At 38.4% G+C, this 144,179-nt stretch overlaps 1 protein-coding gene across 2 annotated transcripts; it reads right to left on the reverse strand.

The window, feature by feature from the left end:
- Positions 1-16,376: 16,376 nt before the first annotated feature.
- On the reverse strand, positions 16,377-66,739 carry pxdc1b (PX domain containing 1b). 2 transcript variants are annotated; one of them, XM_051929036.1, is made up of 5 exons: positions 65,670-66,739; positions 35,060-35,151; positions 34,855-34,972; positions 25,329-25,457; positions 16,377-18,056 (listed from the first exon to the last, which is right to left on the reverse strand). In XM_051929036.1, the coding sequence occupies exons 1-4, from the start codon at positions 65,923-65,925 to the stop codon at positions 25,342-25,344; spliced, it is 582 nt and encodes a 193-aa protein (XP_051784996.1). In that variant the 5' UTR covers positions 65,926-66,739; the 3' UTR covers positions 16,377-18,056; positions 25,329-25,341. The 2 variants fall into 2 exon arrangements, with proteins under 2 accessions (XP_051784996.1, XP_028659765.1); XM_028803932.2 differs by having other exon boundaries at positions 16,377-18,085; positions 25,346-25,457; positions 65,670-66,735.
- Between the last annotated feature and the right edge of the window lie 77,440 nt (positions 66,740-144,179).

The raw sequence follows: 144,179 nt of genomic DNA on the forward strand, positions 1-144,179 counted from the left end.
ATATATATATATATATATATATATATATATATATATATATATATATATACTATATATACTATACTATATATATATATATATATATCAGGCTTCACCCCTCTTCCTTCTGACTCTGACTCTTCAAATGGAGTTCGGCGGCTACTTTTATGTTACAGCTGGGAGTGCTCCAGGTGGATCATCAGGATTATCTTGAACTACTCCCAGTTGTGATGGAAACCCAAGGTAGTGTTCTACAGCTCCCCCTGGCAGCCCCAATGGGATCCAACAGGGTTGTGCCAAACTCGTAGCATACCCTACAGGACTCCATGGTGCCACATAGTGCCATAGTGTCTTGGGGATGCTCTTTCCCCTGGTCTTTCCATCCATCTGGAGTACCAGCCTGGAAATGGCTGTGGCCATCGGTCACAATATATATGTACAGTATATACACACACAAAAAATACTATATATGGTAAGATTTTTTTATAGTACTGTATTAAATATCTAGTTTTAGATATTTTTAGGTAATATAATATAATATAATATAATATAATATAATATAATATAATATAATATAATAATGTTTTGTAGATTTTGGAGAAGGACAAGGTGAAGTAAATTTATGGCTTGAGCACCATTAATTTGGCAGTACATTTAATTTAAACTAAACAGTAGGCATTGTATTGTATTGTACTTAATGTAAAGATTGTGAATAAACACAAATACACACGTGTTGTGTACATTGTGTCCCATGAAGTATTTTCTGGTACATACATGAAAATTCTATTGGTTTCTGTGTACTTACTATTTAGTACCAATTTTTTTGTTTTCTGTTTGGTATGTACTCTGTCTTTTGTAAACATAGTTTGCCATCTAGTGGACAATTAATGGAGCTATATTACTAACAAATGCCTGATTATTTGATTGTACTTGCTATGACTAATTATTTCTCTAATACTTGTGTATTTTAGACAACACACTGATTAAACATAAAATTTCCCAAATACATTTTTAAGGGGTAAGAGTTAGGAAAATACTTATTAGACAGCCTTGGTTTTATCTCTAACTAGAAACTACCTGTAGTGATTCTAGTGTTCTTCACTATTCTATATATAGATAGCTTCTTGACATACTTCACATAACATTAACTATGCTGCTTTTTTCACAAATTTTGGTGCTTTTAACATGTTTTAGCAGAGAAGTTTTCTTTATTTTACTTCTTCAGCACACCTCAAGAAAGTTTTACACATTAAACATTTCCTTCTTCTCCTTTTAGAGTCTGTGAAGTGAAATCTTTTAGAGCGGCCTGGACTTTGATTCCATATAGGCCTATCACTTGCAGTTAAAACTCCATTATCAAAGATTATCTATTATCTCCTCTCCTGTGATACAGATGTACTAGACATATTTTCTAAACCTCTCAACAAGATTATTGCAAATCTCTCTTCAGAGTTTATGCACGGGCATCAAATGACTCTAAATGTCTCATATCAGACATCAGGATCATCATGACAGCAGGTCTGATTACATTGATTTCTAGCCTGCTTCAGTGTAATCCGCTAATTATTTAAAGATGTCTTGAAATTGAACATGCCAGCATATTTGCATTTGCAGCATAATCCATAATCCAAGAAATCTAAGATAAATTAATATTATTTTAAACTCCAGCTTCTTCATCTTTCCCAAAGAGTGATGTTTGTTCAGTTATGTCATGGTCACTTTCTGGAAGTCTTTTATTATATTTTAACACCCCTCTTTTCTGTTTCATTATTGAACAGATGTTTGGTATCAATTAATTAAATCAATCAATTTTTACTTCATGCGATGCCATATATAATAATAGAATGATGAGAAAATAAAAATAGAAAACAGCTTGCAAATAAGAACAGGTATTGGGAATATTGTACATTAAGCATGTATGAGGTTTGACATAACAAGAGAATAAAAAGATAAAATCAAAGTAAGATGTTTAATATTCTTTTGTCTTTATCTTTACCTCATTGACATCTACTATGTAAATCTACTGATATTTCAATGTAATTCATTGTCTGACCCTATGCTCTGTAGTAAAGAAGTCTTTGTTAATTGTGAAGGGTATCTGGATAAAAGTAAAAGATACATATATACATGTTGTCCATGAATACATTTTTCTGAAATGACTGTTTACATTATAGGACCACTAAAGCCGTAGCTTGTCTATAGAAGGCACAACACAGCAACTCTGGATGAGATGCCAGTCCCAGTTTTCACTGCTGTTTTGCTTATGTAAAATAACTGTAGTCTCTTTTTAGTGTAGTGCATAGCCATGCTACCTCACAGAGTCAGCATCCTTGGTTTGAATCCTATGTCTGGCCATTGTCTGTTTGGAGTTTGCATATTCTCCTCATTTTTCTGTGGGATTCTAAGTTAATTTGTGATTCTAAATTGATCCTGTGTGTGTTTGTGTGTGTGAGAGTGGAACGTCTGATTGGGGACTTGATCATTAGGGGGATTGAAGCACAGATTTGCTCCAGAGACACAATTCACGATGTATGGCCTTCTGGGTGCATAGGTGGGAGACCTCCCTGGAAGGGTAGATAGGCTCTTGGCCAGAATGGGGGTGGATCCAGTTGTCATTGTCTGTGTTGGAGCAAATGACATACATAAGGGTAGTCTGTCAGTTCTGTGATCTAAATTTAAAGAGTTAGGTGCCCGGCAGAGGAACAAAACTGACAAGGTAGTCTTCTCTGAAGTTCTGCTTGTGCCAAGTGCCAGTCCGAGTAAGACTGAGGAGATTAGAAGGCTTAATGCGTGGCTCAAATCTTGGTGCAGGGTAGAAGGGCATAGGTTTATGGGGCATTGGGACTCCTTTGGGAACATATGGGACCTGTTCTGCTGTGACAAGTTACATCTGAAATAGAAGGGCACCAATTTACTGGGGAGGCATATGAGTAGGTTAGTCAAGGATTGTTTAAACTAGGGAAAGGGGGTGCATAGAGTTTAGAACAGGCTAGGTTTAGAACTTTACATGGATGAACAACCAATAATGTAAAAATACAAATACTGTACATCCATCCATCCATTTTCCAACCCACTGAATCCTAACTTAAGGGTCACAGGGGTCTGCTGGAGCCAATCCCAGCCAACACAGAGGTGCAAGGCAGGAAACAAACCCCGGGCAGGGCGCCAGTGCGCACACACACACACACTAGGGACAATTTAGAATCGCCAATGCACCTAACCTGCATGTCTTTGGACTGTGGGAGGAAACCGGAGTACCCGGAGGAAACCCACGCAAACATGGGGAGAACATGCAAACTCCACGCAGGGAGGACCTGGGAAGCGAACCCGGGTCTCCTAACTGCGAGGCAGCAGCGCCACCCACTGCGCCACCATGCCGCCCACCCACACAGACAATCTCCATGCAGGGAGGACCCGGGAAGCGAACCCGGGTCTCCTAACTGCAAGGCAGCAGCTCTACCCACTGCGTCAATGTGCCGCCAATACTGTACATAGTAATGTAAATTATAACCCAACGTTTAAATGCAAAAGGAGCAACACATTAAAAATAGCTTGCCTTATTCCTAAGAGTATCAAAAATAAGGTAAGTGAGTTGGAGTTGTATGTAGCAGAGCATAATTATGGTATTATGGCAATAATGGAAACCTGGCTAAATAAAAAAGATAGAGGGATATACATTTTTAGGAAGGCTAGACAGAACAGAAAAGGAGGCGGGGTTGCTTTTTATGTCAAAAAGAATTTAAACACAAGTCCTCTACAGTTGGATGATGAGCCTCATCTTAGTTAGGACATGTGGCTTCGCCTGAAAAGCATTAGGGAAAGAGGTTTTATTTTTGGAGAGTGTTATAGACCACCAAATTCAGACAGCAATTTCAACAGATTTTTTTAGTAATATCAAAAAGGCAAGTTTACAGGGGGTTTTAGTAATTTTAGTCATTTTAGTCAGTATTATAGTCATGGGGGACTTTAAATATCTCGGATAACCTTGCAAATGGTGAAGCATGAGAGCAGGAGTTTTTATAAGTAATCAGTGACTATTTTTTAAAACAGTATGTTAAACACCAATGCAGGGTGACTCCTGCCTGGATTTAGTATTTTGTAAAAATCAGGATAAAATTGAGGATGTAGAAGTGATTGAACCACTAGGGTCAAGTGACCATTATATCAGAATTCTCAGTGTTTTGTACGAATGTGGATGCAAAGACTATAATTCTTAAGTTTAAATTTTGGTAGGGCAAATTTTGAGCAGATGTGGCAAAGTCAAAGGAGGATAGACTGGGATAAGTTGTTAAGTATGAAGACCGTCGAGGAGCAGTGGACCAGGTTTAAAAATGTTTACTTGTAATGCAGGACAGATGCTTACCTAAATTTGGAATTAATAGAAAATTTCAAAAAGCTCTGCAGTGGGTTAATAAGGAGTAAAAAAAAAAGATGCAAAGGAAAAAAAAAAACAGTTGTTTAAGACCTATAAGACTAATAACTACAAAATGAAATGTAGGGTATATGAGAATATGAGGAGAACCATTAAGAAGGATACTAGGGAGGCTAAAAGACAATTGTAGAGGAATATAGCAGATAAGGCAAAAGACGACCCTATGAGATTCTTTCACTATTTTAGTAGTAAAAGAACAGTCAAGGAGAAGGTGAAGTGCATTAGGAATAGTAAAGGGGAATTAGAAGATACAGAGAGTGAAATAGTAGACCCTCTAAACTTGCATTTTACTGTGATCTTCAAAAGTGAGGAAGTGGATAACTTCCCAGTGGTAAATGGGACTACTAAGGAGGTACTGAGGGATTTAGAAAATGTAGAGGGAAAAGTGCTGCTCAGATTAAATAGGCTGAAATTAAAAAAATCACCAGGACCAGATAATATTTACCCTTGAGTTCTTAAGGAGGCCAGTGAGTACATATGCAAACATTTGAAACATATTTTTAGGAAGTCACTGTGCACTGGGGAGATTCAGAAAGACTGGCAAATATTATCTTGTTATATAAAAAAGGTGACTGGGTAGATCCAAGCAACTATAGACCAGTAAGCTTAACGTGCATCACAGGAAAATTAATGGAAGGAATTTTTAAGGATAAGACTGAGCAGCACATAGCAAGTACAGGAGTTTTTCTGAACAGTCAGTGTGGGTTCAGAAGACAGAGATCATGTTATACTGACATGTTGGAATTCTATGAGGAAGCAACAAAAGAATATGATCAAAGTGGAGCATATGATATTATTAATCTTTGAAATTCAGAAAACATTTGACAAGGTGCCACATGAGAAGTTGGCCATCAAACTAAAAGAAGTGGGAGTTCAGGGTGATGTTTGTAGATGGGTGTAGAATTGGCCTCAGACATAGGAAGCAGATGGTGATGGTGTGAGGAACCTTATTTGAATTGGCTGATGTTAAGAGTGGTGTTCCACAGGGGTCAGTACTAGGGCTGCTATTTTGAATATATATAAATGACTTGGATAGGAATATAAGTAACAAGCTGGGTAAGTCTGCAGATGATACCAAGATAGGTGGATTGGCAGATAATTTAGAATCCGTTATATCATTACAGAAGGACTCAGATAGCATACAGGCTTAGGCAGACTTGTGGCAGATGAAATTTAATGTCAGTAAATGTAAGGTATTACACATAGGAAGTAAAAATGTTAGGTTTGAATACACAATGGGAGGTCTGAAAATCGACAGTACACTTTATGAGAAGGATTTAGGAGTCGTAGTGGACTCTAAGCTACCTACTTCCTGATAGTGCTCAGAAACCATTAAGAAGACAAACAGAATATTAAGTTATATAGCACAATGTGTGGAGTACAAGTCCAAGGAGGTTATGTTCAAGCTTTATAATGTACTGGTAAGGCATTGTCTGGAGTACTGTATGCAGTTTTGGTCTCCAGGCTACATAAAGGACATAGCAGCATTAGAAAAGGTCCAAAGAAAAGTGACTAGGCTCATTTCAGGGCTACAGGGGGTGAATTATGAAGAAAGATTAAAAGAGCTGAACCTTTTCAGTGTAAGCAAAAGAGGTGATATGATTGAAGTTTTTAAAATTATGAAGTACCGTGGATCGAGATTGTTATTTTAAAATTAGTTCATCAAGAACACGAGGACACAGTTGGATACCTGATAAGGGTAAAGTTTGTAAAAACTTTAGGAAGTTTTTCTTTACACTAGAACCACAGACACTTGGAATAAGCTCCCAAGTAGCGTGGTAGACAGTAAGACTTTAGGGACTTTCAAAACTAGACTTGATGTTTTTTAGAAGAATTAAATGGATAGGACTGGTGAGCTTTTATTGGGCTGAATGGCCTGTTCTCATCTAGATTGTTCTAATGGTCTAACACAGGGGTGGGCAAATTCATTCCTGGAGGGCCGCAGTGGCTGCGGGTTATTATTCCAACCCAGTTGCTTAATTAGAAAACAATCCTTGCCAATAATTACATTTCATGGCTTTTTAGTGCTTTAACTCTGCTATGTCAAGTCATTCTCATATCCTAGATTTTTTTTTTCCATTCTAAGGATATCATCCAAATACTTTGAAGTGTAAAACGGATGGGTAATTCTCAATCCTTCACTTTTTTCTCTTCTCTTTCCTTCCAAGTATTTAATTAAACCAAATAGTGCACGATAAATACACACAGGTGTAAAGGGTAACAAGCAAAATGGATAACTGCTGGTTTCTTTTGTCATTTGCATCTTATTGCTAATAAGGAGCAATTAAAAACCGAGAATGCAGCTGTTTAAGACTTAAATAAGCAATAAGGGTTCATAATCTTAACGAGGGAGATAACTAAAATGAAGCAGAAGTGTTTCTAGAGCAGTAAGTGCTTCTTATTAAGCAATTGGGTTGGAACAAAAACCTGCAGCCACTGCGGCCCTCCAGGAATGAATTTGCCCACCACTGGTCTAACATATAGATTGACTTGTGTCCTGTTCAGGACTCTTTTCTGCCTTCAGTTAAACCAATACCATACCACAAAGAATTTCCTCAGTAGAGACAGTGATTGGGATTGAACTCAAGTCTGTGCATTTCTGAGGCAACTTTCTTACCAATGTGATACTATATTGCCCAGTCTTGTAATTGAATTGTTGGTGGGCTCAGCAATCTTGGATATTTGGGGATAGCTTTGATGCATCTCTGTTTCTATGATTAGTCTGGATTCTACTTTAATATTAGATAAATTGCTCTTGAATTTTTTGAGATTTTTACATTGTTCTCACATTAATTTTAGTGCTGCTTGTTTAATTATATTAATTTTATAAATATGGAATTTATCTTGAAAATTATGAATGGCTTTAATATTCCTTAGTATAAAATAATGGCCTTGGATATTCTGTAAGTTGTTTTATTGTGATTAATTACAGTATTTTAGATTTTAAGAAAGGAATCTTAATTTCCAAAAAAGGAAACTTCTTTCAGAGAATGTCATTTTTACTGTTAGAGGGCTCCCTCTAATGGCTGTGGAAAACTAAACAACAAATGTCCATATTTCTTTTAACCCATTCTTGACAGAGGCAGGCATCTAAGGGTTCAACAATAGTGTAATGGATTTTTTAAATCAATGCACAGCAAAGAAGTTCCATGTTTCACGATGTACAGCATGTAAAATCCGCTTTGAACACAGTAACACTTAAGCAACCAAGCGCAGGGAATGGAGAATGTGAGTAAGTCATGAACTTAACTGAAGGTGGCAGTAAAGGCTCTCCTTTAAAGTTTATATCATATACACATTTAAGCAAAAGGGATGCTGAAGATCTAGACTACACCAGTAGATTCACATGAGATGTAGCAATTGAAGTCAAGCCACAGAACCAGGTTTAATATGTAAAGCCTTTACCTGCACCTGCACAAGCATCAGAAATACATTTTGGCTCTCCACTAGCATCTTTAAATTGAATAGTAATTGTAATCCAAAGTGAAGTAAGCTTCTAAGAGTAATAATCCATATATGCAATTACAGTCATGGTTTCCATCAGTTGATCTTGTCCTCTTGTGACATTTTTGAGAAATTTATTCTCAAATGCATATTTAGTTGCTAACTGTCTTAAGTTGGCAAAATGGTGTGAAATAATGCATGCCATTCAGCAACAACTTTTCTCTAAACAAAGTGAGTTCATAAAGCCATAATGGCATCCTCCACTGACATATCTTGATTCAAAAGTGTGTAAAATAATTTCTTACTTGCTCTTTCCAGACAGTGAAGGAGAAGTGCCTTTTTGCTTGTTTCTAGCCATTCATGCCCTGATGCGCCAACAAGTAGCATGTAATTATTGAACATCCTCAGCCACATGTTGAACAGTATGGTGAGTTCACCCAGACATGGTAAAAATGGTGAAGGAAAAGAAGCAGTTGATAAAGTCATTGTAGTACAGCAAAACAGGTAAGTGACTCATTGCTAATTTGCTATCTAGATAAGCGGTGGAATGATAAGACTGTGTCCAAAAGGTTAAAGATTTTAATCCAGCGACAACAGGAAGCAGTTGTTAATACAAACATTTTCTTAGCTTCACATTTCTCTCTCCACGGCTCTGTCTTGTGCATCTCATGCAGCCTTACTTTACCATCACCTAGTACAAAATACAATGTTAGACACACGTGATTAGGAGGGAGCTGAGTGGACCAAGTAAGGGTATTTACCCACCAGGCCAGGGGGTGGCGGGGTGCACTAAATCTATTACCTCTGTTATCTCTGAAGGCCAAATACTAGGAAACCTGTCTGTTTCAACATCAACGACATCACTTCCAGTTCCACTTCATTTTAGTGTAACGCTGATATTCTGTATATGCATTTAATTATCATTTTTATCATGACTCCACAATCTGTACTAACCCCTATTTTCTCTGCTGTTCTTTTTCCGGTTTTCTGTTGTGGCAATCTGTGCCACCACTAACTGATCAAGGCACAATGCTGTGCTTACAATGATGGATCGACGGCCAGATGTCCACATGACCATCATTATCTAATACTTCCACGTGAATCCTGAAAACCATGAGGACTGATTTAGATCATTTATGTTAAGTAGAATGCCCAGATGGGGCTAGACGGTCTTTTGGCCTCAGAACCCCTGAAGATTTTGTTTTTTTTTTCTCCAGCGCTGGAGTTTGGTTTTTTTTGGGGTTTTTTTTCCTGGCCATCGGACCATACTTTATTCTTTGTTACTTAGTATTGCCTAAATTTTATTTTTATATTTTTCTTTTTTCTTTCTTGATCTTGCAAACCACTTTGAGTTACATAATTTGTATGAAAATGTGCTATATAAAGAAATGTTGTTGTTGTTATTGTAGATGGCTTCTTAGTGATAGCAGGTATCCCATTCATGACACTTATATTGACACTCATAACTAACTTTCGGATGCCAACCAAAGAGCAATGCAACGCATCACACCAGCAATCTTGCTGCATGGTGGAACACAATGTAGCTATATGGAAAATTAACTTCTTAATCTTCATAAGTCATTATTCTGCATCAGATTTTCACCATATTGTTACTGCGCTATGATTGTTGTTTGGACAATGCTGTTTATACTAGTGTTTGAGCAGACATTCCACCGCTCACTGAAGATGAAGAATAAAGAAGGCTTGAACAAACTTTTTGATCTAAGAGCAGGTCATATATACCAGATTGATGTGGAAGGTAAACAGGCCATCATCAATACTGTATGTACATATTTTTTGCTTTGTTCATCCATTTCTAATTGAAAGACCTTTTTTGCATTCGATTGTACTTTAGTTATTCACTATATACTGTATTTCAGACATAAATGCACCATGTAAGATACAAAGAACTGTGGAAATTGTTATATAATGATTCATTTACACATCCATCCATCCATTTTCTAACCCGCTGAATCCGAACACAGGGTCACGGGGGTCTGCTGGAGCCAATCCCAGCCAACACAGGGCACAAGGCAGGAAACAATCCTGGGCAGGGTGCCAACCCACCGCAGGACACACACAAACACACACACACATCAAGCACACACTAGGGCCAATTTAGAATCGCCAATCCACCTAACCTGCATGTCTTTGGACTGTGGGAGGAAACCAGAGCGCCCGGAGGAAACCCACGCAGACACGGGGAGAACAAGCAAACTCCACGCAGGGAGGACCCGGGAAGCGAACCCGGGTCTCCTAACTGTGAGGCAGCAGCGCTACCACTGCGCCACCGTGCCGCCCTCATTTACACATTCTCATTGAAAAACTGTTGGGGAAAAATAATAATATACAAGTTTCATATAAATAATAAAAATTTACAAATGTTCTACAGCTGGTTCAGTAGCATCCATGTCTCAGAAAAGATAGTAAAGTTAGGTTGTGATGTGCAGGTACTTCTTGTTGCTGAAAGGGGTGCCACATGACCTAGTTACTCTGTGGTCATATACTGTAACTGAAGAACAAGTTCTTGTTTGGAAAAGTAAAGTTTTCCTTCTTTTCTTTCATAATTGCACATTTTAATGTATTTGCTTAGTAGGCACTTTTATCCAAAGTGACTTAGAAAGGAGGACAACATAACTTAGTAACATCAGTTTAGGGACCATTTTAAACAAGTGTAGCAGGACAGGTTACAAAAGTTGATCATCACACATAAAGAGCTATAAAACTAGCATAAGAAAAAATTTCAATTTAACTTTTTGACAGATATCCAAATAGCAAAAAAAAAAGAACATTCATTAACAATTTGACAGATAGTCACAGAACATTTCAAACTCTTCTTAAATACATTGAGGGAGTCAGCAGTTCAAATGGAGGTGGGAAGATTGTTCCATTAACTAGGAGCTCCAAATGAGTCTGGATGGAGTTTTGATAACACACAGAGATGGCATCATCAGACTCTGTTTATTAGCAGACCTGAGTGAGCAAGAAGGAGCATAGCACCTCACCAGTGTCTCCTTATACACAGGTGCTGTCCCATCGACTACTCTGTAGGCTCTTTTTGCCTTAAAAGTAATAGATATTTTACTTTCTGCTTAAACATACACTGTTGTTTAAATGCTTAATAAATTATATCCCATGTTTAATTCATGTTACTTTTCACAATTTCATTTCACCCCGCCAGGGGACCAAAAACTTAACACATAATGTAAATATCATTATCCATTGTTGTGCTATTTACTAACTGACTTCAGAGGAGAAGGTTAACAAACAAGAACTCAATACTCACTCATAAAATTTCCACTTATGAAGAGTTTTTGGAAACACATAATAAAGTAATATATACATTTTATTCATACAGTATCTTCTGCTTTGCCTGCAGTTCTGAGAAGTGTCCAGAGGTGTCAACTAACCCAGTCCGAGGTACCCAAATCAAGCCCCAGGACTTCTAGTCAGGCAGCTTAAAAGCAGGTGGCTCCCAGAAGACTCTCACAGAGGAAAGAGCTCCTGAGTGAACCTCTCCTACTCCTGAAGGAGTAATTGAACCCTTGATCAATTGCCTAATGGCTTTTATTTTGTTGTGCAGCCACACACTCCCTGTTTTTTTTTTTAATCTGGGTCACTCAGTTGGTGCCCTAACACTATTTGGCATCTCCTTGTGGTCTGTATCGCTGATCACAGGTGTTTATTTTTCTTTGGAAAGACAGTGATCAATGCCTGGTGTACTATGTGGGGTAGAATATTGGTGGCTTTGGCTTCTTCAAACATAGTTTGAATCAACTGAGAAAGTTCCTTTTGAAAAATTCTGCTGCATAACCATCTAGACTTGTAGATTTCACACTTAGCAAAGAATTTATAGCATCCTGAATTTAAATGTTGCTTATCAATTTCCTCTGCAAGGAGTGCTCTAAATTTGACAATTCAAATTTATGAAGAAAGACAAAAACATGAGCTTAATTTTCATTTCACTCTAATGTATATAGAGATGTGTAATTTACTTGAAAATATTAGTGACAACTTTATACTCAATAAATTTCCAGTTTTGAACTTACTTTGTATGCATTTGTTGAGCTACAATCTTGTTCATTATTTCTCCGTGCTCATGGTAACAGTGCTGAAACTTAAAATTTAGTTGCTTCATTTCTCCTGTTTTCAAAAGATATTTAGTGACAGCCTTTTTTGATTAAGTTTATTGTTAGGTGTGAATGGATATTATGTGGCAACTTTGGAAATCACATTAATTAATTCTGGAGTCTGTCTATTTTTAAGCTTATTTTAATGAGACACAAATTATGTAATTTGGCCCCTTGCATATGCTTTCAATGTCTCCCAAAGTGTTCCCACAGATATCTCTGGATTTGTGCTGATCTCTGCAAAAACATATTTTGAAAGGTAATAAATTTAACAAAGATACAGTATTATCCTCTAGAGTTAAAGGGTTCAGTCATCAATAATATGCTGTAACAGTGGAGCCTAGTGATTTAAACTTTAAAATAAGGGGAGTTTAATCTGAGATAAGAATTGCATCATATGTAAAATATTTAGGGAGGGGCAAAAGTTTGTTGCCAATCAAGAAATAGTCAATTCATGAATAACTATTGTTATGTCAGAAAATTGACTAAAGTCAGTTTTGCGAGAACTAGGAGAAACATGATTAGGCAGAAAAGGGTCAGAACTGGAAGACCAAAAGAACAGCAACATAACCAAAACATGAGAGAAACTGAGGTCAAAAAGGAAGCAAGAAGTTTGTACCAAAAATCAATAAATGAAAAAGTATTTTAGCCAAAGGTATGAAGGAAGTTTTGAAGGCATATACAGGATGAGGAAGTGCACCAGCAGTCAATCTGTCATGCAAATCACCAATGGGTCACAATCTCTGAGGCCACTCCACTGGCAACATGGGATGCGGACTTAGCTACGTGTTAGGAAAATAGCAGCGATTATTAAAAATTCAAAATGCTTGACAAAATTATCCAAAAAATTATAAAACTCTTAAATGTTAAGAGAATCAAAAACAAACACCAGAATTTATTTTCTGGTTCAGAAATCTTTCAAATTTAGGTAAAGATTATGCATAACTATGCACAAAAAGTCATAAAATTTTTTTTCAAAATCCAAATCAAAGCAACTATGATGTACCTTTCAAAAGAAGAAATATTACCTTGAATAAGGGTAGAGAAATCTCCATGAGTCGGAGAGGTTTTGAACCTTTGTGAAATGTAAGATTCTTGCAGAGGTTTTGATGTAGGTCTTTAATTCAAATGCTTTAGCCTGTTTGAATGTGCTCCTCAGATGTTCACAAGAGAGTGTTCTGAAAGTGGTTTATTTAACAATATTTTAGTCAAAACACGTGTTTGGGATGTTATAAGTATACAAATGGATATCTGACATAGGGATTGTGTAACATGTATAAGCTGTAATTTTTTCACAGATTTTTTGATATGTTTGATTTTTAATATTGATCTCTGTATAAGCCTATGGTAATTTTTCTCCATAAAAAAATAAATTGCAAATTTTCTTGCCCATTACTACAAACAACACAGGGTTAGTAACAGATAAACTCATGTTTGGATGGAATATCCCTTTAAGCATTTAAAAAAACCTGCTTCTAACTTAAAAGGTTGTTAACATCAAAAATTCCTTACTGCTCTTTTGCCTAAATAAAGTTAATAGAACCAAAATCTTTTGAAATCTGAGTTCTCACTTCCTAAATTTTCAACAAAAATATCTTTGTGAATAGTCCTTTTTTAGATATTATATTGTGACATGTACAGAGTCCTGTGAAATTCTTACTTGCATGTCTGACCAGCAGGAAACACATTTTGCAAATTCTGCACTACAAACTCTCTACTGAGATTTGTTTCCTTAAGAATTGTAACAGATATCAAAGTTAAACCTGAACTCTTCACAGTCAATTTCTAAGAGTATTTTTCCATTATTTCCACTGCAAAATGCTTTTCATGTGCCAAAACCTTTGTAAATTCATTTGGTTTTCCTACTTGTACAATGCAGTTTTTTCTGTTCAGGATGACATGTGTTTTCATAACTCCACCTGCAATTTGTTAATACTACATTCTAGTTCTGTCTTATTTGTGTTATATTTATTGTTTTAATTTTTTAAATTATTTTTTTGAGATTTACAGTTTGATACCAAATTGTTTATCTCACTTTGCTTTGTAAAAGCTAATTATTTGTTTGGGACATACAGCACTTATGAATCTACTTTGACTGAGCATTTTCTTTAAGCACTTTCAGCATTTGAAATGCTGCAGAAATTGTAGTCTTGTCAGGTCCAGCTGGCATGTAAAAATACCATCACATTTTCATAGCTGCTAAATCCAATTCACTTTTGCAGAAACTCTGGGCATTAAGCAAGAAAAAATCCCAGACAGGACATAATCCCACTGCAGGGCCCAGAGTGATAGTCTTTGACAGCATGCAATCATGAAATTCAAACCAAGGGCTGTGGCACTCTGAGGTGTAAAACACAGAAGCAAAAAAAAATGAAAGAAACAGCATGTGATGCAAAAATAGTTACAGGTTCTTACTTGAAACTAAAAAAGAAGGCTAACATGGCAGCCATAAGATAATGTTGGAAGACCTAGCTTTATCCAGTGGCTCTATGCAGTCTTTGCAAGTAGCTTCTATTGTAACTAACAGCCAGTACTGTACTGAAACCAAAATAAAGAAAAAAAACAAACAAAAAAGTTCAAAAACAATAAATATTTAAAACATATTAATTATAACATGCAAAATCACAATAAATATACATGATTAAAAAAAAAACATTAAACTAAAAGAGTGTGGCTTTCTCAAAAAGATCAGATGATCTTGTAGACTTGCCATTCTTCTGGGCCTGCTTTATAGTGGGCCAAAATTGCAATCATGACCTCATCACCTGATTTCACAGGCTGATATTGAGAACAAGCCCATCGTGTCATGTGACTACACCTCTCGTTATTAAAGTGTGGAGGCCATCAAGTATGCCCAGAACACAAAACTTTTAGGCAAAATAATATACAATGAAAATAAGTTAAATATACACCAAATAGTGACAAAAAACAGAGCAATGTGCAGCCCCCATGTCAAGTCTCAGTCACTGGCAGTCTATGCAGTAGAACAACAATCTTTTCACATCAGTAAATGCTTCATTTAGTTTGTGGTTGAGCACAAGTGGAAGTGGAAACACAGGAAGGAAAATTTGTTCATAAATAATTTTGTTCTATGTGGGACAAAACCATTAAATTTGGTTCACACTTCAGTATTGGTATCAGTTTTATTAATTATGATACTAGCAATAAAAAAGTTAATTGAATGGCTTTTTAAATACTCTGCATCAGTCCATGTCATTGTTCATATCCATGTCAATTTGCATATAATATGTATTATAATAGCTCTTTGTAATAGATACATAAAGTGTTACCCAACCTTGTTTTTTCAGGCCTGTAGGATACCACTAATATGTATTTATCTTATGTTAATCTGTAGTATATAAATGAACTGGGTGATTATTACTTTATCTTAAATGCTTAGCATTAAATTAATTTAGCATGATTCAAATGCTCTCAATCTAAGACAAAGGGAATAATCTAAAACACACAGATTGCTATGCATGAACAGTAAAGATAGGTTGGTGTTTGGTTTTATATACTAACAAGAGTAAAGATATGCCCTCAGACATTTCCATGGAGCCCTATTTCTTACACTTCCATCCATTTCTTGTCCCACGATTTCCATTACAAGGTCATGTGGGGATAGAGGCCATTTTGAAAAGCGTTATGTGCAAGTATGGATAGGATGTCAGTCTAAGACAAGGAACTCTTGTTCACATCATTCTAATTCAGTGTCTCCTAATTTACATTCCTGCAGAATGTGCGAGTAAATCAGAGTACCCAGACAAAGCAAATGCAGAAATGGAGAGACAGTATAAACCACAGGTGCAATGACTTTGTTATGAGTCAAAATACATACCCTGGAACTATACGGTTGCTCTGCTAATAAGCACACTACTATGCAAATCTATTCCAAGCACATTCTCATTCAAATATAATTTACATTATCTGTTAGCAAGTTCTTCTACATGTTTCACTAATACCAAGGACACTGTAAATGATGACACTACCAACCACTGTGTTAAAGAACTATTTGGTTTAGATTGTAATGTGACAACATAGCATAGAAGTGTAGTGTTTCGTGCAGTTGCTCCACAGCTACTGTGATCTTGGATGAAGATGACACATTCTGTCCATCTTCACATTGCATCCATTTTGTTGTGTTTTTGCCTTGTATTCCATGCTGCTGGGACACATTGCACCATCCTTTAATGGAACAGGTTAAGAGCATTCAGATCAACAGTTTATCCGACCTTTTAAAATTTGAATGTTCCTTCCATCTCCTGATCCACTGGCCATTTTAGATGTTAACAGACTCCTTACTTTAACACTGCCATTCTTCCTTGGTTGTTATCAATTGACAAAATCACATTTAGTAGTGACCTTTTATCTCTTACAAATACATAAACAGATTTTAGTATTAAAATATTTTATTTTTATTACATTAAAATTGACTTAAAATATCAGGTAAAAGAGCTGTCCAGAGCCTCAACACTTGTTGCTTTACTCGTTGTTGATTCAAGAAAACTTCATAAATAAAGAATTCATGAATATTTAATAGTACACTGCTTTTTCATGCAGTGTTATGAAACTGTGCAATTTTCCTGGAATTATTAAACAAACATTCACATCATATTAGCAGAAAAACATTTTTTCAGCTTGTGGAAATTTTGCCTCTTTGTTACAAAATCTATTTTTGGCATAGTACAAGAAAACACTTTATGGCATGCAGTTAAAAAAGTATATTACAAAAGTTTTCCTCTTAATTTAATATGGTCCAAGCAGCTTATTTTGACAAATAAATTTAATTTCAAGTTAATTTACAAAGACATAATCAGATAAGAAAAAAAGAAATACTTTTAGTAAATATCCATTGGATTTAGCCTTTAAATAAGGAATAGTCTTTTATCTAAAATAATGGATGCTTTAACAACATTTCTCAGCCTGTTTGGCTTGACGCCACTAATTTCGCTTTTAAAATTTCTTTAGCTGAGTAAGGGCATAGATAGCTCTAACCTTCATATAATCTCTCAGATTTCACATTAATGCATTCTTTTTACTGTCACTTGCATATTATTCTTTGTGCATGACATACATATTTTAAAACTGCTTCTCTGAACAAAGATGATTGGAAAAATACAAAGCTAAAATATAATTTCTGACCTTATTTTCTTCACGCAGACCATACAGGGTGAGAGTTTTTTGCTTGGCATCTACACATGTGTATCAGTGCAGTCCGCGAGCACTCAGCCAAAGATGTTTGGCAAAGTTATATGTTGTTAACATCATTTTCACAAGAAAATATTAGAAAGGCACAAATATACACCAGGCATTTTATCCAGGTCATCTAGTATTATGACCCAGTCTGCACTAGAAACTGAATCATCATGGAGTGACTTGGAAGTTGAAGGCTGTTGCCTGAACTTTTGTTGATTTTTTTCAAAGTTTTCATAGTACTGTTTAAATAAACTCACTTTTCTTTCTTTTTCTTCTGTTTTTTGAATTTGTAGTGAAAAATCTTGTTTGTAAACCAGGGTTCCACTCAGTACTAGTGTATATCTGATCCATTAGTTTCTGCAGTTAATAGTTCCAATATAAATTTTCCTGGCTTATTTAAGATTCTGTATAAAAACTGTATGATAATGACAAGTACTACAGATTCATCTGTTTTCCAACACAGTTTCCCCCTTATGAGGGTCAGAGTTGAATCCACACACGTAAACACACTGGGCACTAACTATTTTGCAAAAACACAAAAAGGAATAAAAATTACAAGCAGTTCTTTCCAGACCAAATCTTAAGTCATACACATTGTATGTGGCTGAGAGGCATTTCCGTCTCTGGCTAGAGACAATGAGGCACATCTGAGTATGAAGCTGAAAGGCTTACGTTCTTTCTAAGCCAGCCATGTGTGTAACATTAAGCACAGATCTGGCTCTCATATAAAAAAAAAAGAACTTTTCATAAAGAATCCATGTCTGTGAAGTTTTACTCCAGGATGTCAGTCTCAAATGGTACAAGATGATAGTAGGACAGATTAGTAACATAAGCCTCTGGATCATCTTCATTGTTCTCTGTATCTGGAATAAATTCTGGAATGAAGTCGGTGCCATTCTCAAATCTGAAAGGACAGAGAGAGATAGAGAAATTAATTTCAAAAATGACAGTTGTGTAATTTCTGAAATTACCAAATGTACCTAGACATCTTAAGATTTAGTAATAAAATATAAATTAAAACATTATTATTCTATTGAAATAGCAAATATATAGCAAATATTTCAAAACATTGGTAACACTTTAGGTGCTGCAAAAATGCATTTATTAATCATTTACTCTCATGTAACAAGACCTTAACATAGGCTTGTTTTGGTCTTCATAACATTTATAAAATATCAGTATATTGGTTATTCATCATTGAGCAGTGTGGCATTTTGACATAAAGATAAAATTATTCGTTAATATGAATGATTCACAGGTTGTATACTAAATATCTAATATCAAGAGAAATGTGTCTCAGTTAAGCCCCCACAGACTACTCCAAAATTAAATTTTGTTAGTAGGTCACATTTCAGGGATGAATAAACACTTTACCGATGCTTTATAATTGTGATGTAGACCCAAAGAAGTGTATGAGATCTTGTCACATAGGAAAATTTGAATAATAGATGCATTTTTGCAGTTACCTAAATGAAATCCTCTCAGTATCAAATCAATCTTTCAATTAATAAATGTAGGGTGGATCTAGCATCCCGGGGTTGAGTCCTGTGCCTGGGTTGGGTTGTCTGGTTGGAGTTTGTATGTTCTGGTATTTCTGAGTGGGTTGTGATTTCAAACTGTCCCTCATGTGACTGCCAATATGAGTTTTGAATGGGAAAGACTTTTTTTCCTTAATTGTGCCCAGTGCTGCTAGGATAGGCTTCACTTCCTAATGAACTGGATTAAGCAGATTTAAGAATGAGATTAAATAAATCAATTAATTTAATGAATGCAGTGTTTACTCTTATCAGTGTACTCTTTTATATTTACATTGATAACCACAGTAATACAGCAATTTGATTACATGCCCAACAGATTACACAGAACTCCAAAAAAAAACCAAACAATTGATCTTGGATACTCCTCAAAATAATTTGATGAAGTTCTTGAATACTTATTAGCTTCATTGGATAAACATTTCAGTCTAGCTAGCAATTAAAAATTTCATATTATCCCAAACAGGGTGCTATTAACTACCAGTGAACTAAATGTAAAAACAGCACTGAATGTTAATTTTGAATTACAGACATATGAAATGTGTGGTTAAACTTACTGCTCAAATATTTTTAGTTATTATTGTTATTATCTTGCTTCATTGATCAATTTATGAATATGGGAACTCCTCTTCTTCATACTATATAGCATTAGAGAAATATGTACTTGTTGTTGGGTTTTGCATCCTTGTAGAGACTGACTTTTTGATGAAATCTTTACACTGTTGATTAGGTAGTAGTAACTTATATAGTTAACATTTAAAATTAAACAATGTCAAAAAATGAGGAAAAAAATTATTGAAAACTTTCCACTGTATCCAATGAAAGACAAGTTTATTTCATTTTACTAACTTAAATAATTTTTGAGTCTTTTATATAGTTCAACAATTAGATGGTTACTCCTCTAATTTAGGATATCAAGATAGCCCAGATCTGGTCCTCAGCAGTTCGTGTAAGAGAGGCAGAGGTGGGATGTGAGTAAACTGTAGATTGGTGAACAACCTCATCCATGACAATCTACAGATGTATATAAGCATGAAGACATATTCTTGGACGTTAATGAGAAAAAAAAATCTCCAAAAGATTATTATTCCAACACAGATAGATCTAGTAGGCTCCCCATAGGAAGGCACAAACTGAAACTGGGGTCTAAGTGCCATGAAGTGACAAAGTGGAGCGCCATTCACCATTTTAGATTTTCATGATAAATACCCCTACTAACATGAATAGGACATTTGTATGTTTATAGCAATGCAGTACAGTACTTGCTCTGGGATTGAAAAAATGGCTGGACAATGTTCTCATTTAGTCATACAGACAGAATTTTTTTGAGCCACAAGGAGAAATTAAGCTGATGAAGAAGCTATAAAAACTGCTATCTGTCTGTCCGTCCATCCGTCCGTCTGTCTTGTCAAAATAGGAATGAATGGAGCATTGCTAGTAGGGCAGACACTCAAACTTAATAAATTACCAGTCCATTACAGCCGCACTTACTTTCAGGGTAATTGGGACAATCTACAACCACTTGTTACCTTAAAATACAAATCATGGAGATGTGGAAATAAACAGGAGCACCCCACAAAAAACCCAAATATACAGGAGAGCATGCAAACTCCACATGGACAGTTATAAGACTGAGCTAAAAACTCAGTGTGAAAACAGAGCAAAAGAACCCACCAGCACCTTATGAATTTCAAAAGCAATTAAGGAAAATGAGACACCTTACTGGTAATCTCAACCAATACCTTTGTCCTTCATGATCCTGCTTTGTGGTGAACAGTTAGACAAGGAGAAAATAGGAGTTGCAGTCTTCCAGAAATAAGCTGCAGCATATCCAGCATTACATCCAAGAGGCTAAATGATATGCTCTCGATTCACTGTTTTTCTGCACTGCATTGCAGAGAGAACTGTAGGAAAAATGTTGAAGATGGAGTGCAGCTTCTGGTCAATTTTAATTAACAGATTACTGTGATGGACGTCTGTAACTTTAGGAAAGGTTTTAAACTCCAAAACAGGTGAAAAAACTTCAGTAGTTTGGATACTTACACTTAAGTGACGAAAAGGTTATTATTTTTCTGACTCACACTTTTCTCCTAAAAGGAGCATTTTAGATGGAGAAAAACAAATGCTACAACATTGCATTATGACATCACCTTGATCAAAATATCAATTCATTCCTGCATTCACGGGGAGGTGTGGAACTACAGCATGGTCATCTGTGTTATTACTCACAAAGGGTGTATGCAAAAACTCACCATGGCTGTGCTGCCGGAAAAGCCATACCCCGTGATGCTCGGTAGAGATTGGTCTAAAAGCAACCGTGGTAATCCACAACACCCTCCTCCTTCTAGACTAGACCTGCTTATGGACAGCCAGTCCGTCTGTTGTTGCCTCCATGCCATGTTCCCTTCCAGCGTCTAAAAATGATGCAGTCACATAGACTGACACACTTGATGATGCAATCCAATCACCCTTTCCTGATGACGTGGACGAGGCGCCGCATCTCAGCACCATGTCCCTTGAGGTCACACTGGACCCTCTCATGACCTTACAAGCTCAAACAGACCCCTGCTTCTTTTAAAAGGGAACAGTGGAATGATGACTCCCTAAACAATGCTAAAAATGCAGTTGTCTCAGTTAACGGCCAACGCACAATATAGCTCATGCCACAGGGGCTGCATTTTGTGATTAATAATGACCATTTATATCGGGTGGCTGAACATAAGAGCAAGGTGTGGTTGCAGTTGCTAGTGCCAAGAACCTTCTGGCGGCAGGTTTGCAATCAGGCACAAACCCACCTCCTAGGCACCCACCTGGGAGCCAAAAAAAACTCCAGAGCATATCAAACAATGCTTTTTTTGGCCAGAAATAAACAAGGAGGTCTGCCTCTTTTGCGTTTTTTGCCCGGAGTTTCAATTGCGGCAGATTCCCAAAAGGGACCATGCTCCTCTTGTTCCTCTGCCTCTTATAGATGTCCCCTTTGAGAGGATTGGGGATGACCTTGTTGGACCCCTCGAACCTTCAGTGAGAGGGCACAAATACATTTTGGTCCTTGTTGACTATGCTACCCAGTTCCCCGAAGCTAATCCTTTGCACTTGGTTAAATCAAAAACTATTGCGCGAGAATTAGTGGGGGTCTTTGAGCATGTCGGCATCCCCAAAGCAGTCCTTATGGATCAAGGGATGCCATTTGTTTCGGAAACGTTCAAGGAGGTGGCCAAATTAATCCACATAAACGTCTGAGAAACGAGGATGGACCCCTCTGATTGAGCACGACATTGTTACCGAACCTGGGGTTGTTGTCAGGGAATGGCTGTATCAACTTCCCAAGGCAAAACAATCTGAGGTAGAGTTGGAGATCCGGCATATGATGGCACAAGGGGGCTTCGCCCCCTGCTCGCTTCGCTCGCCTACCCCCGGCGTTTTGAACCCGTGTCCGCTGGGCAGCCAGGTGTGAGGATGATGTACGTTTAATACGGAGCGCTGGCCCGTGTCACTCTGGGGCTCTCCACTGGTAATACGGAGTCCCGTCCGTACCATTTATGACGTTTTACTTTGCTTTCCACTCTGTCTTTCATCTGAGACCTCGCTTTATTCTGTTTTTGTTATAATGACACCTGGTCCGTGGTGCTTTTATTTGTTTCAGTTTGTATATCGTGTAGTCGAGCTCTTTCTTTTTGGAGGAGTCTCTGCCTGGTTTGTGTCATTTCAGACGCACGTTGTAGGCACTTGCGTTCATTACTTATATCCAGGCAGTCGCGTGTTTGTATCTCGGGCACTCGAGCTGTGTCGTGTTGAACCCGTGCCTGCATTGCCTATGCAGTTTGAGACGCGCGTTGTAGGAGTCCACGTTCATTAGATCTAAGCATTAGTGCCACTTACAATATGGCGGCGACGCCTGCGCCTTCCGTCTTATGTCGGTTCTTACCATGCTGTGCAGGCGCCTTTGCCTTTTGTACTTCACTGCGCGTTCTGACGGCCGATGTAGGCGCCTGAACCTTCAGGGTCCGCCTCCGCTGTGTGTTGTGGACGTTTAGCTGTCGTTGTTTCTGCTTTTATATTCTGTATCCTGGTCTGCATGTGTTTAGTGCCCAGGTTTGTTTGTAGCTGTCGCATTCCAGTTTTCATCATCTGTAACCCGCTCTTCATGTGTTCGTCCCCGTTGTTTAATCCCTTTATGAAGTTTTACTTCGTTTCCTACTCTGTGTTTTATTTCTGAGGGCTTTGTTTTGTAACCTGCTCTCTATGTGTTTGTCCCTGTTCTTTAACCTCTTTATGACATTTTCCTTTGTTTCCTACTGTGACGGTTCGTAGTCTCTCCTGTTTTGCTCTGGTGCGGGGGAGTGGGGGCTTCGTGTGGTGTCTGCGCACGCGCGTAGTCTCTCCCGTTTCACTGGGGGGGGGGGGGCTTTGTTTCTTTAATCCCTTTATGGGGCTTTGTTCTGTAACCTGCTCTTCATGTGTTTGTCCCTGTTCTTTATCCTCTTTATGACGTTTTATTTTGTTTCCTACTCTGACGGTTCGTAGTTTCTCCCGTTTTGCTCTGGTGCGGGGGTGGGGGGGTGGCTTTGTGTGGCGCACGTGTGTATTCTCTCCCGTTTCACTATGGGGGGGGCTTTGTGTGGTGCCTGCGCACTACGTCTTTTGCGTCCACGGCCCATGTCCCTGCGTCCATCCGGTTTACCATTCTCGTTTAGTAATATGGATATGATAGGTGTTATCGAAGAAAGTCATAGCCCCTGGTCCAGTCCTATCATCCTGTTTCCCTAAGCCTGACAGAAGTTGGCAATTTTGCAACGACTTCTGTCGGCTTAACCAAGTCTCTCACTTTGATGCCTACCCGATGCCCTGAATTGACGACCTCATAGAGCAGGACAGTAAGGCACAATACCTGACCACTTTGGACATGACTAAAGGGTATTGGCAAATTCCTTTAACGGAGTCTGCTAAACTAAAGACAGTGTTTAGTACCCCTAGTGGACACTGGTAGTATCGTGTCCTCCCATTTGGCTTGCATGGGGCCCCCACAACCTTTCGCCGTCTGGTGGACAGAGTGCTCTGGCCCCAGAATGCCTTTAGTGCTGCCTACTTAAGATGATGTTGTCATCTATTCCACAATATGGGAAGAACACCTACTGCACGTCCAAACAGTGCTCCTAACACTAGGAAAAGCCAGACTCCGAATTAACCCCAAGAAATGCTTCTTTGGCTTGATGGATGCCAAATATTTAGGCTACTTGGTCGGCAGGAGCACTGTGTTCTAAAGTCAACACCATATTGAATTGGCCCTGTCTGAAAAACAAGAGGCAGGTTCAAGCCTTCCTGCTGTTAGTGAGTTACTACCCCTGGCTCGTACCTCGTTTCTCTGAGAGACCTTTGCCCTTGATAGACTTAACAAAAAAGCGAGCCCCAAACTCTGTAGTATGGACTGATAAAGCTAACGCTGCATTTAGTGACCTAAAGCAGGCCCTAACATCAGCACCGGTTCTGAGAACTGATTTCTCTTTACCCTTCATCCTCCAGGTGGACGCTTCTGACACCAGACTAGGTGCCATGTTGAGCCAGATCGTAGATGGAGATGAACACCCCATGATGTTCCTAAGCTGGAAACTGCAGGATCAGGAGACAGGGTACACAGTTGAGAGGGAGGCCCTAGTGATTAAGTGGGCAGTGCCTCAGTTGAGGTACTATCTCCTGGGGCGGGAATTCACTCTAGTCACAGATCATGCTGCTCTCCAGTGGATGGCCCTCCACAAGGAGTCAAATCCCCATTTCAGAAGGTGGTTTTTGGACCTTCAACCATACTGATTCACTGTCACTTATTGAAGAGGTCCCCTCCAGGCGAATGCCGATGTCCTCTCTCGTGTAAATGACCTCGTAGTGCAGAACGCACAACCTGATGGGTCTGGGCTGAGGGGGGTCCATGTCATACACGTGCGCATGGTCTGCAGCAACAGGGTCTAGTTAATTCTGAACCACTTAAATGCGGGGCTAATTATGTGCACTAATGCCTTCTCTCCTTCTTTACAGGAACAAATAAAACCTAACCCACTTCCTTCTGGCTACAGAGCATATCCCAATGACATCATTTCCTCCTTGTTAGATGGCCCACCTCTTCCTTCCCCACCAGCACTATAAAAGAACCAGTCTTATCTTGGACTAAGTCCTATGAGGCTACTTTGCACAAATGATTGCATTTTCTTTGCAGCAAAAGTTATAATACACGGAGTGGATCCCCCTCAAACCTTCATATCTTGTCCTTGTCTTTCTACAGCATGTATTGGCATTTATGTGTCGTCTACATAGTACAGTGAAATTTTTACTTGCATGTCTCCTCAGAACAGTTGACAAAAAATACAACAAAAAAGTGAGTATTGTAAATAAATAACATAACATATATGTTATATATAATCTGCAGTTTATTATGTTATGATAATTGTTCTTATGGTGGACTGTTCTTCAACCTTACAACTTTTGGGCACAATTATAATCAGGGTGATGATGTTGTGAAACTATTGGTAATATTTTTTCTTGTTTTTTGTGTTTTGGATAATACTTATTAAAACAAATATAGCTGTACTTCACCAAATCCAGCAAAAAACAAACAAAAAGCACAGAAAAGAGAAACTTACATTTGCTCATCTGAGTCCATTGAATGGTGATGTTCTTTGCCATTTGGTAGACTATGGTCAAAAACTATTGTTTCTGTATTGGCTAAACAAAATCCATTTGACCTCATAATTTCTGTGTAAATGAAAAACAAACAGTATATGATTAGCTATAATGATTATTTAATATTATCAAATGTTCTTTACTTCTTCATCAATTTAGATGTAAAATAGGCAAGCATATTCACTTTTATTTCACTCTCTCTAAAATTTTAGTTTATTAGAATTGTAACAAAATGCCATTCTTTGTTTTGGATTAGAAACAAAACATGACAACTTATAAATATAAAGCTTGGCTTCAGTTTTAGCAAACTAGATGCATGAAATTACCAGGCATGAATAAGTATGAGAGTTTGTGTGTTGGCATTCCTTTCCTGTCCATATCTTGTTGTAGGTGATGTTAGGACAAGTACCAGCCTACTATAATTCCGTTAATGGAAAAGTGTGTTAACGCAAAAAAAGATGTTTGGATTTGCAAAAGGAGTATAGGACGTCTGTGTTGTGACCAAAGTTAGCCAGAACAATACTTTTAAAAATAAGACTGCAGTTGCACTTTTTAGAACTTTAAGATGATTTTGATGGGAGCAGGCCATTCAGCCCAGCAAGCTCACCAATGCTATTCATCTCATTTATCCAAAATAATATCAAGCAGAGTTTTAAAGGTCCCCAAAGACATCATGTATAAATGGTGCACACACAAAAATGTTGCACACGTTTCCACTCTTCCTTTGAGATGCAGAAAAACTAAACTTGGCGTAAAGCCACGCACATTTTCACTGCAGAGTCACCCTTTGTGTATGCATGTTTCTGCTCGGTTATGCAAACTAGCGGCACCCAGCATTAAAGTAGTGCTATTATTTCTGTGTAGTCTGCTTTTCTTTTTTAGATTCACATCTATGATGTGGGTTTTATCAAATACACCAAAATTAATTGTGTATAGTTTACAAATTGATTATAATCATTCTGTAACAATATAATGGTGCATGGAATGGCCAAACTATTCCAACTACATTGGTTGCTTTAGCGTTATTAGAAAACATTGCAAATGGAAGAATTAGAAGAGAGGGCTTATTTATAGATGATGATGACTGGCTTCTAAGTAGATTTCGATTTCCAAGAGCTATCATCTTGAAGATGTGTGCTGAACTGGAGCCGGCTTTACAAAGGCAGACTTTGAGGATTTGTGCTCTACCTGCTCCTTTGAAGGTTCTATTCACTCTCGGGGTTTTTAGCCACAGGAGCTTTTCAACGTGAACTTGCTGACCGATCAGGTATTTCTCAGTCATCACTGAGTCACGCCAGGCCAGCTGTATAGGATGGTATTATCTGCTTGTCATCCAGATAGATAAGATTTCCTTACGCTGTGGTTGAACTGGAAAACATGAAAGTGCAATTCGCAGTAACATTATGGTTTTCTAAATTTAATCGGAACAGTCAACTCCATGCACATTTCTATTGCAACCGTCAGGGATGAATCACCAAAAGAATGAGCTGGCATTACTATAAAAACTGAAGCACTGCACAGTTGCTGGTGCTTTTTTCCAACCAGTGTGGCAAAAGGCAAGCAGTCTTTGTAAGGAAAGGAAATCACCTCAAACTAAAGAGCAGAGAATCTATCTGTTGTGGCAACGCTACAATATAAAGGAACCTTAATTTGCTTATGTAAATAGAAAGCATTTCCATTTTATTAATGTGCTGCTCCATAGTCCACAAAAAGTGTGTCACATTGTGCAAGCATGTAGCGTGCTGCATATATTATGTGGAAGACAATTGTGACTTGCCCGTACCTGAAGAGATGAACCTTACCCTGACCCACCAAACGATCAGCCAAATTGGACAACTTTACAATTTCTTTTGAATGTAATTAGCAGAATGTAAAAACAGGTAATCGTTTAATTTGTGGTCCGTATCACAGAGTACAGCCCTTATATTCCTTATTTCATATGCCACATCTCTTACAGCATTTTGAGTGTCCCCACCACTCTTTTGTTGCTTATACCACTGCTAAAGCCAACAAATTCTCTGGGACAGAGAATGTTGAGATAGGCCCTATGACACAGAATTGGAGAAAGCAGATTTATATATATTTTATGTAGTGATGAGCAATATCACGGAAATGTTCAGGAACTTCATGAAATATACTTAAGTAAATGGGGAGGGAGGAACTGAACTAGTTTTGAGTGGATTATAATGGTGCAATGGTCTTTTAAGTCATCCCGAGGGCTAGGGATGCTTCTGTCAACTATTCTGGGCCGATTATTGTGGCCAAAAATTCTGCCTGAAAACCACTGTACCACTGTGCCACAGACAAAAAACGATGACCACAAATAAAATACAACAAATTTAGCTGAAACATCTTTTCTTGTTTCCAGTCTGTCTTTTCAGATACTTTACACTTTCTTCCTCAGTCAATAAGATAAAAACACCTTGTCAATAGTAATACATTTTTCATTATTATTATTGTACTCACTACAGGGAATGAATGCCACCTTGTACTGTATAGAGTGTAATATGGTCGGTGGCAGAATTCTCATTATGGTTAGCTAATGTGATCTTCAAATAAAAATATTGTAAGTTTTTTTTTTCTTTGTAATGCATGCCGGGTGCAAATATATTGAATACTGATAGGGTCTTGACATCAGACATGCATGAAGCAGATCAGGCAGTGATCTTGCAGTACACATGCATGAAAGTTCTGCACATGGTTGCTATTACTTTGTGATGTCACTCTGGTCTTGCAAAGCATCATGGGGTGCTGGGAGAAAAATGTTTGTCTAATCTAGCAACACAATGAATTTCCAGGAAAATATTCAGCAAAAAAGGTCACTGGTGAGCACAACATATTTGAAATGATGAACACTTTGGCAAATGTCACTTATCAACACTAATTATATTATATTGTTACTGTATGTTAACAGGGTGGCATGCTATTATCCAGTTGTACTTAATCTGGAAGTACACTGCTTAATCTATGTTCATGTTCTTTCTGATTTATTAATTAAAGAAACTCAATGTCTTTGGTCATAATAATTTGAAATTTTGTCAGATGATGTCAGATGATCTGTCGTTTTAAATCCATATGTTTATATTTTCATTGAATAAAACCATCTACTCTTCTGGTAGTCTGATGTGAAGGCTATGTCACATAATGCAATTGCATAAATTCAGATAAATTACTTTCACAATAATTATATCTGGGAAATTAATTATGCTGTTATATCTGGGAAATTAATTATGCTGTAAGGTGTGTGTTAATGTGTTAAATTAGCTTGTGCCAGATTATAAACACATTTTCAAAAGTATGTAACTCCGAAATGTCAAAGATGTATTTTGGAATAAACTCTCAGCAATTATAATCTAATAAATAATATGATAATAGATGTGGAACAAAAAATAATACAATGTAATAAATAACATACATTATTTTATTTTGCATTACTTTTCAGAACTCATATAGTATATACAGTAAAGGAATCAAAACAGAAGGAATAAAACCAAGGGTGACACAGTTGCGCAGTATTTAAAATCTTCACTCTCATCTTTTTTATGTCATGCTTCCTTCTTTTTATTAATTAAACTAAGAAAACATTTCAGTTCTGAAGATCAAAACAAAGCAAAGAGTATATTACCTCCAAAATAAGCAAAGATTCATGATGTCAGAAAGGTAATCTGACTCCCTTTTTTGTCTTTAATATCTTACAGCCTTGTATGAACAAATGAAGGTGACATTTTTTTTAATGTTTTATGAAGTGAAAGGCCTGTAAGTTATGATCTATAACCAAAGAAAGAAAAAAAAGAGACAGCCTCCCTGCCTCACCTTTACAAAGCTGGACCCCAGGATCCCAGCATTACACATTTTTAACATTAGCTACATCTGAAAGCTGCAGCTCAGACTAATCTATTGGACACCAGGAACTTTCAGTGATTCTCATGCGCATAATTTACTCAAGCTTACTCTTAGTGACAGACACTTTCTGGCAAACTTTCCCTTCTAACAGTAAACAAATAATAGGATGCATGGCTTCCAGCTTCACTTGCTAAATCTTTAAATGCTTATACTTCTGAAGTTTCCTGATTCAGGGGCAATTGCAATGAGATGGGGATTAAAAGGCTACTTTGTGTGAGGAGTGTGTAAATATTTTTTTCTTTTTAGTTTGTTTACAATTTTATAATTTTGATGGTTTTCATGATTAAGTTCCATTTTCTGATTCTATTTACATGGGTACCACTGTTTTGTCGGCCTGGTCACTATGATGTTACGTCATTGCTTCACATACAATGCACATGTCACATGACCAGTGACATAATGATGTTCATGTTTTAAAAAAAGTCCACAAAAGACAAATAAAGTAGTACAGTTAGAAATGATAAAATAAATACTTATTGAAAGACTTTGTTTGGAGTGAGCAATTTGGCTTTGATTTATGGTTACAACTTTGTATTTGTTTTGTGATTTTGACAGATGATAAATGATCTCTGTAGTGTTTTTAACCCTAGCAACAACTGATAATTCTCCTGAAAAAATAAAAGCCTTAATCTCTACCACTGGTAATTTAGCTAATATGAACTATTATTTAAGTTCTTGACACTTTATAGAAGAAATCAATTATATTTACAAATGGTGCTGCAGTACAGCACCATCTAACGCATTATTTTTCAAAGCAACTAGGTAAGGTCACAATGTGTTTTGTGAATTTCCCCTTGGGATTAATAAAGTATCTATCTATCTATCTATCTATCTATCTATCTATCTATCTATCTATCTATCTATCTATCTATCTATCTATCTATCTATCTATCTATCTATCTATCTATCTATCTATCTATCTATCTATCTATCTATCTATCTATCTATCTATCTATCTATCTATCTATCTATCTATCTATCTATCTATCTATCTATCTATCTATCTATCTATCTATCTATCTATCTTTTATTCTTGCAGATTCCATAGTATAAAAAAATACAAAAACGAAGCATATGAGGTGATACTGCAGAACTGAATATTCAATTAAAAATGTGTAGCTCACATAGAATTTACATGTGCAGAGGGTTTAAAATAAAAAAAAAACAAATTCAGCAAAAAAAAAGCTGATTTGTGGCTTGTATCTGATGTTTCTGGGATAGACTGGGACACAAGTGCCCTTAACTAAGCGGTTTCAACAACAGATGGAGGAATGGATGAACAAAATAACATTTGATAAAATTATGAAAAAAAGCAGTGAAAAAATTTGTTTTATTTTAATTTATAAATTAAAGCTGATATTGGTAATAATATAAGTAACCCAGCCACAGGGGATGCACAAACCAGTGTGTTTCTTCGTGCCGGTCCCAAGTCCGGATAAATGGGGAGGGTTACATCAGGAAGGGCCTCTGGTGTAAAATTTTGCCAAATCAATATGCGGACAACAATACAAATTTCCATACCGGATCGGTCGAGCCCTTGGTTAACAATGATCACCACCAGTACTGTTAGTCAACAGGGTGCTGGCAGAAATTGGGCTACTGCTGACCGAAGAAGAAGAAGAAGGAGGAGAAGAAGAGGGGGGAGACGTGTCTGGAGGCAGAAGGAGAGGAGGAAGATAGAGTGGAACTGAGGGTAGGAACTTTGAATGTTGACAGTATGACTGGCAAGGGGAGAGAGTTAGTCGATATGATGGATAAAAGGAAGGTTGATATATTGTGCGTGCAAGAGACTAAATGGAAGGGGAGTTAGGCCAGGTGGATCGGAGGTGGATTCAAATTGCTCTATCATGTTGTGGATAGGAGGAGAAATGGAGTAGGGGTTATTCTGAAGGAACAGTATGTCAAGAGTGTTCTGGAGGTGAAAAGAGTGTCAGACAGAGTAATGATTATGAAGTTGGATATTGGAGGTGTGAAGATGAATGTTGTTAATGCATATGCCCCGCAAGTTGGGTGTGCAATGGATGAGAAAGAAGATTTTTGGAGTGAGTTGGATGAAGTGATGAACAGGTGTACCCAAGGGACAGAACGTGGTGATTGGAGCAGATTTCAATGGATATGTTGGTGAATTTGACAGAGGAGACGAGGAAGTGATGGGTAAGTATGGTGTCAAGGAGAGGAATGAAGAAGGTCAGAGTATGATAGTGGATTTTGCCAAAAGGATGGACATGGCTGAGGTGAATACTTATTTAAGAAGAGGGAGGAACATAGGGTGACGTACAAGAGTGGAGGAAGATGCACACAGGTAGATTACATCCTATGCAGAAGAGAAGGAGATTGAAGACTGCAAAGTACTAGCAGGTGAAAGTGTGTTAAGCAGCATAGGATGGTGGTCTGCAGGATGACGTTGGAGATCAAGAAGAGGAAGAGAGTGAGGGCAGAGCCAAGGATCAAATGGTGGAAGTTGAAAAAGGAAGACTGCAAGGTTGAAGAATTACCAGACAGTTGGGAAACTACAGCAGATATAGTAAGGGTGACAGCAAGAAGGGTGCTTGGTGAGACATCTGGACAGAGGAAGGAGGAAAAGGAAACCTGGTGGTGGAATTGGGAAGTACAAGAGAGTATACAGAGGAAGAAGATGGCAAAGAAGAAGTGGGATAGTCAGAGAGATGCAGAAAGGTTTCTAAGGTTTCTAAAATAGACAAGAGTACAAGGAGATAAGGCGCAAGGTGAAGAGAGAGGTGGCGAATGCTAAAGAAAAAGCATATGATGAGTTGTATGTGAGGTTGGACACTAAAGAGGGAGAAAAGAACCTGTACCGATTGGCTAGACAGAGGGACCGAGCTGGGAAAGATGTGCAGCCGGTTAGGGTAATAAAGGATAAAGATGGAAACATACTCACAAGCATGGAGAGTGTGTTGAGCAGATGAAAAGAATACTTTGAGAGGCTTATGAATGAAGAGAACAAGAGAGAGAAGAGGTTGGATGATGTGGAGATAGTGAATCAGGAAGTGCAACGGATTAGCAAGGAGGAAGAAAGGACAGCTATGAAGAGGATGAAAAATGGAAAGGCCGTTGGTGCAGATGACATACCTATGGAAGCATGGAGGTGTTTAGGAGAGATAGCAGTGGAGTTTTTAACCGGATTGTTTAATGTAATCTTAGAAAGTGAGAGGATGTCTGAGGATTGGAGAAGAAGTGTAATGATGCAGATTTTTAAGAATAAGGGGGATGTGCAGGACTGTAGTAATAATGGGGGCTAAAATTGATGTGCCACAGCATGAAGTTATGGCGCATCCACCTAGTGGAAGCTAGGTCAAGAAGTGAGGTGATGATTAGTGAGCAGCAGTATGGTGTCATGCCAAGAAAGAGCAATATTTGCTCTGAGGATGTTGATGGAGAAGTATCAGAAGTAACCAGATTGTTTAATGGAATCTTGGAAAGTGAGAGGATGCCTGAGGAGTGAAGAAGAGGTGTACTAGTGCCGATATTTAAGAATAAGGGGGATGTGCAGGACTGTAGTAACTACAGGGGAATAAAATTGATAAGCCACAGCATGAAGTTATGGAAAAGAGTAGTGGAAGCAAGGTTAAGAAGTGAGGTGATGATTAGTGAGCAGCAATATGGTATCATGTCAAGAAAGAGCACCACAGATGCGATGTTTGCTCTGAGGGTGTTGATGGAGAAGTACAGAGAAGGCCAGAAGGAGTTGCATTGCATCTTTGTGGACCTGGAGAAAGCATATGACAGGGTGCCTCAAGAGGAGTTGTGGTATTGTATGAGGAAGTCAGGAGTGACACAGAAGTATGTAAGAGTTGTACAGGATATGTACAAGGGAAGTGTGAACGTGGTGAGGTCTGCGGTAGGAGTGACGGATGCATTCTGTGGGATTACATCGGGGATCGACTCTGAGCCCTTTCTTATTTGCAATGGTGATGGACAGGTTGACAGACAAGATTAGACAGGAGTCCCCGTGGACTATGATGTTTGCTGATGACATTGTGATCAGTAGCGAGAGTAGGGAGCAGGTTGAGGAGACCCTGGAGAGGTGGAGATATGCTCTTGAGAGGATAGGAATGAAGGTCAGTAGGAACAAGACAAAATACATGTGTGTAAATGAGAGGGAGGTCAGTGGAATGGTGAGGATGCAAGGAGTAGAGTTGGCGAATGTGGATGAGTTTAAATACTTGGGATCAACAGTACAGAGTAATGGGAATTGTGGAAGAGAGGTGAAGAAGAGAGTGCAGACAGGGTAGAATGGGTGGAGAAGAGTGTCAGGAGTGATTTGTGACAGACAAGTATCAGCAAGAGTGAAAGGGAAGGTTTACAGGACAGTAGTGAGACCAGCTATGTTATATGGTTTGGAGACGGTGGCACTGACCAGAAAGCAGGAGACAGAGCTGGAGGTGGCAGAGTTAAAGATTCTAAGATTTGCATTGGGTGTGACGAGGATGGACAGGATTAGAAATGAGTACATTAGAGGGTCAACTCAAGTTGGACGGTTGGGAGACAAAGTCAGAGAGGTAAGATTGCATTGGTTTGGACATGTGCAGAGGAGAGATGCTGAGTATATTGGGAGAAGACTGCTAAGGATAGACCTGCCAGGGAAGAGGTAAAGAGGAAGGCCTAAGAAAAGGTTTATGGATGTGGTGAGAGAGGACATGCAGGTGATGTGTGTAACAGAACAAGATGCAGAGGACATAAAGATAAGGAAGAAGATGATCCACTGTGGCAACCCCTAATGGGAGCAGCCGAAAGAAGAAAATGGTAATAATATAAGTAGAGAGATAACAGCAAAGATTTTGGTACAACAAAAATCTGATGCTTGATTGGTAATTATGGGTATCATCCACACTGAAGTCCAATTTCCAATTCAAGAGTGATAGATTAATCAGAGTTTGAGTGATGCCAAGTGCCAATGCAGGGCACCATAAAAATAAAAAATTTGGGTAGACAATGCCTAAAAGTATTAAAAGGCAATATGGTGAAGCTACTTCATAGACAACAATGAGTCTTTAGCTCTAATTGCATCACTGAGGCTGGCTGTGCATCTATTACACTGACATGGAATGCTAAAGCTAAAGGCTTTGCTTTCTAAGGTAGCTTTAGTTGTTATTAAGGCAAAATATATTGTATAATATCCAACAACATAGTGTTAAAATTCATATTTAAGAGGTGAAATTAAACAAGTGGTTTAATCAAAGTCGTAACTTAATAAAGTTGATGGCAGTAAAATCCTGTGCTCAATGTGACATGCTGAGTTTGTCTATCTCTAGATGAAGGGGGATTGAGAGAGACACTAAGCCCCCTCAGTCCTCCTCCTCCAGACCACAGTCTTTCCAGTTTTCATTCTGCTCTATAGTTCTTACAGTAACTTGAGATGTTACATCCATCCTGTTGTGTTACCATTTCTGGTCTCTGGAACAGCTCTTTTCTAATATGACCCTCACTTATTTACTCTTTCTCTTGGTGTCAGATATTTCTTTGGTAACAGCAGGGGAATGTTGTACATTTTCGCTGTTTCTAACTCGAAATGTTAAACAATTAAAGTGGAAAGTGGAGTCCTTACCAGATATTTTCACTGGGCTCTGGAAGCAGGGCTGTATTTTGTGGATGTTGTCATTTTTTAATACTTGATCTAACGGAGATCTTTCAAAGAAAGTAAGAACCACTTCAGACCTGGAGTACTGGGAGTGAATAAAGAGACTTGTTATCCAGTGTTCTGTTGCTTGGCCATAGTTCTTTTAATCCAGTTTTCTTCCCCTTTCTCTTACCTTCCAGGGCATATTTATTGCATTTTTCAGAAGCCTCTCCACCTCGTTTAACCGGGCTTCAATGTCATGAGCTTCCTTAATTTTCATAAGACCTGCAAGAATAAAAACACTTTGTAGTCTTTCAATAATATCTTACAGTAAAGCAGGAGATGGATTGTAACACTGATCACAGTCTATGTGAAGTTTGTGGATATTCTCCTTTTGTTGCAGCGTGTATTCCCAAGATATAGTAATTTCTGCACAAAAGTGTGCAGTTTAAATTCATAGTTTTATATTTCATATAAAATTATCAACAATGATCCTGTTTATTAACTGGATTTTATCTTGATGTTTAAAGTTGATAAGGGCATAAAAATAAGCCATTAAGCAAGCCATTTGGAGATAAACTAGGTATGAAGTAGACACTTGTGCAAGTGAGATTTTGGGAAATTATGGAGATGTTGATATTTCCTCAATTTTGGTTTGAAAGTGGCATGCCTAATAGGGGAATTTAGGTTTAGCCCACACATTTGAAAGTCAGTCAGTCAGCCAGTCAGTCAGTCAGTTTCCAACCCGCTACATCCTAACACAGGGCCAGCCAATCCCAGCCAACATAGGACGCAAGACATTTGAAAGTGCCACATTTATTTCTAAATGTTATTTCCATGCCATCTTTTTCAGATGGTCACTGAAACACTAAAAACTCAAAAAACTTTCCTATTGGACATGCATGGTTTGCCAGCCAAGAGCGATATTTGTTTATGTAAAATGCAATGAATGTAAAGAGTGCCTGTAGAAAACACTAAACTGGACTTCTTTAGACCAATGATGCTTTTAAATGTTGCAAACAAATATAAGGCAGCCAAAGATCTGGAAATTATAGACTGGGAATCCTGACAAAATAGATATGGAAAAATATTTAGGTGTTTCAAGGTGCAGTGTAGATCAGCACAGAAGTTAGGAAAATACTATCCTCAAAGCAAAGACAAGCCCACAAAGGGCATTATCACAACAAAAATTAATTCTGTGCCTTCTATCAGCATTTTTGAAAACCTATTGCTTTCTCCATCCACACTGCTACACCAGACCCACCATTTTCAAATTTATGCAATTCACAGAGCATTTTCAAAAAAAAAATCTTGCTCTTCAAAAACTTACTTTAAGCATAGATGGAAGGCCAAAATCAATAAAAAGTGGTTTATTTTTAAATGTATCCTTGTTAATGATGACTAAGCCTTTGGCACCCAGCTATGAACTGCACAAGACAAGGGGTCAGATTTATAATAATGCGTACACACAGATGGAAACTCAAAATGTGCATATGTAACTTTCCATGCAAAAGTCAGAATGTATTTAAAGCAACATTTGTACGCAACATTTCAGAGAAAGTGGAAAATGATAATACATTTGATCAAGTAGGAAATGCAGACAAACCAGCTAAACGACAACTCACATCCTCTTTAATAAAATCCCTGTGTGCGTCCATGTGTCTGTGTGTGTGTGTCTTCTGGTGAAGTGCGCATGCGCGGGGCACAGTGCTATGCTTCAAAGGCCGCCTGACGCGTCACACAAGACAGAGAGGGCGGGACCTATAAAATATCGCGCGGCCAATCCATTCAGATTTCAGTAAATGAGGTAAGACCTAAAACATAACGCACGAAAAATCAAATCGGGTACTGAGATGCGGAGGCCAACTTCCCCAAAGAGGTGGGATTAGTGTTTGTTGTTCACTCTGAGGATGTCAGATTTGCGATTAACAAAGTTGGCCCGGTAAAGTGTAAAGTGTTTTCCTAAATATACGAATTTTCATGATATTACAATAGGATGACTTTTAAAAGGAGATTTATTTTCGCGCACATAAAATCCGTTGCTGGGGAGACGCCATACATACAATAATCAGCTGCACGCCAGCACAGATTAAAATACTTGCTGGAGAGATGTATTACTGTGAGAGAAAATTAAAGGCACACAATACAGTGACGCATATTACAGCCACATACAAGCCAGTATTACTGTAACAGAAAATAGACGGTCCTTTGCCATTTAATATAGACTGTTCCTACTAATGTTTATGCACTACTATTCTAGCGCCCGTTATTGTAACGGGATTAATGTCTAGTGTATAATAATTCATATCACCCAGCTGTTATTATAATGTGCATTGACATGACAAACATATTAAACCTCAAAAATGATTAAAATTATGTATTTGGCTCCTTTTTTAAGAGGGCTAATGTTGTTTATTTGCACTGAAGAATTTTGTTTTTTGTTTTTTTCTCCATCAGTTTATATACACAACCTGTTGTCACTTTGGAAGATTAGAAGCCAAAGTACAAAAAGCTTTAAATATCATGCCCAACATGCTATATATAGCCTAACGGTTTGATAAAACATAGCTTGTTTGGCGCTGCTTGAAGATAATGCAACTGGTCATATACAAAGAGAACAAACGTTTAGGGACTAGCAGGATTTTTTGCCCATGATGGCAGAGGGCTTATGAAGACCTCAGATGCAGGTGGTGATATTTGGATGTGTCGGGGTGAGGCTGCTCTGTCTGCCAATAAAGATCTACAGCATTGTAATTACTCTGTATGAGGTTCATTAGCATAGTCCATTTATGACTGTTTCAAGGTAGCAATGTGGTAGGGTTCAAGGTGTGTTCATACATGTACATTTACAAGATAATTATAATTTGTAAAGTGTAAATTGCACAGAAATGTCTGTACGCCAGGTGTTCTAATATACAGATGGAAACAGAACATTATTTTCAGATGTGAACCCCACTAAAGTGAACACCCCTTTTGGTGTTCATTGAACTTAATATTAGGAGGAATGCTAAAAAAGGAGACAGATGGCCTTAAAAGCTAAAGTGAGAAAGAGAAATAGAGAGATAAGGAGGACTGTATAGAAAAAAGGAAACTATTTGTAGTAAAGTATTGTCATGGGTACAGAATACAGTGAAATTCTTACTTGCATGTTAAACCAACATTCAAAACTTGTTTAAAAATGAATTAGTTATATAGGTAAGTCTATACTAGGAGGTTAACATTTAAAAAACTGGTAACACTTTAGTTTAGGTACTGCAAAAATGTATCTGTTGCTCATTTAATAATATGAAACAATACCTTAACAAAGGTTTCTTTTGGTCTTCATAACACTTATAAAGGATGAGTAGATAGGTTATTCATCATTGTGCAGTATGGCATTTTGATTTGATGGCAAAATTACTTGTTAATACTGTATGAAGGATTCACAGGTCTCATACTAAATATGTAATATCAAGAGAAATGTTTCTAAGCCACCTCAGACCACTCTAAAGTGAAGTTTTGCTAGTAGGTCACATTACAGAAATGAATAAACACTTTACTGATGCTTTATAAGTGTTGTGAAGACACAAAGAAGTGTTTAAGATCTTGTTACATAGGACTAAATGAGTAATAGATGCATTTTTGCAGTACCTAAAGTGTTCCCAAAAAACAAATTTATTTGTTATTCTCTGTTTGTCTCCCTAATTTGAAAATACCAAGTTTGAATAAATAACTTTTAATTCTGAATGTGTACCATCCCTATAGCTGCAAATTCCTGACTTTATTGCCATATTCTTTTTGGTTATTAAATATATATATACCTGTATATAAATAAACTATTTGGTAGAAGCATTTTACTACTGTGATGCTAATTTGACCTACAAGGATCTGAGACCTTCACCAGCTATAAGGGGTGGCTGACACAGACATATTTTGAGTTGGAATTGCATACTAAAAAGCTGCTCTTCCTCTGGTGGTCAAGGAGGAAGCAGTGTTGACGCTAAAAACAGACATTGTGAGACCATTAGCCATCTGCTTTAGTTCCCTCAATCCCACATAATTATTCAGCTGTATTCAGAATCACATGTCAGTCACATAATGCAGAGTGTAATTCAGAGAAAAAGGAACTTCAATATCAAAAATGACTAATGTCACCTTTGGATTTAGTTTCCATCTTTATAATAAGTACCATGAAGGATCTGCTTATCTTTAAATAACTTTTCTACAAATGGAATTCTGCATACTGAATATGCAGTTAAGACATAGCCAAATGGGGGACTGGGGGGGGGGGGGGGGGGGGGTTAGGGAATGTGGGTAAAAGCATCCAGCCAATTTCATTTGTGAAGAATTTGAGTTGCTGTAGTTATTTTGCTTTGGCAATCAGTAAGATAACATTATAAGGAAAACAAAACACTCGAGTCAGTACAATATAGATCTGCTTTTGTTCTCTATATAATGGAACAAACTGACCAATGTGATGAAACAGCTATTTTGAACAAGTGTCACCCTGGAAACACAACACACAAGAATGAAACTTCTGGTTTATGTGTCATGCTCAAAGCACCACCCAGATGGACTTGAAAAGAGTGTCTGGGCCCATTTCTTAACCAAACTAAATTACATCTTATGTGGCATAAATACTGCTGCCAAATTCACAAAAACACCAGCGTTTCTCAACCTTTAAGTATTTGCGACCCAAATTTTCATAACAGTTTTAATTGCGCCCCCCTAACTTTTTTTTGAAACCCTAATAAAATTTATTCCAATATTTTTTGCAGCCGATACACCGCTACAAGTTTAAAATTTTCCTACGAATAGCGAAATTACGCAACATATGGCAACATTCACGCACCTTTATTTGTTACTTGTTTGAGAACCACTGGTCTAGGCAGAGTTTGCAGGTTCTCAGTGTTTTGCATTGTACTGCCTAATCACACCACCCACAGACAGTGGTAGGATTTTAGCAACTCTAAATTGGCCCAGATTGTGAAAACGTATTCTGCAATGAACTGATGCCCCATCCAGAGCTGGTTCAGGTCTTGTGCTAGGTGCTACTCCTTTGATGGTTCCCGAATCCCTGGGGCTTTGTAATAAAATGTATCCTAATTATTAGTAGTAGTGGATTAACTTTGGAAGTTAAAACTCTTGAATACCAACAGTATATCTCTTTAGAATCGTGTGCTCTATATTGATTCCCTTAATTCAAGAAATTAATTTGCAGATGTCACCAATAGACTGGTATGATACAAATGTTATTCTCTTTGCATACATAACAAATTCCATTAAAACATTGCTTTGCTAGTGAATACAGTGTCACGTTTAAATGTAACTAAAATACAGAGACCATAAGTAGACTTCAAATTAAGATCTTCAATGAGAGTGCCTGAATTTATAATTGGCAGTATATTTTAAAATATTTTCTTACTAAATGTCTCTGTTTCTGGCAAATAAACCTGTTCTTGGTTAATTATATCACATTAAGCAAAACATTTGACCTAATAGAAAGTCAAAACATAAAATGTGCAGATGCAGTGCAATAAAAGTCAGGATGTATGATTTTTAAACAGTATAGAAAAGTCATGTACATGCTGCTCTAAAACTGCTCTAAATTAATACAGTAGGTGAAAGGGTACACAGCTTTAACTCATATTTATAGAAACAGCCAAGTTAATAAATACAATACCAAATCTTTATTAACAGTGAACAAAGAGCATAAGACTAAATTGAGCACACGGATTCTAGCATTATTAATCAAAGCACCTGTTTAAGTAATTTTAGATAATGACAGAAGAGGAATTTCTTTAAGTATCTTAGGTTTAGTTGCAGCTATATTTTTGAAAATGTCACCTAGTGCACACAGTGAGTCCATAGCCTCTCTCTCTATCTATCTGTCTGTTATGACAAATGTGTTCTGAGATTCTTCAGTTAAGGAAGACAGCAGTTTTGTAACTTTTGCACCAGTTACTGCCTCACTTTTAAGGTAATTCTAATGCAGCTTTTCTTGCTCATTTGACTCCTGCTCCATATGTGACACCTGAACGGACGCGGGAATGCCCTTGACAAGGCTGTAGTTCAGAAATTGCTGCTCTGGACTACCTTTGTATATATTCTCATTCATTATTTGAATCATTATTGTTGTGTATCCTACTTTTTGTCACAAGTGGCTTAGACCACAGGTGAAGTGCATACATATTGCAGTTTAGACTGCTGACAGTGATCAACATGACTTGAAAGCTTCAGTCCCATATGAAGAAAGTTTAATTACAAATATCAAATACTCTGGAAGAAATGGACATTATACAGAAGAAAAATAAAAAGAAGGAAAAAGGAAACTATACAAACAAAAATGAAAAATTAGTACTGCACAATTTATATGTATGGTACAGGCAATTTCCAACAGTCATCAGGTCAATGCTTTTTCCATTCACAGACGACACCAGCACAACCCCTTTTTCGCTTCCCCAGCTCACCCATTTCTTGCTCAGCTGGTGGAGACTCCAGCAGCCACGGTCCTCACCAACCTGAGCCCTGTCTTGGGTACCACAGTGGCGTCAGCCAGGCTGCTCAGGGTCAGTTGTCCTCCCGTCTTCCTTCTTGCATGAATGTGTCATGAAATGAAGTGGTGTCCCAGCCACAGTCTATAGCATCCACGAGTTCACACAATAAATGGGTGGAATGATAGATGAATAAAGTGAAACTCCTCAGCCGTTCTATAGCAGTGTACTGTACAGAGCAATTCTCAACTTATAATAGATTGACAATCCTACTGAAAATTGGCTATGTACTAGTAATTTTTTAACATTATAATTTGAAATTTTAATTTGCACATAACAATTGGATCTGTAAAACTTAAGTAAATTCTGTTAATATTAGGTTATTATATAAGTTTATTTGGAATTTGGATATGTGTTCAATGACGAGATTCTTTTCTGTTGCAAAGTTTACTTAACCTCAGAGAGGAGAGTGAGTTTTTTGTTCTATGCTTGCTTCTTCAGTCCCACCTACATGAATCTGTAAACTTCAGTCATAAGTCTCCTTACAGTAATTATACATTCATCAGTTCAACTTCAAACCTGCTTAATCCAGTCAGCATTTGAGGGAGATGAAGGCTTCTCAGAAGCACTCAGCAGAACACTCAAACATAAAGATTTAAATGTTCTTGGCTTTTATTTCATTACAAAAGGCTACAATGAAGGCAATCATTTATCACTGGCCTTTCTCAGAGTAAACTGTGCAATAGATGTGTTATTCTCTTGACAATGACTGCACTACATACTTTTTACTTGGAGGCACCTCTCAGACATTCAGTATGCTTCCTTAAAACTTCCGTACAAGTTCTACAGGCCAACAATGATGACTTCATTGTCTCTCCTAGAAATAGAACATCAGCTAACATGTATGCCAGTTAAAAATACAGAACTAATTGAACTCTGCCATAAAAAAGAAAGACAGAAATAACATCTTTGGAAGGAGTGAGTCCGAAAAAACCAAAAGCACTGCTGTTGTTTTCCAGCACCACTTATTTGCCTTTTGGGTGGAACTCTTTGTGAGCTTAAGAGACTAAAAATAACATCCAGTCTCTTTAATTTGGTTTATAAATTGGCAAAATGCAGCACACAAAGGTCTCTATCTCTCAGTAGATGAATTTGACTTGGCCTCATTTATAAATGTCTTGTTAGTAGTCAGTCAGCTCAAGCTTTATGCATATTTGAGACTTCGACTCAGAAAAAGACATCAAGACAAATTATTTATGGAAATACATTTACACAATCCTCATGAAGAGTTCATTAGTGCAAGCAGAATTTTCACACACACTGCTTTACCATACTCACATAAGGTTCTACATTTTTGCATACTAATCTGGGCTAATTGTATTATCTGAAAACAATAACTGCATAGTTGTTTTATACATTTTTTATGCCGTGACTTTGGTGGTGAACTAGATTTACTACTTTTGCTAAATGTCTTCTGTAATGTCTGGTGACACAGACACATAGTTGTTTCCCTGGTTCACCTTTGTCAGTTTTGTTGCCCCAAAACTACATACTGTATTTATAATGTCTTCTGTGACTAACGAATACAGAGGGTACTTGGCAGCTGTTGGTAAAGCCTAAATGACTGTACATCCATGTGAAAGAAGCACACTTCTGGGTTGTAATGGAATAAATCAAGTGGCCCAAGATTTAAAAATATTCACATGGGCTGTGAGGATTCTCTTCTGTGTTTATATACAGTTGATATAAAAAGTCTACACACCCTTGCCAAAATGGCAAGTTTTGTGTGATAAAAAAATGAAACCAGGAGAAATCCTATCAGAACCTATTCCACCATTATTGGAAAATTACAATCTATGCAAAGACGGTAAAAACAAATCAGAAACTTTTTCATGAAAAAAGGGGGAAAAAATCATACAAAAACCTGCTTGCATTAGTATGCACATTCCTTAAACTAATACTTAGTTGAAGCACCTGTTGATTTTATTATAGCACTCAGTTTTTTTAGGTAAGAGTCTAGCAGTTTGGCAAATCTGGACTCAGCAATTTTGCTTACTTGTCCTTGAAATAACTTTCCAGATCTGTCAAATTACGAGGGCATTTCCGGTGTGCAGTTCTCTTCAGATCTCTCCACAGATTTTCATTTAGACTAAGGTCTGGGCTCTGGCTGGGCAATTGCAAAACACTGATTCTCCTATGATGAAGCTATTGCTTTGTTGATTTTGATGTATGCTTTGGGTTGTTGTCATGGTGAAAGGTGAAGCTCCTTTTCATCTATAGTTTCCTAGAATATGCCTGAAGGCTTTATGCCAAAATAGACTGATACTTGGAGCTATTCATGATTCCATCCATCTTGACTAAAGCCCCAGTTCCAACTGAAGAAAAGCAGCCCAAAGCATGATGCTGCCTCTATCATGCTTCACTGAGTATATGATGAAAAATATGAAGAATACGTCTGATTGTTGTTGTAGGGAACAATTAGTACTTGCCAGAAAATCCTGCAGGTCCTTTAATGTTGTTGCAGGCTTCTTGGTGGCCTTCCTGACCAGTTTTCTCCTTGTTTTCTAATCAATCTTGGAGGGACGTCCTGATCTTGATAGATTCACTGTTGAGTCATATTTTCTCCACTTGTTGATGACTGTCTTTAACTTGTTCTATGGGATGTTTAATGTTTTGGATACTTTCTTGTACCCTTGTCCTGATTGATACCTTTCAATGATGAGATCCCATTCATATTTTAAAAGCTCTTTGCGGACTACGGCTTTTGGATTATATTCAAACCAATAGGATATCAGAATAATCCTACAGAAACAGCCAAACTTTATCTGAAGTCAATCAGAGCCACTTTCATTGATGTCAGGTGTATACCAACTACTATTTGAGATGAGACCTACTGTGATTGGTTGATTCTAAATGCATCCATATCCTTGATTATTAAAGGGTGTGCACATTAATGTAACCTGGGTTTTGTATGATAGTTTTTTTTTCCTTTTTTCACTAAACAGTTTCTGTTTTGTGGAATTTTGAAATAAATGTGGAATACATTCTGACAGAATTTATCTTAGTTTCATTTTTTATTACACAAAATCTATGATTTTGGCAGGGGTCTTTACACTTTTTATATCCACTGTACTGTACATATGTGAATTTTAGAAAAAATCCATTTGGACAGTAACTAATTTTTTGAAAACAAAGCCCAGCATTTTCACATATTAAACTTTTTTAATCTAGAAAAACGCTCTAAAGTGGTGAGGAAACAGCAGAGTGCATGGAAGACACCACGTTTGAAATGTACCAACCCAACAAATGAAGTGAGGTTAAGGTGGTTTCTTTACTGGCATACTGCAGCCTATGTTGAACCTTTTGCTTCAGTGTTTTCAGTGACATGAACAGACCTTCTGATGGTTAGTGGGTCACAAAGAGGAGAAGGGGCACTTTAGGAGACAGAATTTCTTATATTTTAATCCAGGAAACAAATCAGTGCCCAGTTTTACCCTGTGATTTTAATGTCATGGGTCATTTTGATATCACTTCAGGACATAGTGATATTCACAAACTTGACAAAATATGTTTTTCCATGATTGCTGATTATGTAAGATTATCAGAAAAGATTCAGCACTCCCTCTATTGCACAATTAATTTATCTAAAATAACACATCTTAAGACAAAAGAGCAAATAAAGGAATTCCCATCTGCATTAATTATATGAAATACCAAATGGACCCGAATAGCAAGAGTTCACATTGTCAATATAACTTAAAAGTTGTGCATAAACACTCTCATTTTATGCTGCATAATGTTAATTTAAAGCCAGAATAAACATGATGTCACGGAAAACTATTGTTGTAGTATTCTACAGAATAAACAGCATTTTCTGTTGCCAAACTTGTCCTGTACCTCATAGAATTTCAGAAGTGCATAAGTTTTAGAACATTATACAATTATATGAGGGCAATTCTCCATTAACTATAGCTAATATGTCTATTACTTTATTCCTGTCCAAGCTGTGTACATGTGTGTGGCTGTCGATAATGGAAAGAAAATAAATAATAACATAACATAGCATAATATATAACACAAAACCTCATCTTTACATATACTTTACTGCTTAACAACAAGAACATTCATTTGTATAGCACATTTTCATACAAATAATGTAGCTCAGAGTGCTTTACATGATGAAGAAAAGAAAAATAAAAGACAAAGTAAGAATTAAAATAAGACAACACTAATTAACATAGAGTAAGAGTAAGGTCCGATGGCCAGGGGGGGACATAAAAAAACAAAAAAAAACTCCAGACGGCTGGAGAGAGAAAAATAAAATCTGTAGGGGTTCCAAACCATGAGACTGCCCAGCCCCAGCATTAATATGAACAAGTATGTTTATAACCTTGTCTGCTTAGGGTTTTTCATTGGGGTTTTTACATCTCACACTACTAATGTATCAAAGACACATACGCACCAGGGAGCACCACCAAACCCCAAACCCTAGACACAGTAATACATGACACAATCACAGCTTAAGAAAAAGGTATTTATTAAACTTCAGCACAAATTCATCAATCAGCCTTCCAAAAACTAGTTCCAATTACAAAAACTACAAAAAATTAGTTCCAAAAACTGTCCTCCATTGAATGTTGCCCACTGCCTCCCAACTGACTCATTGATGTGGGGCAGCAGGCTCCCTTTCAAGCCAGACCTGGGAATGCTTCTGGTGCTATGCAGTGTCTTACTGGAAGCACTTCCGGGCTATAAAGAAGTAGGGAAGTCACAACTCCCACAGCACCCTCTGTTGGTACCAAGGGATGCCAACAGGGCTGCTCTTCTGGACTTCAACTTACAAGCACCCCTGCAGGTGTTTCCCGACTGTGTTACCATTCAAAGACCTGCCACCTAGTGTTTGGAGGAATAGCTTCCAACTCAACTTATGCTGGTCCATCTATAATATCATACCGGCCAGACACAAAGTTATTTTTCCATTCCGTTGGCCACTCCATCTATCTTTCAACTCTGGCCTCCCGTCCATGTAAGAAACCATATTCTTCCTGGCCGGGATGCCTACTCTCCCTCTACAACACATTTAAAACACCCCTGAATTAAGAAAGCGATATTCACTGTAAATGCCACATGGGTTGGACAGGCATATATAGTGCACCCGGACGTGCTCCAGGTGTTTCTTGACCTTCTTACAGCTGCACATCTGGGTGTGGAGGAAGTGGCACCCCATAGGATTTAGCTGTAGTTGCAGCACCCCCTGGTGGCACCCACGGAATCCAAAAGGGCTGCTCCAAACTACAACTCCCGGCATGTCCTGCGGGGATCCGTGGTGCAGTACCAACCCAGGGGGGCTGCCCTCTAGCATCTCGGGAGGATATTGTCCCAAAGTGGTTCTGTCCCTCGGTCCTTCCACCCAGCCAGCATTCTGGCCAGGTAATGGTCCTAGCTATCCGTCACACCATAGACAGCTTTGCATGAAAACAAATGCCCATTGTGTCATCTGCTAGCCAAGCAAAAAAAAAAGATATTTTGACCTAACATTTGATCTCCTACAGAACTGTAATTTTAGTAGAAAAAATAAAATAATTGAATGTTGACAGAACTCCAGAAAAATCTGATGACAAAGTCAACTGTTAAGGTATAAGCATCTTGTGTAAATTCTCTGAAAATGTCTGATTTCATCATTGCTAACTCCTGGCAGCAAGGCAGTGACATCGCATCCATTAGACACCTGAGAACAGCCCTGTAGTTTCTCTCCATTTCATTGTGCTTTGCCTCTTGATATCAGGCATCCTTGAAATGTGCCACTCACACCATGCTAAGTATTCTCAGTAGTTCATATACATTTAAATCAGAAGTTCATAAATCTTTTAAAGAATATAACTCTTTTAATTTTAAAATTTCCCAAGACCCACTTCAAGGCTCAACAAAAGGAACATTATGTTTAACGTTTAAGTAAGTGAAAAAAAAATTGTCCTCTTTTGCAATCGATTTCATAATAAATTTGGCTACTTAGCTGTATATTTATCACAGCAAGACTCTTGCAACCACCTATCTACCTCCACCTCGATACTAAGATGCAACACCAAAGTTAAGAACCTCTGACTTAAATTATCCTCTGAATTATGGTGTGTCTTACATGCACCATCTAACTTCACAATTACGCTGTGACCAGGACTTTGTGACGGTCGTGCCACTCCTTCAAAAGATTAATATGCAAAATCTGACTTTATAATTCATTGAGGACATACGCTCTTCTATCACTGCTGGCCCTTGCCATTCACCCCGAAATTTATGTGGATCAGATGGGATCAACACCAGCACGCGATCCCTCTTCTTAAATTTGCGGAGTTTACTCGTCTTGTCATAATTACTTGCACCTCATGCTCACGCTGCTGATGTTCCACGTCAATAGAGGATAATCTGGCAATCTGCTCTTGCAGTGAAACAACTCAGTCAACAAACCTCCCCACAGGGCCTGTCTCGCGAGTCCCCATCCATTCTTCCCAAAAAATGTCCAACACCCTGTGTGGTTGCTGGCCAAATAATAGTTCAAAAGGGCTCATCCCAGTGGACCTTTGCGCGTCCTCCCAGACTGCAAATGGGAGAAAAGGCACTATAGTGTCCCAGGATGTTGGATCGTCATGGGCTACCCGCCGAATCATCTGCTTTAAGGTTTTATTAAATCGTTCAGTCAGGCCATTCGTCTGTGGATGATAAAACGTGGAGTGTAACTGCTTAATTCAGAAACTTTCACATAGTTGCTTCATGATTCCAGACATAAAGGGTGTGCCCTGATCAGTGAGAATCTCGCAAGGGATATCAATATGTGTGAACAAGTCCTAGAGTGCTTTTGCAATAGTTCGGCGTCTGCCCGTCGCAACACTGCTACTTCTGGGTATCTTGTGGTGTAATCAATTAACACAAGCATATACTGAAAGCCACTTTTACTCCTGGGAAGCAGGCCAACAATATCTAATCCCACCCTCTTAAAGGGGACATCTAAAATCGGCATTGGTACAAAGAGTACCCTTGCAGGCCTGTGAGTGGAAACTATTTGACAATTGGGACAGACCTTAAAAGATTGCTCCACATCCTGGCCCATATTCACCCAATAAAAGCATTTCAAAATAAGTTCCCTTGTCTTTTCCGCACCAAGGTGACCCCCCAAAATGTAACTGAGAACAATTTTTAAAACCTTCTCCCTATATTCACTTGGTACTACCAAATGCTCGATTCGTTCATCACCCATGCAATCAGAAATCATCCGATATAGAAAACCATCCTTAAGTAAAAAATGTGGTGTTTTAAAATTTGGGTCCTCTCTCTCCATTTGCAACTTGGGCTTGTCTCAATGCAAAATCCAAGCTGTTATTGGTTCATTGTAGGCAAGCAAACTCCGCCTGGATGCTTCCTCCATGTTTGATGCAGAATCACACTCACCTCCCACTGCTGCCGTGTCTGATGCAGCATCGCGCTCACCTCCCAGTGCTATTTTGCTTTTGTTCGGGTCCGTATTGAGTGTCTGGTCTGTAGAGGCTGATGATGATTGCGACAGCGCAGAAAAGTTTGCCAGCTGTCCCAGGTCTTCACATGAGGATTTTTCCCCTAGATCGCTGGACAACTCCGGTTATTTCAAACCCGTTTCCTTGACTGACATTGTCTGCAGTGAGCCAATCTCTATCCACAATGGGGGTAGGCACTCTGCAGGAGGCCAAGACCCATGGGAAGAGGGCGTTCCTTTTTCCTTTCAGGAGTGGCCAGGGTGAGGTGTCTGATATGGCAGTCCAAACCTTAAAGTTCTTCCTTTTAAATTTCAGTGGGAGTAATATAGTCTCGTATGTTTTAGTGTCCCCATGGATGCAGCAGATGTTCACTTTGTCTATGGCCTTATAAGGGACCTGCTGGAGCAAGTCATGGTGGACTACGCAGAGGTCGCTACCAGAGTCGAACAGTGCCAAGAATTCCCGCCTGGCCAACGTAATAGAGACCATAAAATTGTCCTCTTTTAACATCTTGGGGGAAACTTGCGAACCACATACCTGGACCAGATCGATAGCCATTGTTTGTGTAGGTGGGAGGTAACACTCCCGGGCCAGATGTCCTACTTGATCACAGTGAAAGCAGCTGCATTTAGTCCTCACTATGGTGTTCACACTCTGGCATCTTCTAACTGTGGTGCTGGCGACCCTGAAGGTCTGTGCTGGTCAAGCCAGAATAGCCCCGTTGTTTCCAGGTGGCATGTGCACCCTCTGGTCTGCGTGTCAGATTGAGCAGTGACTGGATGTCATTCCATAGCATTTCATCACAAAGTCGCTCATCTGTCCCTCACAGGACTGTATAAATAGTGATGCGCTCGAAAGGGTCTCCGCGGATCCAGCTTTGAATCAGGTCCACCAAGCCCTGGATTTGTCCTTGTACAGAGTGATCCGGATCAATATGCCACAGACAAAACTGGCGCCCCTTGACCACCGGGCTCACAGCTGTGCGGAGGAGGATCTGCTGCTTCAGGCAGTTATAATAATCAAGCCTTTCGGGAGGGAGATTCCATACAATTTGGAGGGCTTCTCCGGATAAAAACGGGGCCAGAATAGCTGCCAAGGCTTCCCTGTCCCAGCACATTAATGCTGCCTTACTTTCAAAGCAGTTAATCTGATTAACTGATGGCACTATAACTATGGCACTATAACTATGGCCTATTGTCTTATTATTGTTTCCAGGCAAAGCCATGTTAACACTGCTAGTTGTTTTATAAATTACAAACCACAGCAATATTCTAACTTTGCCTGAAAAGTTTCAAAAGCCATCAACTTTACACAATACAAAATCTACTAAGTTTCTAAGTGTTAAGCCAGCAAAGGAAAGCAGTTCAATGAAACAACCAATGAGGTAAATTCAGTGTCAACTATTGATGTTTCCTTCAGGAAATGATTCAAATCACATGTTTGATGCCTTGCCGACCAATGAATATTTACAGTTTTGTTCTATTACTTAAAGTGTTGACAATCGTCTCCATAGAAATCCATGGAAGCCATGTGATCCTGTGCTTCAATGTGTGTGTAATATCTACAGCAGATAAGTAATTTGCAGCTTCATTGCTGTGCCATGAATTCTGCTTGCAGTATGCTTGTCAAAAAAGTACCATAAGCTGGTGAAGACCTGTTAAAGACTACACTTTATTTCTATATAAAAAGTAAACAGAAGCCTATAGCTTTAACAACGCACATTACTTATTTTGGAAATTTCTCTGATTCTTACAACGAAAAGTCACACATTCCTAATGTGAGAAGAGGATGGTTTTGTGGTCAGACTTGCAAGGAAACTAATACGCAAATAATGGTAATATAAGTAAAATAATAAATTTTCAACAAGCGATCCAATTTAACAAGGTATTTAATTTCTACAGTTTACCTCATGTTTGCGTACTCAGACCATTTACTGAGATTAAACAGTTTAAGTGAGGACCTGGTTAGTGGCTATTTGGATTTTACATATTTACTCCATATTTGCAATGTTTTTTCTAACCGGGTGCTTTGGTTTAAAGTCATGCGGGTTAGTCTGACTGGAATAAATAAGCATGCCCTGGAATTGACTGGCTCTCCCTTCAGGTAAAGTTTTTGTTTAGTAATGAACATGGCTTCCTTGACCTTGAGTTCCATTTCCATTTCATCCATTGCAGATCTCATTGATGAGGGGTTATAATATTGGAAGTAAAGACGGAACCAACCCTGGATGCAAAAACAATGCATCACAGGAGACATATGCAGTGGCACTCATATGTTTGAAAATGAACTTAACTGGCACGTCTTTGTAAGGCTGAAAGAAGAAAAGGATCTCTGTGAAAATTACACAGTTAATAACTTAAGACTTGACCCCAATTTTCTGGGGCCTTGTGTATAAAACCTTGCTTAGATTCCATACTGAAATTTTGCTTACACTCGGAAGGCAAAAATGGTGTACACAGAAAAAAATCTGAGATAGAAAACCATATGCCAAGTTCTTTTATAAATCTCAGATCAGATTAAAACTATGTGTGTGAGCACACTCTTTCAGCCACTCCCCATCACTGCTCATCAGTAACCACATATGACATAAAAATACCTTTTTTGAATATTCACAAACTAATCATCGTATAACTTTGCCCATGTTCCTATGCAACCTCTTTACTACAAACCATGGAAGAGCAGAGGAAAAAAGGCAGGAAATAAAATTGAAGTGAATGTGAACTTGACGTATTACTGATTAAGACTGAGAACTGCAAACACATACTTTTTGCTGGTGTTTCAGCAGGAATCACAAAAAAAGAAAACAAAAAACGAGCGGGAGCAGCTGAGTGGAGAGAGCAATGCACCATCATACAGCGCCCAGACTGCCACCAGTACAAAGCATGAATTGACATAGGCTGTGTTGCAATACTAGTCCCTTTATGTTCAATGTACAACATCCATGAATTGCTATTGCATGGATGTCCTGAGGCCATATATGTTCCTGGCCTAAGTTGTGCAGTACTGCACAAGCCGTCACAATGCTGCAAACCTTCGTGGAACTGAACTAATGAGTCCAAACACTGCTGAACTAATGAGTCCAAACACTGCTATCTACCTTTAAATGATCTGTTCTATCACTAATCATGTGTTAGCATGTCAATCATTATTTCTTGTCTTTTATACAAGTTGTCTGTAATGTCAGTCAGTCAGTCAGTCTGTAATGTACTAAATTTAATTGCAATGCAATCAATTAAGCTTACTTACTAAAAAATGCCAACCATCACACAAAGCATGACCCTGAAGTCTGCTTTACACACTACTCTTTGGTAAAATAAAGGAATCATAGGTTGAGTCGTGCAACAGTGTTAGTCAGACACATTTGAACATCACATTTTAGTCATATATTAAATAAATGAAAGTGCTCTCTGTTTGAAAAAGCAAATTCATTGCAGCAATTGCATTAAGAAAATCAGCAATCACTGCTAATTGCCTTTTGATGTTGGCTTGCTCACCCTGATGGTAAGGATATCTTAAGTACAGTACAGTAATCCTTCGCTATATCGCGCTTCGCCTTTCGCGGCTTCACTCCATCACGGATTTTATATGTAAGCATATTTAAATATATATCGCGGATTTTTCGCTGCTTCACGGGTTTCTGCGGACAATGGGTCTTTTAATTTCTGGTACATGCTTCCTCAGTTGGTTTGCCCAGTTGATTTCATACAAGGGACGCTATTGGCAGATGGCTGAGAAGCTACCCAGCTTACATTTCTCTTTCTCTTGCGCTGACTTTCTCTGATCCTGACGTAGGGGGATTGATCAGGGGGGCTGTTTGCACACCTAGACGATACGGACGCTAGTCTAAAAATGCTGAAAGATTATCTTCACGTTGCTATCTTTTGTGCAGCTGCTTCCTGAAACGACATGTTGCACGGTGCTTCGCATACTTAAAAGCTCGAAGGGCACGTATTGATTTTTGCTTGCTTGTTTTTCTCTGTCTCTCTCTCTCTTTCTGTGCTCTTGACGGGGGGGTGTGAGCTGCCACCTTCAACAGCTTTGTGCCGCGGTGCTTCGCATACTTAAAAGCCAAACAGCCCTATTGATTTTCCTCTGCCTTTATGACAGTCTCTGCTCCTGACTCCTTTGAAGAGGAAGATATGTTTGCATTCTTTTAATTGTGAGACGGAACTGTCATCTCTGTCTTGTCATGGAGCACAGTTTAAACTTTTGAAAAAGAGACAAATGTTTGTTTGCAGTGTTTGAATAACGTTCCTGTCTCTCTACAACCTCCTGTGTTTCTGCGCAAATCTGTGACCCAAGCATGACAATATAAAAATAACCATATAAACATATGGTTTCTACTTCGCGGATTTTCTTATTTCGCGGGTGGCTCTGGAACGCAACCCCCGCGATGGAGGAGGGATTACTTATCATCCCATACAGCATAACACGGCTCAGGGATGATTGCATATTCCTGATTGGTCAGCCATGTTATGCCAAAAACTAACCATTGACAAATACTGTAGGCTTATAAAACTGGTAGCAGAAAAGGGATTATGTGAGTTCTGTGGAATGGTCTCTACAATGTAGGCCATAATTCATCACACATCTCCAAGAGGATGACTCTAGGATGTCTAAATCAGTTTATAAGCCAGACATCATCATCAGTCAAAATATCATTGCAAAACCTGAAAACTTGCTTTAGCCTGTCAGTGGAAGTATTCTCTAAAATAGCTAACACTGCCATTAGCAGTTATGTTGTACAACACACAGCACACCCTTTTTATAGACACACTAAAAGCAGTTACCATTAAGTGTATACATTAGGTATTATTACTAACACTGCAGACAGCTGTACTGACAGAATGTGTTGCTTACCTGTGATATAATTAGTTTAAGAACATCAGAATGTGTCTGACATGTCATTAAAATGTTCAATGAAATGAGATTAATGACATTCATTCTGTTAACTTCATTGTTGTGTTACTTGGAGTTGCTAAAATTCAAATACCTAAAAAGTTTGTGTAGGACTTACGAATGGTTGAAACTTAATGAAACTTTAAGCCAGTTTCCATTTCAAGTTCATGTTTTATAAATGCAGACTTTTTCATAATAAATGGCTTATGCACACTTCCTAGCATGAGCAAGTTTTATACATGAGGACAGGAGCCAAGAAACATTACTAAAAACTGCATCACTTTGTCATCCATGATTCCTAAGCTCCAGAACTTGAACAGCAATAACTTACAGTAATTCTGTTATCCCACTCTTGAATTTTGAATCTTGTTAAAGCTTTTCATCAAACTAGACTGTATCCCTGATCTTTCAATCACACATCCTGGCTCCACAGCCTTCATCTTACTACCTACAAGGTATTCCCATCTCAAAGAAAATTCTGCCGGCATTAGAAACAAGATATACACATATGTATAATAAATATTATGTTTTATTTTGATGGTCTTGTCTTCTTAATCCATTACTGCAGTACCGAAGCACTGTCTTCAGTTTTTCCATGAATTCTTTGTATAAATCAAATTTAGCATCTATGACTATAGTATGGAGCAAATGTAATCAATAATTAGTTTGTAATGGTGATTTCTGCTTTAATTAGCTATGCAGACATGCATCTTTCTTTTTGGTACAATCTACTCTATGTATATAAAATCCTAAGCCTAAAAGTGCAATGATTTTGTGCAACGATTTTATGTCACGTTTTTATGTCACATTTTTTGTCATGCTTTAAATTGGGCTTATTTTAAAACCTACATATATATGTTTGGTATCACTGTTTTCAGAATTTATCAAACTTTAATGTGATGTTGTTAGATTTTCAGATTCTTATTCCGTTTTTAAATTATAAACTAAAATATCAAGAACTCATGACCCATGAGATGAGACTTTGTGCCAACAGATTTAACCACGCCTGGGGCCAGAAATAAAAGACAAAGAGTAGATGACAAAGAGAGCTGCTGTACAGGCTTTTAAATGTTCAAAGCTCTGTACGAGATGCAGATCACGTGGCATGGCAGCAGCAGCAGCAAGCCCCCTAGTATATTAATATATCCATCCATCCATCTTCCAACCCGCTGAATCCGAACACAGGGTCACGGGGTCTGCTGGAGCTAATCCCAGCCAACACAGGGCACAAGGCAGGAACCAATCCCGGGCAGGGTGCCAACCCACCGCAGATATTAATATATTAATACACAGATTTAGCTTGCATATGTATACACATTAGGCTCGCTGGGAGGATTATATCTCCCACATGGCCTGGGAACACTTTGGGATACCACAGTACGAGTTGGCAAGTGTGGCTGGGGAAAAGGACATATGGGCCTCACTGCTAAGACTGGTGTTGCCATGACCCGGCTTTGGATAAGTAGTGGAAAATGACTGAATGAATGAATACATAAATGTCTACATATATTATTTAGTTTGTACAACACTAAATGAAGTGCAGAACATGACCATTTTGAAAATGTAAACATCCAGAAACAAGCTAGAGAACAAGATTAGAGTTGAAGGTCAGGCACAATATCTTAAATAACCACTAACATGCTGGAATATTTGGGGTATAGAGAGAAAAAACAAAAAGAGCAAGTGTCTGCTGAATTGTATAATTTATTAAACTCATTTTTGTAAATAGGTTTGCGGCTGATGCTTGCTTGCTTTCTTACTCATGGACTGTCTACTCATCGCAACACCTTAACATTTGATTATTGCCTTGTTGGAAGTTATTAAGTCATTCCTTAGCCTTTGGACCATTTGTCTGAATTAAGCCTGTGAACCCAGCAAAACACTATGATCCTGCAGTACAAGAAACTTTTGTCTGATGATGTGCTACTTTCCATTGCCTTAACAAATGTTTATTTCAAGAAGTTAAATCAGCATTAAGTTAACTGTTGTGTTTGTATAATGTCTGAGGCCTTTGTCTTTCGTCACTTGTTTTATGGTGTATGGGGGTGTGTTTTTAGAAAAACATTAGGCTGTAACATAAAAGAACCTATTTTTCAGAGAGTGTGTGCCCTTTGAAAAAAATTAGAGTCTGCTTTTATGTCTTACCTTCACCCTATCTAGTGACAACCATATAGTTTCAACTAATTCCTTAGAAAGCACTGAATTGATGCATTGCTTGAAAATGCCTGCTTTCTTCAAGCACCTATTCCTGCATTTGTTCAGATAGCCTGTGAATTCATTTAAGGGTAATGAAAGCCAGACTCTAACTCAGAGCAGTATGAGGAAGAAAGTCAGAACGTGACTTTGCAGCAGACTCCATTATACTACAAGGGCCAGTCATGCACACACTCACAAAGGGCCAATTCAGAGTCATCAATTAGCCTATTGCACACATCTTTAGGTGGTGGTAATAAGTCAGTTATTGGAGGTCACACACTGTAAGTGATGTCATTATTATCTGCACAGTGTCTCCAGTTCTATGCAGGTTTGTTAAATCAAAAGTTATTTTTCACATAATATGTCAAAGTTATTCATACTAACTAAGCTACTTTGGAAAAAAAACTTAAAGTTGCTACCGTTATGTGGTTTTATTTAACAATTTTAAATTGAGGTGACATAATGAAAAACTTGGCATTATTATAAGGGGGTAAACAATTCTGCAATGAATTGTCCCATGCTACTATCAAACTACAGGGTAGATCAGATGCTTACCTTTGTCTATGCCTTATCACGCTCCCTATCCTTTCACTAGTGGTTTAACAATATAATCTTAACATCTTTACATGGTTTAAGTCATTCAATGCATCCATTCCCTTTCTGAACCTGCTTTTCCATTTCAGATTTCCAAAGAGTTTAGGCCAGTTCTGGCCACATCTAGTGCAAATCATGAAAAATTCCAGAATGGTATGCCAAGTTATTGCTTTATATACTCCCTTCTCAATGGACCAGTTGAAAGTTGCCAATCACTTTAGAGGCTGGAAAAATGTTATTAATACATTTATAACATTTATTAACAAATATAAATATATATTCAAATAATAATAACAATACCTTGCTGCCGAAGCAGGTGAATTTCCGCTTAGGATCAATAAAGTTCTATCTCTCTGTCTTTAAATAAAACTATTGAATATTACATATTAATGAGAATCCACATTTCACAATAATGCATACTCTGCATTTATTGACTATTAATATTTCATGACACATACTTTTCCAAATGACCATTTCAATAATGCATGGACCAATAAGCTTCACTGACATTCTTAAAGTAACAGTAAAGCGTTTGACCCAAAATGAAAATCTTTTACGTCACTTGTGATGCACTCCACTTCTAGTACTGAGGCAGAAAAAAAGTCAAATAAATACTACTTCAATGTACATTGGCTTTTGATAGACAAATACCACCAACATTTGTGCAATACAGAAAACTGAAGCATAACAGACCGTTAAGGAAAGTGATTCGGTGCTGGTCTAGACAGAAGAAGGCAACAATTACAGGATTGTTTTGATTCAGTAAATTGGGACAAGTTTAAAGATTCTTCATTAAATCTGATTAAGTATGTAACCATCATAATCAGATTCATCAGAAAATGCATAGATACCTATTTAATGTATTTACCATAACAACCTGCCTGTTTTCTATTAAAATTCCATGTATTGCTAGTGACATATTATTTACTGATGGATCGCATAACACATTTCACATTGGCAGTATTGAAACATGTTTTACATGAAATGCAGGTTTAATCTCTGTTCAATATGAGGACAATGTATGACTACAATCGTGATGGTCAATAAATTTGGTAAGGTTTAAAGATGCTTGTAGACTACACCCTAAAGTCATCCATGTTTTCTCTGCAGTTTAATTTAGAGCTTTCTTTACCCACACTGATCAAGGCAACAAGGTCCTTCCTGTTCCCAAAGCCGAATCATTCAGTCATTATGTCAATGTCCATGCCACATCCAGACAGGTAGGAATTTCAGGACACATTTTTAAAAACCTGTGGTGACGAATTTACTGGCATCTTCACTGACATTTGTAATATCTAACTGAGAAAATCTTAAGTCCCAGCTTGTGCATGACTATAGATTGGTGGCACTCACTCGCATTGTGATGAAATACTTTCTCAGCCTGTTGCTGCAACAAAATTAAAATAATATTTAAAATAGTTTCAATCTCCTCCACTTTGCATATCGTCACAACTGGTTCTCAGAGGATGCCGTATCCTTTGCACTTTGTATATTCCTGGCACATCTGATAGCCACATTTTCGTCACCTTAATCCTCATCACTGGAACCACATAGTATTGTTTTGCGCTGCATACTGTAGTTCTTGATTACCTGGGATTCTGTGGACAAACAGGGCTGCAACTCTACAATTAAATATACACATCCCCAATAATGCTGAATAGGCTCTGTTAATGTCAGAAAATCAAAGGAGTTGGTGTTTTCAGAGTGGATCAGCAGATTTAATTTTTTTGTGTTTGTAAACTATTTTGCTTTGTCTAATGTCTATGGGAAGCCTAGATGTTTCCTTCTGTGCTCATCAACTTCTATATGCGCACCATGAGGTCCACTGTGATGGACAGCCGGGACTCTTACCCGGCCAGGACACATTCTTAAGGGAAGGACTCAGGGAAGGAGCTTGCACAGGATAATACCTCCCCTGGGACAACAGAGGGCAACCACTCCTTGGCATAATACGGTGACATGGGGTTGGAGCATGGAAGCTCAACACTGCCAGTGTCCATGGCCAGTGCCAGAGGGCGCAAGGGAAACGGCTGAGCCCTCCTGAGCAGGACTGCTGTCACACGTGGAAGTGCTGCCAGAAGATGAGCTACCACTACCACTAGTTCGGGAGCCAGAGTAGGTAGGAGGTGGACAAAGCTTGCTGGAGGAGGAGTGGAGGCGACAAGAGAGGGAAGAGAAAAAGAGAACAAAGTACTGTGTTTTAGTGCATGATGCTTTGTACTTTGCAGCTGTGGGAAGCAAGGAAAAATTACTTCCCCATGTATAATAAATGGCGGGCGGCACGGTGGCGCAGTGGGTAGCGCTGCTGCCTCGCAGTTGGGAGATCTGGGGACCTGGGTTCGATTCCCGGGTCCTCCCTGCGTGGAGTTTGCATGTTCTCCCCGTGTCTGCGTGAGTTTCCTCCGGCCGCTCCGGTTTCCTCCCACAGTCCAAAGACATGCAGGTTAGGGTGGATTGGCGATTCTAAATTGGCCCTATTGTGTGCTTGGTGTGTGGGTGTGTTTGTGTGTGTCCTGCGGTGGGTTGGCACCCTGCCCAGGATTGGTTCCTGCCTTGTGCCCTGTGTTGGCTGGGATTGGCTCCAGCAGACCCCCCGTGACCCCTGTGTTCGGATTCAGCCGGGTTGGAAAATGGATGGATGTATAATAAATGTGTGTTGTGTGCTGGACTTGGGCCCTGTGTCTGTTGTGTTAGGGGTTTTGGAAATTGTATGTCCCCTGGTGTCCACATCACACTGCACTGTACAGGAACCTCTTTTCAGTCACTAGTACTTTTTCATTTACCATCCTCAACTCTTAAATGTAGATGTGGAAAGGGATAGTGACTGGCTGACTGTTAGGTTAGGGCTTTTCACCACTACAGTATGGTACAATGTTCATCACACTGCCAACACCATACTAATCTACTGGTCAGTACTACCCATGGAAAATGTAATTATGTCATTCCGTCCCTCTACATGAATCTACGATACTTGTCTGTATTTGAAGAACATAGTAAAGTTTATTATCAAGAGAAGACAACTGAATTCCAGTTTAAAAAGATGGGGTATCTGTTTTAATAAAAAGAAAAGAGTCTGCTACCCACATCCACCACTAGCCAAAATTATAGTTAAAATAGATGACTGAATTATGATAAAAATGAACTGCTATATGCAGTTTTGGATATTGTTAGTAATTACACATTTTTACATATTTTACAGTGCTATGTTAAAATTTTAACCTGAGACAATTACTAATACAGTATGAAAAATGAAAAACATTAAACAATTGTAGTACAAAGCGGTTTTGCTTGTTTTCCTGCACAAAAACATTCTAACACAAGACGTTGCTTTGAGCAATTTCAATACCAGTCCACTTGCATCCAATTCTAGGTCCAGTTGACTATTGTGACTGACAATTCATTCCACTTTGCATTACACGTGAACTAAGCCCTCCGTGTCCATTGGCAAATATCAAGGTTCTACTTCATATGACTCTTTCCCAGCAGCCCCAAGTAAAAGTGTGTGTTTTGATCCAACACAATATACAGTATAAAGAGAGACAAGCTAGCCATTTTTGCAGCTATCTATATTCTGTCTGTAATGGAGAAGAACTAAGATGTCATATTTAGTGTTGTGCTTTATAGTTCCAGAATGCTTAATTTAATTTCTGGACTGATCACTGATTCTGCAGAGTTTGGCCATTGCCAAAAGTTTGCTTTAGTCCATTCTATGTACTACAGCTTCCTGCCACATCCTAAAAACATGTTTTATGTTAATTGGACAATGTCAATGAATTAGGTGTGTATGTATCTTAGTGTGTCCTATAATAGACTGCCATCTTCTCTATGGATGGCCCCTGGCTATCACCCTACACTGTAACAGGTTCTAGGTCCTCACAACTGTATGAAAGGTAGAACAGGATCAGAAAACTAAAGTAAGGATTGTACTGTGTCCTGTGTACAAAGTAACATCTACTGTATATAATGTTTTGTTCACTACCTGCTTTGGTCCTAGGATCTCAAAGAGTCAAAGGTCAGTCAACTTCTTTTATGTTATTTCTATGAGGTTTGCAGCAGCTTGAAAATGGCATTACCTGTAAAGCTGCTGAACTGGCATCACCTCATGATATCAAACTGTTTATTGGTGAGCTAACTATTAACTACTATGTTCACTCCCCAGACAATCCCTTGGTATCACAGTTTGTTGCACATGTATGCTTTACGAAGGCAGAGGGTACATTAATCTTTCTTGGGACACTTGACAGTATGAGACCATGAAATGCTTAGAAAACATAGTGATGAAGGACATTGACTGATTTGTTGTAGACTCCATAGAACCACTCCAGTTTGTGTAGTAAATAAAAATATCACTGGCTGATTTCAACTCTCAGGCCCTAAGCATGACCCTTACTTTTATTAGGATGTTATTTATTGCTTATTGCTTTGATGTTTAGTTTGTTAGTTTGAACTGTCATCTTAGTGGGTTTTTTCAAAGCACATTGTGATTATACCATCTAATCTAGTCTAAATAAAATGTACATGCAAATGGAGATGCCTATATTTCTATCTTATCCTAATGTGCACATCAACGGTGGTAATGATATTCAACAAAAACACATCTCTTCACATTTTAAGGTCTCTCAAGTCTGCTACAAAATATAGTAATAAATATATGTCATTAGTTTTGCCGATGACACCACAGTGACTGGGGTGATCAGCAACATGACTGAATACAGGAATGAGGCATCCAAGCTGACAGTGGTATTTGATTACCATAGTCTTGCATAGTCATGAATGTCATAAACACCAAAGAAGTAACTGTGGAATTAAGAAAAAAGAGAAAGTGCCACACAGCTGGCAGCATCAATGAAGCAACAGAGGCTATAGGTAGCTGCTCCTTGGGTTACAGATATTGTACAACCTGGGTACAACCATCATACTGAAAATGGCAATAGAAGGCCTTCAGATTCTGAGAATCTTACACAAACCCTGGATGAAAAATAATTAACAGTTTAGGTATTATCACTGTGTCATAGAATGTGTTCTGATCCTGGCCATCATTGTAAAGTATGGTGCTAGAACCACATAAAAATGATAGCATCAGAATCATTAACAGCTCAAGTGTTTTACTGCAAACACTGTAACAATCAATCCTTTGTATATTTAAAAATATGTCAACCTAGGTTCAGACTATTCCCACCTCTAAGGTCAACAAATTAAATAAACCTCAGCATCAAAAAAAGGTTTATCCTTAAAGGAATGGTTACAACATCTCATTTCTCTGCCTCCTACCATTGAACATTGGGACTGTCATACATTATACTTTTTGCACCACCACACACACACACAACCCATTTCTGATGCATTTTTGCATATTGTATTGTGTTTCTAATCTTTTTTATGCTCTACCATTCCATCTATTACCCTTTTATTTCTTTAGTTATTTATTTATTGTATGGGTACTTAAATAACAAATAAAGATAAAAGATGAACTTTTTCATAAATGATACTTTAGCACTTGTGCGGATGCCCCATAATTTGTTGTGTATGATGAATAATTGACATTTTAATATATAAATACACCACATTTTAGTAAATGTAAATCACGTTTTGCTGTTTATGTAACTCAGGTCCATCTTATGATATCAAACTCAAAAAAGTTGTGTATTTAGCATGCTCACTGATATTTTGATATCTTTTGATTCTAAACTGCAAGTACTTTGCACAGAACAGACTCATGAATGAGTTGTAACAAAATTGGTGTTTCATCTGCACATCTACATCTGTACTCTTTTGTTTTTATTGTAAATAATAAGTTCCATTTTTAAAAAATATGTACCACACGTGGAGAGATCATAGCAAGTTCATCTGAGAGGTGGAATGCAGTTCTGCGTTCCAAAATTCTGATACAAAGCTCGATCTCATGTTCATTTTGAGTCAAAGCCCCCTTTATGCCTGACATTAACATGCATTTTTATTGATCTAATCATAATCAGAAAATACTGCAAAACACTGATAGCCAGGCATAGATGCAGTTGCAATAAGAATGCTCAGACCACATTCCGTACATTGTCAAAAGTGGATAGTGCCCACAATTAACACAAGTGTTAATATAAATGTGTTTTAGGTATTCATACAACAACCAGATGATTTGAATTTTGCATGGCCAATATAACAACAAATCTCTGCACAGATATGATGCAGATACTGGAAATACCTTTTAAGGCCAGGTGTAAATGAAATCCACCTAAATTATATTAGGATACAGGTCAAATACAAATCAAGGGTTAATGCCAGGTGTAAATGGAATCTAAATGTCATAACAAAACTCTGGGAAGATTGTTTAGAATGCACAGCATGAGAATAGGAGCTGGAAAACATAAAGATGAATAAGAGATTAAATGTGTCTTGAATAAAGGCTGCAGCCAGCCACAGAATGAGGTAACCCCTACCATGCTGTAAATAGCAGTGCTTGATATCTTAAATAGTTATGAATTCCCTTAAATAATCAGTAATCAGTGCTGTTGGCTCACAAACCAAGTGACCTAGTCTCATATGCTGCGTGAAGATTATACTGTGTGCACTCTTTCTACTTCCTTCTGTGGCTTCCTTCCACATCCCAAAGACAAAGTTAGGTTGACTAGTGACTCTAACTTGAGCAAGGGTGTATATAACAGGTGGCCAAACAAGTGGCATCTTACCTGTTGGGGAATGGACCCATTAGGTTGTCTATGGTGAATTTCTTCAACTCTACCCCTCAGCCTTTCGCACATTAAAATGAAGAACCAAGCCATAATTTTAGATTACCATTTCATGTTTGGATGAAAGACTAATGGATAAAAAATTTGAGGTAAGAACAAAAGTAGTGGAACATTTCCTAGATGTTTAATACTATTTAAGAATGAAGCAGCCAATAATAAATGTGAATCAACTTTCACACTCTATATGAGTTCAGAATTAGCAGTCATAAAAACATCCTCTATTGTTCCTTTTCCCAAGAAGGCAGACGCCTCTTCGCCTAATGACTACAGACCAGTGTGACTTATGTCTCAAATCATGAAAACCTTTGAGAGACTGGTCCTGGACTATACGAGTCCTCTTGTGGTAGGCCATCTGGGCCCCCTGTAGTTTGCCTAACAGAAAAAGACTGGAGTGGAGGATGCAATTATCTATCTGCTCCACAACACGCACTCTCATTTGGAAAAGGCTGGCAGCACTATGACTATTATGTTTTTGTATTTCTCCAGTGCCTTCAATACCATCCAGCCATCCCTACATCAATAGCAGGTTGGATTGGTCTCATCACACAGAGGAACTAAATAAGAAAGGGCAAAGCAGGCTCTGTTTTTCTAAGGAGACTGTGATCCTTTAATGTAAGTAGTGATATACTTCAAATCCTCTACAACTCAAGATGGCCAGTGCAATTTTCTACACTGTGGTGTGCTGATCTGGTAACATCACTTCAAGAGAGGGTCCACAGAATCAACAAACTAATTAAATGGGCAAGCTCAGTTACAGGACACACTCTGGATCCTCTGGAGTTACTACGGAAGGAGAGAATTAAAACAAAACTGAGTGCCATTTTGAACAATGCTGCACATCTTTTCTCTGACATACTAACACTGAGTACTTTTAGCTAACAAATCATTCAGCAAATGTGTGTTGAGAAACACTACAGGGGCTCCTTTAAACCAAAAGCAATACACCTGCATAATGCCACACTGTGACTGAGATTGCCAAGTCAAATGTTTTTCTTTCTTATATATATATATATATTATATATATATATATTATATATATATTATATATATATATTATATATATATTAGTTATTCTGGTGTGTGTTCAGACCATATTTTATGCACATATATGTGTATACACATACATACTGCATATATTGATCTATTTATTTAAATAGCTTCTGTAAAAAGTCCAATTTCCCCCTGGGGACAAATAAAGTTCTATCTATCTATAATATTTTAAAACTGAGGAAGTTGTTAATTCAGAAATAAGCTTCACCCAATGATGCATCTCATAAATCTTGTAAATCCAGTGGAATGTAATAGTAAGGTGTTGTACCGTGTTAGCTATTATGGATGCAATGAGAAGTCAAGCAAAATGACACCCTTTATTGGCTAACTAAAACGACTAGTTAGCCAATAAAAAGTGTCATTTTGCTTGACTTCTCATTAAATCCAGTTGAATAAATACAGAATAACGGGCTACCATTACCAGACTTGATTAGACACCTACTGCGGTTTCTTCCTCGGCTTCAAAGTATGGATAATGGAATATCAGGACATGATTGATCAAACGCTGGACTCTCATCTGTCTGATCAGTGCCACGTGAAAACACTTTTGTTTACTTATTTCTACATACGACCAGCAGGTGTCGCAGCAGACCGGTACAAAAGAAAAGTCACGGCGCAGCAACAGCAAAGCTTGGGCAGTTCGTGACAGCTAATTGATTTGCAATCAAATGACAGCTTATTCCGAAATGTCCACGTATGATTGAAAGGAAACTTTCAACGTGTTCTTTGGCTATCGCCATGGTATTTGACATTAAGTAATAAATGACACGTATTCACGAACCTTGCTCCGGTAATTAGGGAAAATGCCACGCACTTATTGAGAGGAGAGCACCATTTCCCCTTCCTCTCTGTAGACAATGTATATAAACGGATATTCAGCTTGAAACGATCACCTTGTAAAAATACAGCAGCACTCTCACATTCTGACACAAAATCTAGTAAAATAAAAGTAAAAGTAATCTATACGTGGAGCATATAGTATACAGAGTTTAAACAGCGTTCACTCACAAGCTGGTTCTATACTGAACATCATTATAAAGTCCTATTAACTGACGAAAAAATCAGATCTTGAGGTGCAGAAACTGGATTCCACAGAAAATCTGTATCTTCGTAACACCCCAAACCCCACACCCGAACACGCAACTGCAACATATTGCTGTCAGTAAGAAAAGAGATTCGGTTTAAACGCGAGATAAACGTGTTGCTTTCTCTTTACGGTCATACTTGTCATTGACTTCAGATCTCATGCAGAAGTGACATTTGAAAAACAGAAGCCATGCCTACGTACGGATAAACTGGCCCCTGGTGACTTTCTGCACTTTCACCCTCCACCATTCGCGCATACATACCTTCCAGCAATGCGCACTGAGAAAGTTCCCCACGATCTTCAGGGAAAGAGTCCAAAAGCCTTTTGAACAGCCGTCCCAAGTCTGAGTAACTCCGGTGAAGATAAAGAATGTTTCTGTCAGACCACTCTGTCCTGATCTCGAAAAATTCTTCCTCCTCGCCCTTTTTGCTGATGATTAGTCTCCGAATCCCATTGACCCAGCAATCCTTCACGAACATATTCACCAGAGACGTGCCCTCAAAAACTGCAGAAGCCATCCTATTTCAGTCCAGCATGCTGGCCGTAGGGGAGCCGGAACCCGCCCTGTCGCGCTGTGCAAGTGAGTGACAGTCGCCCAGCAGCCCTCAGTAAGCGCTAAAACTGCGCATATAATTACTTTAAAACACTACTTTACCGCTTCAATACTTATTTATTATGTTTCGAACAGTAAAGATCTCAAGTCAGTATACCCCTTGTTTAAAATCCAAATTCTCCGCGATCAGCGGGGGCTTCTCTCGAACTCAGGGGCAGTGAGCAAACCCTCATTTTGTTAGGGCCAGTCCGCGCTTGCAAAGCAGCTCCTTCCTATGCGTCCTGCTAACCGGCCGGTCTGAAGTATACTGCTAGGCGAGCTCTCCTCAACTTCTTTCTTTCGTCCTCTTTCTCAGGAATCCGATGACTTCACAGGTCACCCGCTCCAGGGTCGAGACACGTTTCCCTCAGTCCGTTTCTGTCTGTCCCGTGGCAATTTGACATTTACTAATCACTAACTGGAAGAGGCATCGCTATCTGTTATATCCAACACTTGACTCCTAATCTTGTAGGTAGTATCCTCGTTTTTGAGCGCTGTATTTCCAGCGATTACTGAAAAAACAATTCTAGCCAGAAGAAGTAAAAAAAAAAACAAGACGTGAAGCCAGAAGGGAACATCGAATTCTGAAACCGTGGACTTTTTACTCTGTCAGGCCAGATTCTATTTTATTTTTTATTTAATTTTCTCTGTCAGAGCGTCATTTTAGGAAAATGAACAACCCTCTTCCTGCCGGACCCTGACATCATCCACTGGAATGTTATGTGTGGATGTGTCCTTCTCTGGTATTTGTGTGGAGTCAGAAGGAGGAGGGAGAGGGGAGAAGAGGGAAGGGAGGGGGAGGGACGGGGCTGCCTGTTGCGGCGGTGTCCCAAATTGTGAACTTGAACCATTTCCAGACAGAGGGAGAAATTGTTCTTTCAGTACTGCCCATTTAACTTGTTTCTAAGGCTGTAACAATAACAAAAGGTGGAAAAAGTGATGTGCTGTGAATACTTTCTGATGCACTCTATCTATCTATCTATCTATCTATCTATCTATCTACTACTATCTATCTATCTATTCTATCTATCTATCTATCTATCTATCTATCTATCTATCTATCCTATCTATCTATCTATCTAAAATTTTAATGTGAAAGCCAGATACATCTCAGATACATCTCAATACTTTACTAATCCAGAGATAGCAGTCAGATCATGAAACAAGTATATAACTAGATATAACAGTCTCTGGTCCACAAAAAAACCCCAGTATACTGAGAATTGGAGTTTGAATCCAATCAAGGGCACAGGTCTCATGAAAACAGTACACCTCAAGTGTACATTTTCTTAATTATACTGAAGCAAGTAAACCCTATTAACTCCTCCTTATTGAAGCTTTGGCTTTGCGATTTACAGCTGCATGTCCTTGCTGTCACTAACCACAGTTTTAAATGGTGGGTGTAGAAAATGTTTGATTTATGGTTTCACCCCCTACAACAGTAATATCCATCCATCCATCCATTTTCCAACCCGCTGAATCCGAACACAGGGCTCACGGGGGTCTGCTGGAGCCAATCCACAGCCAACACAGGGCACAAGGCAGGAAACAATCCTGGGCAGGGTGCCAACCCACCGCCAGGACACACACAAACACACCACACACCAAGCACACACTAGGGCCAATTTAGAATCACCAATCCACCTAACCTGCATGTCTTTGGACATGTGGGAGGAAACCGGAGCGCCCGGAGGAAACCCACGCAGGCACGGGGAGAACATGCAAACTCCACGCAGGGAGGACCCGGGGAATCGAACCCAGGTCCCCAGATCTCCCAACTGCGAGGCAGCAGCGCTACTCACTGCGCCACCGTGCCGCCCACAACAGTAATATCACATTGGAAAATGAACAAGTCAAATTTTTAAGTTTTGGACAACAAATTGAACCATGCTACCATGAGTGAACAAATTTAACTCAAAAAATAAGCTTTTAATCAGTGCATAAAATGTAAATATAAGCTGAGCATTTTCAATTTATAAAATTTGTAATATTGTAAATGTGTCCCCTGTGAAGCAAAGACACTCGATTGTCAATCTGGGGTATCCCATGAAGGATCAAGTGCTGCAAGAAAGTGACACACGTTCAATGATTGAGAGGTCTGGGGGACTGGAGACCCCCATGAAGCAACTATTGCCTGGTATGCCACTAAGCAATGAAACAAAGTTGATGAGCATTGTTTCCCCATTAACACCTTCACTTCTGGTCAAAAACAGATGTGCCATATAGTTAAGATTGCTGCACTACTTCCATGAAAACCAACAGGCGAGATGGGCTGAGTGTAAGCAGCAGATGTTGGATCTAATTCACTCCCCCTTGTCCCTCCCCAGAAATATTGTCAACAAAACCTCAAAATCAGTGACGTTTCATGATCAGGGCTTGCACAGAAACCAATATGAGACCTTGAACTTCACTATGGATCATTGCAAAGTCCAAATTCCATCCATCCATCCATTTTCCAACCCGCTGAATCCGAACACAGGGTCACGGGGGTCTGCTGGAGCCAATCCCAGCCAACACAGGGCACAAGGCAGGAACCAATCCCGGGCAGGGTGCCAACCCACCGCAGGACACCCACACAAACACACCCACACACCAAGCACACACTAGGGCCAATTTAGAATCGCCAATCCCACCTAACCTGCATGTCTTTGGACTGTGGAGGAAACCGGAGCGCCCGGAGGAAAACCCACGCAGACATGGGGAGAAACATGCAAACTCCATGCAGGGGAGGACGCGGGAAGCAAACCCAGGTCCCCAGGTCTCCCAACTGCGAGGCAGCAGTGCTACCCATTGCGCCACCGTGCAGCCCAGTCCAAATTCCATTCTGTTAAAAAAAAAGTTATTCACCTTTATGAAGGCTTCACTCGCAGCAAGGAACCCAGAAGAATGCTCATTTCTATGACTCACTCACAGGTGACAATTGCACACACAATGCTTGATTCTTTTCATAATCATAGAAATGGGGGCACTAATAAATGAGCAACAAATGACAATACACTGAACGGCATCAATTGCAACACGATAAAGTTGGACAATGCAACTCAGAAATCGGGTGCTTCCGAGTTTTAATTTTGGGAAATCGCGACGCAGCCTTCATCTTTGTCACAACTCCTGAAATGCCATCTTGCACCCCGGGTGAGAACCCAGGTTTACTCTTTGCCCAAAAAAAGGCAGAACCTACAAGAGAGTAGGTGGTTTGTATTTGGCACGCCTTCTGTTAGCCCTCTGACAGAAAACAGCCCCACCTACAGTGGAACAAGTCTTTTGAATTCATAGTTTTACCTTCTCCTAGCTTTTGGCCTAATTTAGTAGGAGACTCAGTTATGGAAAGCAATGGAAAAGAGCTACACCTCCACTTCAAGGGCTCTAATCACGGGGACAAAAGAAAACGTTATACCCCCATAGTATCCATCCATTTTTAACTCCTGATTAGTCCAGTACAGAGAACTGGGGGTCATGTGTTATGATTTGTATGCTATTCTGAAAAGTATTTGCAATTTAATTTCAGAAACATGTTTCATCTGGCCTGATAAGATTAGTAATGAACTGACAAAATCCAGGATTAGGGAAACTTAATTCACATTTTAATTGTATTATTAAATGTTTGTCCGTGTCAAATGTTATTACATGAAGCGTGAACCACATAGAGTGAAACCTTTAACAGTTCTTAGCGTTTTCGCCAAGGTGTAAACTATACTTATCCATGAACTATCCAAGCTGAAGAAAAGTCTTCTCACAGTATATGAAGTCCAGTTCTGAGTCTCTAATATCCAGCTTGCTTTAGACATATTAGTAACAAAAGTAAAGATATACACTATTTGTTTGTAATATGCTTTACATAAAGCAATCAGTTGAAAAATGGTATATATTTAAGTAAAACTAAAAAGTAAAATTAAATTAAATGTTGAATGCTGAGTTCGATAAAGTTTGGCCAAATGACTATCTCATGCCTAGCAGGCAGACTGGATGATAAGCTGAAATACATGGTTAGTTGCAAAAACAGTGTTGAGATATTGTGAGTAAAGTGACCAGTCTGTAGTTACAGGGAAGATTCTCTTAGGTTCTTGTAGACAAGGGGAAAGATAGAAAATTAATTAAAAATGTCTGGTACTTCATATCAGCACAGCTAAAGTGAACGGAAGGTTTCAGAATGACTATGTGAAAAACCATCTCATACCATCATGCTAAATGACTAAACAGTGAATGAACAGCTGGAAAGTCCAGAGGAATGATCAAGCATAAGGTGAATTACTGAATGTGTGAATGTGCTCTGAAACAAACTGGTGTTCCTGCCTAGGGTTGTTCCACACTTGTTTCCAGTACTACCAAGACAGCCCCCTTGTGAGCCTATACTTGGATAACAGAATTTGAACCTGGGAGGATTGATTAAAATGAATCTTTTTACAGGTAAGATGTAGGAGATAAGAAACTACACAAGTCATCTTTCTTTGGCACATTACTGTTTCCACTTTTTCAGTAACATTTGCTGTCATCTCAAACATCTTCAAAGTAATTCATTTATTAAAAATATGGCCATGATATTGTAGATATTCTTTATCCCATATACAGTATGTTTCCTGTGCCCACAAAAATGTTGACCAGGAATCATGCTATATGTTTGTAATGGAATAGTGAGCATATCCATTTTAAAATCAAAGTTATGCCAAAAACTCCTCATCAGGGTGGGTGGGAGAGTTTGCTGTTATTTTTTATTATAGGCTATGTTCCATCACCATTTTTGGTTTATTTAGCAGTGAAATGTTTTCCTAATTTACTCCCCATTGTTTTCAGTTCTAACAGTTAAAAGCAGCAAGCAATAAATATGAAAGTCTGAGTGAATTATAGCCCAAGTTGGAAATGAGGCATTCCATAAAACTGTGCTCTCATATTATGGTTGGGTGGCACAGTGATCAATGCAGCTTCAGGATCTGGAACTGGATTCCTCACTGCGTTATTGCCAGAGTGGAGTTTTTGTGCCCCCAAAACTTGTCACCTGTGAAGTGTGAGTTGGTGTGAGTGTGCCTTATAAAGGGTTAGCATTCCATCCAAGTTTGGTTCCAATATCACACCAGATTCATGTAACCTGAAACTGGAATAACTGGAAAATAAAAGAATAGATGGACAGAATGAAGTGTCATCCATTAGTTAATCCAGACACGGCTTCAATCAGTGATCTGATCTTGTTGTCTAATTTGACAATATTAATAAAGCTCACTGGCAGATGGCTGTTCTTTTTAATTGAGCAAAATGAGACTAACTGAGACTTCTGTGGTTTAACGCTTTAGATAGATAGATAGATAGATAGATAGAATAGATAGATAGATTGATAGATAGATAGAGTAGATAGATAGATAGATAGATAGATAGATAGATAGATAGATAGATAGATAGATAGATAGATAGATAGATAGATAGATAGATAGATCACTGAAGTATCTCTGTTTAAATACAAAAGAATTTAAAAAACCTTTTTATTTTATTGAGCCACAAGGAGAAATTAAGTTGATGAAGAAGAAAAAATATTATCTATTCAGGATACAAAAAGCATCAAAACTAGATATAACACAGCCTCTGGTCCACAGAATCATTTTCCAGTGCCCCCAGTGCAGCCCTGAAGCTTGGGCCTTTATCTCTCCCACCTTCTGTTTTAACTCACAAGCCCTCATTAAGACACAATTCATATCCGCTTGTAGTCCACTCGCTTGTCACTATCCACATGGCCAGTCATCAATCAAGCCAGACGCCACAACAGCCTTTGGGCTAAAACTGTCTGTTGTAAGAATTGCTTAACTCTTTCTAAACTTTACTAAACACATCTGATAGCAGATTAATAATAAACTCACAAATTGTGCCTTGTGATGAAAGTTATTTATTTGATATTTTTTAATGACTCCATTTCTAAGTACAGAATTGTGACAATGCCCTCCATAAAATGTAGCATAAACATTTGTTCTCATGCAAATGTAAAGATAAACAAATAACTTTAGTAAGAGAAAGATCCCTTATCAGTAAACAAATCTAAAGTTTAGGAGTAAGATTATATTGTGCAACCCATGAACCCCATGAACTTAATGTTTTGTATATAACAGAAGGTAATGGCCAGTGTAGTTTCTAACTGCTTTAAACAATGCTACAGTTTTACAAACACATAAGAACATAAGAAATTTGACAAACAAAATGAGACCATTCAGTCTATCAAGCCTGTTTGTTTAGTTAATAGCTAAACTGCCCCAAATAATAATTTTGAACCTGCTTCTATTAACTAATGTGGTGTGGTAGAAGATTGTTTAGTTTTATGCCTGGGTATAGACTGACAGACTGGAAGAGTTGGGTACTTATTGTATTATGCCTGGTATCCTCATACAGGAGTGCTTTAAATAAATGAGATTCACAAAGGTTGTGCAGTGGCTGCCACAAATCGAGCTCCCTGGGTTTGAATGCTATGCTGCTATCTGTGTAGAGCTTGCATGTTCTTCCCATGTATTTGTGGATTTTCCTCTGTGTACTCTAATTTTTATCCCCCATGCCCAAAGATTTGTGTCTTAAGTTAGGCTAATTGATTACTCTAAATTGTCCCTGTGGGTGTGTTTGAGTGTAGGTGTATTCTTGGATGGACTGGGGCTCTGTCCAGAGTTGGTACCTCACTTATGACTTATGCTGTTGGGATAGGCTCCAGCACCCCTCAAAACCTGAAACAATATTCAGAAGGTTTGAGAATGTCATTTTAAGTTGTGTAAATTACATTCAAAAATAGCTGAAGCGATGAATGATAGTCAACTGTATGTAAATTTCCATTTTCAATGAGCAATCTTTACAGGCCATTAGAATATTAGAAATGTAACAAACAAATCAATCCATCAAGGTCAGGACTTCTCTTTTCTCTATTGACCTCTCCAGACTTTGAAAGGAGTGACCTTCCCTTTTTAGCCCACTGAAACTGAATTATGAGTACAAACCTGATTATAACTACATTACTAGAGTGCAAAGTGAAAGTAAACTCAACAAAGCCATAAAAGTGTTCTGATGATAAACCAAGGCTGGAGGGCTGCAGTGGCTTCAGGTTTTCATTCTAACCATTTTCTCAATTTGTGACCAGATTTTGCTGCTACTTAACTTCTTTTCACCTTAATTTTAATTGTCCTGCTAATTAAAACTCAGACACTTTGTTTCTTTTCTCCTTAATTAGCAGCTTAAAATAATAATGAGATACAAAACCAGCCAACACATGACCAGCAACCTGTGTCCATCATATCTGAAACTAAAGAAAGGTGAAGGTCTCGGTAAAGTTGATCTCCTCAGATCAACAAAACATTTGGACGGTGCTCTTGGAAAAAAGAAAATCAACAGTTCTGGAAATGTCTGCTGTTGCAGAATGAGGGTACCACCAAGCAATGTAATTAAACAATGGGTTTAAATAACAACAAAATTTGTCTTCCAATTAAGAAACTAGTTGGAATGAATTTGACTGGAGTTTGAGGCCCCGAATTAGTTGGTCATCTGTTGGCTTATATAATATTACATTTTTTTGGCCACCATTTAAGGAATACAGAACAATTCAGAGAATGAGTCTTAAAAACAAGGCATTCAAATGAAAGGAAAATAAGTTAATTAGTAGTAGAAATTGGTCACTGATGAAAAAAAGAGTCAGGCAGAAAATCTGTAGCCACCACCACTCTAAAGAATCAGTGTGGGCCACCCTTGTAATAAACTGTGCACTGCTTCATTTTATAAGGGATACTCTAAAACAAGAATGCAGAGAAAAAATATACCAGGTATAATGATATAAGTTATGCTAGATATTAATTTAGAATGTAAGAAACATTCATTGAATCATAGAGGATTGGTTGCCACCTAAAAAACTTTTTTAACACAGCTACTATAAAAATGTATTTTGATTTAAAATGTTTTATTTACTTATTAAAATGAATACAAGTTCAGTGAACAGAATGAAAATAAGTCAGGACAACTGTTTAGCCAAAATGTTCTATTTTTGAGACAAATGTGTACATCAGTAATTAGGAGCACTATGGGTGTCACTCTCATTAGAAGATGCACAGCACAAAGTTAGAAGGATTACAAAAGGGAAAGAATTGCCTTCTTGAGATCATTGAGACAAAACAGGCAATACATAACGTAATAACATAATGTCAGAAGATAGGGGAACCATTTATATATTAACATAATAAACAAGCATGACACAAACTTTACAACTGCATAATTCACTAGTGATGCTGCAGCTGAAGTGCTGGATGTTTAACATCACAGAAACTCACTGACTGGGAGACATTTGACCATTTTTTTGACGTTTTTGTCTATGAATTGTGCATTCATTTCTACTTCATATTGTCTTCCTGGTGACATCATGTCTCCATTTTGTTTTTAGGTTTTCCTTCAAGCACTTTCATTATCTGCTGGTAAATTCATGGGTGCTGCCTTTTTGTGGCCACATAACTGGTGCCTTGTGATGTAACATTACACACTGAGAGGCTTGGCACATTACATTAAGACTGCTGCACTTTAAAAATTGGTGCACACAGCAGGCCTCTGAACTTTAACCAAAGCCTGAGACATATGTAACTAATGCAAAAAACTGAAATCAAAATAAAAAAGTAACACACTAATAGGAAAGGAAATTCTGGTTTTGGCTATTGCTTCAGTTATGTAACTAAGTAAATGAGTTTAGATGCTGGAATCACCACATTTGGCACCAACAGTCATACTACAGTCAAGCTTGCTTAGACCTTCCATATTCAAACAACACTTAATCTTCTTAGCCATGTTTTCAAGCTGTCTGTATTGAGTTGCAGATGACTGAAGTATGTAATACGTAATAACATTCTATATCATGGGATTGTCTACAAGTGTTCAGTAAACAGGTTGGTGCTATTGTTTTTACTAAACAAGATGTTTTTAGAATATCTTAATCTTAATTTTACTGTAATGTACATGTTCATTCACAAAAGTGAAAATTGCTAAAGATTCAAAATTTTAATGGCATCATTATCACCACACAACACTCTGCCTGAAACTGACATGTAGAGTCTTGAAAAAAGGACAAAAACTATGATAAACAAAAAACATACAATAATTGCAGAGATGTCTTCTCAGGCCGAAGTTCAGGACAGAACTAGAAACAAGATGGCCGGTTCTCTGAGGGGGGATACATAAAGAAAATGATTTTTTCTTGTTGTATACATTAGCACAGCCTTTGTAGTTTAAATTTCAGCTCTGAGTTTCAGGATCCTTGCTCTCCATTCCCTGATAAGCTATGCTCATGGCTTACCTTGACACCAAGAGATTCTGAGCTCACTGCAAAAATTCTTCACTAAAATGCACTTTATTAGGATTTTAGCAATCAGAAAAGGCATCTATAGAACTTACTAAATCACTTGTTGAAATGACACAGTGTAAAAACTCATTCTGCTGGACAGTGTTTGTGTTTCTGTCTTTACTACCTTTTCCTGCCTGCCTGCCTGTCACTGGTAAACAAAACCCATCATACAAATTAGAGTATTAGATAAGATTATTTTAAAAAGTTAAGCAAAACAAACTATTATACCTGCTGTTTCTTTCGAGGGTTTTATCTATACTAATAAAAGGCAAAGCCCTCACTGACTGACTGACTGACTGACTCACTCACTCACTCACTCATCACTAATTCTCCACTTCCCGTGTAGGTGGAAGGCTGAAATTTGCCAGGCTCATTCCTTACAGCTTACTTACAAAAGTTAGGCAGGTTTCATTTCGAAATTCTATGCGTAATGGTCATAACTGGAACCTCTTTTTTGTCCATATACTGTAATGGCGGAGGCGGAGTCGCGTATCGCGTCATCACGCCTCCTACATAATCACGTGAACTGAAAACAAGGAAGAGATTTACAGCACGACTCAAAAGTGGGAACGAAGGTAAATGACGTTAATTGTTGAGTGTCTTTTAATACTGTGTAAGCATACATATTAACACATGTGCAATTAAACGTGTGCATTTACGGGGTGATTTTTTAGGCTTAAAAGCTCACCTTTTATTAAAAAGGTAAATACAAACTGTTTTCATTCTGAAGGGCACAAACTACGTTGGATTTCAGCTGTTAAACGCGCAAAAATGTCGGTACACTAGATAAATAAGCACAACATATCAGTTGTATTGTATGCTTACAATACATATAGAAATGTGTTAATCATTAACTAATAGTATGGGATGGTGTTTTTCGACTCGCGCCTTGATTTAAACGATTCCATGTCTTGGTAGGTTTGCGTCGCTTATTGTCAATATCTTTACACCTGTTTTTAAGACTTATTGACTGAAACGGGCTTTCACGAAAAAAGTTAGGGCTTTGCTACAGGATACACCCTCCACAAGTTAAGGAAGTAAAAATAAAGGTATATATTTCTGTTTTATTTAAACCTTTTAAGTTCGTATGCATAGCCCCATTTGGCTGTTTTAGTTTTTTTTTTTCTTTCTTCAGTAATATTTAATCTCCTTAAAGAAAAACAACATATGCATTTTACTTTTTTTGGATCTCTTTAGTAATATTTTAGTGTAAAAGGATAACCAGTTTTTAAACCTTTTATGTTACTTTATAAAGTTATTTTACACAATGTTGAAAAATTAATAAGAAAGCTACATATTTTGGCAGCTGCTGCTTTAATTTTCAATGAAATGAAAAAAAGCTCTCCAAGAGAAAACCTCAATGAAGAAGAAACAGTTTACACTATCTAAAAAGGAGAAACCCTCATTTTTAAAGGTTTGCTGCAGATGACTTAACTGAAAATAAATGAATAGTTCCTATGTGTATAATACATATTTATCTGTTTGACTTATGCCTTTATTCCAGCAACTTGCAACATCTGAGGTACAATTTGTTACATTACTTTTGTTTTTTGCAGCACAGGCAGGTGAAGTGACTTCCTCAGGGTCACACAGTGGTGTCAGTACCAGGATTTGAACTGACAAGCTCCGGGTTTGCTGAAATATTACTGAAGAAAGAAAAAAAATGAAAACGGGCAAATGGGGCTATGCATACAAATGTCCATCCATCCATTATCCAACCCACTATATCCTAAATATAGGAGCCAATCCCTGCCAACACAGGGCACAAGGCAGGAAACAAACCCCGGGCAAGGTGCCAGCCCACCGCAGGGCGCACACACCCACACACACCCACACACCAGGGACAATTTAGAATCGCCAATGCACCTAACCTGCATGTCTTTGGACTGTGGGAGGAAACCAGAGTATCCAGAGGAAACCCAGACAGACACAGGGAGAACATTCAAACTCAACGCAGGGAAGCGAACCCGGGTCTCCTAACTGGCACCTTTCACTGTGCCACCATACCGCCCACATACAAACTTAAAAGGTTTAAATAAAACAGAAATATATACCTTTATTTTTACTTCCTTAACTTGTGGAGGGTGTATCCGGTAGCAAAGCCCTAACTTTTTTCATGAAAGCCCCTTTCAGGCAATAAGCCTTAAAAACAGGTGTAAAGCTAAACTTGCAGCACCGCTATTCAATTACACTTGCCTAATGCCTCTCCTAAGGGGAGATACTGTGGGATCTGGGCATCAGTCAAAGTACCAATCACAGGCCCGATTAGAAAGCGGGAAGCTGTGATTTGTTGTCTCCCTCCCATGTAACAATCACAGCCCGTGTTACAACGCACTATGTATGTATGTATATATGTATATATGTGTATGTGTGTGTGTATGTATGTGTGTATATGTATGTGTATATATATATGTTGACATGTGTATATATATATATATATATGTGTATATATATGTGGATGCGTATATGTATATATATATATATATATATATATATATATATATATATATATATATATATATATATAATATATATATATATATATATATATATATATATATATATTTGTATATATGTAGATATGTGTATATGTAGATATGTATATATGTATATATATATGTATAACCTCTTTAACACACTACTTCTCCGCTGCGAAGCGCGGGTATTTTGCTAGTTCATTTATAAACTTGACTTTGTCATTTACTTTTATTTTATGTAATCTCTCCACATACCCAGGGATTTTCTCCACCTTTACACTAAGGCACCCATCACTGCTGACAAGAAATCCTTGTCAAAGATTTGGAGCCAACAAAATGCAAACACAATTTGCCTTGAACTTTTTGGCAGTCAGTGATGGTGGTCGTAGGTTTCATGTGCTATAATGACAGGTTTTAAGAATGGCAACTTTTTTATGATCACTGTTCATTTGTCGATGAACAATATTGTGCACACTGTCAACTGAGATTACAACTCTTCTTCAATATCAATGATTTCCTTTATCATGACGTCCATGGAAAGCACATTATCTTATATTAAGGAAGTGCATATTACCTTTCTTTTTATGTTACAGTTCTTTACTGTATGTCTGTCTGTTTCCTGTACTGGAGTCCATAGCCATTGTATTTATGAGATATTTAGCATACTTACAGAGCTTACTACCCTCTGAAAGCATCCTTCCAACCTGGCCTTACAGCATGCAATGTTTTGGTGGCAATGCATCATTTTTTTCTTACCATTAAAGCCTTGCTAATATCTGTCCCTCTTTGATGTCACCCATTTTTCCCCTGGTAACTTTTTGCATATGAGAAAGCCAATTACAGAACAGCTAGTGCAACAAAACCCGAACAAAGAAGTTTTCAATTATATAATTACTAGGGGGCTCCGCCCCCTGCTCGCTTCGCTCACCAACCCCTGGTGTTGGGAAATGACAAAGAGCGTGATGTATGAATGAGATATAGAATAGTGTGAAGGTGTAGATGATGCAAATAGAAAGCAATAATAAAGTGTGTGGCACAGTGTAAAGGGTTATTGGAAAATTTCTTTGTACACGCCTTTTAAGTGTAAAAGGTAATTTCAGGTCAGAGCTTGTAAGGTCAATGAAGATGGTCATTGTCGTGATCAGAGTCAACTTTGTCAGAGCTTAGAAAGAGTTGTGTCTCTCCAGGAAGTAATGCAATGACTTGGTTATTTATGTTTTCTACATTAATATTGTTTGGACATAATATAGCGCGTTGTGTTAAAAGGGGCATTTGGTCCAATGAGATTGCTGTTCCAAATATCTCTGTAACTAAGTCGTCGCAGATAAAGGCTTGAGGAATTGTACTAATATCTGGGTGAAGTCTATCTGTATTGGTGAGTGTACCATCTCCCAGATGTAATAACCAATTGTTATGATCTGGATATGGACATTGCATGTTTTGTACTAACTGTATCTTTTGAAAGCAATGTCAATTGTCTGCGTATTTTAAGGTGCACTGAACAATAGCTGAGCGCATGGCATGTGGAACAATAGCTAAGCACTGTCTAAAATCTCCTCCTAATAAAAGTACCTTTCCTCCAAAGGGAATATTATTATTCATCAACGTTTGTAGAAGTTTATGAATGGTGTTGAGTAAGTGACTGGATGCCATTGTACATTCATCAATAATTAACAGTTTTGCAAGACAGATGTCATGTGCAGTGCCACTGTTCATGTTCATAGTGGATACCGATTTGTAGGATGTAATGCAGTTCATAAAGTTTTCACTTTCAGGTACATCGTTAGTTAGAAGGTTCTGTAGATATTCAGGATATGAATGTAAAGAAGGCAGTCTAATTTGACCCTTTTGACAACAACGTGTAAATTCATTACTTGTATTGTCAGTTGTTTCTTTAGGGAAGTTAAGTGAATGACAATGATTGCAAATGACATTTATTAATCCCAATGAATTTTCCTGAATAGTGGACTCATTATTGAACGCGTTGTCAGCTAACTGGCGCAAGTGTTTAGCAGGTGTCTGTCGTTGATGTCCGTGACCTGTATCTTTTGCTTGTGCCGTTTGAGAGGCGCGTTGTTGTATGTGTAGTATTTGGGACGTGTTGTTTTTGAGCTGTAATCGATTTGCCTGTGCTGTGTGAGAAGCCCGTTGTAGTCTACTGCGTGCATTGTTTGTATTGAGTGTTGCTCGTTTTTGTATGTCGGTCAGTTGAGCTTTCTCTTTTTGGAGACTTGCCTGCTTGTTTTTCGGCATTCCAGATGCGCGGTGTAGACGTCTGCGTTTATTTATTTTGTCCCTTCGCTGCTGTTTCTGTATGTTTGAGACGGGAGGTGTTTTGTTTTGAATCCGTGCCTGTTTCGATGCAGCACTTTGAGACGCGTGCTGTATGCGTGTACGTTCATTGTGTCTGTCCATATGCGCGCGTTTCTGTTAATGTGTTAGTTGAGCTTTGCGTTTTTGGAGCCGAGACATTTTTCCTTCCGGAGGTTCACAAGCGCGTTGTATGCGCCGCCGTGTATGTTGTTTTTTCATGCGGGTTCGTGTGTTTGGTCCCGTTATCCGAGCCGTATCGTTTTGTACCTGTGATCGTGTATTCATGACTTGTTTGTTCTTCAGCGTGAGAAATATGGATAAGTAATAAGGAGGATCGCACTCACTGTTAATATGGAGCCTTTTCTGCAGTTGAACGGTTAATAGTGCTTCAGTGTAAGGAGATCCACCTATGCTGCATAGTGTGAAGGTGTTGAGATGACGTATGTTTAATACGGACGGTTCCTTCAGAAATAGGGCTTTGGGTGTCACTTCTTATTGATGTTAGTGTGTTTGTGGGTCTGAATCGTTGTTTTTGTGAACGTTTCGTGTGCAATGTCCGTAGTCTGTCCCGCTTCGTGTCTAATGGGCTTTGTGTGGCGGTTACGGCTTCTTTTTTTTGGTGTGCTAGGAGCTTGTTGAATTCTCCTCTTTGTGTGCGTCCCATTTCGTGTGCAATGGGATTCGTGCAGCGCTGTGTGCTTTGCCGGCGTCTGAGGAGGGGGGTGGGATGTTGCTTGGAGGGGGTGGTGGGATTGGTAGGGCGTGAGCGGCTTCTTTTTTTTGTGTGCCAAGGGCTTGTTGAATCCTCCTCTTTGTGTGTGTCCCGTCCGTTGCTTGAAGGGGGGGGGGGGTGCGGCTTCTTTTATTTTGTGTGCCAGGGGCTTGTTGAATCCTCCTCTTTGTGTGTGTCCCGTCCGTTTTTTGTGGGGTCCGTTGCTTGTGTGGTGCTTGGAGGTGGGTGTGGGATTTGTGCTAGTTTCGTGTGCAATGGGTTTCGTGCGCCGCTGTGTGCGTCGCCGGCGTTTGACTCCTTTTTTCTGTGCTGACTCCTTTTTTCTGTGGTCGTGGCACCTCATTTCTTTGACTCCTTTTTTCTGTGCTGACTCCTTTTTTCTGTGGTCGCGGCACCTCATTTCTTGGGGCGCCTGCGCAGTACGTATTTCTTGGGGCGCCTGCGCAGTACGTCTTTTGCTTCCACGGGCCATGGCCGGATGTCCCTGCGTCCATCCGGTTTAACATTCTCGGTTAGTAATGTGGATACTGGACTAAGACAAGAATGAGAACAGTAATGGACCTGACAATGAACATTTGTGTAGTGATGTACAGAGTGTTAGTCACTGTCGTCTCACTGATCTTGAATCCTGGTTTTGATCCCCAGCCTTCTCATTGGGATTGTGAAGTTTTTGCATTTTTGGATTTTTTTCTAGTACAGTAATCCCTCCTCCATCACAGGGGTTGCGTTCCAGAGCCACCCGCGAAATAGGAAAATCCGCGAAGTAGAAACCATATGTTTATATGGTTATTTTTAGAATGTCATGCTTGGGTCACAGATTTGCGCAGAAACACAGGAGGTTGTTGAGAGACAGGAACGTTATTCAAACACTGCAAACAAACATTTGTCTCTTTTTCAAAAGTTTAAACTGTGCTCCATGACAAGACAGAGATGACAGTTCTGTCTCACAATTAAAAGAATGCAAACATATCTTCCTTTTCAAAGGAGTGCAAAGCAAGCAGTCAAAAAAAAAATCAATAGGGCTTTTTGGCTTTTAAGTATGCGAAGCACCGCCGGTACAAAGCTGTTGAAGGCGGCAGCTCACACCCCCTCTGTCAGGAGCAGGAAGAGAGAGAGAGAGAGCCACAGAAAAACAAATTCAAAAATCAATACGTGCCCTTTGAGCTTTTAAGTATGCGAAGCACCGTGCAGCATGTCCTTCAGGAAGCAGCTGCACACAGCCCCCCTGCTCACCCCCCCCTACGTCAGCGCGAGAGAGAGAGAGAGAGAGAGAGAGAAAGTAAGTTGGGTAGCTTCTCAGCCATCTGCCAATAGCGTCCCTTGTATGAAATCAACTGGGCAAACCAACTGAGGAAGTATGTACCAGAAATTAAAAGACCCATTGTCCGCAGAAACCCACGAAGCAGCGAAAAATCCGCGATATATATTTAAATATGCTTACATATAAAATCCGCGATGGAGTGAAGCCGCGAAAGGCGAAGCGCGATATAGCGAGGGATCACTGTACTCCAAATCCCAAAACCATAATAGTGTAGTTAATTGTGCGCAAGTGAATGGTTCATTACTCAGTGACTGATGCTGCCAACTTATGTACCAGTTTAAAGGTTTTGTAGAATGTTTACCTTATAATATTGTAATTCATGAAGAGGATGAGTTTTAAATGAAAGGGGCATATTGTTGGAAGAGCGGTCATCTGCAGGAGATACTATACTCTTACTGAATGCCTCTGCTAACTAAGCCACTGACATTACCATGGTAATTAAGATCAGAAGTGACTATTATTTCCAAAAGTGTTTTACTTATTCTTGTTGTGTGTACAGTTCTGACATCATCTGCCTATAATAATTCACAATAAAACTACTAATACAATGGAATGTTGTAATTCAAGCTTTGCATCACTGACAGAAGATGCAACAAGTTCTCTAGAGTTGCTGCTCTTTGTCGCACATTTTCAGCTGCGTCTTTCTCTTCTCACTTAATTATCTCTTCCCAGTATGTGTCGGACAAAAACAGCCTTTCGGCAGCTGTGAGAAGCCTTTTCTTACTTTTGCATATGCTTGCATATCATGCTGTTTTTCAGAATCCACTATGCATTTTCCGTTGTTGCAGTACAAACAACATAACAGTTTTTTTCATTTAAGGACTGTAGCTGACCCCTCTGTAGAGCACAAGGTGGTCTCAGACTCTTTTTAAACATATTTGTCAAGTTGAGCTGTGAAATCTTTCTCAGGGAGATTGCTAAGCAACAACAAAGGCCACATCCTGAGGAAGTGAATTTGCTTTCAAAGCATAGTGCTGCATGTTGAATTTACAGTGGAGAGCACTGCACATGCAGGGAACTGTACAGTCAGCAACAACTCCCACTTCTCCCTGCAAAAAAATAACATTACTCTGGGTATTTTCTCCAAGGACAGTTTTAGTGTCTAAGAAGATTTTCTTTTTACTTTTATGTATCCGTTACTTTTTCTCTGAAACAAAAATTAATAAATAATAAATAAATATTAATGAAATTGAATTTAAAATCCTATTTTGTAATCTGTCAAGAAAGCTAACTAAACTCAATGATTTCCAGTATGGAGTTTTTGTAAATGTAACATTTTAAAAACTGAAATCACAACAATATTATTGTTGGACTAAAAGCTCTTCTTACCCAATTTTAATTCTAAAGAGAGGAGTTCTAACTGTTGTAGTTTGGGGTGAAATGTGACAAAAGCTGAGCTTCATTAATGATTATAAGTTTAGGTGCCCCAGACCTTACCCCTCAAAAAGTGCACTCAAGCCCTGGGTGTTACGAAGATTATATATGGCTTTGAAAATGAACAATACAGCTTCCCATCCTAGATACTGGATAAAATTGCTTATGCTACAGCAAAGAACTATTACAACCATATATGAAGTTCTTCTGTGATGTACTTCAATGCTTGGTTCTTTTAAATGTTGCACTTTTAATAATTTGATTCACCGGTGTGACTTTCTTTCCTTTCATTTACATGCAGTCAGTCACCATCACCAAGATAGACATCTTAGATACACATTGGTAGTAGACAAACACACTGTTTGCCTCAGTGACTCCTGCTAACTTGATCTATTCATCCAGTCTTTCTTCCAGTACTGTGATGCTCACAATCAAAGCTGACTCCAACAGTAATCAGATACAACAAAGTGAACAGCCACATATGGGGTGCTAGCCCATTATCAAGCACCACATACTCATGCTTACTTATAAAAGACCAATTTGCATTTGGCAATTGTCTTAAATTGAGAAAAGTGAACTCACTCCAGGAAGTCAAAATGGCTATGTTCACTTAAAAAATGGAGTACACACCTGACAACTAAAAGTACTAGAGAATGACAAAACAACAAAACCTAATGTCTTTTTGGGTTTACTTTAACAGGTATGAACAACTGTGTGGCTAGGATATTGGTGTTGTATCTATATGCCCAACTCTTACATGATTCTGACCTGTTTCTTCCACTAGTGAGCTTTCAACACATTTCTTGGGACTTAACCCTTAAGTATGGCATGCACCAGACTCACTTTCAGGATCAGAGGTGGTCTTTCTTTGGCTACAAGGACACAGGCTGATGGCTCTCTTTTTAGTGGTGTTCCATTTTCTCTGTACCAGTGAGCCTCTAGGTGAACTTTAAATGGCAGGGTATTTAAAACAGCTCACCAGCCAGCCTATGCTATAAATTGGCAACACTCCTCTTTGCTGGGACCTTTTGCTGCATCCTAACATTTGAGCAGCGTAGTACTGGCCTACTGCTAGTCACCTCAACCAACCAGTTAATTATCAACCTGGTCTGAGGTTTTGTTTAACAAAGTTTCTAATTTAGAGGTAGTGAAAGAAATGTGTTGCTGGAAGGTTACATTTGGAGTGTAATTGTCCATAGGATGTGAATACATTGTCTATGTACAGATCTCTAAGTGATTTAATCCCAAATGTTTTCCAGACATTGAAAGCTGCATACTTTTGAGAGGGTGGGAAAAAGTGGTTCTTGTGCAGAGGTGCCACAGATAAAAGCTTCTCTATCTTAAAGTACTTCCTGCATTGGTTCCATATTCTGAGTGAATGAAGCACAATTGGGTTATTCGTATATTGGCAATAGCTTGTATTTACTGGGGTACAAAGCAAGGAATATAAAGAAGTGCTGCAAGATTTTATTTCTATTGCGGCCCAGGCCTGTGTATGTTCATCTATTTATGTCAATGTCCAGGTTTTTATAGCTTGTACATTTTCTGCCCAGTAATAAAAGTGAAAGTTAGGTAGAGCCATGCCACCTTCTGTCTTAGGTCTTTGTAGGGTCGCTCTTTGGATGTGTGGATGTTTTGAATTACAAATAAATGAGGTTATGATTGAATCTAACTTCTTAAAAATGATTTGTTGATGTATATTGCAAGGCTTTGAAATAGATAAAGAAGCTTAGGAAGGATATTCATCTTAACAATGTTAATTCTTCCAGCTAAAGTGAGATGAAGGGTTGACCATCTATGCATGTCTTGCTTAATTTTTTTCATACAGATGGCAAAATTTTGTTTATAAAGAGCTTTATGTTTACTTCTGATGTTTACCCCTAGGTATTTAAACTGATCTGTTATCAGTAGACAATGTTAAATCTTTTTCTTAATTTCTTTTGAAATTCTTTTTGGAAAACTTGGACACCACATCCTCTGGAATAAAAAAGAGAGGAACTATTCAGCTTGATATCAGTGCTCAGTTCAAAAGCCTTCACCTCTGATGGTATAGGGATGCATTAGTGCCTATGGAATTGTCAGCTTGTGCATCTGCAAAGGCACCATCAATGCTGAAAGGTATATACAGGTTTTAGAGCAACATATGCTCCCATCCAGACAGTGTCTTTTTCAGGGAAGCCCTTGCATATTTCAGCAAGACAATGCTAAACTGAATATTACATTTATTACAACAGCATGGGTTTGTAGTAGAAGAGTTCACCTGACTGCAGTTCAGACCTTTCACCAACTGAAAATATCTGGCACACCATGAAACAAAAAATGTAACAAAGAAGACCCTGGACTGTTGAGCAGCTAGAATCCTATATTAGGCAAGAATGGGACAACATTCCTCTCTCAAAAGTCCAGCAATTGGTCTCCTCAGTTTCTAGGATGCTGAACAGTGGTAAACATGGCCCTGTCCCAAGCTGCAGCCATAAAAATCAAAATGACCTTATTCTTTTCTTACAATGGTACATTTTCTCAGTTTACACATTTAATATGTTTTCTATGTTCTATTATGAATAAAATATGGGTTTATGAAATTTGCAAATCGTTGCATTCTGTATTTATTTACATTTTACATAGTGTTTCAACATTTTGGAATTGGGGTAGTAGTTTCATTTAAGATGTTGAAAGAAACGGTTAAATTCTTGTAACTATCATATCTACTTATTTGTCACCTTTATTATGTATAGTACTTTGTTACCAATAGGGATATTTACATTTTAAAGATGTATTGCATGCAAAAACAAAATATAAAAACCTTTAAATATTAAAAAGACCTTTAAATATGAACCACATATTCTGATGACACTGGTCCAATTGGAATGGATAGATATTGTTTTTCAGCTTTGCAACAGCATCCTCTTTTTTCTATTACAGGTGTCACAGGAAGACTTATTAGCTTATGATATTTTATCTCATGGAGGTGGGAGTGTTACTGTCCCAAAAGACATTAGCCAATAACCAATAGTCTATACATCACTCACATCTACTAAGTAAGTATGAATTTCAATTAGAGCTAAAACTTTAACTCTGGAGTTCATTATGCTAGTAATACAATCACAGAACAGAATGAAGAGACTCAAATGAAGTTAACTTTTACTGCAAAAACATTTCAGTAATATAAATTTTACTGAGTTAATTATTTACAGTCAGCCAGTCAAGACATATGCACAATGTGAAGTTCTACATGCCATACTACTACAATGATCACCTTCAGTGAGTCAGTTATTTTCATTCCCTTTTTAACTAAAACAACTGTTGCTTAACCCTTGAAGTGGTAAATACATCACATGATGTAATCACCCTGAAGTAGACATCAACTTGATTTAAGATAAATTGTGTTACCTTTATAAACATGTTCTCTTCTTGCAGCAAGTAATCTGAGAGCATGGTCTAGATGTCTCTACAACCCAAAAGAATGATAACAAAACTAAAAATGTACCAAAAAGAGTATGGCCTTGGCTAACCTAAAACAAAAGAAAGGGGTCATTATTGGATGACTACAAAGTTTCAAAAGGAAATGAAAATGCAAAACAAATTCTATGCTGTTACCAAACTTACCTATATAGATTATCTCCTTATCTGTTATTCCTATTTCCTAGTACTCTAAATGCTCTCCTAAACTTCCCTATTAGAGGCTCAGGTACCTGAAACTGCTACCGGGGTTCCTTCTTCTTCTAATAGGTAACATGACTCCAGTTGTTTTACTAAAGAAAAATCTTGCAATTAATTAGAATATGCATAGGTCTTTCTAGAAGTGCTCTGTATACTCTGCTTTTTCAATTGGACTACCACCCCTAGAAGCAGTTCATTCAATGCAGTTCAGCTTCTTTCTGCTATGATTTGTGTTTGCTTTAAATTAATTCTCCTCTTCCCTTTTGGCTCATATGTTATTGCCACTTTGCAACAACATCAAGAATAATTCTGTAATAAGTGCCCAGATGGAAAGATCAAGACACTCACCACATGAGAGTTAATCTCGTTAGCGAGCACACTTATTCAACAGTAAATGATCCACAACCATGCTTTTAAAAGAATCTCCTTCCCACTGTTACAGCTAAAGGAAGTACCTCATAAAGTAACAATTATGCTGAAACTAGTCATGGATATACTGGCGCTGTTTCTGATGTCACATTTACTCTTTCCAGTGTTTCTGATCTTCCATTGAGGTGTGATGTGCCTCTCTTCATGATCTCCCCTTATCTTAAGCAAGGTTCTATTCATCCAATGCATTCTTGAACTTTCTCGGGCTTGTTAAATGTTCCAGAGATTAATGGATTGCAGAGTTCAGTGAACCTGTGTGACATTTCACTGCCAATCATCCATTCGGCCCCACTTATCTTCTTGGTAATATGCTGGCTACTACAATAAAGTTTGCATCCGTGATCACCTGTGTGTGATATTGCTTGCGATTCAGATTTGCTTGCTCATCCATACTTGGGGCAATGATCTTGATATGCATGTTTATTTGCATGAATGCAGCTTGCTTTAACATTACTTCATGTGGAGAGGAGGGAAAACAGATGAATCTGTATTGTATTGTAAGAGTGTTCAAAGTTTGGCACACAATTCAATAAACGTTTGGTAACTCACATACTCAAATTGTTGCAATTGCAAAGCTGCATTTCCCTGTAACCAAAAAAAACATCAATACCAACACTTTCATTTTGGCTGACAGAGCAAGGCTTCACTGCATAAATGTATCAATCACATAACATACAAGATTTGCTACAAATAATATTCAGTCTTGTCATATTGGCATATTTTTACGAGTTCATTGTTGTCCCAAAACATTCTGCCTTTCCTGGGAGGTATGTGCCAATCTCTGTCTGAACACCATCTTCTGGCAGCTTCTCACAAATTAGAACAGCTCACAAGCTCTCCTAAATCTTGGAGAAGTTAGGAGTCTGTTTCCTAAATTAGGAAAATTGTTGAAATGCTTGTACTACTACTCCTAAGAGTAGGACCAAATTAGCATCATTCTCAGATTTTTGAGACAGGAGAGTTTTCCTACTCTGAGACACCTGATAAATGCGGGCACTGATCTCAGAACTAGGGAACTTATAGGCAAGTATAACTCCTACACCACTGTGCTATAGCATTCTAATGTTTTGTATGCAGAGTTATGTATTAAGAGCATTATTATTTTGCCAACTTATCCATTTGTCATTTGCTTTTCTATGAGTGTTAAATGTTCCATTAAATTGACTTTTGCTTCCTCATTTTAACCAATTCATTTGTATTGTAAATGACAAACAAAAACAACCTGCATTCTCTTTTGTCTGTTGTTTATCACAGATATTTGTATAATGAAAAAATATCCATTGTCTGTGTTTAATGTTTCTCAGCAAATATATAAATTTTATTCATTTCTGTACCTGTTGAAGAAAGATCAAAATATTGTTAAACATTCAAACTGTTTCACCTACTTCTTTGCCTTTGCATAATATATTTTATTTGTAGAAATTTGCAAAGACAAAAATCCAAAGGTCATCAAAGGTGATCAGTCATTCGATGCTGATATACCATGGTTACAAGCTTTTTTTTAAGGTTTTATTACAGAAATTTTTACATTCACATTTTAATGTCTGCATAGAATATGTTGTTGAAAGTTTCATTTTTTAAAAGATTACTCCCGAATACTTGCTGGTACTCTCAGCTAAAGCTGTGTGCAAAAGAGAGACTGCTGTGTGCAGAGGGATACTCAAACTGTGGTTCATTGTGTGTCATTTAATTTCTTCAACATTTAACTGTGCAAAGTAAAGCTTAAGAGCAGAGAAGTATGATGTTTTCAAAATATACACTGATTCTAGTTGTAACTGCAAAAATAGTATTTTGAATGTTGTGAGATATGGCCGGCCATTCATCCCAGCCAATACCCCCAGGCCGCTAGATGGAGTCCTCCTTGCAACGTGGAGATGCCCCAAATTCCAGCAGGGCATCATGGACTATGGAGTTTAAATACACAGCCCTGCTGGATAATGTCGGGGCTGCCAGGAGTCGCTGAAGGGAGGCCCAGAGATTTATATTTTCCATATAGCCCTGAAGTATTTCCAACTCATGGGAATGGAAGAAATGATATACTTCCAGGCTGAAGAAAAAGAGAAGTCTTTACCTGACCCGGAAGTGCTGGATAATCACATGGACTGAGGGCTCAGAAGCACTTCCGGGTCGAGGACTATAAAGGACTGTGAGAGATCCCAGACAGTTGAGCTGAGCTGGGTGGAAGGGTGGCAACGCGTCTGGGAGAGGAGGATTGGTTATTGATTTATAATTGTATTGAGTATTGATTATATGTGTAGTGTGGAGTGGAGGGTGCTTTGTGCACATTATTGTTACAAAATAAATAACAATTGGAATTTTACCCAGTGTTTGGAGTGGTACCTGAGGGTTCAAGGGAGCTCTAGCGCCCCCTACTGTTACAATGTACAAATATAAATCTAAATAGGTACTTTGGGCCCCTTTCTCAATACTGAACAAAGAAAGTTTCACCCATGCTCTTCTCAATAGTTTTTCACCGTGCTCTTTTGTCTATTCCTTGAAGTCCTGCAAGAGAAATGGCGGATAGTGAGAACCTCACACCTCTGAAATGAAACCACACCCCGGAAAACCTCCCATTTAAAGATGGTTGTCTAAAATTTCAACGAAGGTAGTACAGTGATCCCTCGCTATATCGCGCTTCGCCTTTCGCGGCTTCACTCCATCGCGGATTTTATATGTAAGCATATTTAAATATATATCGCGGATTCTTTGCTGGTTCGCGGATTTCTGCGGACAATGGGTCTTTTAATTTCTGGTACATGCTTCCTCAGTTGGTTTGCCCAGTTGATTTCATACAAGGGACGCTATTGGCAGATGGCTGAGAAGCTAGATTGCTTACTCTTCTCTCTCTCTTGCGCTGACTTTCTCTGATCCTGACGTATGGGGATTGAGCAGGGGGGCTGTTCGCACACCTAGACGATACGGACGCTCGTCTAAAAATGCTGAAAGATTATCTTCACGTTGCTATCTTTTGTGCAGCTGCTTCCTGAAATGACATGCTGCACGGTGCTTCGCATACTTAAAAGCTCGAAGGGCACGTATTGATTTTTGACTGAAAAACAAACTCTGTCTCTCTCTATCTCTCTCTCTCTCTCTCCCTGCTCCTGACAGAGGGGGTGTGAGCTGCCGCCTTTAACAGCTTTGTGCCGCGGAGCTTCGCATACTTAAAAGCCAAACAGCCCTATTGATTTGTTTGCTAGAGATTGTTTTCTCTATCTATGTGACATTCTGTGCTCCTGACACGCACTCCTTTGAAGAGGAAGATATGTTTGCATTCTTTTAATTGTGAGACAGAACTGTCATCTCTGTCTTGTCATGGAACACAGTTTAAACTTTTGAAAAAGAGACAAATGTTTGTTTGCAGTGTTTGAATAACGTTCCTGTCTCTCTACAACCTCCTGTGTTTCTGCGCAAATCTGTGACCCAAGCATGACAATATAAAAATAACCATATAAACATATGGTTTCTACTTCGCGGATTTTCTTATTTCGCGTGTGGCTCTGGAACGCAACCACCGCGATGGAGGAGGGATTACTGTAGTTTAAAACAGAGATCAATTAAGAAGTAAGGCAATTTTAATTATGAAATAATGAGGGCATTCAAAATATTAATGAGAGGAAAACTGCAATGAAGCATGAAATGCGTGAAAACATTAAAACCCAGTCTTTGGTTGGAACCGAACAAAAAAACACTCCAGTGATTATATTGTTGACACTTGCAACACATTGTTAAATGTTGTGAAGGACAGCCAGGTCCCATGCCCGGCAGGGACGCCCCTGCTGCATCTGTTCCGGGGAAGCCACCATGGGCAGCTCAGTACCTCCCCCGGGACGCTTGATGGCAGCCTCACTGGTGGACGATGATTCCCCAACCTGGCGCAAGGCTCCATGGGAGATGGAGTCCTCCACAGCCTGGTTGGGGGCTTGGATTGCCGCCAGGGGGAGCTGCATGGACTTTCCAGCCCAGCTGGTCGACTCGTCAGCCCCACCCGGAAGGTCAATTAGGGCCAGGTAATCAAGCACCTGGAACGCTTCCGTGTAGGGTATAAAAAAGGCCAGCCACCACCACTCGAGAGAGCCAGAGTCGGGAGGAGGAGGACTAAGCCTGAGGAGGAGTGGTGGTGCTGAGGTGGAGAGAAGTGTGGTTTGTTGTGTTAACTGTGAGTTGTATTTGGGACTGTGTTGGGCCTGTGGGACACGGGGAAGGCGTGCCCCACGGCTGAAAAGAAATAAAAACTGTTTTATTTAAGTACGTGCCTCTGCCTGAGTCTGTGCCGGGTCAGGCGCTATATAGCGCCTTTTACAATGTGTAAAAATAAATTACAGTGTGGGAGATGCTGTAAAGGCTACTGTACAGGGAAAATGCAATGTCTGTAAGAGTGACAGAAGTATACTTCACTAATGAGTGGTAAAAGTATTCAAGCAATGGCAATGAGACACTAGCAGTGGGTAAAAATGACAGGTTAGCCATTGTGGCAGACTAATTCATAGATATCTTCCTAACAAAAATTTATAAAAAAATAGGGATGGACTATAGCAGTACCTTCACATATTTTTTGGAGAATCTTGTAGGGCTGGGCTATTCAATTACAAATTCAGTTGGGCCAGATTTTCAAATAAAGAAATTTAGCTGGGCCACACATTTTCAGAGGCCTGTAAGCACCAGGTAACAAAAATTTTAAACTAACACAAATGAATATATTGAAAAACAAGTAATGTTTATTCATTGTTTCCCTTTTAAATTTGGTCACATCTGACACAGGCACATCAAAAAGTGTATAAAAACAATAAAGCCGTAAGTGAACAGAATCTGAGGTAATAGCAATACTCTTTTCAACTTTTGAAATAAGCATTTTGTTCACATCTGACCCAGGCACATGTCGAAGTGCATATAATCAAAAAAATCAACAGTATTAGCAATAACATTTGTTTTCCTTTTGAAATAAAATAAATATTTTGGTTATATATGACCTTGGCACATCTCAAAGTGCATTTAACAGAATAAAAAAAGAACTGTCGATATTATCAAAGCTATCAGTGCATAAAATCATAACAAGTGATAACAGTAACTAACACACATGAATACAATGCCTACTGCACACTGAGTGTTCATTTTAAATCACCACATATGTGATTAGCAGTGCCTTTTTTGTAAGAAAAAAGGTTGCGTTACACATACGTTGCACGTTAAGATACATAGCGGTACATAATTTATTTATTTCATGAAAATGCATAACGTTTAAAATTTAAAATTGACAAGTCGTCAGGTATAATAATACAGTCGTGGCCAAAAGTTTTGAAAATGACACAAGTATTGGTTTTCACAAAATTTGTTTTTAGATCTTTTTGTCAGATGTCTCTGTGGTATACTGAAGTATAATTACAAGCATTTCATAAGTTTCAAAGGCTTTTATTGACAATTACATTACTTTTATGCAAAGAGTCAATATTTGCAGTGTTGGCCCTTCTTTGTCAAAACCTCTGCAATTCACCCTGGCATACTGTCAATCAACTTCTGGGCCTAATCCTGACTGATGGCAGCCCATTCTTGTATGATCAATGCTTGGAGTTTGTCAAAATTTGTGCATTTGTGATTGTCCACCTGCCTCTGGAGGATTAACCACAAAGGATTAAGGACTGAGGAGTTTCCTGGCTATGGACCCAAAATGTTGATACTTTGTTCCTCAAATCACTTAGTTATCACCATGCTGGAAAAGGCATTGTTCTTCACCAAACTGTTCTTGGATGATTGGATAAAGTTCATCTCGAAGGATGTTTTGGTACCATTTTTTATTCATTGCAAAGGTCTTGAAAAAGAAGGGCCAACACTGCAAATATTGACTCTTTGCATAAACTTAATGTCATTGTCAATTAAAGCCTTTTAAACATATGAAATGCTTGCATTTATACTTTTGTATACCACAGAAACACCTGACAAAAAGATCTAAAAATACTGAAGCAGCAAACTTTGTGAAAACTAATACTTGTGTCATTCTCATTGTGTCTTTTGACCATGACTGTAATTCGTTACATTTATATCGCACTTTACTCACTACTCAAAGCAGTTTGCAAACTCCACAAAGGGAGGCCCCGGGACGCAAACCCAGGATCTCCTCAAATGCACTCTTTCTAATTCATTCTTTGCTTTGAGTGTCAATGGCTGATCACTATCCTTGTAACAGCCATGAATCTCCAGGATGGAGTCGTGTGAGTGGAGTGCCAAACAATTGTATGAAGAGAAGTGCGGAGACAGTGCTTTTCAGTAACAAGACTTTCATTGGAGTAACAATTAGATTAATTAGCAAAAACCCACATTCACACTCACTTGATGAACCTAGAATACAACTAAGACTCAGCATACAAATGATTATAGAATCATTTAATTATGTAATCGATGCCACGAACAGCTGTCACGGCCAAGGTGTCAATACAATGTACCGGGGCAAACAGTTACAAAAAAAAAAATCAGTGTATGATAGACTACTACCAGTCCTTCTAGACTCAGAACAACGCTCTACATTGTGGGTTGAATGTTGTTAGGCTATAAGGAGTATTGCATTCACGGTCTGTACTACTGTGGGAATTTATGTAGGAACTCCTGAAGGCTGCTGAAATGTGTTTTTCTCAGTTTTTCTCTGCGTTTCTGGCGGGACCATGGGCTGGGCCACTCAGAAGTTACTTCTGGGCCGCATGTGGCCTGCAGACAGCCATTTGAATAGGGCATCACCTGTTTGATTAAAAACCATGATGCATCTTGTATAGCTCTTGCCCACTTCCTAGTTACAGTGGTGTGGAAAACTATTTGCCCCCTTCCTGATTTCTTATTCTTTTGCATGTTTGTCACACAAAATGTTTCTGATCATCAAACACATTTAACCATTAGTCAAATATAACACAAGTAAACACAAAATGCAGTTTTTAAATGATGGTTTTTATTATTTAGGGAGAAAAAAAAATTCAAACCTACATGGCCCTGTGTGAAAAAGTAATTGCCCCCTGAACCTAATAACTGGTTGGGCCACCCTTAGCAGCAATAACTGCAATCAAGCGTTTGCGATAACTTGCAATGAGTCTTTTACAGCGCTCTGGAGGAATTTTGGCCCACTCATCTTTGCAAAATTGTTGTAATTCAGCTTTATTTGAGGGTTTTCTAGCATGAACCGCCTTTTTAAGGTCATGCCATAGCATCTCAATTGGATTCAGGTCAGGACTTTGACTAGGCCACTCCAAAGTCTTCATTTTGTTTTTCTTCAGCCATTCAGAGGTGGATTTGCTGGTGTGTTTTGGGTCATTGTCCTGTTGCAGCACCCAAGATCGCTTCAGCTTGAGTTGACGAACAGATGGCCGGACATTCTCCTTCAGGATTTTTTGGTAGACAGTAGAATTCATGGTTCCATCTATCACAGCAAGCCTTCCAGGTCCTGAAGCAGCAAAACAACCCCAGACCATCACACTACCACCACCATATTTTACTGTTGGTATGATGTTCTTTTTCTGAAATGCTGTGTTCCTTTTACGCCAGATGTAACGGGACATTTGCCTTCCAAAAAGTTCAACTTTTGTCTCATCAGTCCACAAGGTATTTTCCCAAAAGTCTTGGCAATCATTGAGATGTTTCTTAGCAAAATTGAGACAAACCCTAATGTTCTTTTTGCTTAACAGTGGTTTGCGTCTTGGAAATCTGCCATGCAGGCCGTTTTTGCCCAGTCTCTTTCTTATGGTGGAGTCGTGAACACTGACCTTAATTGAGGCAAGTGAGGCCTGCAGTTCTTTAGACGTTGTCCTGGGGTCTTTTGTGACCTCTCGGATGAGTCGTCTCTGCGCTCTTGGGGTAATTTTGGTCGGCCGGCCACCCCTGGGAAGGTTCACCACTGTTCCATGTTTTTGCCATTTGTGGATAATGGCTCTCACTGTGGTTCGCTGGAGTCCCAAAGCTTTAGAAATGGCTTTATAACCTTTACCAGACTGATAGATCTCAATTACTTCTGTTCTCATTTGTTCCTGAATTTCTTTGGATCTTGGCATGATGTCTAGCTTTTGAGGTGCTTTTGGTCTACTTCTCTGTGTCAGGCAGCTCCTATTTAAGTGATTTCTTGATTGAAACAGGTGTGGCAGTAATCAGGCCTGGCGGTGGCTACGGAAATTGAACTCAGGTGTGATACACCACAGTTAGGTTATTTTTTAACAAGGGGGCAATTACTTTTTCACACAGGGCCATGTAGGTTTGGATTTTTTTTCTCCCTAAATAATAAAAACCATCATTTAAAAACTGCATTTTGTGTTTACTTGTGTTATATTTGACTAATGGTTAAATGTGTTTGATGATCAGAAACATTTTGTGTGACAAACATGCAAAAGAATAAGAAATCAGGAAGGGGGCAAATAGTTTTTCACACCACTGTATGTTATTTATAATGAGCTTCCCGTCAGAGCTGCTGTTACAGATGATTTGAACATTCAGGTAAGGAATTATTTTTCTAAAAACATACATAGATTTTAAACTTGATTGGGAAAATAATCCTAATATGTGTGTTGTCAGTAAGACAACAAAAAAAAACTCAAATTGCACAAAGGGTTAGATTATATCTTCTTCTTCTGGCTGCTCCTGTTAGGGGTTGCCACAGCAGATCATCTTCTTCCATATCTTTATGTTCTCTGCATCTTGTTCTGTTACACCCACCACCTGCATGTCTTCTCTCACCACATCCATAAACCTTCCTCTTGTCTGGCAGCTCTATCCTTAATATCCTTCTCCCAATATACTCAGCATCTCTCCTCTGCACGTGTCCAAACCAACGCAATCTCGCCACTCTGACTTTGTTACCCAACCGTCCAACTTGAGCTGACCCTCTAATGTACTCATTTCTAATCCTATCCATCTTCGTCACACCCAGTGAAAATCTTAGCATCTTTAACTCTGCCACCTCCAGCTCTGTCTCCTGCTTTCTGGTCAGTGCCACCGTCTCCAACCCATATAACACAGCTGGTCTCACTACCGTCCTGTAGACCTTCCCTTTCACTCTTGCTGATACCCGTCTATCACCTGTCACTCTTCTCCATCATTCCACCATGCTGCACTCTCTTTTTCACCTCTCTTCCACAATCCCCATTACTCTGTACTGTTGATCCCAAGTATTTAAACTCATCCACCTTCACCAACTCTACTCCTTGCATCCTCACCATTCCACTGACCTCCCTCTTATTTACACACATGTACTCTGTCTTATTCCTACTGACCTTCATTCCTGTCCTCTCTAGAGCATATCTCCACCTCTCCAGGATCTCCTCAACCTGCTTGCTACTATCACTACAGATCACAATGTCATCAGCAAACATCATAGTCCACAGGGACTCCTGTCTAATCTCGTTTGTCAACCTGTCCATCACAATTGCAAATAAGAAAGGGCTCAGAGCCAATCCCTGATGTAATCCCACCTCCACCTTGAATGCATCTGTCATTCCTATTGCAGACCTCACCACGGTCTTCTCTGCCACTCCCGACTTCCTCATACAGTACCACTACTCCTCTCAAGGCACCCTGTCATATGCTTACTCCAGGTCCACAAAGATGCAATGCAACTCCTTCTGGCCTTCTCTATACTTCTCCATCAACATTCTCAGAGCAAACAACGCATCTGTGGTGCTTTTTCTTGGTATGAAACCATACTGCTGCTCACTAATCATTACCTCACTTCTTAACCTAGCTTCCATTACTCTTACCCATAACTTCATGCTGTGGTTCAACAATTTTATCCCCCTGTAGTTATTACAGTCTTGCACATCCCCCTTATTCTTAAATATCTGCACCAGTACACTTCTTCTCCACTCAACAGGCATCCTCTCACTTTCCAAGATTCCATTAAACAATCTGGTTAAAAACTCCACTGCCATCTCTCCTAAACACCTCCATTTTTCCACAGGTATGTCATCTGGACCAACAGCCCTTCCGTTTTTCATCCTCTTCATAGCTGTCCTTACTTCCTACTTGCTAATTCGTTGCACTTCCTGATTCACTATCTCCACATCATCCAACCTTCTCTCTCTCTCGTTCCCTTCATTCATCAGCCTCTGAAAGAACTCTTTCCATCTGCCCAACACACTGTCCTCGCTTGTGAGTATGTTTCCATCTTTATCCTTTATCACCCTAACCTGATGCAGATCTTTTCCAGCTCGGTCCTTCTCTCTAGCCAATTGGTAGAGGTCCTTTTCTTCCTCCTTAGTGTGCAACCTTTCATACAACTCATCATATGCCTTTTCTTTAGCCTTCACCACCCCTCTCTTCACCTTCACATCTCCTTGTATTCTTGTCTACTTTCTGCATCTCTCTGACTATCCCACTTCTTCTTTGACATCCTCTTCCTCTGTATACTCTCCTGTACGTCCCCATTTCACCACCAGGTTTCCTTTTCCTCCATCCTCTGTCCAAATGTCACGCCAAGGACTCTTCTTGCTGTCATCCTTACTACTTCTGCTGTAGTTTCTCAACTGTCTGGTAACTCTTCACTACCACCCAGTGCCTGTCTCACCTTCTCCCTAAACTCAACCTTCCTTTTCAACTTCCATCATTTGATCCTTGACTCTGCCCTCACTCTCTTCTTCTTCTTGATCTCCAACGTCATCCTGCAGACCACCATCCTATGCTGCTTAAGTACACTTTCCCCTGCCACCACTTTTCAGTCTTCAATCTCCTTCAGATTGACTCTTCTGCATAGGATGTAATCTACCTGTGTGCACCTTCCTCTACTCTGGTACGTAACTCTGTGTTCCTCCCTCTTCTTAAAATACGTATTCACCACAACCATGTCCATCCTTTTGGTAAAATCCACTATCATCTGAATTCTACATTCCTCTCCTTAACACCATACCTACCCATCACCTCCTTCTCTCCTCTGTTCCCTTCACCAACATGTACATTGAAATCCGCTCCAATCACCACTTTCTGTCCCTTGGGTACACTGTTCATCACTTCATCCAGCTCACTACAAAAATCTTCTTTCTCCTCCATCGTACACCCAAGCGGGACATATGCACTAAAAACATTCATCATCACACCTCCAATTTACAGCTTCATAATCATTACTCTGTCTGACACTCTTTTCATCTCCAAAACACTCTTGACATACTGTTCCTTCAGAATAACCCCTACCCCATTTCTCCTCCCATCCACACCATGATAGAACAATTTGAATCCACATCCAATCTACTTGGCCTTACTCCCCTTCCATTTAGTCTCTTGCACGCACAATATATCAATCTTCCTTCTCTCCATCATATTTACTAACTCTCTCACCTTACCAGTCATACTGCCAACATTCAAAGTTCCTACCCTCAGTTCAGTTTGTGCATCCCCTGTGGCTGGGTTATAACAGTCTAACAGTGTTAAATGAATCCTTAAAAGTGTATACTATATGTGGAAAGATATGACCCAAACATACATATTTATAGTGTTAATTTAACACACATTATTTTACTGTGGATGAAAGCCTTCTTTGACTGTGGGGCATGCTACAGACTATTGTAGAAATTTTGATGTGTTTAATGCTATTTAGACGTGCAGAAAACAGACACAAGAATAAAGTCCTCTCAGCAGTTTATTATTGCTTCCATTGAAAAACCCCAAAAAGCTTTCTTTTTCATTTTCTATATATTCCATTATACAACAACACTCACACAGCCAATCCCAATACAGAAAGCCCCACTGTTAAGGCAGATCTACTGTAGCTACAGCCTTAATGAAGAAGTACTATTCCTAGTGCATCTTTCACAATACTGTAAAAAGAGTCAGGGTGCACTGCTGACTTATTTGCCTTTTAGCAAAAATGTCCTGAGTTTTTAACAATACTTTTTATTATTTCCTCCTTACTTACACTATAAACATACTTTGATAACACATTAGTTAGGTACTGTAAAATTTCATGTATTACTTATTTTCTGTTATGTAACAAGACCTTAACAATCAATTCCTTATCTCTTCATAACACTTACAAAGCATCAGTAAAGTATTTATGCATCTCTGCATTGTGACCTACTATCAAAACTTCACTTGTGTTCTGGCATAATTGAGACACAGTTCTCTTGATATGACATATTTAGTATAAAGCCTGTGAATCTTTCATATTTAAAATTCATTTTACCATCAAGTTAATAAGCCACACTGCACAGTGATTAATAACCTATCCACTGATAGGTAATTGTTATGAAGACCAAAAGAAGCTTAGTTGACTAGTAATTTAGTCAACTAAAAACAAAAGCGTGAACTAATTTTTCAGAGTCTTGTAAAGTTATAAGAGCACTAACTTTTGCTATATTCCTTAAGTGAAAAACTGCAAACCAAGTAGTGTGATTAATATGCAGATTTAAAGTTTAGGTCAAGGTCAATAATTACCCCTAAATTCTTTATCTCCATCTTGACTTTTAAGCCTTCACATGTGATTCTGTAATGAAACATCCTATTTTAGTTATGCATCTTAAATGTGTTATCACGCCTTGTGCATGGAAACAGAACAATGGCATATGACTTATCATGTTAAACATACAATTATTTATATAAAAAAAACACTAGAACAAACTGATGTATGTCTTAACTGGCTAATCCAGGCTTCATAAAATAAATGTGCTCCCATATTTGTCAATCTAGCATAGGGAACCAAGCTGTTCATATGCTGGGTTCCTTCAGGCTTGTTGTAATAAAGAACACTTTTCTTGGAAACATCAGAATGGTGTTTTTGATTCTTATTTAATTAGACTTTCCCTAACAACATATAGAAATATTCATGTATAATAGTTTAACTTGAAAACTCTTCTTTAATAGTCTGTAAGCAGAGAAACTAGTCTACTGCAATGTTGAAGGACTTGTAATCATGTTGGAAGGTTCTAACCCGTGTTAGCACAACAGGAGCCTTTTTCCAAGTAGTATAAAGTTATAGCATCATTATGAGTCAATAATCACCTCCGTGTCTAGGTTGCTTAATGTTAAATATATAGATGTGTCTTAGGTTCTATATTGACCTTCTAATCTAATCTAATGGAATGTGTAAAATGGCAATATGCATTTTGTACAAAACAGTGACATGTTTGAAGGTGAGGAGGAAGACAATAATTATGAAAGGGAAGAAGATGATTTTAGCAGATTAGACTAGCAGCTCATGTAAGTTTTAGAGGACAAGAAGAGTTTGTTTCCTTGTTACTTGGTGGATAACAAATGGTCAGTTGAAAAGAGTGCTGTGAATGAGATAATATCATTCATCCTTCCAGCGCAGAAGCTACCAAGTGAAAATAATTTTTCTCTGGAAGTTTAATGAATGTATGCACTTGCAAATGTAAGAAGACCAGACTTTTTTTCAAGGCCTTAGTGCTCTGTACCTCTACTAGTCAAATGTTATTGCTTTCATTTCCATTGATTGTCTATGTTAGTAATTATTCAGCAGTTTGCATGGACTTATTTGTACTCTTTATGTTCACTCTCATGTCCATCTTTTGTTGTTAATGTTGCATAATACAATACATACCTTTATATTAAGTGTCAAATATCTTGTATTACTTCAGTATTCTATCAAATATGTTAGGAAATCATTATAGTGCACAGAAAATTTGCCAGTGTTAAATTAATTGTTACAGTGTCAAAGTAACTCTTAAATGCAAAGAGAACATCCAAATATACACTTGAAGTGTTCATTTAACACCAGTGATTTTGCTGTTAAAATTTGCTATTGGCTTGACCTCGATTCTTATCCACAGGTTCTATTCAAATGGTTTAAGACTGTGAAGAAAAGTGGCTCATCCCACTAGTCAATTGTGATGAGTTCAGTACATGGCGCTGTGTGAAGCTCTGGGCAAAATCTGCCTGAATGCCATTCTTCAATGTCTGACTGACCTTGTTTAGACTATACCTGTTGGGTGGTAAAACATTGTGCACATCTGCTTCACTCCTCTCCTTGGCATTAAGGGCAGGTAACATTTGTAAAGCCACAGTAAACATCAGACCTTTGTCATTTGAGAAAGCACAGGAGAACACGCATTGCACAGACTGCATAGAACATCTATAGTTGCTTTGACTGTGATGGACCCCACTGGGACATCTTCAGTCCATTTAGAATGTAAGTCATAAATCACATGTAACGAGTAGTTTTGCTGCAGTGCTCCCAGAGTAATGAAGGTTATGGAAGAGAATGAAGCAGAAATTGAGTCAGCAGGCCTGATTTTTGATTAAGGAGATAAGTTTCATAGTGAAAAGCTACATGCTGTGTTTAGCTCTTGTGAAGGCTAGGGGTGCGCAACACAAAACCATCCAAGAGAGTCCCAGGTTCAAATAAATTGCATGTTTATTATATAAATACTTTACAAAAAGTTCCAAGCACAATTTACTCCCCTCTTCACCTCACTGCCCTCCACCAGTTGAGTGTTGCTCATCTTCCTCCCAGCTCCAACTCACCTCGATAAGGGAGTGTGGTCCCTTTTATTGAAGTCCAGGAATACTTCAGGTGCCAGGGCTGTTGCCCGTTGGAAGTACTTCAGGGTTACACAGAAGTCCCATATAACAGGAAGTACATCTCCCTGCAGCACCATTTTGAGGCACCCACACACCCCAGCAGGACTCTGCTGCTGGACTACAACTGCCAGCATTCCCTGCTGGTTCCAGAATGGGCGACGGCATTGAGGGACGCTGCTATGTAGCGACCTGGGGGAATAAACACCCCCAGAGACAGTCCATCCCTGTCCTCTTTTATCCCAAACTGGGAAAGTGCAATGCACATGTTTGGTCGGGATGCCTATCAATTTCTCTAGGGCTTCCTGCCTGGGTAAAGAACCATCGTCTTATCTGGCTGGGATGTCCACCCATCCATTAGGGAAGCCTTGTCTGGGGGCAACATCCTTCCCTCACTCGGCTGGGTTGCCCTTCTGCCCACTAGGGGCCTCCCGTCTGGGTAAGGTATCTTCCCAACTCCTTGCTGGGATACCCATTCATCCCATGTGCCAGCTATACTCTTTGCCAAAAGACTTGCTTATAACACACTGTGTTTGTCCTCGATGATTTAAAAATGACCCTCAGAAGTTATAGACAAAATCATAATAAACTCACCCTCTGTAATATAGGCTTCATGTTAACACAATTTCAGTCAACAATAACAAACAATAAAAACCCAATAATAAACAAATAAACAACTACCAGTCTCAAACAGTGCAAATGTAAAAATGTCTTTTCGGAAATTAAGTTCAGTTTCTTCTAATGTAAAACTGGTCAAGGTACAAAAGGTAAAAGCAATGTCCTTTTGGATTCATGCTTCCAACTCATTGATGAGCAGTTTCAACCCACCACACAACAAAATGATGCACTCTGAGTCCAAAACTGTAATTCAGTAAGGCAATTAAATTGTAATTCATTATAAAGGAGAAAATGCAACATCTCCAGCTTTTGTTGACAAACCTTTTTGTTGGCACCTAATTAAAATGCACAATGATTAATGCATCCTGGTGCCTGATTGGAATTGTAGTCATCAAGTCAGCATGGCCACAAGTGCTTACTGCATTCCCAAGTTCTATCAACTTGCATCTACTGTATTTGAATAAAAATTGCCAGTTTGAAATTTCTCATAAACACAATCTTATTTTAATTAAAGCCATTTGATTAAGTAATGACTAGTGCTGAAACCTCACAGATTTAGTGTCCAAGTTTTATATTATCTGTCTGGTCACTGTCATTTTGGAGTTTGCATATTCTTCCTGTGTCTATTTGGGTTTTCCTTTGAATATTCCAACTTTCTTCCAATATCCCCAAAGTCATGTATGTTGTTTTTATTGAGAACTGAATTTGCCCTGTCCTGTGTGATTGTGAATGTGAGTGTGGGATTGTATCTCAGCAGACCGTGTGATAAACTTGCATACTGTTCAGGATTGGGTCTTCCTTGCACTCAATGGTGATGACTTCCCACATCGCTAAATTAGATTACGCAGGCTTGAGAATGTTATGTTGTTCTTACAGTTTTCAATCAAAAGAGTTGGACATACTCAAAAAAGTAAACATTAAGAGGCATTCATCCATCTACCATTTCATATACCTGATGTTTTCTCATACCACAAACCACCTCTGTATATTGATGCTCCATGGCAGGAAAAGTAACAGAAATTTTGAGGAGTTTTGTAATAATTTACAATGTGATTTAAAAAATACACTGTTAAGGACACAATGGGATGCCTGAGGATTATAGTGAGTAGTTTAAAATACCAGGAGATGATAATGAAAACAAGGTCATAGTCAGAAAAAAAAAAGGTTCAAAACTGTAAGATCAAGCCAAACTGAAAAACAAAAAGTCAAAATGAAATTAACAGTCGGGGGAAAAGCAAATCAAAGCCAAAATACACAATCGTACCTCCAGGGCCTAAGTGAAATATAAACTATGACGCTAAGAAGTTTTAGAAGTTTATGCAATGAGTGATAATGCATAGTGCGATCAATATCATGTTTATAATATAACTTCTGTTACATTATTAAAGCAATGATCTTTGTCATGTAGTCTCATAAATAAAGAAATCAAAGACACTAATGAAATTAAACTTTGTAACCTTTATTCCGGATGTACATTAATCAGAATATAAATCATCATGGGTCAAAACACAAAAATACACAAATAGACATGCATTGAGAAATCTTTATTTATATATATATATATATATCTGTATTTTGTCTGAGTGGTGGAGTGATTTGTTTTTGTATTAACATTGGAATTGATCTACCCTTTTTTTAGCAAGTTTACTTCAGTTTAGATTCCCAGGTTGTTAGAACACATAAATCATTTTTTAAACTTATTTTATCTATAACACAACTGTTAAGAACCAGAACAGATCCTAGTAGCATCAGTTGTAACATATTAAGACTTTAATATACCTCCCCTCTGCTTACTGTTTCTTTTAACAATTCTTTTTATTTAAAAACAAAAGATAATAACACAAGTCAATCAAACAAACGAAAAGAACATGGAAAGTAGTGTGCTTTGGGAACAAGTCATATAATTCAGCATTCATCTCTCACCCAGCAATAGAGAAGCCTTTCTAAAATGGTTCTTTGTATACTAGAATAAAACAGCAAGTAAAATTAAAAGGTTGATTAATGAGTGGTGATTTCTAGAACTTTGTACAGAGATAAGTTTGCCATTGATATTGAGAAAATTCCACTATCGAATAACTCAATTAGACGTTTTCCATCCTATTGTACATCAAAAGCAAGTGTTCTTCACATTTACTAACAGTGGAGGACAATTTAAGACTAGCTGCATCCAGCATTGAACCCCAAATTCATAAGATGGTGTGTCAGAAAAAAGCTCAACCATCCCACTGAATAAAGTAACTTCTTGGCTTAAATCATATGATGAATGTAAACAACCTGTATTTTGATGTTTATGTATCATGAATAATCTATGTTATTATGATGTGTGCATCCTGATCTGTTTTTTTTGTGTGGGAACTGGCACTTGTGTCCAAGTACACACGGTTGGCGCATTTTCAAAAAGGTTGAAAACCCATGGCTTATACCACTGCTTAAGCCAACAAATATGTTTTTCCTTGCCTTCACTTCACTTTCACTGAAATTCTTATTTTTTCCATGTGCATCTGCTTTTTGCCATTGACTTTTAACAAAATACTGAACGGAAGAGTACAGTATATTTATATTGATTTTCATATTCAAATATGCACCGTTCTGGAAGGAGTCATGGTGTGGCTGTAGGCGTTTGTACGTGTGTTAAATTTCACATTCATTGGGATTTATAAAGGGGAGTGTGTGGAAATTGGTGTACATACAGTTTTATGTATCTGGATTTTTTTTGTGCGTATACACATTACCAGTTTTGTCCGTACACCATGTATTAGTGTGAATTCTACATACGGTGTTATACATGAGGCCAATTGTCTTCCCATTGAGTTATAACAACAACATCATTTATATCTATAACACATTTTCATACACAGGATATAACACAAAGTGCTTTACAAGATGTCAAAAAAATAGTTACAAGAAAAGAAAAACAAATTAAATCAGGAAAGAACAATAATCAATAAATGCAAAAAGTCAATACAAGATTAAATAACGTTGATGTATTAAATTAGCAGACATCTAATCCTTAAATATAACATTCTATCGTATATCATGATGAGTCCATTGATAAGTTCAGACAGCCAGGAGAACATAAATAACAAATAGACTTTCAGTTTAGCTGGAGACAAAAACAAAATCTGCGGGGGTAAATATGCCAAAAGATGCCCAGCCACCACTGGCCATTCTAACTAACATAAGTGTGCTTACAGTAAGTCCTTTCCCATTGGATTCACTGCAGTGGGTCTTATGGGCAACTTCCTGAACAATATGATGATTCTAAGTCTTTACAGTCTATAAGGATTACAATTAACATGTAGCTGTATAAAAAAACAAATTTAAAAAAGTGTGTTTTTAAGAGTTTTTTTTTAAATTGATCCGCAGTGCTAGGTCTTGCATATGTCTACCAGTAAAGTAATCCAGATTTTTCATGCATAACAGCAAAAAGCCACCTCACCACTATTTTAATGCTTGCCTCTTGGAATAATAGGCATACTGCTAATAGAAAATCTAAAGGTATGATTTAGAATGTCAAAATATAGGAAGGAGCAAGAATATTTAAGGCTTTATAAACCTTTAGTAGAATTTTTTTAAAGTCAATTCTAATTGACACAGGTAAACAGTGTTAAAAGTGGAGACATGCTGAAATTTTCTCTTTTTAGTTGAGAGTCTTGCTGCTGCATTCTGAATTAATTGCATCTGACAAATATATTTCTTATGTAGTCTTGTTCAAAGTGCATTTCAGCAATTTCTAGTCGACTAAAACATTTTGCAATGTTATAAGAGGACTAACATTTTTGCATTGTGTGGAAAAAATGTAGTCCAGTAATCTGGTGATTTAAAGTTTAGGTCAGAGTCCATGATTACACCTAAATTATTTACCTCCATCTTTTGATGCTATATGATTAAAATTATTTCTAAGACCTTCTCTATTTCCATTTTTCCAAACCACTAAGAATTCTGTTTTTTTTCTTATTTAAATTGAGAAAATTACTACACAAACATTCAGAAATATAAGTAAGACATTGGATCAGGTAGGCCAGAACATCAGGTTCATCAGGTGCTATATCGATAAGTAAACTGTGTATCATATGCATAGCTGTGGTAGCTCACTTTGTGTTTTGAGATAATCTGGCCTAATGGAGGGTTGAAAGAAGCAGTTTGTGCAAGATAAATCCTTGTGGTACACTGTCTACAATAAAATATCATTTCTACAATCACCACAACTAACATTTTTTCTAAGAGTTAAATAAGACTTAAACCAGTTTAAGATATTACCAGAGAGACCCACCCAATGTCTAAGAGTCAGGTCTAAGAGAACAAGAACTGTGTCATGTGCCCACATTAACCAACAAATCATTTACTATTTTAACCAACCTGATTTCTATACTGTGATTTGTTCTAAATCCTGACTGACACCTATCAGGCATAGAATGTTTGTAATCATTTAACTTCTAAAAAACTGCCTTTTCTAGAACTTTACTTTAAAAAAGGCAGGTTAAAAATTGGTCTAAAGCTGTCAAAGGCAGAGGGGTCAAGATTTTTTTTTCTTGAGCAAGTGTTTAACAACTGTGGTCTTTAGATATTCTGGTAAGACCCCAGTAGCTAATGAATTATAGCTAGTTGAGCAAAGTACATCTTTACACTAGTATTTGGTATAGGATATTACAATCATTTTTATAGCATACCTGTTCTATCAAGCAATAATACAAAAATCTCTGTTAAGGTGTTAGGAGTGATTTTAAATACAAGGCTATCCAAAATATACACAAATATATTTTATCTCAAAATGCTGTAAGTGTAGAGGATTCTGAAAGCATGTGGCCTAATGGTGTAGACACTTGATGTCTTTGTGTATATTTAAGTTAAGTTTAAATAAGATACATGTAATAGATTAGTATTTTTAGTTGAATAACTGCATGCTTGGTGCATATTGAAGCAGAGTGTGTTTTATGAATTGATGAATTCCATTCCTTTTCTGAAATTTTAATTGAAATATCCCTTTCACAAAATTCCCTAAGATCATTAAGGGTACGTCCCTCAAATTTATTTTGGTATTCTGAGTCTTTGCTAGTATCACCTTGGGGATAGATGTGGTGAAGGATGAGGGAAGTTGGACAGATTGCTTTTAATAAAAGAAGATAAAGTGTGTTTCTAGAAGATTCAGTTTGGAGCTAAATATTGGTTATTATTTCAAAAGATGCAAATACATCATTAAGGTAGAGAATTCTAAATGTAACTTCCAAAGACTGAAAACTGCATAGGTTAAGGGAGACAGACATAGTTGATTATTATGTATAGAGGTAACATACAAAAGAGTTTTCCTGTCTGAAAATATGTCCAACATTGATTTAATATCTTTAGTAAACTGTTAACCACTAGATTGCTGGTAAATTGAAGATAATTAGTATTGACTGAAGAATGAAGCAGACAAAAGAGACTTAAAACAGGATTTCCTTTCCATTGTGAACCAAGCAGGTGTAGATTCTTGTACTTTTGCCAATTTGTAGTATTTTATTCTACAAATGTTTGGAGCCCAATAATAAGGGAAAAAATAAGGTTGCACCATACAATTTTCTGATTTAGATCTCTCTAGAGTGGTGTTTTTAATCTGTGGCCATTTTAGGTACCATATAAATGGTGAAACAATTTAGTAAAACTTCTTAAAGAAGGATGTCTTATATTATTAGTTGATAAAAATATACAGGAGCCTTTGCAGAAAAATAATTTTCACAAAGTTGATTGTCCAAACTAAAGTAAGATGGGCAGAGTACCGTCTGTTAACAGCTTGTTTATAATATTACCAAATTGTATTTAAAGGGACCTTTGTTTCCTTGTATTAAATATTCCCACGTTTTCTAACTATTTTCATATATTCAGAGAGAGGTTTTCAAGCTTGGTCTAACAGGTATTTGAGTTCCCTTATAAGAAGGTCAATGCTGTGTATTTGCATTTAAGAACGTTTATGGCTTTTCATCAATTTATATAAGCTATCTCTTGTCACTTCTCAGAGAATTGGCCGACAGGTCAGCAATATCTTAGCCAAGCTTCACTCCATCATGCCTGCTGGTCTGGAAGTCATTAATCTCCATCACTGATCAGTCTCGGTTGGTGAACTACAGCTTAACGAAGAGTCATGGTTGTGCCAGGGTGTGAGGGGGCACAGAGTATCACAAGGAAGTATATTGGTTATTAAGTACAGACTTAGCTCATGTTTATTTTTTTTCATTTCCTTGTCGCAGTTTTTTTGTTAGTGTCTGTTTAAATGTAAACATAACAAACATACCTTGAATTGTGAGCATTGAAATCAGAAAAAAAGCACATACACAAAAGACAGGAACAATATTCTGTTCCAAAGCAGACATTTCATCAGCTGCTCCTTGTTAAATATCAGTAGGAGGATTCCCCATGTGCACCATTTGGTGGTGCTGAACCCGCTGAGCTCAACATACAAACACAAGAAACATAACTTAAAAGAGAAATCACCAAAAAACAAGCATTATACATAAATACAAAATAGTCAATAAACAAAATATTCATTAACATGTACAACATAAAAAAGAAAACAAAATCAATATTATTTACAATATAACATTTAAAAGACAATAGAAAACACACTTGAACTGGAACTAAAACCCTGGCTGAACCATGACAATTGGGTTTCTCTGCAAAAATACAATACAATACAATACAATTTATTTTTGTATAGCCCAAAATTACACAAGAAGTGCTGCAATGGGCTTTAACAGGCCCTGCCTCTTAACAGCCCCCGGCCTTGACTCTCTAAGAAGACAAGGAAAAACTCCCAAAAAACCCCTTGCAGGAAAAAATGGAAGAAACCTTGGGAAAGCCAGTTCAAAGAGAGACCCCCTTTCCAGGTAGATTGGGCGTGCAATGTGTGTCAAAAAGAAGGGGGTCAATACAATACAATACACAGAACAGAACACAAGTAAATCTCAATACAGTATAAAAATAAAAATATACAAATATGGAGCAGAATTTAACAGTAGATATCACATAATATGATTTTGAGCTTCAAAGATATTTTGAGCTTTAAAGATGTGAGGTCATGTTTGAAAATTTTAAAGTTTTAGCTTACAAAGTATTGATTTTCACAATTATTCTGTTTCTACTTCCTAGAAAATATTTTAGGTGTACATTTTTTTGTGTGTTTATCATTTTTCCTAAAGCCCTTGCCTTTGTTCATTTTTGTTTTATTTTGTGCTTTTGATTTCCTCCTGTTCCCTTGTGCTTTATTTTCTTTGTTCATAGAGGCGGGATGCCTAATTAAAGTAATGCCCTCAGGTAATGTAGTCTTTGGGGCTAAAGTTAACTGAGGAGTATATAACGACACCAGTTTGTACAGACTCATTGCTATGGAATTATGTCTTTGTATCTGGATTAGGTTTGTTCTTGATTTTGATTTTTGCTTCAGTTTTATAGATTCAGAATTTGGATTTACATACATTTTTTTTAAGAAATAATTCTGTTGCCTTTTTTGCTCATTAATAACTACATTAGTTTGTAAAAATATCAACAAAATTATAAAATGTTCTATTTTGTTTGTGCATATATATATTTGCTGCGGTGGGTTGGCACCCTGCCCGGGATTGTTTCCTGCCTTGTGCCCTGTGTTGGCTGGGATTGGCTCCAGCAGACCCCCATGACCCTGTGTTCGGATTCAGCGGGTTGGAAAATGGATGGATATATATATTTGATTTTTTTTCTCTTATTTATTACATGTAATTAAAGCATTTGAATAATTGTGTTTGGAAAAGGGGCGGCACGGTGGCGCAGTGGGTAGTGCTGCTGCCTCGCAGTTGGGAGATTTGGGGACCTGGGTTCGATTCCCGGGTCCTCCCTGCGTGGAGTTTGCATGTTCTCCCCATGTCTGCGTGGGTTTCCTCCGGGCGCTCCGGTTTCCTCCCATGGTCCAAAGAGATGCAGGTTAGGTGGATTGACGCTTCTAAATTGGCCCTAGTGTGTGCTTGGTGTGTGGGTGTGTTTGTGTGTGTCCTGCGGTGGGTTGGCACCCTGCCCAGGATTGTTTCTTGCCCTGTGTTGGCTGGGATTGGCTCCAGCAGACCCCCGTGACCCTGTGTTCAGATTCAGCGGGTTGGAAAATGGATGGATGGATGTTTGGAAAACATTTTGGGTGGTCTACAGAACATTTCAAAATAATACTTGTTTCATGTAACACATTACAGAAAGGCAGCCAGACACCAAAACTTACTTAGCTTAAATAAGAACGTAATGTGGATGTGGGAAGAAAACAGAGTACTAGTAGAAAGTCTTTTTAAATATAGGGAGAAAATATATTCTAAAAAGACTGTAACCAGGCTTCAAATTAAATCCATATCAGTAGAACTTTGAGGCAGCAGTGTTACAACTGTGGCAGATAAGCATAAATATTATGCAAAGTTAGAGTATTCTTTTAACTTCAAGCAACAAGGGAAAAGTGTCTTTATCTTCTTTTAAAACAGTTTAACAACTGATTTCATGTAATTTAGCCACTGACTATATTATTTAATTAAATGCATTGCACTAATAATTGAGACAACATGAAATGCAATTGTAAAGTATGAAATATGTCAATTGGGTACTGCTGTTGTGGTTATGAACATAAATAAAAACCTGGAACCTAAATATGTCAGTGACTTAAATGGTTTACTTTTGTCATTTGATTTTAACCCTGAGCAGTTCCTATAATAAGTGTAAGTGAAGCAAATACTCTGACAAACAGATGACACCCGTATAGAGTACAACTGAAGCTTGGAGGGAGGAGAGAGGTTGCTAATGGTTTTTATTTTAAGAAATTAAAGGCTAAAGAGCTGTCTTTGACATCTTGAGACAATTTCTGACCCAGTAGCATTAGTTATGTTTCTTTAACTTGTTAAAAGCATAAAGAAGATACTGTAATACTGTACATTTATATATATACATCTCACTGCCCCCTCAATCTGTACCAGTCCTACTAACTGTTATTTCTTAAGTTACTCTATTTGTTTACTGATAATTGCAGTTTATTATAGATTTCTGCTAATGACTTCACCCCTATTTAGCACTCCTTTTTGTATTAACTTTTTAATATGGTTGTGGTGATTAGTTTAAGGATTACTCTATTTTTTATGAAACTGTGCTAAAGGCTTTTTGGAAGTCTATAGCTCCTTTCAAAGTTGATGTCTGAAATGAGTCATAGACTTTTTTTTGCCTAAGTGTGACATGGTCAAGTATCAGATGGATAAAAAAACAGTTTTACACATTTTACAAAAACTTTCAGTTACAAAGAAATGAAAAACACAGCTTTCTCAGAAATACTAATGAAGAAGAAAGCAAATTTAGCCCTGTTTTTTTCTTACAGTAAACCTTAGAATCAGTATAATCAGAAACTAAAATTGATAAATTATAATTAAACGTTATACAAAATGTAAAGAATAATAAGTAAAAATGTATACAGAAATGAAAACTAAAGCTTATATCCTAATATAACATTACATAACATAACATTTTCAAATTCACTTAACCCAAAATAGGGTTATAGGAGGCTGGTGTCTATCCCAACACCACCGGGCACAAGGTAGTAAACAATGTTGGACAGAACACAAGTCCGCTGTTACCCACACTGGGGAAGTTTGAGATCATCAGTTAATATAATTATCATGTCTTTGGAATGGACAATGGTTAACCGACATGGCGAGACGAGGAGAATCTGCAAACTGAACTAGATGACTGGCACTGTTATCTTTTCCTAAGTCACAAACTGAAAGCTTCAATCTAAATGACAAGCCATATGTACAATAATGTTGCATTTACTACTGAGGAAGCTGCAGAAGATGTGGAAGAATGACCAGGAAATATATTTATTTCAAGGGTGAAGCAAGACAAGGGCTGAAACAGGCAACCAGGAAGTCATTAAATAAGCCAAAATAATCAGAAAAAAATCAGAAGCAAGATAAAAAAATTAAAGTCACAAAAGAAAAGCAAAGGTTGCAAAATTAAGTCTTTGTGGTAGTGCCTTTATGCTTACCTGAAACAATTAAACCTGAATGTGAGAGCAAAGCATAGGTTCTGATACTAAAGTCTTCTTGATAATGCATTTTAGCTACCTCTAACACCAGAAGAAGGTGATAGGAGTTTTAAAAAGGAGAGTTCTTCAATCCATTATGCAGAGGTCCATTTTTGCTGTGCCTCCATCTTAAAGCAGAATTTCATGATGATGATATATGTCATACTGAAGGCTAAACATTTAACTGGCAACGGATTGTGGTATAGTGGGTCTGCGGCTCAGAAATACTGGCAGTTTTTAATAAATAAATAATGAACTCACTCACTCACTCCACAGGGAGTGGAGCAGGTGCGAAGGATCTGCTGTGATGTTGCTCTGTTCCTGGGTTGGTGCACAGCGGTCAGCCGTCCATGCATTGCCTTGTCAGCACGTGCGGGCAGTCTGATTTCCTGATTGCACCTGCAACAGCTCCCCAGAATATAAAATGGGAGCGCACGTTAAAAAGAGAGAGAGAAAGAAACAGACGGTTAGAGAAGGAAGGAAGGAAGGAAGGAAGGAAGGAAGGAAGGAAGGAAGGAAGGAAGGAAGGAAGGAAGGAAGGAAGGAAGGAAGACAAACAAACAAACTGGTGAACAGAGTGGTGAACAGGTGGACGGGAGTAGATCCCCAAGGAGGAGCTAGTAGCCATCGCTCAGGAGGGGGCTGTAGGTCGTTCCTGTTGAGCGTCTTTGGGAGCAGGAGTGACCATTATGCTCTGGAGGTGATCTCGCTGGGTGGAGCCTTTGAGATGGCAGCAGTGGGATTACAGAGTGACCATGCTGGGAACAGCCTGGATTGGCAGTGATTTGCCAGAGGAGGGCTGGGTGGTTGCCCAAGGACACCGTGGGATTGGTGGCAGAAGATAAGGGCTGCATGAGATGGGAGTCTGCACCTGCTGGCTGACATCTCTCCAGGCTGCGAGGTCTGAGTAGGATAAGATGGAGAGGTCTTAGTTTTAAAGGAAGGCACCAGGGCTTGTGGAATTTGCAATGAATTACTTGCACTGCATTGTTTTAACCACGTTTTTAACTAACTTTTCTATTCATTGATTTTAATCACCACATATACACTTTTTTTGTTTTTTATAGATTATTTATTAAACCTTTTTGAGCAATGCACTTTGGGACACTTGCTTTATGTATTTTTTCTTTTATAATACCACTTGCATTTTTCACCATCCCCTTGCCTGGTGCATTTTATCCTCATCTGCCATGCTCATCCCAGTCATGACTATCGATGGTGTCAGGTTCAAGAGGCTCCCAAAAGTGAAGAGGGAGCAAGGAACTGACCCGCACCATCACGTGGGAGTTCTTGCTACCAACAACATTGCACTGGTGATAAAAAAATAATACCAAATTCCCTTGTTTGTAATGACTTTACCATTAAATGATCAACATTATTCAAACTGTCACAGATAATGTAATGTAACAACTCAAACAGAATTAGGGGCAGAGGAAGATGAAGAGGTGAAATGAGATGACAAGCAGTGTAAGACTAGCAGTGGTCTGACAGTGGAAGATGGACATCAGTAATATCAAAGCTAAAATGTTGGTTATTAATTGTTTATTCATTCACTTTCTGAGATAGTTCTTATATATTATAGGGTTTTAGGGAACAGCTTTATATGCAAAGCAGAAACAGAACATTGATAGGAAGCTACTCATTACATGGAACACTTTCATACAGAGAAACAAAGTTGCCTATCTACTGTATCTAAAATGCAGTTTTTTGAGATGTGAGAAGATACCTGAGTGTCCAGGGAAAATCCATGTGAACAAAGATAATTATTTATGTCATGGTACTTTTGAAGCAGTAGATTTAACCAGTCAGGATGAGACCAAGGCATTACCTCTTTCCTCTCTGTTTGAAATTTACCCTGGTCTGTTTTTGCCATTTTATAGTAGCAGATGTAATTGTGCTGTAGGCTCATGATGGGATTAACAAGACAAATAGAAGGTGGGCATGAGTGAAGTGCTTTGCTGCAACTCTGAGCTCTAGTCCTTATGGAAAGCCTTCAGTTGAGCTCTCTGTTATTTTCATTGTCTAATGATTAACACTTTTGACATATTTTCTAACTTCTTAGATTTTGATTTTGTTTAGTGTTTTGAGTATTGTTTTCACCATTTATGTTTTACTTTACTTTTTTGTGCACTCCCAATTTGAATTGTGCTGTAGTTGTGTAGTAGGCTTTTGTTTCATTGGGTTTTCCTCCTCTGTTTTTATCCTTGTTAACTGCATCAATTTTCTGAGCTTAAAGCTGCTGATTACTTTTATTTAGTTTCTTTAGATAATTACTCTTTGGTATTATTTATTATTGCTTTTTGGTTACTTTTCTGTTATTACTTGAACCAAGAGGGTGGGGGCCTTCTGATTCTTAAGTGTGTGTTTTGCACAGTTTATTTAAGAACCAGTTTTAAGTTTAATTGCTGAGGCATTATGTTTTTGGTTTGCTTTTACTTGCCTTGCTTTGAGCCTAGGTTACTCTATTGCCTGTGATTATATTTGGGGTTAGTTATACTAATTGTTTAGAATTGTTATTTTTGTAAAAGCCATTAGTTTAATCCTGTCTTTGTTCATTTTGACTTGGGATATTTCTTTATTATTAAAAATATTGTTAATTTATTTGTTTTTTGGCTTAGCCTAAAAATGTTATTTGTAGATTTGGCCTCTCCATTGAAAAGCTTTTATGTTAGAATTATTTTGGAATTTTTTTTCTTTAGTTATTGTTCTAAGTTGTTTAATAATTTTCAGTAAACTAATTCTGTATAATAATCTATATCACCGCACAACAATTTTTTTGAAAAGTCTTGCTTCCTGAAAAGTTTTTGCTGATTGTGACAGGTACCTACTGGGTATGCACAAACATACTTTTGGTTTTACTAAATCACGTAGGAAATAGACATTTATATGTTTACTGACAATTACATATTTAGTCACATTTATGTTTTGCATAAGCTATTAAATTCAACAGAATTAAAAGTGTTATGCTCCTGATTTTCTTTTGTATTCAATGTCTGGTGCATCACGTTGCAGTGTCCAACAGTAGTCAGCAAGCATTGACAGATTCCAGTTGCCCTGGTATCATTTCTCCATCATAGCAATGTCAGCACCAACTGACAGCACCAAGATTTGTGGGGAAGAAGTCCAAGTGTGACTGGAGGAAATGAATCTTGAGTGACATGTTACACTTCATTGTCTTGTATTCTTTGAGAAGTTTGTCTAGTAGCTGAATGTAGTTTGGGGCTCTGTAATTGCCCAGAAAATTGTCTACAATGTTTTTGAAGGCTTTCTAGGCAATTTTTTCATGCCCAACTAACAGATCTTCAAACCGCTTGTCACTCATAACATGTCTGATATGGGGGCAAACAAAAAAATGCCCTGTTTAATCTTGGCATCAGTTATTCTTGGGAACATCTGGCCTAAATAACAAAAACCTTCGCCTTCCTTGTTCAGTACTTTCACAAAATTCTTCATGAGTCCCAGTTTTATGTGAAGAGGAGGCAAAAATATCTTTGCCGGGTCGACAAGCAATTCTTGTGCCACATTTTTCTGTCCTGGAACTAACTTTTTACGGAGTGGCCAGTTCTGTGGAGAATAGTCCGACTCTTTGGCATGGCTGTCCCATTCACAGATGAAACAACAGTACTTTGTATGGCCGAGCTGCAGTCCTAGTAACAGAGCAACGACTTTAAGATCTCCACAGATATTCCAGCTGTACCTGCTATACTGGATGTGCTTCAGCAACAGTTCCATATTCTCATATGTTTGTTTCATGTGTGCTGCATAGCCAACAGGTACTGAAGTATAAACGTTGCCATTGTGTAGCAGAACAGCTTTCAGGCTTAACATTGACAAATAAATGAGGAGACACCACTCTTCCGGGTTATGATCACAACCCAAGGCCGAGAACAATCCTTCAATGTCACAACAGAAACAGAGACTGTCGACTTGTGCAAAAAATTTGGTTATATCATGATGTCGGCTTCAAAACACAGAAATTTTTGTACCTTGTGACAGCAAACACCATTCCTGCAGTCTTGAACCCAGCAGCTCGGCTTTTCCTTTTGACAGACCCAAATCTCTGACCAAATCGTACAATTCGGACTGTGTTTTCAGATGTGAATCACATGATGAGCACAGTTCAAAATCCGGGTCAATGTCACTGTCAGTACCCTGCATTGGAGTTTCTTCATCTAGTTTGTCTAAGGTCCAATCCTCTGGTGGTTTCAGAATTGGAAGACTGTTGTCACGTGGCACGGGTCTCATTGCTGAAGGCAGATTAGGATATTCAATTGACTTCTTGTTTTTGGCAGAGAAACCAGACACATTAGTCAAACAGAAGTAACAGTCCGTCACATGGTCTTTCTGTTCTCACCATATCATCGGAACAGCAAACGGCATCATCTTTTGAGTGCCTCTGAGCCAGGCTCTCAGACTGACAGCACATGTCGCACAGCAAATATGAGGCGCCCATTCCTTGTCTTAGTCACCAATTTTGCAGCCGAAATACAGATGATAAGCTTTCTTCACAAGAGCAATCATCCAGCGTCTCTGAGGCGCAAGTGTATATTCGCCACAGATATAGCAGAATGTATCGCAGCTGTTACGACATTGACGAGACATATCGCCCGACACCAAAATGTCTATAGCATCAAGCTTACTTACTGTTATATTGCTACAGATACTATACTTTACTATACTGATACTATACCTACACACTGACTATCTATATTAACCAAATGAACAGGATCAGTGTATGCAAGCCACCTTTATAGCATGCTGAGACAGCGTCAAGCTCGTTCAGACCTGCCCAGGCATGCCCAGGATGTCAACTTCCACAGAACAGCTCCCAGCCTGGCCTGATTCTATGCCTGGACATGCCCAGGCTGCACAAACCGTTGTTGATAAGTCACTTACGGGAGCGAAATATTTGGATACAAATATAAGAAAAAATCATGACAAAACTGAAGATTTCTCTGAAACGGTACGTGATATGATATTTGTGATCACCACCCAAAAATCTACAAGAAACACCCAACAGTGTTCAAGAAGCAAAAACTTTGTTGTGCAGTGTATTCATAAATTCAGCAGCACTCAGTTTCACTTCCTTCCAATCACTATATTACAACAGATTGACAATCTTTCCTGATCTTGACAGGATCTCAGTCTGCTCCCCATCATCACCAGATGGCTTCCTTCCATAGGAAGCCAAAACTAGAGGGTCACACTGGAAGCCTGTGAAGTTATCATCAGGCTATGTGTACCCAACAGCCTCTAAGCAATCATATGACCCTTTACTGTATTCAAAAATAGGTGAACAATTTAGTATACAAACAGCTTGATTAAGTGATAACATTAAATTTAGTCAACCTTGTATTATTTATTTAAAAGTATTAACGTGCTAAACAATTCACATGAAATAGAATTTGCTACGAAACCTGAAGTTTCACTCCATAAAAAATAGTAAAATAATGGAAATAATTTGTACCATTACCTAGTATATTCTTATCTATTCCACAGCCTTTTTTCCATTTAGAAAAGCATGATGAAAGTTATTTTGGTATAGATTGTGATGCACATATTTAGGGATGCCTTTTTTCTGCCAATCTGTTGGCGCAGGTGTACACCCACCTGTAAGCCTCTGTAATGGATTGGATCCTATGTTGATTCAGCTTATGGAGCTGGGAAAAGTGAGTTCAGGTGGTGTTATCACTGACCCGAAATAAGCATGAATAGGGCAGAACCAGTGGTGTAAATGTGCAGTCACGGAATGTTCAAGGCTGAAGATATCACGTGGAGATCCTCAGCTTTGTACCTTGGTTATAGCTAGTGATGAGCCAATGATTTGCTTTGGAAATAATTTGTTTTATGAGCAACAAAATTCCCACCATTAACATGACAAGGAAGTTACTTGGTTCCAGTCTGGAGTTTTTCTTCATTAATTTTGCATATGTCTGCCTGTTATTTAGTATTTAAATAAAGTTCTCCAGTAAGAAAAAAAACACTCAATTCCTGTCATATGTAGATATTTTGTTGAGTTGTGAGATGTGCTGTGGCTGCTCTGGTGACATGATGAATGTTTTGCAAATTATTATAACAATCTTGGCAATCACATTCTTAAAGGTTTGTTGTAGACAAAAGTGAAACTTGGTAAATTCCTCCACTGCAGTTGCAATATGCATATCTACAGTCTTGTCTGCAGGAATCCAAAAACATTAAAGGGCATTTTCTAGATAACAGCAATGGTGGGTTCCCGTGTGGTGCTTTCTTTTGCAGAGAAAACATGCTAATTTGCAATATATTGTGTCTTGAAAAAATGCCTTTGCCAATATAAATGAGACCCATAAAATAAAATTGATTTTATTAACGTGCCACAGATTACTTGTTCTATGCAGCTGCTGAAAAAATACAGATAAACTTATAGATGTGAATTAGGCTTTAGGGAGCTATATGCATTGTTTCCCATACCAAAACTCTTTAAAGACCCAAAAACTCTTTCTAGTGAGCTTAAGGATTACAAAATTGTCAGTGTCAATTTTACAAAACTTTATAAAATGAAACTCAACTGACTCCCTCACTATTTACAGCAGGGGACTGTGTTAAATGGCCATTTTATTATATACCACAGATTTGTGTCCCAGTCCCAATATTCCCCACATATGCTGCAAATGAGCAGATTTGAAGGTACAAGGAGAGGTGAATTCACTGCTGTGTTTTGAAAACCATTCCAATACTTTCATATATTTGTAGCTTAGGACATTAGCAGGCTCACAAAGCTCATTTGCTGAACGGTACTCAGTTTTCAGAAAGAGGAGAGACAATTATTCAGTGATATTCAGACACTCTGACTTTCCAGAGTTTCCTGTGCTCGTATCAATGAACCCAGTGTACTCTTGGAAGACAAACTATGTCATATTAAAGCACCACCAACTAGAATTACTATCACTCTTTTATCACCCCTTTACTCAATGGAATTTCACCATTTCCTAGTTTTTATATCCATTTGAATCAGAAAATCTGGAAAACATCAAATTATACAGTAGCAAATGTTTGCAATCCCTAGCCTGCTGCAATTTTTTTTGTGTTTTTCACTGACAACAGTGAAGCTCATAATTTTTGAATTCTTCTATGTCTGTTTCGCTATTATTTTTGTAATCAGATGTTATTTGAGTCACTGTAGCCTGTTTGTTACTCTTATCACTATTGTTTTCCATTGCATGGTTTCTGGGTGGAGGTTCAATCTTGACACACCTTTCACACATGAAAGTTCCAAAATGGTTTCAGTTCCTAATATTCTGGGGTTTACCAATATGCAGCCTTCAAAGCATTTTAAATCTGATTTATGCAAATGCTATCTGTTGCTAACTTCCAATTTGCTTTAAAAAACATTACACAATATGTTGCTAACACTAATTATTGCTTTGCACTGACTTCAGGCTGAGTGATTGCACAAATGTCTAGCTATATTGAAACAACAGTAAATTATTTAAACTTACAACATTAACGTACTGTATATGAACATCCAAACTATATTATATACACAGTAAAACAGAGCAGTTTGATTAACATAAACAAATCATGACAATATAAAGTCAATCAAGGTGTGCCAAACACAATATTTCTTTATTGAAAACAATTGTGTTTGCAGTGCCTAATTAAAAAAATGATAAACGTTTAAGGTTTAACCCTTGGAATTACACATTTTCCAACAGCCTTGTTTGAATTAATCTCCATCGTATCAGGCTTTATTTTTATGTTTTATTAAGTAAATGGTGGTTGTTTTTATCTTCATTATGGCTACTTGGAAACTCTTAATGTTTATATTAATGTTATGTTGCAGCAAAAGAGTTGTTGAATTAAAGTAAAGCAAGATCAGATATCAGTCAGTCAAATGTTCATCTTGATCCACATGATCTATAAAAATAAAGTCCTTTTTGTGCATAACCTTTCATTTTTATATACATAGCTCCTGCATAGATATCAGTTCAAGTCACATGCATTCAGGTCACTTGTGCAGATTTAAGTTTCTAATAAATATAAAATACATTCCAGAGATGTAATTACACTTTTTTGTCTTTGGTTATGCATGTACATGATTTCTTTTGAAACCAACTACTTGTTCATTTCTCAGATCGGGTTTCTAACATACTGTATGCCCTTTTCAATTCATTCAATGTAAACATTTCTGGATGTTGTCCTCTCCAAGTTGCCTCTGTAGCTAAATGACTCACTTCATTTTTATTCACAGGCATATGTAACATGTGATCAAACTGCAGTTTTTTTGCAGAAGTTAAATATTTAACAGGTCCTGCCTCATCAGTGTGTTATGTTACTCCTGAACAAGTGCCCTGGCTGCTCTTGGTGTCATTCACTCTAGGTCAGGTCACACTTGCAATCATATCATGTTTAACACACATATTTAACAAATTGACCAATAGGTCATGACTCTGGTCAGAATGAATTTAAAGATGAATGATATTGCAAGTCACATGAAGATGGGATCTGAACCTCTTGAATCCTTGTTGATTTTACTTTTTGTATACAGATACTCTTGCCATTTATTTCTAATTATAGTCTTCATGCTGTAACTAAGAAAAGAATGTTCCATTTTGATGATATTTGTTGATCTGTAATTAAATGATAGGTTTTAAATTTTTAAGTTATTTGAGACTTTTCTAGTCTTACATGATGGTAGAATAACTTCTCTGGCACATTTTACTTAATATAATTAATTTAATATTTTAGCATTATGTGAAACTTCTCACAGAATCTTGAAACTATTGCTTGAGGTATCTAATGCACATTACAAGTGTAGCCGTGTTTATCCAAAATTACCAATATTCTTTAATTTGCCTCATTGAATTCTAGCACAGTGGGTAGTGCTGCTGCCTCGCAGTTAGGAGACCTGGGTTCGCTTCCCGGATCCTCCCTGCATGGAGTTTGCATGTTCTCCCAGCGTCTGCGTGGGTTTCCTCCCACAGTCCAAAGACATGCAGGTTAGGTGCATTGGCGATTATCCAACCCACTATATCCTAACTACAAGGTCACAGGGGTCTGCTGGAGCCAATCCTAGCCAACACAGGGCGCAAGGCAGGAAACAAACCCTGGGTAGGGCACCAGCCCACCGCAGGGCACACACACCCACACACCAAGGAGACAATTTAGAATCGCCAATGCACCTAACCTGCATGTCTTTGGACTGTGGGAGGAAACCCACGCAGACGTGGGGAGAACATGCAAACTCCACGCAGGGAGGACCCAGGAAGCGATCCTGAGTCTCCTAATTGTGAGGCAGCAGCGCTACCACTGCGCCACTGTGCCGCCCCAAAGTAAAACAGTTCGCACAAAAATAGAAAAAAATTTGGTACTGCAAAGTAAAGAAAAGTTCTGTTTATGGGTTTTATCTTGTTCTTTTCTGTAAGTTTTCTCATACAGTTGAACTATTTCTAAATGATCAGAAAACTATATGCCTATCCCATTTACAAACTGCAAATGGGACTATCAGTCCATGTTAGCAATGAGACTAATTCCAAACTTACTTAATTAACACAAAGTATTACAGGTATAGCCAAGAAGGTTCTACTTCTAAGGTTCTATTTAACTACAGGGGTGAAAATATACCATAATCTATAGCTATGAAAGAAAATTATACTCTATTCAGATTAAGCAAATACTAAAGTGAGTTTGACTTAAAGCATTAACTCTCTAAAATTGGCTGTTACAGCAAGTCTACAGTATGTCTTCTCTTTTAATATTGTTCTTTAAGACAGTGATTGTTCTGAATTTTATTAATTAAATTACATTACATTTTACTGGGTAAATCAAAAGTAGCTGAGTAAACTAATTGGTTATTATAACATTCTAAAATCCACTTTGCAATTCAGGGTTATATGGGACCACACCCAGCAGAACTGGCTATAAGCAGGAACCAATGCTGTAAAGAACAGCAAGCCATTGCACACACATACTCACACATTTGTTAAGTGATTTGTCTGTTTTGTTCTCTCCTGTATACTTTTTGGTAACCTGTAACTACTCTGTTCTACTCCTATATCCTAAAAACATGCTGTTAATTTGAGTGGTGATAAATTGACCTGGTATATGTTGTGGAAGGGCCACATAGGGGGCTTTATTTTTGTGTACTTTATTTTTTTGTGTCCTGTTGACTGATTGTTGAACATGAATGACAACACTGGTCACACAGATTCTTGTTTGTAAATTGGGGTCTTTAAACTGGTTTGCAAGGAGGCGGAGGAGCTTGAAGGATTTGTAGTTTGTGGTTTGTAGGCAATGTACAGATAAAACTGGAGGAGGAGGATGTGGTGGGACTTTTTGATTGTACCATTTTCCGATCAACTCCATCATCAGCAGCACCTAAACCTTTTATTAACTGGACATCTGTAGTGGAGAAGGGTGGTGTATGGCTACCAGATTTAAGGACAGCGGTGGGTTCTTTTTCCTCCCAATCCAGTCCACCGATGCTCTTTGATTAGAGGTGTGCCTCCAAAGACTATTTTTCTTCTGGACTCTGATGATAGGACTGTATTTACTATCTAAGTTCCAAAGGAAGCAGTTTATTAAAAAGGAGTATCCATACACCTTTCCATTCTTTAACCATTGTTTACATTTCCAAAACCACTTTCATCACCTACATCATCTTTTTCCAGGATTGTAAATATCATCGTATGTGGCTTTGTTCATGGTGTTTGTTTGGTACTTTTGTCCTTACTTTTCTTTATCATGTTTGCAAGTAGTTATTATAGTAACTAAGGGATACTTATTATTCGTTTGTGGGATGTGTTTAATCTATATGGGCATTTTCCTGGTGTGTCGTTGATATTCAGGTGTCAGGGTGGAAATACTGTAGGGCTTAAGCATTGGCCTGGTTCTATCCATCCCTCATTTTAAAAGCATAACAGTTTCTTTGCTATGTAAATCTGGTGGCAGCCTCTGTGATTTCTAGAAATTGGGGGTTCACTACAAATTGAGAGCATGTACAGTATGTGTGAGTATGTCCTGTGACAGGTTGGCATCCCATTTGGAGTTTCTTTTTCCTTTGTTCTCACTGCTGCCAGAAATGATCTGACTTCATTGGATCTTACAGGGTAAAAATAATCTATATAATCACTCATCTTTGGTACAAAAACACCATTAAAGTTTGCAACTTTTATAGTTTTATCATGTTGCCTGGGCAACAAGTAGTTACTAATGAGAAAAACAGTTGCCACAGGACAGAAACGGAATTCAGAAACACAGAAAGAGAAGTGGGTATCCAAGATGGAATTAGATTCACAGTCCACTAGAAAACAGATGATCCACAACTGCCAGGGAAACCTGACCTTCTGAAGGTTAAGAAAGGGCCTTGGAAGGTTAAATGTTATGGACTGTCATGGGTCTTTCCCAAAGGTATTGTTTTTTTGTCATTTTTGAATTGGGTGTTCTAGTGATTTTGTCCCTTGTTTCTTTTGTTAGTTTTCTTTTCTTCTGTATTTTGTTAATTATATAGTGGTCTTGTGAAAATGGTGGAAATAGAGCCTCTGCAGCCTACCTCGACTGGTCGGACCTTAGCTTTCCACAATGATATTGCACATCTGTTGTGACATCAGCGTATCTCAGCTTCTTGCGCTCGTAGGGCTCCTCTACTGCATCGTCCCATGGTACAGTAAGCTGAATGATGTAGATGAACTGGAGTGATGCCAACCATAGCACAAGGTCAGGTCTAAGGTTGGTAGATGCCATTTCAGCTGGGAAGCAGAATTTTTGACCTAGGTCCACCAACAACTTCCAGTCTCGAGCCCCACCACTTAGCTGCCTGGATTCTGGTCATGGAGTAGCACGTCCGTCTCGACCCTCTCCTTCCCAGACAAATGCTGTTGCCAGCCAATTGAATAAAGGGGGAGGGAGGGCATTAACACTCGTCCATTGCTTCTCCAGCCCTCCTGCCAAGCACTGTAGCATCTGGTTGTGCCACCAGGTGTAGCGGCCTTGAGGGGGGCTGGTCTGGCAACCCACCAAGATGTGCTTTAATGTTGCTGGTGATAGGCAGAGTGAGCATGTGGGATTTTCTCTATACCACTGGCTTAGAATTTTTGGAGACCGCAGGACATCATAGGCAGCCTTGATGGTGAAGCTCGCTCTAAATGCCTCCATCTCCCACAGATCTGCCTCCTCCTGCTGGTGAATATCCTGCACCTCAAGTCTGAACCTCTGAGACCGCGTGGCCTTGTTCCAGGATGTTGTGCTGGCCTCAAGTCCATGACCACCCCTTCCTTGCTGGACCTGACTCATAATGTCACTGTGCATGAGTGCTGCCTTTGCTAGCTTGGTTGCATCTGCTGGTGATCATTTCCTACCAGTAGCTAAGCAACAGGATCACTTGACTCTATTAGCATCATCTCCAGCCTCACCTTAGTACACTTGCACTCCTCCGTGTGACTGGAGATGGGTAGTTCTAGTATGCTTTTGCCATAGATCCCAATGTTGCTAAGGTTCCTGGGCAGACCAAGTCACTTCTTTATGTAACAGCTAAGCAGCTTCTCCAGCTTTTCCACCTTCATGACTGGAACCTCATACAGGGTTAGTGGCCACATGAGACGTGGAAGGAGGCCAAATTGCAAGTACCAGAGCTTCAATTTGCCAGGGACAGAAGTTTTGTTGATGGTCTCCAGGACACAGATAGCATCCTTCCTGACCTGTTCTACCTGGTGCCTTTCCTTGATCGATTAACTGTACCAACGCCCTAGGCTGTTAACTGGCTTCTAAGAGACTGCGGGAATCACCTCATCGCCAATATAAAAGTGCTGGTCAGCCAGGTTCCCCTTAATGATGGAAATGCTTCTGGACTTGCTTGGCTTGATCTTCATCTGGGCCATCTCGATGTCATCTTGGAGCTTTCTGAGCAGTCTCTGAGTACAAGCCTTGGTCGTGGTAAGTCTTGCAAGATCATCCATAAATGCTCTGATAGGTGGCATCCTCAGACCAGGTCTTATGTGCTGTCCTTCAACCACCCATTGAGATGCTCTAATGATCACCTCCATAGCCATGGTGAAGGCTAGAGAGTCTGCCATGATTCCTACCTCCAGACACTGCCATGCTGTGGTGAAACCTACTGTTGTTACACAAAGCTGAATGTCCCGGAAATAGGCCTTGACAAGATCTGTGAGAGCCACTGGTACACTAAAGTAGTCAAAGGCAGCCCAGAGGAGGTTGTGAGGGAACCAAAGGCGTTGGCAAGGTCCAGAAACACCACATGCAGATCTGTTCCCTCCTTCCTGGCAACCTGAACCTGGTGCCAGATGGTGCTAGTGTGTTCCAGACAGCCGGAGAAGCCAGAGATCCCTGCCTTCTGAATTGATGTATCAATGAGGTGGTTTCTTTGCAGGTAACTGGATAGCCTTTGAGCCAATACGCTGAAGAAGATTTTGCCCTTCAACATTTAGGAGGCTGATCTGTTGGAACTGATTGATTTGTGAGAAATCCTTTTATTTTGGAATTAGGATTCCCCCAGCTCTCCACCAAGATTTTGGCATCTCCTTTTTGCGCCATACCACCTTCATGAGCCTCCACAGGAATTGTAGTATATGTAGTGATTGAGCTGCAATGCTTAAAAAATGAGGGATAGGTGGATTGAGTTCAACAATTAAGCCCTGCAATATTTTTCCATCCCACTACCAGAATATCAATACAGTCTTAAAAGGAAGTATCTAAATAATCTAAATATATTATAAACACCAAAATATATTGTTAATTTTCAAACACAATAATAACAAAAATATGATGGGAACTCACAAAGTCATCCCCCCAGACAATTTATACAGAATCCAGGAACTCCTTACTCTAAATGGTGTGTATTAATCTCAGAGTCTAATAAAGAGTTTCCCTGGCACAAAATATGCAATAGATTGTTTTTTTTTTGTTAACTGCTTCCTAATAAAAGTATTTAACAATATAGCTCTGCCACTAATGTTCAGAAGTAATTTAATGCCTTCTTAGGTACACCACTTCCTTGAAGAGCATTGCATGCAGTTATGGCGCTGGTGCCCTCCACTGTTCCTTGTAAATGATGGTAGGATAAATCCTTTAGGCAGTTTATAGCGCAGTTAACAAAAAGGTCGTCTTGCTGCTAAAGTTGTAGGTGACTGAAGAGTCAAAAAATCTTCTTGTGTCCTCCACTTCTGGTTTTTATATTAACAGTTCATACAAATAGGCAAAAAATACAATTCTCCTAAGCTCCTCCACGAAAAATCCTGTTTAAAGAATTATACCCTACATTTACATCCCAGGCATCTGTGCAGTAATATAAAACATAATACTAAATAGGACATAGTTAAAAAAACACAACCACACATGTAGTAACAATTACAGAAAGAAAGCAGCGGTTACAGTTCGGCACAGATGTAGCCATGAGCACCACACTGTGAGGTTTTTTATGGTGGCTGGAGTGCCATTCCTATCACCAACCCCCATATTTTCCTTGCAAGTTGAAGGGCCTGCTTGCAGGACCAGATGCAGATTAATGTCATATACAGGACAGAGCAATTGCAGGTAAAGGGTCTTGTTCAAGGGGCCAAGTGGAATAGAATCACTTCTGGGCATTTATGGGATTTGCACCGGCAACCTTCCGATTGTCTGTGCTGATTCTTAGCCTCAGAGCCACCACTCCACCCCTTCTTTTATATAATTAAGTAGGGTAATTTTTTTGGTGTTACAGTTGGTTCTATTTGAAACTATGTAACTTTTCTGTGTGTGCTATTTAATATTCAGGAAGTCTCATTGTATTTGTAGCTGTGTCTTTTCTAGTTTCCCAAAATTGAGCTGTTACTGAGTTGGCAAGGTAGGATCTAGTATGAGTCAAAATGCTACGAAAAAAAATTTCTCAGTCCAATAAGGTACTTACAGCTCTGCACCACCTCCAGTTCTTCACATTAATAGTCTCAGAAGCTCTTTGGCATGCTAAAAGTCCACCATCAATTACATGAAACCAGTATTGGCATTCAATTCTGTTACAGTGGAACGATGACACTGCTAATACAGATAAGAGTGCTACCATCTGACTTTGCTTGAACTATTAAGGTAATTTGTGTGACTTTCCCACTGAATGGCTCTGATTAAAGCAGTGAAGCATTTTGGCGAAGAATGAATGGCCACGAATGGTAAAGGTAAAGCCAATTTTAGTTACAAAGGTTTTAAAAGTAGGAATTTCTTTGCAGAAGACAGTTAACTTGAGCAGGGCAAGGTAAAATATATCAGTCTCAAGCCTATTTAATTCAATTCTCAGTTACAGGGACTGGATCATACAGTATCTAAGTAACCCTGGACAGATTGCTAGTGCATTGCAAGGCTAACTTGCATGCACACAGAACCAGTTAGGAATCACCAATTAACCTCACCTGGAGGTCTTTGGTGAGGTGAGAGGAAACCCCAGAAAAAACATAGACAGAATGTTAAAACTTGGACCACCACCAGGCACAAGATTCAAGCCTTGGACAATGGACCTGTAATGCATTAGCACCAGCCACTTTGCTACTGCCCCCCCCACCAAGTAACTATAAAAGTGATATGCAAATCTACTCTAATACTGTTGCACAAGGAGAAATCAGTTCTGATTACAAAGCAGGTCACTAAGTGCAAAGCACACTTTTTGGCAGCAATCAATTATGATAAAGTGACTTCACTAAATATGGACATTGTGCCCTCAATAAATTAATAGTAATTTAGTACATCACTTTCAGCAGTCACCAGTTTCACAAAGAATGACAGAAGTAAAGATAAATACAGCAATACATGTTTATTGTCACTCAGCAGGCAAGAGAAAGGAAACACGAAACCTGTCATTTCCTGGTGTTACTTGTCATAAGATGCTTTAGAACTCTCTTGGAAGTTATTTTACTTACCTTGATTAATCTTTTTTTACTTACCATCTACCAAAAAAACTTGTACAGATATTTTGCTTTTGGGTGTTCTTTCTCTTGAAACAAAGCTTTTGTTTTATATGCTTTTCATATATATGATAAAATGTTGATGTGGTTTAAACTAGAGTGCAGTATCTGTGGTATTTACATATGTTTATATATGAGGATAATTTGCACTTTTCATAGAATTTTAAGACAATAATACTGCGTCTAAATCTGGTGACAGGATGGCCCTTAGATCGGATAGAACCAACCTGAACCAGGCTATTGGGGCTGCATAGCAGACATATGGCCAGAAAAAATCCAGAGTTACTTTCAAAACTCTAATGACACCAGAAGCCTGTGGCAAGGAATTCAAAATATTACAGACTGCAAGCTATTTTTGAAGGTTTGATGTCACCAATGACACACAAGCAAGAAAATGTACCCCTTGTCATACTACATTTCAATTCAGCTCATGTTTGATGAGCCCTGCTGCAAGAGAAGATAACATACGTGGTTGTGTGCTCAGCAAATGTGCTGATCCATTAGCACACTGTCACACTCATGTGCTTGGTGAGCTTCCTAATGGCTTAGGTAAGTGGGATTTATCGCCAAGACACAAGAAGGCACTGTCTAATAACACACTCTCTTCTCATTCTTTCCTTCTGCAGAAATGAAGATTGACACCTTTCCCACTCTGATATCACTTCTGGGGTCTGACCTCCTGGGCCCACATCTTCCTCCCAGAATTCCTCATCGACGCTATCTTGGAGCTAGACCGTCTTGAGAATTCACATCTCTGTATTTTCTTTTTACACCTTTTGTGTACATTGATATACGGGGTTTGCCTTCTCATGCCCCAGACCCTTTATCTTGTACCTTTTGTCTCCTTACAACATGTAATTACTGATATCTTTTAACATTTCTCTAAACCAGGCTGTTGTTTTGTCATATTTCAAAGTTATCTCTATTGTACCAGTATGAAAGAAGTCAACTATTGTGTGCCTCATTGACTATCACCCCACAGCATTCATTCCCATTATGAAGAAGTGCTTTCAGAGACTGGTCAGGGCCTAAATAACATCCAGACTCTCCCCATTGGATCCCCTCCAGTTTGCTAAACAACCTAACTGCTACAATGACACCATAGCCACAACATTCAACTTAAGCTTGGCACATCTGGAGAGTAAAAATATGTATGACTTTATTTCAGACTTCAGCTCTGCATTCAATGCAATTATCTCTCAGCAAACAGACTTTCTCCCCTGGACCTGGAAACCCCTCTTTGCAACTGGATATTGCAGAGGGGGATTTCCAGATCCAACAATACATTGAATACCATCCTTCTGAGCACTGGTGTCCCCTAAGGATGTGTCTTGAGTCCACTACTCTTCACCCTAATGATCCTTAACTGGTGGCACTAGATACAGCATTAACCACATAATTAAGTTGGCAGATGACACAACAGTGGTAGGCTTTATCAGTGGTGATGCCTTACAGAGACAAGGTTAAATGAATAATGGACTGATGTAAGAACAATAACCTTATCCTGATTGTCAATAAAACAAAGAAAATCACTCTATACTCCAGGAAGAACCATGCCACCCTCCATATTCACTCTATCAAAGACTGTGCTGTGGAGTCAGTAAGAGTACAAAGTTCTTCGGAGTGGAGGTAACACATGATCTCTCCTTGACCCGACACTCCTCTTCCCTTGTCAAGACAGGACAGAAGCAATTTCACTTCCTGTGTTGCATCAGGAGAGGTAACCTCTTCCCTTCCACCCTCACCACTTTCTACAGAGGCAGCATAGTGTATTGACCATCCGCATCTCTGTCTGATGCAGGGACTGTAATGGCTCAGACCGAATTTCCGTGCAGAGAGTGGTGAGAGCACCTGAGAATATCATTGATTCATCTTCCCCTCTCACTGAGGAACTCTACTGCAAACACTGCAAAAACAAGACTACCAGTATTATCAGAGACCACACTTACCCACTCTTTGCCCTTCTACTCTTTGGCAAGTGGTACTGTAGTATACAGAGCAGAACTGCCAGATTTCATAAAAGTTTTGTCTTGCAAGCAAGTTAGACTCTTGCATAATGATTAGACTGTTAATACAGTGCTAGTCTATTAATTTGGTGCACTATATAATTTATCTATTGAATATTAACTGTTATTGGTGACAAGTGACCAAATTCCTAGACATTGTGAAAAGTTCTTACATAGTTATAGTCAGTGAAAAATTTTACTAAATTCAGAATATTGTGTGTTTGACTTTGATTCTGGTTAGTGTACTGGGCTTTGATATTCTTGATATTCCCTGTTGGTCTTGATCTCTGTCCATTTCCAATGACAATTTTTAGCCACATTTGTGATTTTTCATTTCCATAAAATTAATATCAGTCTGGATAAACTACTGTAACCTGCTCACCCTAATTTCTTGCCTTGTGCACTTTCCCAATGTGGAAAGAATACGCAATGACACAGAAAAAGTTTTGGGGCAGCCTCCCATACACTTGAAGTATGGCTGCAAAATAGGCAAAAAAAAAAAAATATCATGCAGTTTACAGATACAAGTCCAAAACAGAACTGATTGGCAGAAGGAATATGGCAGTTTTGAAAGTCAGGCATGACGTCATCAGGACATAAACCGGAAGTGTTGTCATTGGGCCTGGAACCGGAAGTTACATCATCGGCCTCAGAAACAGAAATAATGTCATTGGGTCCAAAAAGTGACATCATTGAGTCCAGATGGGATTTCCCATGTTCGGTCAGCAGGGAAAAAAAAGAAAGAATTATTGCAATCTGCCATACCTGGTTTGGCATGGAACTACCTTCTTTTGAGCCCTTTAGCTGCCTCCCATGTGCACGTGTATGACAACTGCTATAAACACATTGAAACCCCCTTCTCTCACACCTGTACTTTTTATGACTGCATTGGCATCTCAACAGTGAAGCTATTTCCACCACCCTGCCTCCCAAGTCCTAGCTGAAAGGAGAGTTTAAGACCCATACCAAGACTGATTGCAGTCCCTTCAGAATTACACCAGGGAGGTGACCAAGAACCCGATGGTCACTCTGTCAGAGCTCCAGAGGTCCTCTGTGGAGAGAGGAGAACCTTCCAGAAGGACAACCATCTCTGCAGCAATCCACCAATCAGACCCGTATGGTAGTGTCTCCAGACGGAAGCCACTCCTTAGTAAAAGGCACATGGCAGCCCGCCTGGAGTTTGCCAAAAGGCACCTGAAGGACTCTCAGACCATGAGAAAGAAAATTCTCTGGTCTGATGAGACAAAGATTGAACTCTTTGGTGTGAATGCCAGGTGTCACGTTTGGAGGATACCTGGCACCATCCCTACAGTGAAGCATGGTGGTGGCAGTATCATGCTGTGGAGATGTTTTCCAGCGGCAGGGACTGGGAGACTAGTCAGGATAAAGGGAAAGATGACTGCAGCAATGTACAGAGACATCCTGGATGAAAACCTGCTCCAGAGCACTCTTGACCTCAGACTGGGGCGACGGTTCATCTTTCAGCAGGACAACGACCCTAAGCACACAGCCAAGATATCAAAGGAGTGGCTTCAGGACAACTCTGTGAATGTCCTTGTGTGGCCCAGCCAGACCCCAGACTTGAATCCGATTGAACATCTCTGGAGAGATCTTAAAATGGCTGTGCACCGACGCTTCCCATCCAACCTGATGGAGCTTGAGAGGTGCTGCAAAGAGGAATGGGCGAAACTGGCCAAGGATAGGTGTGCCAAGCTTGTGGCATCATATTCAACAAGACTTGAGGCTGTAATTGCTGCCAAAGGTGCATCGACAAAGTATTGAACAAAGGCTGTGAATACTTATATACATGTGATTTCTCAGTTTTTTTATTTTTAATAAATTTGCAAAAACCTCAAGTAAACTTTTTTCACGTTGTCATTATGGGGTGTTGTGTGCAGAATTCTGAGGAAAAAAAATGAATTTAATCCATTTTGGAATAAGGCTGTAACATAACAAAATGTAGAAAAAGTGATGTGCTGTGAATACTTTCTGGATGCACTCTATCTATCTATCTATCTATCTATCTATCTATCTATCTATCTATCTATCTATCTATCTATCTATCTATCTATCTATCTATCTATCTATCTAGCCTTGATCTGGTAATCTTAGATCCAATATTGACCTTAAAGGGCCAAGACATTATTAAAACTATTGCCTGCACATCAATTAACACTTCCAATATCTGCCCTCTATCCCTAATGCCTTCTAGCTGAATATACTGTAAATCTCCTTAATAAGAAATGCCTCATCGCCAATTTGAAGTAGTCATGAATTTAATCTTTCTGTTTTACTTAACTGGCTATTCCCTTGCTTCTTTAAGAAGAAGTGCCAAAGCCAGACAAACCTTTGTTACTCTATCTTACGTCAAGATATGAGACACATTCCACATGTTTAACCTTCCTATCTCTCTTACCTGCCCTGATACAGAGCACAGTCTGAATGTCAGGGGAGTCAACCTTGTCAGTTCAGTTCCTTATCTTAGCACCTAACTTCATAAATATGGCTCACATAACTGTCTTTACCTACCGTTTGTTATTTGTTTGTTGTGGACATTGACAACTGGATCCACCCCAGCTCTGGTCAAGGGCCTATACTGTACCTGGTCATATCCTTTGGGTTTAATGTATTTATTTTACAAATACATTTAGTTTGCATATTGTATAGAACATTTTACCAATGTTGCTTCTGCTGCTCATCTTATGTCAAAGTACAGGTATAACATCTTCTACTTGAATATATTTCATTGAAAATGTTTTTTCTCTATTGTAACTTACAGTTTTCATTTATCTTCAAAGCTTACAGTACTGTGATTACTGTTATTTTGTACATCGGTTACCCAAGACTTTTTATTCTCTGTTCACTGTTGTCAAATAGAAGGTTTAGGCAGGAATTTCTGGTTTGATGGACATATAAAAGATGAAGTGAGGAAGCAGTCATTTACCAAGAGGTGTTATATTCATTTCTGCTTCTGTCTTTCCATGAGGATTTTTCTAGTAAGTGCTGTGGAGGTTAAAATCAGACATGATCACAACTAGCCATCATGTCTGATTTTGCTGAAAAACTGCTATTTAAACAGGTCCCTGAATGTAGTCTAACACCACAGTCTGAATTTATCCTTGACATGTTTGATCAGAGTTCTGTCATGCTTCATTTTAAATCTTTTCCTCAAGTTTTTTGAATAAACACACTTTAGCCAGTAATTGCCTTATAATTTAAAATGCACAGTACCAACTATACAATTAGCAACTAATCAAAAATAGTAAGCTTGAAGTATTTATGTTTTAACAAAGAGGCAGCTAACATTTGAGAAGCTTGAAAATTTTGCAAAAGGATGTACAGAAGGTTTTAAGCCATTCCATTTAACAAAACATTTTGAAAATAAAATACATTTGAAAGAAATTTCAGATGTGGCTGAGTGACTGAAGAAACAAGACACAAAATGAAAATGCATTTCCTTACTAGCAAAATGTTCTTTAGAAATCAAGTTTGAGATTCCCAGAAGATGTACTCATTTATATAAAATGGTAGCTTTGGAAATGTAAATACATAATTGCCATTAATTTATTTAGCACTTTTAGTTACCATAGTTTAAGAACTTGAAGATAAATTTAACTAGTAACTAGCTAATAATATTATTTTGCATTATAGTAAAAATCTTGAAACACTGAAAGAGGAGAAGAATGTAAAGATACTAAACACTCAGTGACTTGTTTTTCTGTCAGCTTGTCATGATGAGAGCTGCGGCTGGAATTCAATGCACTCTACTGACCTGTCCAGCCTAACAACACAAACAGTTACAAGCTCCTTCTTGGGGCTTATACGGTGGAAGTTATAATTTTGTCCATTTTTTTTGGATCTGTCCAAGGATTCTCCCAGAGGGTTGTGCTTGGTTCAACACCTTTCCGGAAGGCAGCCATGGGTCATCCTAATTCCCTTTTTTATGGTCAGCCTCTCTCAACTGATTACTTTCAATCTGAAAAAGAAGCAGTTGTGTTCCAAGGTTCCGCACTCAATGTTCAAGGACTTAATCTAGTCTAATTTCAGTTAAATAATGTATCAGATATTCATGGACACTGGCGGAAATTAAAGAAAAGAATATTCAAGAGTGAATGAAGAAACAGGCCCGGCCAGTGCTTGAATGGGAAACCATATAGGAAAATCTAGGGTTGCTTCTAGTAGAGTGGAAGTGGGCTTTTACCCTGTGGTCTTTGTATGGATCCCAATTCTCCAGTGCAGTGACGGGGACACTCTGCTGTAAATATGGCACTGTCCTTTAAATGAGATGTAAAACTGAGGTCCTAACTCTTTGTCGCCATTAAAAATTGTTGGGCATCTTTCAGAAAGAGTAGGGTCTATTTTCGATATCCTGTCTAAATTCTCCATCACGGCCTTGTCAGTTCTGGCCCTCTAATCATTCCCTGTCTCAAATTGACTATCTCTCTCACATCTTTCACAGTCTAATTACTATTGTGTGGTGGCTTACTGTACTGTAACTAACAATCCTACTGTTTACCCGACTGTCTGCTACTCATCACTGTATTGTTTACACACTATCCAGTGACGTCAGCACACCATAGATATAATAACTTTTGATAGATGAACCTAGAGACAACATACCTCTGAGACAACCTGCCCCATCTTCCCCTACTGTGACAGTGACCGCTGCTGCTACCCCAGCCATGGAAAGACAGCCTGGCAGCAAGCCTGCTGCACATTCTTGGCAAACTGGCAGCCACAGCATGCAGCAACAGACATTTTATGTTGATTTCTGTGTGAAGCCATTGCTTTTCAGAAAACTGTTTTTTGGAAAAAAAATTCAGCCCTCAAAGAGTTAAATTACCAAACCAGCCTGAGAGAATGAGTGGTCTCCACTTGTGTTTCAAACATAATGCATGTACAGTAAGTGTTTATGCTTGTATTTGTGACCATATCTGACAAGTGCTTTGAGCAGTAAGAAGAAAGTTCAGCCTGAATCTCCTGGTTCTCCTCCACATTCCTGTTTTTTCTTTCAGAAAATGCTACTGCTATTGAACTGATTTAGTGGTCAGTTTCATGTTAAATTCTATCTTCTCTTGTGAACAAGACTTTAAAGAACTTGGATCCCTCAGTTTAGGCCAACTGCTTCACACCAACTTGCAGAAAGCAAGGCATTTTTTTTTCTGGGAGTGGTAAATTACTTCACTTTTGGAAATTGTAATGCTTATCCTGACTACATCATACTTAACAGTGAATTTTCCTGTTTCAAGTCAAGAGTCACGGTCTAATGAGGTCAAAATGACAACATCATCCACAAATAACAGCAAGAACTGGAACACAATGTTTCTGTAGAATTCTCTAACAAATTGGATCAATCCATCACTTGCAATACTGTCCCTGCATTTCACACTTCGGAGAAAACCAAGATCCCCTAAAAATATCAAGTACTTTCAACATTTCTGGTCTGATTTTATCCAGTTCTTGGCTGTGTTACATAATGTATTTTAATTAATGCAGTGATCACCACAGAAATGTATTGATTCCAAGGCAAATGTTAGTTTAGGTGCTCCTCAATGTGCTTATTTCACTCTACCTAAAGTTAATATTTCCCTACAGTAAACAATAAAAACTTGCCTATCTTTCCTGAATCGTTAATTCATTTTCAGGGCCTTCTTAAGATTATCAAAAAACATTAATCTGCATGTTCCCATCAAACTTACATTGCTCCATTCTTTCCAGCCACTGTAGCAGCTGCTACCTTTTTGATCTACCAGAACCCCTTGGTCAAATCCAGGGACCCTCATGATAACATTCTTTAACTTGATGTGCACTATCAGGTTGTCACCATGGCAGGTACTGACAATATTTTGGATATAGCTTCTTGCAGCTACCTGTACTACTGATGTATTAATCAAAATCCTTCCAAATGCCTGTCCTCCTTCAAGATGCAGAACACCTCTTTTAGACATCCTAAAAGAGTGCTCTGCTAATCTTTTCCAGATATCTAACAGATCAGCTAGCAGACAATCAAGGGGTATTCAGCACAATTCTTTATTAGAGTGTTCAGAACATACAGCCCCATGTCAGATGACATGACTACTGTCAATTATTGACCTTTGAGCCAATATTCAATGTTACTAAGTACACTTATGAGCAACCTTGTGTTCTGCCATGGTGTCTGCTATGAGCAGTCCATAAATATAACAGAATTCCCATAACAATTCACCAATAGGATTTAGATTAGGGAAGTAATTTCTAGAACCTTTTGCCACTTTTAGTGTAAGCTTTGAAGTTCCCCAGTAGGACAATAGAGTTGGAGAGCTTTATAATTCCTAAACCCCACATCCACTGTCACAAGAAAAGTGGAATTTCCTGAATTGTTTGTTGATGCATATTGGCAGAAACAGTTTATGTTGTTGTTTATGCAACTAAAAATCACATTAGAGTCACCCTTTTATCCACCAGTGTAAACTCCAAAAGTATGGCAACCCCTTAAAGAAAACCAAACACTAAACATTTTTGACTTTTCCTATGAAACACTAAACATTTTTGACTTTTCCTATGGGGAACTCTACAGGTGGAGTGAGAATGACTGGGTAAGCTGATCTTCCAAAAGCAAATGTTGGAAAATGTACAGCATTCATTAGCCTTGCTCCTTGAGTAGTTCTTGATATTTCTGTTTTCCTTGTGAAATTTGTTTAAATTTGCTGATAACCTTTATGGTAATATTATTTTGGATTGTCCCTTTCTGCCTCTTCACCTTGACCAGCTTTCACTTCAAAACGATAACTGTCCAAGGAGGGAGTCACTTAACACTATATCACAGTTTAGCTCATTTTTATTCCAGTATAGCAACTTCTGTTAATATAATCTGTTGATTCCTTCTTTGCTGTTACCATCTCCTTATTCAGAATTAGAGAATTAATGTTTTTCAATAATAATAGAACTCAGTAAGCAGATGCAGACTTATGTTAATTGTATCTATAAACCTGTCAGATAAGTGTTTCAGAATTAAATCATATGTTCAAAATGCCTAGCTTATTCTCTCTTCATAATTTATCATGACAAATATCACTACTCAGTTTAGTTTTTTTTTTTCTGTGTAGAGTTACATGCTACCACAAGAGATATAATTAAGTACAGTAGTTGGGACAATAGTTGTTAATTCAGTTTCAATTCAGCAATATAGTGTTCAAAATGCAGGGCAAATGCAAAAAGGTCAAAATGCCAAAAGGTAAGATATAAATACAAAGTTTAAAAATTACTAATTACCTAATGAGTAGACAAAGTCAGACACAGTCACAGTCCTGGACACCCAGCCAACTAGCCACCCACCCACTCTTGTGCGTTCTATAGTAGACTGTGTGCTGGGCCATCCAATCCGATGACAGAATCTTTCTATCTGTTGATTCTAGGGCTCCCAGTATGTCAGGAGTCTTTTCCATAGGAAGGAAAACAGCTTGGCAGTATTACAGAGGCACCAAATGTCACAGCAAGATACAGTACTGAGAAGAGAAACAGAATAGAGGAGGGTTAGTGATGACTCAGAATTTTTATAATGTTTATATTTTTGTACAAATGACTAACAAACAGAGATGCAGGGTATGGGGGAATCTTTTAAGTAAGCAGGCAGATCATTTCACAGATTTTAGACCCTGTCAATAGACCTCTCACTGTTATTTTATTAATCATTAGAATCTAATAAGCTGACACCTTGGAGTCTTAATATGTAAGCCAATAGGGACTCTGCTCTGTTGGGCCCTTAACCTGCAATTGCTGAGCACTCTGAGTAGTGAAAAAGCACTATATAAATGCAAATAATAATAATAATAATAAAAATAATTATTATTATTATTATTAAGCAATAATTAATTCAGATAAGTAAGCAGAACCTTGGCCATTTAAGGCTTTTACTGTGAGAAGGAGAGTTTTGAAATCAGCTCTAAGCTCAATTGAAAGTTGATGATAAGATTTAAGAACTGGAGTGATGTGTTCATAATTTTCATAATTTATCATTTCAAATATCACTGGAAAAGTTCTTGCGTTTTGCAAATTGTTTGAATGAGCAAAATAGGTAGGTGTAGTGGAATGTAGATGTGTGGACTTTGAAGTTAACAGCAAACAGAAATGTATTTTGCTCTCTCCAAAATGATCCAATTGCAAACATATCTCTTGGAAGATTAATGCTGGTTAGGAATAGTGAATACATTTAAATTTTATGTAATATCTGACATGCAGTTGTGGAGAAATGTAGCTAACAATTGCCAAAATGGGAGCTATAGAAGAAATATAAAATTCCTTCAATTTTTTTGAAAGATGTTTAACACGTTTAGCAATTTAAATTGAGCTTACAGTACTGTATTTAGATTTCATTCAGTACCTTTACTTAACTTTACTAACTTTAAAATTTAGGTTGCTCAAATACAAGGTTGTTTAGGGCAAAGGGGGCAAAGCAAGAAACCACCTACTGTACATTCAATGTTGGTCCATTGAAAAGCAAAAACACTCTCAATCAGGACAGCAAAATTAAGAAACAAACCTGCATATATTTAGGATTCTTGTGAAAACACAAGTAACGTGACACAACCCACACACACAAAGGGAGAATGAGAAAACTCCATAAAGAGAGGGCTCAGGTCAGGGTTTAATCTCAGAAGTCTGAAGCTGTGAAGCAGAGGCACTGAACACTGCACCCCAATCCATACACATTACCTTTGACTGCCTTAATAAACATTTTACTTTCGATATTTGAGAAATTTGCTCTTTAATTTGCTTTCTATGCTAAGGACTCTTCATATATGCAGAGTTTTGTTGAAGAATAGAAACACAAAAATAATTAAATAGAGGATCTGAAATGGAAATAAATTGCACTTGGTGCTATCATCTCATAACATGTGTTTTTGGCTGTAGCTCCTGGTTAATGAGGTATACACAGTATAAACTATTCTTTGAACTGCACCTACTGTAAAAAATAATAATTACAACACTACCCAAAGCACATACCATTTTATCATCTCCTAACACTGTTTCAGGTAAATATAATAAATTATATTAAAATAAAAATCAAACTTTTTTTCTTTTTGCCATTTTATTAGAATTTTAAGAGAAAGCACCAGGCAACGCACAATAATGGTGCGGTTCAGCCTGAAAGCTTTCAATTTAGATTTGTTTAATTTGAATACTGCCCTGATCACTGTATCACATCCTTTACATGTCCACTTTGGTTTTCTCCACTATCCATGTACTTCTTTCCATATTCTATACTAAACAAGGGGGCGCCTGCTCGCTTCGCTCGCCTACCCCCGGCGTTGTGAACCCGTGCCCGCTGGGCAGCTACGTATGAGGATTACGCACGTTTAATACGGAGCGTTCGCCCGTGTCACTCTGGGGCCTCCCACTGTTAATACGGAGCTCCGTCTGTACTATTATGCGGTGCATTGTGGACTACTGCGGACCCCGTAGTGTTTCCCGTTTCAGTTTTTATCTCGGTCAGTCGAGCTTTTGTATTTGAAGTTTTTGAATTTTGGTCTTCATTATCTGTAACCTGCTGTCCAAGTGTTTGGCCCCCTCGTTTAACCTGTTTATGACGTTTTACTTTGCTTTCATTTGTGATCTCGCTTTATTCTGCTTTTGTTTCAATGACACCTGGTCCGTGGTGAATATATTTTCGTTTTTTCGAGTAATAATTTTCATTTGTTTGCGATACTGTGATGTTTATCGTAACCATTATGCGGTGCATTGTGGAGCAGTGTAGTGTCTCCCGTTTCAGTTCGTATCTCGTTTAGTTGAGCTCTTTCTTTTTGAAGCAGTGCCTGCCTGGTCTGCGGCATTTCAGACGCACGTTGTAGGCGCCTGCGTTCATTAATTATATCCAGGCAGGCACGTGTTTGTATCTCGGTCACTCGAGCTGTGTCGTGTTAAATCCGTGCCTGCTTTGCCTACGCAGTTTGAGACGCGCGTTGTAGTCGTTGTTTCTGCCTTTATATTCTGTATCTCGGTGTGCATGTGTTTCGTGCCTAGGTTTTTTTGAAGCTGTTGCATTCCAGTTTTCATCATCTGTAACCCGCTCTCCATGTGTTCGTCCCCGTTCTTTAATTCCTTTATAAAGTTTTACTTTGTTTCCTACTCTGTGTTTTATTTCTGACCTCGCTTTATCCTGTTTGCGGCATGTCAGACGGTTCGTAGTCTTTCTCGTTTTACTCTGGGGAGGGGGGCTTTGTTCTGTAACCTGCTCTCCATGTGTTTGTCCCTGTTGTTTAACCTCTTTATGACGTTTTACTTTGTTTCCTACTCTGACGGTTCGTAGTCTCTCCCGTTTTGCTCTGGTTGGGGGGGGGGGGGGGGGGGGGTTTGTGTGGCACCTGCGCACGTGCGTAGTCTCTCCTGTTTAACTCGGGGGGGGGGGGGGGCTTTGTTTGGTACTTGCGCACTATGTCTTTTGCGTCCACGGGCAGGTCCCTGCATCCATATCCGGTTTACCATTCTCGTTTAGTAATATGGATTAGCTTTTGAGTCTAAATGAACTCTCTATGAGTAAGTGTGGGTGTGTGCACGAGTATGTCCAGTGAGGACTGAGTCTCATAGCAAGTGTGGGTGGAAAACATGATTACTGGATTAATAAGCCACTGCCACATCCGCTTTAAATTCTACAATAAGGTGATACTTGATAGGCAAAACAAAAAAACATTTCTTTACTGATGACATCGGCAGTATTTTTTATACATTATGAGTATTGTGCATAAACTTTGTGAAATGCAGTGCAGCAACACCAGATGCATCTCATTCATTGTCTTGTGATCATCTCATGTTTCAACATTATGACTTAAAATTAATGGACAGTTTTTCACTTTGCAGTTAACTAATACCAATAATTCATTTTGACCTGTTCTTTTAGGACTTTCTATGCATGGATGTTTCCAGATTTAAAAGCTTTTGAAAAATGTTATCACATCCCTGCCCTGTTAGACAATTGCACTTCTCTTCCGATGGAGCCCTCTTAGGTAAAAGAGGCAGGCAGCATCAGTGGTTGAGGCAGAGTCTGAAAGCAAGTGTCTCAGTTTCTTAAAAATGCAGACCCCTATGATAGTACACTAAAACATAATGTCCCCCAGCTAAATGTGGCCTGTCATCTGTTGGACTGTAGTATGCAAGGATCCTTAAAATGCCATATTGAAATATATAATATACTGTAATATAATTCATATAATTGTGAATTTCCCCTTTGGAATAATAAAGTATCTATCTATTTCCCCTTTGGATTAATAAAGTATCTATCTATCTATCTATCTATCTATCTATCTATCTATCTATCTATCTATCTATCTATCTATCTATCTATCTATCTATCTATCTATCTATCTATCTATCTATCTATCTATCTATCTATCTATCTATCTATCTATCTATCTATCTATCTATCTATCTATCTATCTATCTATCTATCTATCTATCTATCTATAACAGACACCCTAAATGGAGGAAAAAGAAGAAAAAGAAAAGAAATGAAAATGAAACCTTCATGCTATTAGCTGAAGTAATTTCCTTAGGCAGACAATATGGCCTAGTGACTCTAGCACAGGAATTTAAACTGCATGGTTGGTAGTTGAGTCTCTGGTTGCAAATTCTTTATGACCCTGACTAAGTGGCTTAACTTGCTTGTGTTCCCATTATTATTTATTCCATTAGTTCAAGTTTTCTTTGGATAAAGGTATCTGCCAAACAGATATTCTAATTATTTACAATGCTACTGCAGGTGCCAACCCAAAATATCACATGAATGTAAAAGTGATGCTTTTATGTATACATTTCCAAAATCCCAACAACTAACTCTGAAAAAATCTGACCAATCAGACTACTTAATGTGGCTCTTTGAGAAATTAAATGAAACAGGCCTAAATTCTAACAGGGCCAGGCAAGCTGAATGCTTTGTTTAGTTTTTTTCTGTGTAGTGTTACATGCTACCATAGGAGAAGCGATTCAGTAGTTTGGACACTAGTTGTTAATTCAGTTTTTAATTCAGTTCATTTTATTTTTTATAGTGCTCAAAATGCAGGCAAATGCAAAAAAGGTAAAGGTAAAATGCAAATACAAACTTTACAATTTACTACTTATTAAGTAGGCATAAAAACACAGTTTTGTTTAAACAGCAAAATAAAGTAGTTTGAAATTGAATAACATAAATAGATATGTCTGCCCATTAATTATTGAACTAAAACCAGCTGACAACAGGGGAGAGGAAAACAAACACTCTAGTTACCAGAATCCATGGAGAAAATAAATTTATGGGGAGGTCTATGGCCAATTGTAAGACAGAATGGGAAAGACAAAGCCAGACACAGTCACAGTCCTGGAGACCTTGACCAACAAGCCGTCTACCCACTCCTGGGCCTTCTATTGTAGTTTGCTTTGGGCCATCCAATCTGATAACAGATATCTCCATCTGATGATTCCAAATCTCGCCAGTATGTCAGGTGTCCCTTCCATACGAAGGAAAACAGCTTGGCAGTATTGCAGTAGCAACAAGTGGCACAACAAGATATAAAGAAGAGAAACAGAAGAGAGGAGGGTTAGTAATAACTCATAATTATTGTAATGTTTATATCTTTGTACTGTAACAGGGCTGCATAATAAGTATTTGTTTTTGTCTATGCTGAGTGCATTTTGTTTTCATCGTCCCATTTACTGTTCATTCTATGTGCGTCAGTAAATGTTATCCCCGTAAGTGAAGAGGGGAAGGATGATGGAGAGAGACCGCAGACCAGAGACAGAAATCACCTGTTAACTCACCAGATACATCCGGGACATTCTGTATTTAAAAAAGAGGAGTGAAAGTGAGAAGAGAGGAGAGGAGAGAGAGGAGACAAATATTGTTTAGGGGCAAGTGAGGATACAATGTAAATATTTGTATATTCATGTTCTTATCTAGTTACTGGTGTTTTTGAGATAGAGGTGTATTGCGTGCACATACACACACACATATATATATATATATATATATATATATATATATATATATATAATTGAATATTTGTCTGTCTTATTAATTTACAATATATCCGTGTTTGATTTTACATATCTGTTACTATTTCTGGTTATTTCGTCGTATCTGGAAAAATAAGACAACTTGTAAGGAGTATGGCTTGTTATTAGAGCAAGAAACCTCAGCTGATCCAAGGAATAGTCTTGATAGTGTAGTGGCCAGTCTGGGTAAGGGGTCGGCCCATACATCCATCCATTATCCAACTCGCTATATCCTAACTACAGGGTCACGGGGGTCTGCTGGAGCCAATCCCAACCAACACAGGGCACAAGGGGTACTCTTTAGTAAGCCAGCACCTTGAGATCTAAATTTGTAATATATAAGTTTAAAGCAGTAAGCAGAACCTTGGCCATTTAAGGCATTATACATCTGAAGGAGAGATTTGCAATCAGCTCTACACTTAACTGTAAGCCAACGTAAAGATTTCTGAACTGGAGTAATGTGTCTACACTTT

The sequence above is a fragment of the Erpetoichthys calabaricus genome, chromosome 6 (genome assembly GCF_900747795.2).
Source record: "Erpetoichthys calabaricus chromosome 6, fErpCal1.3, whole genome shotgun sequence".
In the NCBI taxonomy this organism is placed as follows: domain Eukaryota; kingdom Metazoa; phylum Chordata; class Cladistia; order Polypteriformes; family Polypteridae; genus Erpetoichthys; species Erpetoichthys calabaricus.

What these genes read in the sequence shown, in the direction of transcription:
- pxdc1b (XM_028803932.2), bottom strand. Translation starts at nt 65,925, where the DNA reads ATGGCTTCTGCAGTTTTTGAGGGCACGTCTCTGGTGAATATGTTCGTG. An exon ending in TCAGTGCGCATTGCTGGAAG is followed by an intron (nt 35,152 to 65,669) that starts GTATGTATGCGC and finishes TTATTCTTGCAG; the next exon opens with GTCTTATGAAAATTAAGGAA. An exon ending in GAGCCCAGTGAAAATATCTG is followed by an intron (nt 25,458 to 34,854) that starts GTAAGGACTCCA and finishes TCATTTACACAG; the next exon opens with AAATTATGAGGTCAAATGGA.